The 144179-nt window shown below is 41.9% G+C and overlaps 2 protein-coding genes across 4 annotated transcripts in view; one reads left to right on the top strand and one right to left on the bottom strand.

Annotated features, from left to right (window-relative positions):
- ntng2 (netrin G2) overlaps positions 1–2715 on the bottom strand; it is a 64113-nt gene extending 61398 nt beyond the window's left edge. Inside the window, exon 1 of one of the 2 annotated variants that reach the window (XM_062959176.1) lies at positions 2497–2715. The gene's annotated coding sequence lies outside the window, so the exon portion shown is untranslated. The remainder of the gene's footprint in view (positions 1–2496) is intronic. The other variant, XM_062959175.1, reaches the window with a different exon arrangement.
- A 39981-nt stretch (positions 2716–42696) lies between these two features.
- med27 (mediator complex subunit 27) lies at positions 42697–134873 on the top strand. 2 transcript variants are annotated; one of them, XR_010000092.1, is made up of 8 exons: positions 42697–42953; positions 45556–45700; positions 84074–84204; positions 105075–105168; positions 113540–113647; positions 116080–116177; positions 122286–122327; positions 129541–129618. XR_010000092.1 is itself a non-coding variant. In XM_062959178.1 (8 exons), exons 1-8 carry the CDS (start codon positions 42739–42741, stop codon positions 134739–134741), a joined length of 948 nt encoding a protein of 315 aa, XP_062815248.1. In that variant the 5' UTR covers positions 42698–42738; the 3' UTR covers positions 134742–134873. The 2 variants fall into 2 exon arrangements, 1 of the variants encoding a protein (XP_062815248.1); XM_062959178.1 differs by lacking the exon at positions 116080–116177 and adding an exon at positions 134607–134873 and having other exon boundaries at positions 42698–42953.
- The last annotated feature ends 9306 nt before the right edge of the window (positions 134874–144179 follow it).

Below are 144179 nucleotides of genomic sequence, written 5' to 3'. Positions count from 1 at the left end.
GAAGAAGCGAAAGAAGGAGAAAGAGAAAGAAGAAGGGAATGGGCGAAAGAAGAGAAAAGAAGAGCACGGCTGGGGGGGAGGGGAGGGGGGCCCTTCTCCGCCCTTCTTTCCTTCCTTCCTTTTCTCTCTCTTTCCTTCTTTCGGCAGAAGGAGAGAGAGAGGGGGATAGAGAGAGAGAGAGAGCGAAAGAGAGAGAAGGAGGGAGTGCTGAAGGAGAGCTCCGGAGAAAGGGAGAGAAAGGGACCCTTGGGATGGAGGGAGGGAGAAAGAGAAAGAGATGGAGTGATAGATAGATAGATAGATAGATAGAGATGGAGGGGTAAACATACACACACAGAGAGAGAAAGAAATCTAGATAAGAGAGAGAGATGGAGTGACAGATAGATAGATAGATAGATAGATAGATAGATAGATAGATAGATAGATAGAAAGATAGATAGCGAGATAGATAGATAGATAGAAAGAAAGAAAGATAGCAAGATAGGTAGGTAGATAGATAGATAGATAGATAGATAGAAAGAAAGAAAGAAAGAAAGATAGATAGAAAGATAGATAGATAGAGATGGAGGGGTAAACATACACACACACACAGAGAGAGAGAAATCTAGATAAGAGAGAGAGATGGAGTGACAGATAGATAGATAGATAGATAGATAGAGAGTGATAAATAGATAGATAGATAGATAGATAGAAAGAAAGATAGAAAGATAGATAGCAAGATAGGGAGATAGATAGATAGAAAGAAAGAGAGAGAGAGATGGAGAGAGAGAGATAGAGAGACAGAGAGATACAGATATACAGAGAGAAATAGAGAGAGATAGACAGATAGATAGAGAGAGAGAGAGAAAGAGAGAGACAGAGAGAGAGTTAAATAGAGATGGAGAGAGATAGATAGATAGATAGATAGATAGATAGAAAGATAGATAGCGAGATAGATAGATAGAAAGAAAGATAGAAAGATAGATAGCAAGATAGAGAGATAGATAGATAGAAAGATAGAGAGAGAGATGGAGAGAGAGATATATACAGATATACAGAGAGAAATAAAGAGAGATAGACAGATAGATGGAGAGAGAGAGAGAGAGAGAGAGAGAAAGAGATAGACAGAGAGAGAGAGTTAAATAGAGATGGAGAGAGAGAAAGAGATAGATAGATAGATAGATAGATAGATAGATAGAGATGGAGGGGTAAACACACACACAGAGAGAGAAAGAAATCTAGATAAGAGAGAGAGATGGAGTGATAGATAGATAGATAGATAGATAGAGAGTGATAAATAGATGGAGAGATAGATATATAGATAGAAAGATAGAAAGAAAGAAAGAAAGATAGAAAGATAGATAGCAAGATAGGGAGATAGATAGATAGAAAGAAAGAGAGATAGATAGAAAGATAGAGAGAGAGAGATGGAGAGAGAGAGAGAGAGACAGACAGAGAGATACAGATATACAGAGAGAAATAGAGAGAGATAGACAGATAGATAGAGAGAGAGAAAGAGTTAAATAGAGATGGAGAGAGAGATATATACAAATAGGAAGATAGAGAAAGAAAGAGGGAGAGTGATAGAGAGATAGATACACAGATGGATAGAGAGGTGGAGAGAGAGAGAACGAGAGAGAGAGAGAGAGAAGTGGAGAGAGAGAGAAATACACAGATAGAGATGCACAGAAAGACAGATTGAAAGAGAGAAAGAAAGAGAGAGAGAGGAAGACACTCAGATAGATAGATAGATAGATAGATAGAGAGAGAGAGAGAGTGAAAAAGAGAGAGATAGAGAGATAAACACACACACAGAGAGAGAGAGATGGAGAGAGAGATAGTTAAATAGAGAGAGAGAGAGAGAGAAATATATAGAGAAAGATACACGGATATAGAGATAGAGAGTGAAAAAGAGAAAGAGAGAGAGAGATAGGCAGAGAGATAGAGAGATGGAGAGAGAGATAGTTAAATAGAGAGAGAGATAGAAAGAGATACAGAGATAGATAGATAGATAGATAGATAGAGAGAGAGATAGCAAGCCAGGCAGATAGCTAGATAGATAGATAGATAGATAGATAGTGAGAGAGATGGAGAGAAAGAGAGAGAGAGAGAGAGAGAGATGGAACGGTAGATAGAAAGATAGATGATGGAGAGATGGAGAGATAGATAGAAAGATAGAAAGAAAGAAAGATAGAAAGACAGATAGAAAGATAGACAGAAAGATGATAGAGAGATAGATAGATAGATAGATAGATAGATAGATAGATAGATAGATAGATAGATAGAAAGATAGATAGATAGGAAGATAGAGAGATAGATATATGGAGAGATAGATAGATAGAGAGAGAGAGAGATAGATAGAGAGTGAGAGAGATGGAGAGATAGATAGAAAGCAAGCCAGGTAGATAGATAGATAGCGAGACAGATAGATGAAGAGATAGATAGATAGATAGAGAGAGAGAGATGGAGAGAGAGAGCGTCTATCTGTGTCCTCCTCCTCCTCCTCCCTCTTCTTACCTCCTGTTTCTGCTTCTCCTCCTCCTCCTCCTGGGCTGGAGGCTCCGGTCACGGGGCAGGGCACGAGGCGGGTCCGGCCCGCCAGGGAGAAGGAAGGAGGGAAGGACGGGAGAGAGGCCGAGGGGAGGCTCCTTCTCTCTCCTTCTTGCTCTCCTTCCTTCCCTCCTTCCTTCCTTCCTTCCTTTCCGCGCAGAGGCAGCAGCAGCAGCAGCAACTTCCAACTTTTTCCTCCCGAAGAAGAAGCCGGAGGAGGCCCCGCCCCTAGCCCCGCCCACTAGAGGGCGTGTCCCCCCCACACAGCAGGGGGCGGGGCCGAGGGGGTAAGGACACGCCCCTTCCTCTCCAGCCAGAAATAGGATTGGGAGAGAGGTAGAATTCATAAGGGACCCCCAAAGGACATCCAGCCCAACCCACAAAGGGAAACACTGTGATGTCTGGTGTGTTGTGTTCCAGAACTTGGTCAGTCTGGATTCGGAAGTCCCACAGTATCTTTGCGTGCTCATTTTCCAAGACTTTTGCAGGAACAATTTTGTCAAGGAACTTTCCATACAATGCTTTGTTGTGCCAGCTGTCAGCTCTAGTTTGTAGTGCGGTTTTCTTGTACTGATTCTGCTCTAGTTTGTAGTGCGGTTTTCTTGTACTGATTCTGCTCTAGTTTGTAGTGCGGTTTTCTTGTACTGATTCTGCTCTAGTTTGTAGTGCGGTTTTCTTGTACTGATTCTGCTCTAGTTTGTAGTGCGGTTTTCTTGTACTGATTCTGCTCTAGTTTGTAGTGCGGTTTTCTTGTACTGATTCTGCTCTAGTTTGTAGTGCTGTTTTCTTGTACTGGTTTTTTGTCTGCTGTGCTTTGAGGAGTTTCTGATTTTTGACTTCAATCAAAGCAGGTTCTTCACTTTGCTTTACGTATTCCACCAGGGCATGTAATAATAATAATAATAATAATAATAATAATAATAATAATAATGTTGTCCGGCATGTGGACAACATTAAGCATGAACATGCGAAAATGCAATGTTTTGTTGTGCCAGCTGTCAGCTCTAGTTTGTAGTGCGGTTTTCTTGTACTGATTCTTTGTCTGCTGTGCTTTGAGGAGTTTCTGATTTTTGACTTCAATCAAAGCAGGTTCTTCACTTTGCTTTATATATTCTGACAGGGCATGTTATATCATTATTATTCTTGTTGTTGTCGTTGGAAGGGACCCCCAAAGGGCATCTAGTCCAACCCTGTTCTGCCATACAAGTGATTGATAGAAGGGGACCCTGATAAGCTGATAAGGAGAAGGCCTGGCTCTGGCTCACAAATGGGACTTTCCGTGCAATGTTTTGTTGTGCCAGCTGTCAGCTCTAGTTTGTAGTGCGGTTTTCTTGTACTGGTTCTTTGTCTGCTGTGCTTTGAGGAGTTTCTGATTTTTTACTTCAATCAAAGCAGGTTCTTCACTTTGCTTTACATATTCCGCCAGGGCATGTAATAATAATAATAATAATAATAATAATAATAATAATAATAATAATGTTGTCCGGCATGTGGACAACATTAAGCATGAACATGTGAAAATGCAATGTTTTGTTGTGCCAGCTGTCAGCTCTAGTTTGTAGTGCGGTTTTCTTGTACTGATCTTCTAGGCAGATTTATTATTATTATTATTATTATTATTATTATTATTATTATTATTATTAAAACTATCACATTAAACCTATATGTAAAAACCATGCTGAGGTCAGCTTTATTCCGGCATTGCCTCTACCTTCATTGTTTGGAGGATAGCTTATTGCCGGCTTAATTGGAGTGTGTGATGGATGCTGTTTTGCAATCTGAGTATAATTTTGGCTTCCGACGGAGGAGGGGCATCCCTGGCTTTCCCCAGACCTTTGGCCCCTATTTTGCAGAAATATTACTATTTTTATTAGGGGGGAATTCTATGGAAACGGATGGGCGCAAACCACTAATTGGAGGGGTGTTGTTGTCGTCCGGACTCTTGCCTGGCAACCGCCTTCACACTTCTCCTGCCAGTCCCTTGTAAAAGCAAGCGAGTGCCTGGCAGATGGGCTCACCATTAAAGTCTATCCCCGTATTTGCATAATTTATTATTCATGCCAAGATGCCACGCAGAGCCGTGCAAAACATCCTGGTGGAGGATGAACGAGGAAGGCCCTGGGCCCGTGGGATCAGCCTTGGAATATTGTTTACTTATGTTTTTATTAATTTCTATCCCGCTTTTCTCCCGAATCGGGACTCAAAGCGGTGCACGAGATGGGAACAGACATCACACAACGTGAAAATAATCAACCAAACACATCTCTAATATGGAACACTATAGCAATATCTATATATATAAAAGAGTGATGGAATCCTGGCTCTGAGCAAAACAACAAAACTAAACACCCACCAACCTTGAAATTTCACAACACAATCCATCATCTACGCCTCGAGGTTGAAACCACAAAATATCACGTCACGAACCTCCACAGGGCCTAAAAAACCCCAAAAACCGGAGCTATTCAGTGCAATTCCAATGGGCCACAGCAACACGTGGCAGGGCACAACTAGTCTATATATATATAAAATATATATTATTAGTATTATATTGTATTCATTATAATATTATCAATATTATATGTATATACAATATATTATATTATTATATGGCTATGTTATCTTGTTTGCTGTGTCATACTGTTGCTGTGTCAGTAATAATAATAATAATAATAATAATAATAATAATAATAATAACAATAATAATAATAATAATAAAACTTTATTTATATCCCGCCACCATCTCCCCACAGGGACTCAGGGCAGCTTACATGGGGCAAGGCCCGAACAACATTGACTACAAAAATGCGTTGGATAATCCAGAACGTTGGATAAGCGAGTGTTGGATAAGCGAGACTCTACTGTATTTCGATAGATGTCAAGAAATTATAGAGAAAACCTTCCTCTGTGAAAACCGAACTCCTCATTCCTAACAGAAAAGGGAAGCTGTCATTAATTCAGAACCAATCTGATTGCAAGTTGGGGCAAGTGTAATGTAAACCGAGGTGGGTGCCGAAAGGAGAGCGCAAATTACACAATTTGGAGAGTTGCCCTCGGTTCACGCTGACTTATTTTTTCCTGCTAGAAGTGGAAGCGAGCCCTAAAAACGGAAACGCTGGCTTTGAAAGCTCTTTACACACTTGACTTTGCCTTACGTTTGAATCTAGAAACATTTCCTTGGGCGCCAATGACTATATACAATATATATGATAGTGATCTGGTTTGGGAAATAGCCGGAGGGACCTTGGCCACATTCCTCTTTCCTATGGGATTATGCAAAACCAGTGAAGTCTTCCTGGAATGAAAAGGATCCTTAGAAAAGTTCCCTATATATTATAGTGGGGAATAGAGACTCTGGCCCATCTAGGAGGGTTGAATGAAAAGTAATGCCTCCGCCTTCGTTACTTGGGATTGAATTGGAGTATTTTAATAAACGCAGAAATAATCCTCAGAATGTGCTTTTTAACAACCACTATTCACGTTTCCACATCATCGCCAGACAATTGGATACATTTCTGCCAACGATGAACAAGTTTTCTGAAGCCGTCACGGAAGAAATCGACACTCTGTTTCCGCAACCGGCGTCTCACAGTTCTCTCAACATCCGATAGCCAAGCAAAGCAATAATGTGACCCACACGTTCTTGTGAAATGCCGATGATGCTTGAAATTTCTCCCTGAGGGATACGACGATCGTCCTGAATCAATCTGTCCACCTTTTGCTTGTGAAACTCAGTGGTTGCTGTCACAGGACGTCCAACTCTTTTGTTATAGCCCAGCCACCTTTGAATTCTGAACCTGGTTCAGAAATGAACTTTGACCAGGATGAAGCTTATTCTGACTTTTTACCCAGTTCTCCGAGCTCCTTCCAATTACAGAGCCCAGCTGTGGATAGCTCCGATGTTTCCTTAATTGGGAGAGATACTGAAAACATGACTCCCGTGGAAGAACCAGATGTCCCGAGTTCCCCAGGGAATGTATCCTTTGACAGAAGGGAGTTTTTGCATCAACTGAGATCTCAGAAACAGCAGTTTCGAAGGAGTCAACGATTGGCATCTAGAGGGGATACTGGATAGGAGATTCCCTTGGCAACCTTTGGGGAGTTGGTTTCCCTTCGCTGTTATTAGATCTTAGTTCCATAAAAGTGTCTTGCACTGTGAACAATGTGTGGTGTCAACGTAGCGACTTCTGAGAACACTTCACCGTTTCCAGTTCCCTGATTTCACCAAGCCGAGTCTCGACTCATTCAGCCCTCATATACTGCCATATGTCACTTCATAATGTAGTTTAACTGCATTATATGAGTCTGCACTGCCACAGGATGCAATTAAACAGCATTATGAAACTTCATTCTATGGCAGTGTAGATGGCCCCTGACTCTGTATGTGTTTTCCAAGGAAGAACCCAAATCCATGCAGAGAAGCACAAATTTCCATAGACGTCTTCATTTGTTCCTCCCGGCCGAAGGGAGCTTCGCTGAGAGGCAACACAGGGGACACCGAGTTGAAGCAAAGGCTTCGGGCAGCAAGTTTTGTGCCTTGAAGCCAACAGTGCGAGAGAGGACAAAGTCTCGTTGCCAGGACCCTTGGCTTCTCTTTCTGGGCATTGTGTACTCAACCGAGAAGGAGGGGAGGCTCTGCCAAAGGATCTATTGGCAATTGGTTGCGATGAGTGCAAGTTGGTTCAGCCTACGAGTCACCCGGGAAGATCTCTGCCTTCCCTCTTGGCCCTTTCATATACAGGCAGTCCCATAATAATAATAATAATAATAATAATAATAATAACAACAACAATAATAATAATAACAACAACAACAACAACAACAACAACATCATGCCCTGGCAAAATATGTAAAGCAAAGTGAAGAACCTGCTTTCATTCTCTTCTTTGAAAAGTTCTCTTCTTGAAGTCAAAAATCAGAAACTCCTCAAAGCACAGCAGACAAAAAACCAGTACAAGAAAACCGCACTACAAACTAGAGCTGACAGCTGGCACAACAAAACACTACATGGAAAGTTCCTTGACAAAATTGAAGTAAAAGCTGACAAGGGGAAGACTTGGCTGTGGCTCACAAATGGGACCCTGAAGAAGGAGACAGAAGGCCTGATCCTTGCAGCCCAGGAGCAAGACATCAGGACAAAGGCCATTCAGGCCAAGATCGAAAAATCAGCTGATGACCCAAAATGCAGACTGTGCAAGGAAGCTGACGAAACCATGGATCATCTCCTCAGCTGCTGTAAGAAAATCTCACAGACAGACTACAAACAGAGGCACAACTATGTGGCCCAGAGGATTCATTGGAACTTATGCCTCAAGTCCCACCTCCCAGCAGTAAAGAACTGGTGGGATCACAAACCTGCAAAGATAATGGAAAATGAGCACGCAAAGATACTGTGGGACTTCCGAATCCAGACTGACAAAGTTCTGGAACACAACACACCAGACATCACAGTTGTGGAAAAGAAAAAGGGTTGGATCATTGATGTCGCCGTCCCAGGTGACAGTCGCATTGACGAAAAACAACAGGAAAAACTCAGCCGCTATCAGGACCTCAAGACTGAACTTCAAAGACTCTGGCAGAAACCAGTGCAGGTGGTCCCGGTGGTGATGGGCACACTGGGTGCCGTGCCAAAAGATCTCAGCCGGCATTTGGAAACAATAGACATTGACAAAATTACGATCTGCCAACTGCAAAAGGCCACCCGACTGGGATCTGCTGCATCATCCGAAAATACATCACACAGTCCTAGACACTTGAGAAGTGTTCGATTTGTGGTTTTGTGATACGAAATCCAGCATATCGATCTTGTTTGCTGTTTCATACAATAATAATAATAAACAGCAATAATAACTGTATATTTGTTTGCTGTGTACAAATAACTTGTTGTGTATCAAATAGCAATAATATCAATAATAATTAGATGGGAAATGAATCCTAAGCTCTATTTCTTCTCATTTAATGTTTGTATATTTTTAGGTTTTTCTCTTCTGGCTCATGAGCTGCAAAAAACAAAACCAAACCAAGAAGTGCTTGTTTGGAGGGATTATGATTAACATATCCACCCAATTACCGACGCCGCAAGCCAGCCGCATATAATACGCAATCACAATCTGCATCACCATCGTATCATTTCAACACCTAGAAATGCCTGGGACGATTTTGCCGCCGGAGCAGGTCATCTGCAGAAGAAGCGAGTTCGAGCCATTTACGGCAAGGAAACGCTCTGTTTTCCAGTGAGGAGAACTCAGAATTCCGCTGCTGCTAACAATTTGAGGAGATGTGGAGATCGAGGTTGTTTTTATTAATTAATTATATTTATATTATTATTATATAAATTATATCCGCTGCCACCAGTTATTAAAGATGTTTTATTTAAAAGCTGCCACCAGAGGTAAAGATGTTTATTAGGCATGTCCAATCGATGAAAAAAATGTTTCAATTCTCGTTTCTAAAGTAGGGGGCGCTGGCGCTTCGATATAGAAAGTATTTCCGATTTTTTCACCCAAAAATTTCGGATATTTCCAAAAATTCGTAATGATTCTAAATGTTTCTAAAATGGCAAACGCGCATGCGCAATCGCTTGTATGGCAATCTTCCATGTGGAAGGACGTTAGCCCCCACCTTTGCGTCCATCATGGAAGCTTCTGATTGGCCGGGGAGAGGCAGCCATGTTAGGCTGCGCTAAGCTCCCATTCAAGGTAGGTTGAAGAAACAAAAAAAAAATTAAAATATTTTTGAAAATATATTAAAAAAAAAATTGGGGGGGGGGGGAATTAACGAAACATTAAGAAACAATTAGAGAATGGGCCAACAATGGTTCGAATTACATTGCTGGTTGTGCTGTGAGATAATGTCTCGGAATGCGTATCACAAAGCGAGAACAATCCGAAATAATTCCGATATACGATTCAAAATGATTTTTTGGACATGTCTAATAGAAAGTATTTCTGATTTTTTCACCCAAAAATTTTGGATATTTCCAAAAATTCGTAATGATTCTAAATGTTTCTAAAATGGCAAACGCGCATGCGCAATCGCTACACACCGGGCTTGTATGGCAATCTTCCATGTTCCTTATCAGGAGACAGATTACCTTAAAATAAGTCATCAAACTTATTTTAAACTGGCTCAAATAATTAAAACTAAACTAGACATCCTAAGGACCCAGGGCTGGTTTTCTCATGCAACACACCGATATATAACCCTTCCTTTCTTAATTTTCCTTTATACCCATGTATCCCATATATGTTGTTGGACTTGTTCCCCACATTAGCCACCTGAGTATCTTCAGGGAGACGTAGGTGGGATAAAAAAAATAAAGTTACAGTATTGTTTTTCATCCCCCCCCTTATATTATAAAGTTATTATAAAATTATTATTTATTTATGCAATGCTTGTGACACAAAATAAAAATAAATAAACCTCGGAGTGTTATAACAGGAATCTTCATTCACAAAGACCGTTGTTTTCCTAAGTAACACATACAAGTCGAGACGTGGGAAGCGTCCCGCTCTGCATGCCCATGGGACCCACATTCCCAGTTCAATGAGGCTCAGGCTGGGAACAAAAGGGGAGAAGGAAGTTCTGTCACCAGAAAAAGCACCAAGACACACGCTGGTAGATTCCAACAGGTTTTATTGTACAGAATACCAGAACCTTCTCTTTGGCCCATTTATATAGGGGCTCTCACATATCAGAGGGTAATTGAGGTTTTATGGCTGGCCCGTCTAAGACACACGCTGGTAGATTCCAACAGGTTTTATTGTACAGAATACCAGAACCTTCTCTTTGGCCCATTTATATAGGGGCTCTCGCATACCAGAGGGTAATTGAGGTTTTATGACTGGCCCGTCCAAGACACATGCTGGTAGATTCCAACAAGTTTTATTGTATAGAATACCAGAACCTTCTCTTTGGCCCATTTATATAGGGGCTCTCGCATACCAGAGGGTCATTGAGGTTTCATGGCTGGCCCGTCTAAGACACACGCTGGTAGATTCCAACAGGTTTTATTGTACAGAATACCAGAACCTTCTCTTTGGCCCATTTATATAGGGGCTCTCGCATACCAGAGGGTCATTGAGGTTTTATGGCTGGCCCGTCCAAGACACACGCTGGTAGATTCCAACAGGTTTTATTGTACAGAATACCAGAACCTTCTCTTTGGCCCATTTATATAGGGGCTCTCGCACATCAGAGGGTCATTGAGGTTTTATGGCTGGCTCGTTTTATGGCTGGCATCTGTTCTTTGTCAGCCGACCGGAGATGTCAAAGATTGGAGATCATGGCAAGTTCACTCTTATCCTCAAAGGATTGTGGCCGAATCCACTCTGCACCCGTTGCATTATTTGCATACAATTTGCAAGGATCAGTTCTTTGGGATACGGAGAATGGTACTGAATAATATTATCCAAAATGTGGCCAAAGCAGGGTTCTCTTCTCCGCGCCAGTGCAGCCGTTCCTTTCCAAAGCAGCAATGTTGTTCTGGGATCCTCAGCAACTTTAAACCCTTCCCAAATGAAGACTCCCGGCCAAAATAATCAGACAAATTGAATTTTCTTCAGGCATTGGCTGCAGAATAACTTGCTGCTGTTACTAGTGGATTATGCTGCAGATCGTCAGCCAAAAAGTGAGAAAAGGCCACAGAAGCATAACGTCAGGAGAGCGGGAAAGGAATTGTGGGAGTTGAAGTCCAAAACACCTGGGTTCGAGGGAGGGAGGGAGGGAGGGCCCAAGTTGGCCCAGGCCTGAGCTAGACCCACATCCTTTCGCGACACGGTCCTTCAGTTTGACGAGCAAACCGCAGGTAGAAGCAAAGCTTTATATGGGTTTGCTGTGCCCGGCCACGTGTTGCTGTGGCATAGTCAATTAGCCACCTTGATCAGCAATTAATGGCCTTGTCGCTTCAAAGCCTGGCTGATTTCTCCCGGGGGAATCTTTAGTTGGGAGGTGTTAACTGGCCCTGATTGTTTCCTGTCTGTAATTCCCCTGTTTTCAGAGTGTTGTTCTAGGTAAGAAACAGGCAGGCAAGTGTGGAATAATATCTAGCGTGGGAGAAAGAAGTTTGTCTGTTGGAGGCAGGAACGAATGCTGCAATTAGTCACCTTGATTAGCATTTAATGGCCTTGCAGCTTCAAAGCCTGGCTGATTTCTCCCGGGGGAATCCTTTGTTGGGAGGTGTTAGCTGGCCCTGATTGTTTCCTGCCTGGAATTCCCCTGTTTTCAGAGTGTTGCTCTTTATTTACTATGCTGGTTTTAGATAGATCGATAGATATTATCTATATATATAAAAGAGTGATGGCATCAGGGCAGCGGACAAAACAACAAAACTACAGGCCCCCCAACCTCGAAATTTGACAACACAACCCATCATTCACGCCTCAAGGTTGATACAACAAAAAGAAAAGAAAAATAAAGTCCTAATTATAGGGAGAGGAATAATAGTTTTTATCCAATTGCTACCAGTTTGAAGGCTAAGCTCCGCCCACTTGGTCTCCTAGCAACCTACTCAGCCCAGGGGACAGGAAGACTTAGGCCTCACTTAGGCCTCTTCCACAGATTATCAGATTTTAACTGGATTATATGGCAGTGTAGACTCAAGCTATATAACCCATTTAGAATCTTATATTATCTGCTTTGAACTGGATTATCTTGACTCCACACTGCCATATAATCCACTTCAGTGTGCATACTAAACATAAAAACAACCATACAACAGACATTCAATACCACCACGACCTCAACAATTTATCACCAACACCACCAGACAACAACACAGCAACGCGTGGCCGGGCACAGCTAGTACATATATAATAATAATAACAACAACAACAACAACAACAACAACAACAACAACTTTATTCTTGTATCCCGCCCCTTCTCCCCGAGGGGACTCAGGGCAGCTCACATGGATCCTTCCAAAACGGCATTCTATGGCAGTGTCGACGGCCCCTGACTCTGTATGCTTTTTCCAAGGAAGAACCCAAATCCATGCGGAGAAGCATGAATTTCCATAGACGTCCTCATTTGTATGTAGAGATGCAAATGTAGACAAAAAGGGCTATGATTTAAATACAAATTCAGGATACAAATAGTGGGCCGGAGGGTGATTGGTATGCCGGAGCCTCAGGCTCTTCTCCAAGCAAAGAGAACTTCAACTCCCTTCGCAGGAGATTCACCGAAAAGCTATAAGATGTCTTCCTGGCCCCGCCTTCTTCATTCTGGTCTAGATACAGTAGAGTCTCACTTATCCAACATTCTGGATTATCCAACGCATTTTTGTAGTCAATGTTTTCAATATATCGTGATATTTTGGTGCTCAATTCGTAAATACCAGGCCTGGGCAAACTTGGGCCCTCCGGGTGTTTTGGACTTCAACTCCCACAATTCCTAACAGCCGGTAGGCTGTTAGGAATTGTGGGAGTTGAAGTCCAAAACACCCGGAGGGCCCAAGTTTGCCCATGCCTGGTAAATACAGTCATTACAAAATAACATTACTGCGTATCGAACTACTTTTTCTGTCAAATTATAACATGATGTTTTGGTGCTTAATTTGTAAAATCATAATTTCATGTTTAATAGTCTTTTCCTTAATCCTTCCTTATTATCCAAGATATTCGCTTATCCAAGCTTCTGCCGGCCTGTTTAGCTTGGATAAGTGAGATTCTACTGTATTATTTTGTAATACAATATAATACTAATACAGTAGAGTCTCACTTATCCAACATTCTGGATTATCCAACGCATTTTTGTAGTCAATGTTTTCAATACATCGTGATATTTTGGTGCTAAATTCGTAAATACAGGAATTACTACATAGCATGACTGCGTATTGAACTACTTTTTCTGTCCAATGATGTTTTGGTGCTTAATTTGTAAAATCATAACCTAATTTGGTGTGTAATAGGCTTTTCCTTAATCTCTCCAACATATTCACTTATCCGACGTTCTGCCGGCCCGTTTACGTTGGATAAGCGAGACTCTACTGTAGATATAGATATAGAAGATATAGATAGATATAGATTGCTGGGCTTGGTCCCCATGTGAGCTGCCAATGAATCCTTTGGGCCACATAGTTGTGCCTCGGTTTGTAGTCTGTCTGTGTGATTTTTTTACAGCAACTGAGGAGATGATCCATGGTTTCGTCAGCTTCCTTGCACAGTCTGCATTTTGGGTCATCAGCTGATTTTTCGATCTTGGCCTTAATTGCCTTTGTCCTGATGTCTTGCTCCTGGGCTGCAAGGATCAGGCCTTCCGTCTCCTTCTTCAGGGTCCCATTCGTGAGCCAGAGCCAGGTCTTCCATTATTATTATTATTATTATTATTATTATTATTATTATTATTATTAATTGCCTTTGTTCTGATGGCTTGCTCCTGGGCTGCAAGGATCAGGCCTTCTGTCTCCTTCTTCAGGGTCCCATTCGTGAGCCAGAGCCAGGTCTTCTATTATTATTATTATTGTTATTATTATTATTATTAATTGCCTTTGTCCTGATGTCTTGCTCCTGGGCTGCAAGGATCAGGCCTTCTGTCTCCTTCTTCAGGGTCCCATTCGTGAGCCAGAGCCTGGTCTTCTCCTTGTCAGCTTTTCCTTCAATTTTGTCAAGGAACTTTCCATGCAATGTTTTGTTGTGCCAGCTGTCAGCTCTAGTTTGTAGTGCGGTTTTCTTGTACTGGTTTTTTGTCTGCTGTGCTTTGAGGAGTTTCTGATTTTTGACTTCAATCAAAGCAGGTTCTTCACTTTGCTTTACATATTCTGCCAGGGCATGTTATTTATTCTTCTTCTTCTTCTTCTTCTTCTTATTATTATTATTATTATTATTATTATTATTATTATGTTTTGTTGTGCCAGCTGCCAGCTCTAGTTTGTAGTGCGGTTTTCTTGTACTGATTTTTTTTGTCTGCTGTGCTTTGAGGATCTTATTATTTAATATTTGAGGATATTATTATTACTATTCTATTACTATGGGAATTGCATATGGGAGTTGTAGTTCATCTGCACCCACTGAACCCCACTGACCCTGGAGCTAGACTAAACTTGTAACAAAGGCAAACAATGACTTTCTCAAAAGACCCGGGCACCGCCGGGTCCCCAAGCTAGTAATAAATAAATGTGAGTGTAGGACGGGGCGATGTCGGGAACGTGCCCACCAAGGGCCTGCCGGGCTGCCTCGATCCCTCCCGATGTCGATGATTTGTCACGGCCTGCAGTGCTATGAATATTGTGCGGAGTGTTTCGTGCAGGTGTTTCGTGGCCGACAAATGAGGCCGTTTGGGAGCGGAAAGGCACCTGTGGGAATTCCTTGGGCTCTTTGGCGCCCGGTCCCTGCCGCATTGTGCCGCGAACGCATTGCCGTTCCCTCTCAGTTGCTATAACTACCACGGGTTTAGTTTTTTAGGTGCACTGCTTAGTCATGTGTCTGTTTTTGCAAATGCCAGAAAATTTGGAGATCACACATCTCTCGCAATGTTGTTTTTTCGTACAAGGAAGGAAAATTCATAAAATTCAACCCAGAAGAATGTGTTGGAGCCGAGCGACTGTACGGCAAAGCATTCTCCTTTTCGCTACCATCGACCACTAATCCAAGTATTTCCTCATCCCAGATACTGGGATGACTGGGAAACGGAGGCTTGGCATCCTGAAGGCCCAAACCGGTGTCTTAATAGGCCTTTGCTAAGCAGCTAAAACTTCTCCTCCTTGGGTTCCCATCTGAACTGAGTGTTTTTCACACTTTTGGAAGCGTGAAAACAATTGCAAAAAGTGAGCCGGGCTATGGAGGTAATACGGAGTCAACCATCTCCAGCACTTTCTCACATCGCCGTACATTTGCCCATCCGATCTTTAAGTTTAAATATCGCCTAGATGCTCGTTTCTCTAATTTGGTGATAAAAGCGCAAAGGTAGGTTGATAGGTAAGGTAAGGTTTGTCACTTGAGTCTATAACAGGCATGGGCCAACTTGGGCCCTCCAAAGGTTTTGGACTTCAATTCCTACCATTCCTAACAGCTTCAGGCCCCTTCCTTTTCACCCTCAGCCGCTTAAGCTGACCAAGTGCGAGATGGATAGACTGTATCCTTGAAGTGATTGGCATGAACTTGAAGGAACTGGGGGCGAGCTCTGGCTTGGACTGGTCCATGAAGTCACAAAAAGTCAGAAACGACTAAACGAATAAAGAAGAAGACCACCTTTGAATCTTTCAGAGAAAGCAGACCTTCTTAAGGGAAACTCAAGGTCTCTTCCCGTGAGAAGCCTGCTCATTATTTTGTTTCAATAACAATCTGTCAAACATTAACGTTCTGACTTTCAGAATCCGAACTAGAATGTCAATTTGGCACAAGAAGATCCGACCTTGACTCCTGTGAGGAATGCGGTCCAAGCTGCCTGCTTGAAACCATTATGTCTCTGGTCCCAGAATCCACTAGGAACAGGAATCTCAAGCCCAAACCCAGAGTCCTCTGGCAAGCCAGGTGCAGCGACAACCACGGGCTGAGCAGGCCCAACCTCAGGCTCACCTGACAGCTCAGGTGGAGGCTGGAATACAACACGACTGCTAAGTGGAGGGAAGGATGTGAGAGGCAAAGATGAAGGGCTTTGGCCATGTCATGAGAAGACAGGAGGCCTTGGAGAAGAGAATGATGCTGGGGAAAGGAAGTAAAAAGGAAGAGGGGCTGACCAAGGATGGATGGATGGTATCCTTGAAGGGACTGGCTTGACCTTGAAGGAGCTGGGGGTAGGCTGTGGCATGGACTGGTCCATGAGGTCACGAAGAGTCGGAAACGACTAAACGAATAAAGAAGAATCTTTCAGAGAAAGCAGACCTTCTTAAGGGAAACTCAAGGTCTCTTCCCGTGAGAAGCCTGCTCATTATTTTGTTTCAATAACAATCTGCTGCTGCGTCTGAAACATTCCCTTTCTCTGCTGATTAATCACTCTCTTTCTGTCAAACATAGAATCATAGAATCATAGAATAGTAGAGTTGGAAGAGACCTCATGGGCCATCTAGTCCAACCCCTTTCTGCTAAGAAGCAGGAAATCGCACTCAAAGCACCCCCGACAGATGGCCATCCAGCCTCTGCTTAAAAGCTTCCAAAGAAGGAGCCTCCACCACAGCCCGGGGCAGAGAGTTCCACTGCCGAACAGCCCTTCTCACAGTGAGGAAGTTCTTCCTGATGTTCAGGTGGAATCTCCTTTCCTGTAGTTTGAAACCATTGTTCCATTGCGTCCTAGTCTGCAGGGCAGCAGAAAACAAGCTCCCTCCCTCCTCCCTATGACTTCCCTTCACATATTTGTACATGGCTATCATGTCTCCTCTCAGCCTTCTCTTCTGCAGGCTAAACATGCCCAGCTCTTTAAGCCGCTCCTCATAGGGCTTGTTCTCCAGACCCCCAATCATTTTAGTCGCCCTCCTCTGGACGCTTTCCAGCTTGTCAACATCTCCCTTCATCTTCGGTGCCCAAAATTGGACGCAGTATTCCAGGTGTTAACATTAATATTCTCACTTCCTTGAAGGGACTGGTTTGACCTTGAAGGAACTGGGGGTGGCGACGGCCGACAGGGAACTCTGGTGTGAACTGGTCCATGAAGTCGGAAACGACTAAACGAATAAAGAAGACCACCTTTGAATCTTTCAGAGAAAACAGACCTTCTTAAGGGAAACTCAAGGTCTCTTTCCGTGAGAAGCCTGCTCATTATTTTGTTTCAATAACAATCTGCTGCTGCGTCTGAAACATTCCCTTTCTCTCCTCTGCTGATTAATCACTCTCTTTCTGGGCCCCGATTTAGAGGAACTGAAATCCCATCGCAAAAGGACTGCCATCTTAATTCACATTATTGTGTTGTTTTTTTCCCTTTCGCTCCCCATATGGCTCCTTCCAGATGACAACAAGAAACGCGACTCTGTTCATCGCAAGCGGTTTGTGGGATTCATGCATTTGTTGCGTTCTATTTTTATCCCGCTCTTCATCAAAATCCCAGAATGGGTAACGATATTAAAATAGCCGTGATGGAACGCAGTCGTAAGTGGATAGACACGAAAACTTTCTCGTAACGTGAGGGTCACCGACTTCAATGGAAAGGAAGGAGGTTCCGGACAAAGTAAAAGGACATAAACGAGGTATATGCCATAACGAGGTAGCAGGACGGCCATTAATTTAGCTGGAAAGGGGCAAATTAAGAGCAGATAATGCCATTTATGGCTAATTAAATGGTGAATAGGGAGTTCTTTTTCAAACACACACACACATATGTATATCAATAGTAATATTAATAATATTGATAACATTAATAATATAATGACATTAATAACATAATAATATCAATAATATAAGTAACATCGTGACATTAATAACAGCAAAACAGCAATAATATCAATCAGAATATTGATGATATTATTATCTAGACACTGGAATAATAATATGTAACATAAATAACATCATGACATTAATAACAGCAAAACAGCAATAATATCAATCAGAATATTGATGATATTATTATCTAGACATTGGAATAGTAATAATATTGATATTAATAACATTAATAATATAATTACATTAATAAAATCAATAATAATATTAATATTATAATGGCATCAATAGCATTAATAATATCAATAAGAATATTAATGACATTAATACAATTAATAAAATCAGTAATATCAATTAATAATATTAATAGAGAAATAATTTTAATACAGTAGAGTCTCATCCAACACTCGCTTATCCAACATTCTGGATTATCCAACATTGTAGTCAGTGTTTTCAATACATCGTGATATTTTGGTGCTAAATTAACAAATACAGTAATTACTACATAGCATTACTGCGTATTGAACTACGTTTTCTGTCAAATTTATTGTATAACATGATGTTTTGCTGCTTAATTTGTAAAATCATAACCTAATTTGATGTTTAATAGGCTTTTCCTTAATCTCTCCTTATTATCCAACATACTTGCTTATCCAACGTTCTGCCGGCCCGTTTATGTTGGATAAGTGAGACTCTACTGTAATAACATTAATAATATCAATAATATAAATAACATTGTGACATTAATAACAGCAAAACCGCAATAATATCAATAAGAATATTGATGATATTATCTAGACACTGGAATAATAACATGTAACATGAATAATATTGATATTAATAACATTAATAATATAATGACATTAATGAAATCAATAATAATATTCATATTAATAATATAATGGCATCAATAGCATTAATAATATCAATAAGAATATTAATGACATTAATACAATTAATAATATCAGTAATATCGATAATAACAATAATATTAATATAGTAATAATTTTAATATGTATCTTTCATAGCAATATATTTTAATATGTGTATTTGTGCTATTTTGACAATTTTTATATGTTTTAATGATTCTGTAACTCACCTCGAGCCCCGACGAGAGGTGGCTAAGAAATAAAATTATTGTTATTATTATTATTATTATTATTATTATTATTATTATTATTAATCGATGATTCTCTTCTTGTGGCTCGAGGAGGAACTATTTTTAAACCCATTCCATTTTGTCATAACGGAATAAGTGTCACTGCATTAACTTGGTTAATGAGCGGGAAGCGCCTCGACCTGCAAAAAGTGTGACTTTTTTTAACATGCTTTCCTAGTTAAATGGCGGCCAAGGGCAAGGCCGGGCCGCTTGTCCTTCAAGGTGATAAAAGGCAGCCTTGTTCCCGAGACACTCTCGCCAATGGGGGAAATATTCTGCTTTTCCAGATTATATCCTCACACTGAACTCTTGTCTGAAGGAGGATAGGTTACGCATTGAGGCATGAAAATCCACAGGAACAAGATTCTATGAGTCTTTGCTCGATGAGCAAAGTTACCACCTCTGAAAACCTCCCTTAGAAGCAGTTCCTCTTAAGGCTGAAATCAAGGCCTTTTTCCGTGGGAAGTTGGCTCAAAACCTTTCCTCATTAATGTCTCAAAACCTCCCTTTCTTGTCTCTGTTGACATATAGCTTTTTTTCGGTCAACCTCGTTAATCTTTTAACAGAAATGCCCACCTGGCAAGGGAAAGTTCAACCTTGACTTTCCCAAGGAATGCTGTTCAAGCTGTCTGTTCGAAACCATTTTGTGCCTGTTCCCAGAATCCTCAGGGGCAGAAAACTCCTCTGACTGCATGGGAATTCTAGGCTCCAACCCAGAGTCTTCTAACAAGTCAGATGCAGGTAGATGATACTGGTTTTATTTATTTATTTATTTATTTATACTCCACCCTTTTCACCCCGAAGGGGACTCAGGGCGGATCACATCTATCTATATATAAAAGGGTAATGAAATTCCAGCCTAGGACAAAACAACAAAACTACACATCCCAGAAACACTCAACTTGGCAGCACAACCCCTCATCCACGCCTCTACGTTCATACAACAAAAAGAAAAGAAAAATAAAGTCCTCATTAAAGGGAGAGGAATAATTGTTTTTATCCAATTGCTGCCAGTTAGAAGGCTAAGCTCCGCCCACTTGGTCTCCTAGCAACCCACTCAGCCCAGGGGACAGGCAGAGTTAGGCCTCACTTAGGCCTCTTCCACACTGCCGATAAAATACAAATTATCTAATTTTAACTGGATCGTATGGCAGTGCAGACTCAAGGCCCTTCCACACAGCTATAGAACCCATTTATAATCTTATATTATCTGCTTTGCACTGGATTATCTTGACTCCACATTGCCATATAATCCACTTCAGTGTGCATTTTATACAGCTGTGAAGAAGGGGCCTCATATCATCCAGTTCTAAGCACATAATATAAGATACTTTATTTCCCATACCACCAGACTTCGCCACAGCAACACGTGGCCGGGCACAGCTAGTTACACATAGTTTCATGTGTTTTATAATGATTGAGATTTTTTTAAATGCCTTTTAAATTTATTTGTGTGTTTTTGTATTTGATATTACAGTATGCTGTATAGTGTATGCTGGTTTTATATCTGTAAGCCGCCCCGAGTCCCTCTGGGGAGATGGTGGCGGGGTACAAAAATAAAATTATTATTATTATTATTATTATTATTAAAGGCAAACATTCAATGCCTTAACATAGAACAGAGACAGAGACAAACGCAGGCTCCGAGCTGGCTTCGAACTCATGACCTCTTGGTCAGAGTGATTTGTTGCAGCTGGCTGCTCACCAGCTTGCACCACAGCCTGGCCCTTATTATTATTATTATTATTATTATTATTATTATTATTATTATTAATATTAAAGGCAAACATTCGATGCCTTAACATAGAACAGAGACAGAGACAAACGCAGGCTCCGAGCTGGCTTCGAACTCATGACCTCTTGGTCAGAGTGATTTGTTGCAGCTGGCTGCTCACCAGCTTGCACCACAGCCTGGCCCTTATTATTATTATTATTATTATTATTATTAATATTAAAGGCAAACATTCAATGCCTTAACATAGAACAGAGACAGAGACAAACGCAGGCTCCGAGCTGGCTTCGAACTCATGACCTCTTGGTCAGAGTGATTTGTTGCAGCTGGCTGCTCACCAGCTTGCACCACAGCCTGGCCCTTATTATTATTATTATTATTATTATTATTATTATTATTATTATTATTATTATTAATATTAAAGGCAAACATTCGATGCCTTAACATAGAACAGAGACAGAGACAAACGCAGGCTCCGAGCTGGCTTCGAACTCATGACCTCTTGGTCAGAGTGATTTGTTGCAGCTGGCTGCTCACCAGCTTGCACCACAGCCTGGCCCTTATTATTATTATTATTATTATTATTATTAATATTAAAGGCAAACATTCAATGCCTTAACATAGAACAGAGACAGAGACAAACGCAGGCTCCGAGCTGGCTTCGAACTCATGACCTCTTGGTCAGAGTGATTTGTTGCAGCTGGCTGCTCACCAGCTTGCACCACAGCCTGGCCCTTATTATTATTATTATTATTATTATTATTATTATTATTATTAATATTAAAGGCAAACATTCGATGCCTTAACATAGAACAGAGACAGAGACAAACGCAGGCTCCGAGCTGGCTTCGAACTCATGACCTCTTGGTCAGAGTGATTTGTTGCAGCTGGCTGCTCACCAGCTTGCACCACAGCCTGGCCCTTATTATTATTATTATTATTATTATTATTATTATTATTATTATTAATATTAAAGGCAAACATTCGATGCCTTAACATAGAACAGAGACAGAGACAAACGCAGGCTCCGAGCTGGCTTCGAACTCATGACCTCTTGGTCAGAGTGATTTGTTGCAGCTGGCTGCTCACCAGCTTGCACCACAGCCTGGCCCTTATTATTATTATTATTATTATTATTATTATTATTATTATTATTATTAATATTAAAGGCAAACATTCGATGCCTTAACATAGAACAGAGACAGAGACAAACGCAGGCTCCGAGCTGGCTTCGAACTCATGACCTCTTGGTCAGAGTGATTTGTTGCAGCTGGCTGCTCACCAGCTTGCACCACAGCCTGGCCCTTATTATTATTATTATTATTATTATTATTATTAATATTAAAGGCAAACATTCAATGCCTTAACATAGAACAGAGACAGAGACAAACGCAGGCTCCGAGCTGGCTTCGAACTCATGACCTCTTGGTCAGAGTGATTTGTTGCAGCTGGCTGCTCACCAGCTTGCACCACAGCCTGGCCCTTATTATTATTATTATTATTATTATTATTATTATTAATATTAAAGGCAAACATTCGATGCCTTAACATAGAACAGAGACAGAGACAAACGCAGGCTCCGAGCTGGCCTCGAACTCATGACCTCTTGGTCAGAGTGATTTCTTGCAGCCGGCTGCTCACCAGCCTGCGCCACAGCCCGGCCCCTATTATTATTATTATTATTATTATTATTATTATTATTAAAGGCAAACATTCAATGACTTAACATAGAACAGAGACAGAGACAAAAGCAGGCTCCGAGCTGGCCTCGAACTCATGACCTCTTGGTCAGAGTGATTTCTTGCAGCCGGCTGCTCACCAGCCTGCGCCACAGCCCGGCCCCTATTATTATTATTATTATTATTATTATTATTATTATTATTATTATTATTATTATTAAAGGCAAACATTCAATGACTTAACATAGAACAGAGACAGAGACAAAAGCAGGCTCCGAGCTGGCCTCGAACTCATGACCTCTTGGTCAGAGTGATTTCTTGCAGCCGGCTGCTCACCAGCCTGCGCCACAGCCCGGCCCCTATTATTATTATTATTATTATTATTATTATTATTATTATTATTATTATTATTAAAGGCAAACATTCAATGACTTAACATAGAACAGAGACAGAGACAAAAGCAGGCTCCGAGCTGGCCTCGGACCCATGACCTCTTGGTCAGAGTGATTTGTTGCAGCTGGCTGCTCACCAGCCTGCGCCACAGCCCGGCCCCTATTATTATTATTATTATTATTAATATTAATATTATTAAAGGCAAACATTCAATGCCTTAACATAGAACAGAGACAGAGACAAACGCAGGCTCCGAGCTGGCCTCGAACTCATGACCTCTTGGTCAGAGTGATTTCTTGCAGCCGGCTGCTCACCAGCCTGCGCCACAGCCCGGCCCCTATTATTATTATTATTATTATTATTATTATTATTATTATTATTATTAAAGGCAAACATTCAATGCCTTAACATAGAACAGAGACAGAGACAAAAGCAGGCTCCGAGCTGGCCTCGAACTCATGACCTCTTGGTCAGAGTGATTTCTTGCAGCCGGCTGCTCACCAGCCTGCGCCACAGGCCGGGCCTGATTTGGTTTTGATCTTCTGATGCTTTGAGCCTGTGCAAGTCTTGAAATACTTGATGAACTATAAATCTTTGGGTTGTTTTTTTGTTTTTTTTAGGTTGAGTTGTTTCTTGCTTTTCTTCGGAAACTGTGCGGTGCTTGCAAATTTCAGTCTAAAATGCTATACGGAAGTCCATTTCAAGGCATCAAAAGTGCACCCCGGAGTTTTGCACCGAGAGCGGGCGTTCGTTGCCCTCGTTTTGATCTCCAGTTTCCTTGACAGAGTAAGGCCTTCGGAGGGGGATACGGCCCCCAAAAGCAATACTCGCAATAGGTTCAAACCCATTGGCTCGAATAGGCGTTTCAAGGGCCTCGTTTCGCCTCCTTTTGCACGGGATTCTTGCAAAATCAGCAAAGCTTTCCACAAGTGAGGCGGCTTTCCTCTCCTCGACACCCCTCTTGCGCACTGAATAGCTAATTAAATGCGTTTGTGGAGATAATGCAGAGAAGGAGGGAAGGAATATCGATGCCGGGGAATCAATCCCATTAAAAGGCCACGTCTTAAGCCCCCGGCCTTTGAAGGAGGCCACCCGTCGGCCCCCGGCCCCACTTCTCCGATAGCTTTGCGCCTTGGAAACCAGCCGGACCAGAAATGTCCCTGCGCTTAACATGTTGTTGCGTTATTTACCAGAATGTGACCAGATAAGCCCAGAGACAGTTGCCCCTTGGACAGGAAGGATGGGCAAATCCCTCTGGCCATTTCCCAAGACAGTGCAATTAACTAAACCCATTGGTTTGGTGATGCTTGGTTTAGAATTAAAGGCATGGCCTCGATACTACTACTAATAATAAAATATTATGAATTGATGGGAAGGATTGATTAAATCAAAGGCATGGCATAACAACAACAACAACAAGAAGGAAGGACGGGCAAATCCCTCTGGCTATTTCCCAAGCCAGAGCAATTAACTAAACCCATTGGTTTGGTGATGCTTGGTTTGGAATTAAAGGCATGGCCTCGATACTATTACTACTAATAATAATATATTATGAATTGATGGGAAGGACTGATGACTAGTTTGAAATCAAAGGCATGGCACAACAACAACAACAACAACAACAACAACAACAACAACAAGGAAGGATGAGCAAATCCCTCTGGCCATTTCCCAAGCCAGAGCAATTAACTAAACCCATTGGTTTGGTGATGCTTGGTTTGGAATTAAAGGCATGGCCTCGATACTATTACTACTAATAATAATATATTATGAATTGATGGGAAGGACTGATGACTAGTTTGAAATCAAAGGCATGGCACAACAACAACAACAACAACAACAACAACAACAACAACAACAAGGAAGGATGAGCAAATCCCTCTGGCCATTTCCCAAGCCAAGGCAGTTAACCAAAGCCATTGGTTTGGTGATGCTTGGTTTGGAATTAAAGGCATGGCCTCGATACTACTACTACTACTACTACTATATTATGAATTGATGGGAAGGACTGATGACTAGTTTGAAATCAAAGGCATGGCACAACAACAACAACAACAACAACAACAACAAGGAAGGATGAGCAAATCCCTCTGGCCATTTCCCAAGCCAAGGCAGTTAACCAAAGCCATTGGTTTGGTGATGCTTGGTTTGGAATTAAAGGCATGGCCTCGATACTACTACTACTACTACTACTACTAATAATAATAATAATAATAATAATAATAATAATAATAATAATATATTATGAATTGATAGGAAGGATTGATGACTAGTTTTAAATCAAAGGCATGGCATAACAACAACAACAACAACAACAACAACAACAAGGAAGGATGGGCAAATCCCTCTGGCCATTTCCCAAGCCAGAGAAATTAACTAAACCCATTGGTTTGGTGATGCTTGGTTTAGAATTAAAGGCATGGCCTCGATACTACTACTACTACTACTACTACTACTACTACTACTATATTATGAATTGATGGGAAGGATTGATGATTACTTTGAAATCAAAGGCATGGCATAACAACAACAACAACAAGAAGGAAGGATGGGCAAATCCCTCTGGCCATTTCCCAAACCAAGGCAATTAACCACAGCCATTGTTCATGTGTTTGTACGCAGAGATTGGCGTACAAACTGCCAGTCCAGATAAACGTGTTTATCTTCCTTCCCTTGCAGTTGAACAAGAAGCCGGTCTTAATGAGGAAGGGTTTGCAGTCAATAATGGATGGCTAATGGGCTTCAGAAGTCTTTGTAGTCCTAACCGTGCAAGGCTGATGGGGGAACCAAGGAGGCCTTCTCCCTCAAACCCTTTGCTTGCGTTTAATCAATATCTACGTATTGTTTTTCAATGTTTCCGGGAACAGCGACGACGTTGTGTTTACACATGTTGCCTCCCTTTGAGCTCCACGGAGGGAGGGAGACGAGCGGGATCGATACCTCTGAGGGAACCACTTTGGGGCGGCAGGACACGCCGTTTCTTGATCTTAAAAGAGTCTTGTCATTTAGTCCAGAAAGAGGGGCCTTGCTTTTTTCCAGCCCAATTCAATTCTAACCATAAGGACTCCACCCTGCGCAGACCCAATGTAAGTGCCATTGCACCCCCCAAAATTCCTGGTTGCACATCTGCAAACCCATATTGGGCACACCACGCACGACATCAAGGACTCAACTCGCGTCATAGAAAAAATCAGCAAACTCAAGCTCAGCACCAAGGACATGCTGATCAGCTTCGATGTGGTGTCTCCATTTACCAAGGTCCCGGTAGCAGACAACACAATAATAATAATAATAATAAAGAAGAAGAACATGCCCTGGCAGAATATGTAAAGCAAAGTGAAGAACCTGCTTTGATTGAAGTCAAAAATCAGAAACTCCTCAAAGCACAGCAGACAAAAAACCAGTACAAGAAAACCGCACTACAAACTAGAGTAGAATCAGTACAAGAAAACCACACTACAAACTAGAGCTGACAGCTGGCACAACAAAACATTGCATGGAAAGTTCCTTGACAAAATTGAAGGAAAAGCTGATAAAGAGAAGACCTGGCTCTGGCTCACAAATGGGACCCTGAAGAAGGAAGGAGGCAGAAGGCCTGATCCTTGCAGCCCAGGAGCAAGACATCAGGACAAAGGCAATTCAGGCCAAGATCGAAAAATCAGCTGATGACCCAAAATGCAGACTGTGCAAGGAAACCGACGAAACCATGGATCATATCCTCAGCTGCTGTAAGAAAATTGCACAGACAGTCTACAAACAGAGGCACAACTGTGTGGCCCAAATGATCCATTGGAACTTATGGCTCAAGTCCCACCTCCCAGCAGCAAAGAACTGGTGGGATCACAAACCTGCAAAAGTCTTGGAAAATGAGCAGCAAAGATACTGTGGGACTTCCGAATCCAGACTGACAAAGTTCTGGAACACAACACACCAGATATCACAGTTGTGGAAAAGAACAAGGTTTGGATCATTGATGTCGCCATCCCAGGTGACAGTCGCATTGGCGAAAAACAACAGGAAAAACTCAGCCGCTCTCAGGACCTCAAGACTGAACTTCAAAGACTCTGGCAGAAACCAGTACAGGTGGTCCCGGTGGTGATGGGCACATTGGGTGCCGTGCCAAAAGATCTCAGCCGGCATTTGGAAACAATAGACATTGACAAAATCACGATCTGCCAGCTGCAAAAGGCCACCCGACTGGGATCTGCAGCATCATCCGAAAATACATCACACAGTCCTAGACACTTGGGAAGTGTTCGACTTGTGGTTTTGTGAAACGAAATCCAGCATGTCTTTCTTGTTTGCTGTGTCATACAACATCGTTGTGTCAATAATAATAATAATAATAATAATAATAATAATAATAATAATAATAATTCAACATCAGAAGAGGACTTTTCCGGGAGATTCATTGTCCCCTCTGCTTTTCATTATTGCCATGATCCCTCTCTCAACAATCTTACAAAAAACAAATCTCGGCTATCAAACATCTAAGAATTCTCACAAAATTTCACATCTGATGTACATGGATGACCTGAAGCTATATGGGAAAACGGAAACTGAAATATAAACCTTCCTTACTTAGTTTTTTCCAATATACCTCACAACCTCTGAGGATGCCTGCCATAGATGTGGGCGAAACGTCAGGAGAGAATGCTTCTGGAACATGGCCAGGGAGCCCTAAAACACACAACAACCCTCAATTCTATCTTTTGCATGTTTTAATATACACTTTTATGGTTGCATCTTAACTTTGTTTAAATATGTTTTGAATAGACGTCTTTAACTACGTTGTGCCCTGCCTTGAGATCTGAAAGGATGCGATGGCTACGTGGTGGTTCTTCCGCATGAACGAATTCTTTCAGGGAAATGGCTTCTCCGTCACTCTTGCTTTTCTTTATCCCATTCGTAAGTCAGCCCGAAGCCCTATCCTTCCACATGCAATTTCATTGTTAAGAATGGCTTTGTTGGTGGCAAAGTCTATATTCTTGGGGCAAAAATAAACCTTTGCAAGGAGGGTGAATACATGGGACAATAAATTGTTGCAATGTAGTATTATTTGGTATTATCATTAGTGTGATGATGATGGGTTTTGGAGCCTCATCCGGATTCGAAGTTGCAAGGTGAGTCCTCCCGAAACACTATTTGCTAGGCATGTCCGATCGATGGAAAAAATGATTCAATTCTCGTTTCTAAAGTAGAGGGTGCCGGCACTTCGATATAGAAAGTATTTCCGAATTTTTCACCCAAAAATTTCGGATATTTCCGAAAATTCGTAATATTTCTAAATGTTTCTAAAATGGCGGACGCGCATGTGCAGTCGCCAAAAAAAAAGGAAGCTGGGGGGGACTTTTACAGGGCTCTCCTGTCCTCATTTCTTGAGCTATCCTTATCAAATTTGGTACAGTGGGAGATCACATTCAACAGTCTTTGCTCAACAAATTGCAGAACATTTCCTGTCTTTTATGATTTTTTGGGGGAAAAAATTAACGAAACACTAAGACACATTTAGAGAATGGGCCAACGATGGTTCAAATTACATTGCTAGTTGCGCCCAGGGACAACGTCTCGGAACTCGATTCAAAAAGCGAGAACAATCCGAAATAATTCCGATATAAGAATCAAAACGATTTTTTGGACAACCCTACTATTTGCAAATTGTTGTGTGCCTTCTTGCCTTTTCCAACATAGAAATTGTTGCAATGATCTAGTTATTTTGTAATTATTATTATATTTAGTACTAGCTTGGGGACCCGGTGGTGCCTGGGTCATTTGAGAAAGGCATTGTTTGCCTGTGTTCCAAGTACAGTCTAGATCCAATGTCAGCTGGGTTCAGTGGGTGTGGGTGAACTACAACGCCCATATGCAAGTCCCATCGTCCATGGTTCACCCCCCATGTAGAATAGGTCATGGGGGCTCCATGTGCCAAGTTTGGTCTTGATCAGTCATTGGTGGGGGTTGCAGTGGTCTCAGAAAGTGAGTGAAGGTACTGCAAGTCTCATCATCCTTGGTCTGTCCTCCACCAAACAGCACCAGGATATAAAGTAGGTCATTATTATTATTATTATTATTATTATTATTATTATTATTATTATTATTTCTCACAACCTCTGAGGATGCCTGCCATAGATGTGGGCGAAATGTCAGGAGAGAATACTTCTGGAACATGGCTAGACAGCCCGGAATACATACAACAATCCTATTATTATTATTATTATTATTATTATTATTATTATTATTATTATTTCTCACAACCTCTGAGGATGCCTGCCATAGATGTGGGCGAAATGTCAGGAGAGAATAATTCTGGAACATGGCTAGACAGCCCGGAATACATACAACAATCCTATTATTATTATTATTATTATTATTATTATTATTATTATTATTATTATTTCTCACAACCTCTGAGGATGCCTGCCATAGATGTGGGCGAAATGTCAGGAGAGAATACTTCTGGAACATGGCCAGACAGCCCAGAATACATACAACAATCCTATTATTATTATTATTATTATTATTATTATTATTATTATTATTATTTCTCACAACCTCTGAGGATGCCTGCCATAGATGTGGGCGAAATGTCAGGAGAGAATACTTCTGGAACATGGCCAGACAGCCCGGAATACATACAACAATCCTATTATTATTATTATTATTATTATTATTATTATTATTATTATTATTATTATTATTATTTCTCACAACCTCTGAGGATGCCTGCCATAGATGTGGGCGAAATGTCAGGAGAGAATACTTCTGGAACATGGCTAGACAGCCCAGAATACATACAACAACCCTCTTATACCCCGTTGTTTCTCACAGTCAGAGCCCGAATTTGTTCTTGCAGGGAGTGATGACTGACACTTGTGTTGCTCTTTGCCATCAAGTTCTTTCCAACGTAGTGATGAACCTCTAAGGCTCGGCGATGTTTTTGAAAATATCATTGTGTTGCCCGGAGAGAAATGCCCACGGATTTCTTTTGGTGGGAGCCGAAAGGGCAGAAGGTGGGATATTCCCGGAAGCTTTGCGATTCCTGGAGGAAGCCTGGGCTTCTGCAGAGCTAGTATTAGTCAGCGCTGACAATTCCAAGACTGAGCCAGAACAAGGCAGCTTCTTCTCTTCATTATGATCGAGCCTTTCCTGGTAAACTCGCAGGGATGGCCAGGAAAAGACACACAGATTTATGCCACCATTAATATTATTATACACTCAAGCTTCACACTATTTTGCACTCTTTGTGGATTCCTGCTGATGTTGAACGTGGACCCGCCACCCCACCCCCCCATGCCAAATTATATTTCTCTTGCTGGGACCGCGTGTCATGATCTCCAATCTTTGACATCTCCGGTCGGTATGTGAGAGCCCCTATATAAATGGGCTACAGAGAAGATTCTGGTATTCTGTACAATAAAAACCTGTTGGAATCTGCCCAGCGTGTGTCTTGGTGCATTCTGACAAAGAACAGATGCCAGACGTAAAACGGGCCAGCCATAAAACCTCAATGACCCTCTGGTATGCGAGAGCCCCTATATAAACGGGCCAAAGAGAAGGTTCTGGTATTCTGTACAATAAAAACCTGTTGGAATCTGCCCAGCGTGTGTCTTGGTGCTTTCTGACAAAGAACAGATGCCAGCCATAAAACGGACCAGCCATAAAACCTCAATTACCCTCTGGTATGTGAGAGCCCCTATATAAACGGGCCAAAGAGAAGGTTCTGGTATTCTGTACAATAAAAACCTGTTGGAATCTGCCCAGCGTGTGTCTTGGTGCTTTCTGACAAAGAACAGATGCCAGCCATAAAACGGACCAGCCATAAAACCTCAATTACCCTCTGGTATGTGAGAGCCCCTATATAAACGGGCCAAAGAGAAGGTTCTGGTATTCTGTACAATAAAACCTGTTGGAATCTACCAGCGTGTGTCTTGGTGCTTTTTCTGGTGGAAGACTGACCCACAGCACAACTGGAAGAAGAGAACCTAACAATCCATAAAACCTCAATTACCCTCTGGTATGTGAGAGCCCCTATATAAACAGACCAAAGAGAATCTGACCTGGGCTGGCTTCGAAATCATGACTTCTCAGTCAGTAGTGATTTATTGCAGCTGGTTACTGACCAACTGCGCCACAGCCCACAATACCTACTTATTGGGACTCAGTATCCATGCTTCCGGTTTTGCTCATTATCAGCAGTTGCTTTAAATTGAGCAATTTCGCTGCCAGTCTTTCGCTTAATGTTTCCTAAGTTATCTCTGTCGCTTTTCAGCCTCTTTACCTTCCGTTTTGAATGCACCGCAGGGCAAGTCATTCCAACCCTTTTGCTGCAACAATTCGGTATTTTCCTTAAATGCCACCCTTCAAGAAGCAGGTGTTGCCTCTCAAAATAAAGACAGACATGGAAACGCTGCCTGGAAATAATCCAAAGTGATGCATTCCTGCTTTGTTTCCTCCTTGGAAGGAAGGACGATCCAGGCAGAAGATGAGACCGAAATTTAATAAAACTGGCCACTGCTCCCTTGGAAGGTCCAGATTTTATCTTGGTGTGATTTGGTCCAGTGGTTTTGTTGTTTATTCCATGGGAATTATGCACATTACATTTTTATATATCTATATATATAAAAGGGTAATGGAATCATGGCACCGGACAAAATATATCTATATATATAAAAGAGTGATGGCATCACGGCACCAGACAAAACAACAAAACTACAGGCCCCCCAACCTCATTAGCCTTCTAAGTGGCAGCAATTGGATAAAAAAAATTCTTCCTTCTCCCTCTAATTAGGACTTTATTTTTCTTTTCTTTTTGTTGTATGAACGTAGAGGCATGGATGAGGGGTTGTGCTGCCAAGTTTAGTGTTTCTGGGATGTGTAGTTTTGTGGTTTTGTCCTAGGCCGAAATTTCATTACCCGTTTATATATATAGATTATACATTTTTGTTATTTAAACTATACATATTGGGAAATTATGGTGTTTTTCTTGAAGTGACACACCACCCAACTCATGCTAGGTTTTTTGGTGAATTTTGTCACACCAAGCGCAAAAGGTTGCCCAACATTGTGCTACACCTTCCGTTTTTCGACATCCCGCCTTATAACGATGTTCATAATTCTATCTCTATCTCTCTCGCACTCAAAGGGAGAGGAAAATGCTCTCCTAATTTATGGAAGAGCACCAACTGGACGGGGGGGAAAAAAAAATCTGAAAATGGCAACAGCAGAACTGTTGAAAACAGAAGAAAAGCACAGCGGAGTCTCCCACAGATGGCTCCGAGGAGAGAAAATGATCAGATGGCGAAGAAAAACACACACAAAGGGGAAGAAGGAACGGCGGGGGGATTAGCAGATTATAATCCTTTATTTGAAACAAAACCCCCAGGAGCAGCCATTTGGGTTCCCACTTCGGAAGCAACTTCCACTCTCCTTCCATGAGCCTTCTTCCCAAACAGATCCGGGAGGCCAGGGTTCGAGTCCACAGCCAGACGTGGATCCTGGGAAAGTCACGCTCTCTCAGCCTCTGAGGGCAGGACAAATATTGATGAGAAAACCTTGGAACAGGCAAGAAGGCCAGTTTGCAAATAGTGTTTCCATAGAACTCCCTTTACAACTCCAAATCCAGACCAGACTCCAAAAGCAATAATAATAATTAATAATAATAAAATCAGAAACTCCTCAAAGCACAGCAGACAAAAAAACCAGTACAAGAAAACCGCACTACAAACTAGAGCTGGCAGCTGGCACAACAAACTGGACACAGGTGGAACTGGACAATTTGGACAGGAAAACAAGAAAACTCATGACCATTCATCACTCACTGCACCCTCGCAGTGATGTTGACCGGCTATATCTGCCTAGAAGATCAGGGGGCAGAGGACTCTTACAAGTCAAACAAGCAGTCAAAGAAGAAGAACATGCCCTGGCAGAAGATGTCAAGCAAAGTGAAGAACCTGCTTTGATTGAAGTCAAAAATCAGAAACTCCTCAAAGCACAGCAGACAAAAGATCAGTACAAGAAAACCGCACTACAAACTAGAGCTGGCAGCTGGCACAACAAAACATTGCATGGAAAGTTCCTTGACAAAATTGAAGGAAAAGCTGATAAGAAGACCTGGCTCTGGCTCACAAATGGGACCCTGAAGAAGGAGACAGAAGGCCTGATCCTTGCAGCCCAGGAGCAAGACATCAGGACAAAGGCCATTAATAATAATAATAATAATAATAATAATAATAATAATAATAATAATAGAAGACCTGGCTCTGGCTCACGAATGGGACCCTGAAGAAGGAGACAGAAGGCCTGATCCTTGCAGCCCAGGAGCAAGACATCAGAACAAATGCAATTAATAATAATAATAATAATAATAATAATAATAATAATAATAATAATAGAAGACCTGGCTCTGGCTCACGAATGGGACCCTGAAGAAGGAGACAGAAGGCCTGATCCTTACAGCCCAGGAGCAAGCCATCAGGACAAAGGCAATTAATAATAATAATAATAATAATAATAATAATAATAGAAGACCTGGCTCTGGCTCACGAATGGGACCCTGAAGAAGGAGACAGAAGGCCTGATCCTTGCAGCCCAGGAGCAAGACATCAGGACAAAGGCAATTCAGGCCAAGATCGAAAAATCAGCTGATGACCCAAAATGCAGACTGTGCAAGGAAACCGACAAAACCATGGATCATATCCTCAGCTGCTGTAAGAAAATCGCACAGACAGACTACAAACAGAGGCACAACTATGTGGTCCAAAGGATTCATTGGAACTTATGCCTCAAGTTCCACCTCCCAGCAGCAAAGAACTGGTGGGATCACAAACCTGCAAAAGTCTTGGAAAATGAGCATGCCGAGCTCATTATACTTGAAGCATAAGTTCCAATGAATCATTTGGGCCACATAGTTGTGCCTCTGTTTGTAGTCTGTCTGTGCGATTTTCTTACAGCAGCTGAGGATATGATCAATGGTTTCGTCAGCTTCCTTGCAGTGTCTGCATTTTGGGTCATCAGCATCTTCTTGTTGTTGTTGTTGTTGTTGTTGTTGTTGTTGTTGTTGTTATTATTATTATTATTATTATTATTATTATTATTATTATTATTATAACAAGGTTCTCAGAAACCTTATGTTTTGGCAAACAGTGCCTCCAAAGCCAGCTCCATCTCCACGTCTTTCTTTCTTGGCTTCCCATTGGCTCCAGTTCTTTTTCGACGTGGCCGAACTCCCGTGCGCAGCAGCGCAGAGCCAGGCACGGAATCAATACGAAGAGAGATAAATCTGGCACAACGAGCCCTTCTGTCACTAACGCGACAATGAAAAATGGCCGCTCCTCGAACAAGACCACGTCGTGATCTCTAAAGACACAAACATCGATATCGAAATGCTAAATAATACCTAGAGAGCAGAGAGAGAATCCCACACATCACTTTGCCACCCACGGAAGACGGATGTCCGCCTTTTATTTGGTTAATCGTTCCCGTATCGAAGTCTGGAATTAGCTCTACAAATCCAGGTTCAAGGCGATCGGGATTTTTTGGGATGAGCCTTAGTCCTGATTTACACACCAGGCTGTGCCGCCTTTTTAGAGGAAAACTTTGCAGGAAGGAGAACGGGAGCGAAGTAAACAAACACAACCTTTAATGCTTAACTTTCCCTCCGTGGCCAATGCATCTTGCATAATTGGAAACAAAATGCCACAGACAGGCTCCTGAAACTTGCAAAATAGCTTGGCCTTTGAGAGCCAAACTCGGAAAGTTACTTGATTATAGAGTTCCGAGCTTTAAAAGTACAAGTTGGAAACCGGAAAGGTCTAGAACGTGGCCACGCAGCCCGAAAAACTCACAGCAACCCAACTGTCCAAAACATGAAAGTGCATCAACCTGATGGAAGCCCAGCGCAAGTCAAAGGCTGGATCTATGCCGTGATATCATGAAGTTTGGATCCACATTATAGGATCTGTCTTCAATCTGAATTAGACAGGGCCATATAGCACTGACTGCATTCAATGAGTCTACACTGCCATATAATGCAGGTTTGATGCATATAATGTGGGTTTACTGAATTGAATTGCATTATATGAGTATACACTGCCATATAATGTGGTTTTACTGCATATAATGTGGTTTTACTGAATTGAATTGCATTATATGAGTATACACTGCCATATATAGTTTTGCTGCATTGAACTGCATTACACGAGTCTACACTGCCATATAATACATTTTTGCTGCATATAATGTGGTTTAACTGAATTAAATTGCATTATATGAGTATACACTGCCATATAATACAGTTTTACTGCATTGAACTGCATTATACGAGGCTGCACTGCCATATAATACAGTTTTACTGCATATAATGTGGTTTTACTGAATTGAATTGCATTATATGAGTATACACTGCCATATATAGTTTTACTGCATTGAACTGCATTATACAAGTCTACATTGCCATATAATACAGTTTTGCTGCATTGAACTGCATTATACAAGTCTACATTGCCATATAATGCAGTTTTGCTGCTTATAATGTGGTTTTACTGAATTGAATTGCATTATATGAGTATACACTGCCATATAATGTAGTTTTGCTGCATTGAACTGCATTATACGAGTCCACACTGCCATAAAATACAGTTTTGCTGCATTGAACTGCATTATATGAGGCTGCACTGCCATATAATAATTTAACTGCATTGAACTGCATTATACGAGGCTGCACTGCCATATAATAGTTTTGCTGCATTGAACTGCTTTATATAAGTCTACATTGCAATATAATACAGTTTTGCTGCATTGAACTGCATTAAACAAGTCTGCACTGCCAAATAATAATTTAACTGCATTGAACTGCATTAAACGAGCCTACACTGCCATATAATACAGTTTAGCTGCATTGAACTGCATTATACGAGTCTACACTGCCATATACTGTAACTAGCTGTGCCCGGCCACGCGTTGCTGTGGCAAAGTGGTGGTGGTATTGGTTAAAAATTGTTGTGGAATTTTTATTTGGCGTTATTTGTATTTTTAAATTAATTTTATTGTAAGTTATCTTTTTATTTATTATATTTTATTATTTTTTGTATTATTATTAGTTATTTTCTGTTATTATAGTATTTTATTGTATTAATTTTTGTGTGTGTTTTTAATTATTTTTTATTGGGTTGCTAGGAGACCAAGTGGGTGGAGCTTAGCCATCTAACTGGCAGCAATTGGATAAAAGCAATTATTCCTCTCTCTCGAATTAGGACTTTATTTTTCTTTTCTTTTTGTTGTATCAACCTAGAGGCGTGGATGATGGGTTGTGTTGTCAAATTTCGAGGTTGGGGGGCCTGTAGTTTTGTTGTTTTGTGCGTCGCCGTGATTCCATCACTCTTTTATATATATAGACTAGCTGTGCCCGGCCACGCGTTGCTGTGGCAAAGTGGTGGTGGTATTGGTTATAAATTGTTGTGGAATTTTTATTTGACGTTATTTGTACTTTTAAATTAATTTTATTGTAAGTTATCTTTTTATTTATTATATTTTATTATTTTATTGTATTCTTTTTAGTTATTTTCTGTTATTATAGTATTTTATTGTATTAATTTTTTAGTGTTTTTTATTATTTTTTAGTGTTTTTTATTATTTTTATTGGGTTGCTAGGAGACCAAGTGGGTGGAGCTTAGCCTTCTAACTGGCAGCAATTGGATAAAAGCAATTATTCCTCTCTCTCGAATTAGGACTTTATTTTTCTTTTCTTTTTGTTGTATCACCCTAGAGGTGTGGATGATGGGTTGTGTTGTCAAATTTTGAGGTTGGGGGGCCTGTAGTTTTGTTGTTTTGTGCGTCGCCGTGATGCCATCACTCTTTTATATATATAGATGATGGGAAATGAATGCCATGGACGAAGAAATGGTTCTGCAGCTTCAGAGCAGTGTCATGGTTTGAACACTGGATCTTGACTTGAGAACAGAGTTCGAGTCCTGGTTCGGCCACTGAAACCCGTGGGATGATGTTAGGTGAGTCGCTCTCTCTCAGCCTCGGAGAACAGCGAACGAAAACTCCCAAGAAGCCGCTTCGACGATGCACCTCATTATGCCAAATGCAAAGCGAGCGATCCATAATACGGGATCTGGAGCAACCTGTTTTCTCTTTTCTAGGTCAGGCCTAAGTTGTGCAGCTGCGTTGCTTCTCTTCCATAAAGCAAGAGGCTTTGCTGACAAACGAGAGCGCAATTCTGCAACGAAGTCGCATGAAAAATGTGCAAGTTAAAAATACAGATTCGGGGAGGGAAGGCGGACCGCTTTCAAACAAATGCCGCACTTGTTTTTTTTTTGTTCTGTCTCTAACAAGGCTCTGTCCCCAAATATCTGTTCGTTTTTATCTGCAGAGATAATTGGCTTCTGCTCCTGTTTTCCTATGCAATACGATGGGAAAAAAAATCCCAAAGACTCTGGGATCAAGCGGAAAATCTGATGCGGCTCCGAACGAGAGGAAGATATTGTTATTTGCGACTCTGAATAATTGCTTGGAAATAGATCTGTGAAGACATTTGAAGAAGGGACTAAACGCAGCAGAATTCACAGATGGTTTGGAAATAAATCCAAACGGCAGTCAGTCAGTCAGTCCACCTCACATCTTTTTTTGGGGGGAAAAACAGAAAAAGAAAAACCCGAGCTGCTTTTGCTTTTCTCGTTGCCTTCCATCCAAATGTTGTTGCCAGCTCCGGAACATATGTGCTTCTTTCTTTAAACCCAGCTTCGCCTGTGAGTCATGTTCCTCATTCTCTCCGCATTCAGACAACATTGGCTTGAAAAAATTTGCACCAATCTGGGGGATATATACATATCTATATATATAAAAGAGTGATGGCATCACGGCGACCGGCAAAACAACACAACTAAAGGTCCCCCAACCTCAAAAGTTGACAGCACAACCCCTTATCCACGCCTCTAGGTTGATACAAGAAAAAGAAAATAAAGTCCTAATTAGAGGGAGAGGAATGATTGTTTTTTATCCAATTGCTGCCAGTTAGAAGGCTAAGCTCCGCCCACTTGCTCTCCTAGCAACCCACTCAGCCCAGGAGACAGGCAGAGTTAGGCCTCACTTAGGCCTCTTCCACACTGCCTTGAGTCTACACTGCCATATAATCCACTTCAAATCTGATAATCTGTATTTTATAGGCAGAGTTAGGCCTCACTTAGGCCTCTTCCACACTGCCTATAAAATACATCAGATTTGAACTGGATTATATGCAGTGTAGACTCAAGGCTCTTCCACGCAGCTATATAAACCATTTATAATGGACTTAATGTCAGAGTTAGGCCTCACTTAGGCCTCTTCCAAACTGCCTATAAAATACAGATTATCAGATTTGAACTGGATTATATGGCAGGGTAGACTCAAGGCTCTTCCACGCAGCTATATAACCCATTTATAATGGACTTAATGTCAGAGTTAGGCCTCACTTAGGCCTCTTCCGCACGGCCTATAAAATACAGATTATCGGATTTTAACTTGATTATATGGCAGTGTAGACTCAAGGCTCTTCCACGCAGCTATATAACCCATTTATAATGGACTTAATGTCAGAGTTAGGCCTCACTTAAGCCTCTTCCACACTGCCTATAAAATACAGATTATCAGATTTGAACTGGATAATATGGCAGTGTAGACTCAAGGCCCTTCCACACAGCTATATAACCCATTTATAATCTTATATTATCTGCTTTGCACTGGATTATCTTGACTCCACACTGCCATATAATCCACTTGTGTGCAGTCGGACACAACTGGACTTAATGTCAGGAGAAAACCTTTACCCTTTACCTTAACTACCACCAATTCCTCAATACTTTTATTTCCCATACCACCAGACTTCGCCACAGCAACGCGTGGCCGGGCACAGCTAGTCTATATATATATATATATATATATATATATATATATATATATACTAGCTGTGCTCAGCCACGCGTTGCTGTGGCAAAGTCTGGTGGTATGGGAAATAAAGTATCTTATATTATCTGCTTAGAACTGGATTATATGAGGCCCCTTCTACACAGCTGTATAAAGTGCACACTGAAGTGGATTATATGGCAGTGTGGACTCAAGATAATCCAGTTTAAAGCAGATAATATAAGATTATAAATGGGTTATATAGCTGAGTCTGCACTGCCATATAATCCAGTGAAAATCAGACAATCTGTAACTTATAGGCAGTGTGGAAGAGGCCTGAGGCCTAACTCTGCCTGTCCCCTGGGCTGAGTGGGTTGCTAGGAGACCAAGTGGGCGGAGATTAGCCTTGTAACTGGTAGCAATTGGATAAAAAACAATTCTTCCTCTCCCTCTAATTAGGACTTTATTTTTGTTTTCTTTTTGTTGTATGAACGTAGAGGCATGGATGAGGGGTTGTGCTGCCAAGTTTAGTGTTTCTGGGATGTGTCGTTTTGTTGTTTTGTCCTAGGCCGAAATTTCATTACTCTTTTATATATATAGATATATATGTGCTGTTTACATGTTAGCAAAATTGGGAAGGAGGTGCTTTTCCCCCCTGCATATTTTCAGAAACAGCTGTCACAAGTCGATTTGACTCAGTGCTAAGAGGAAAGAGGGAACAAAAATAGGATATTCGGCACTGCAATGTGTTGGCTACAAGAACTCAGCAGATCCTCAGTGAGTACAATGTAGAATTAATGCAGTTCGACACTGCTTTGGGTCATTGCTATGGGATCCTAGGAACTGTAGTTTTCCAAAGTCCATCTGACGTGATATCAGCTTGGACTGTGGATAAGAAGGTCCATGCTTGGTCAGCTTCTGCTAAACTAGACAAGCCAGGACAGAGAACAAAGCATCCTGGGTCTGAAGGCAAACTGCAGAGTAGGCATGTCCGATCGATGAAAAAAATGTTTCAATTCTCGTTTCTAAAGTAGGGGGCACTGGCGCTTCAATATAGAAAGTGTTTCCGATTTTTTCACCCAAAAATTTCGGATATTTCCGAAAATTCGTAATGATTCTAAATGTTTCTAAAATGGCGGATGCGCATGCGCAATCGCCAACTTTTACAGGGCTCTCCCGCCCTCATTTCTTGAGCTATCCTCATCAACCCTAGCCCCCACCTTTGCGTCCATCATGGAAGCTTCTGATTGGCCAGGTAGCGGCAGCCATATTAGGCTGCGCTAAGCTCCCATTCTAGGTAGGTTGCAGAAACAAAAATATATTTTAAAAATTTGTGGGGGGGGGGGGAATTAACGAAACATTAAGAGACAATTAAAGAATGGGCCAACAATGGTTCGAATTACATTGCCGGTTGCGCTGTGAGACAATGTCTCGGAATGCGTATCAAAAGGCGAGAACAATCCGAAATAATTCCGATATACGATTCAAAACGATTTTTTGGACATGTCTAATGCGTATCAAAAAGCGAGAACAATCCAAAATAATTCCGATATATGATTCAAAACGATTTTTTGGACATGTCTACTGCAGAGCCTTATTACACCTGGGCCATGTCAAAATACAAGACATTTGATATACGGTACCAGTGTGGTCCAACCTTTAGTTACCCGAGGGCCAATGAAACGTTAGTATAGGAATGTGAGGGCCAGAGACATTCCAGAAAGAAAATACATACAGTATATTGAAAACATTGACTACAAAAATGGCTTGGATAATCCAGAAGCTTGGATAAGCGAGGCTTGGATAAGTGAGACTCTACTGTAGTTGTTATAGTCCAGAAGCTTCGTTTTTGTGAGTTTATTTTTTCCTCTCCCATAACTTTCTGCCTTTACTCAGAAACATGGAATAATCCATTTGGTTTCCTTTTTCTCTTTTTCTTTTTTGTATTTAGCAACTTTGCGACCGTGTTTCCTTCCGAATCAATGTCCTTTTGACAGCTCTGGCAATTCAGGGAGGTCTCGTAGTGAGAAACAATGGTGACTAAAGGCTCACATTTCAGAGGAGTGTCACCGGCTGAATGACTAACAGAGATTTGACAAGAGTGAGAAGCATGTCGGCGGCGAGACCGCTTTTATTTATTTAACGTTTACCTGAAGGCTAAACGCTGGGAAATGTCAGCCCAGGACAAATCGGTGCTTCTGTGCCGAGCAAACCACGGGCCTTGCCGCAGATGCTCCTTGTGCTCGGAATACAAAAAATACGTTGCATTCAAGTTAAGCAACGGCACAGCTCACAAAATAGGCATGAGACAGACCATTCAGTTAGACCTCGGGATTAATCGTGTTTAAAACACATGAATCCTAAACTCACTCACTTAAGTGTTGCACACCAAGGCAGCACTCGCACTCGAAAACCAGACAAGAGCCAATATAACACACTATATATTTATTACAACAATTATATATCCAAAGGAAATCAGGTATAAAGTCTGAGTAAAGAATACAGTAGAGTCTCATCCAACACTCACTTATCCAACATTCTGGATTATCCAACGCATTTTTGTAGTCAATGCATTGTGATATTTTGGTGCTAAATTCGTAAATACAGGCCGGCAGAATGTTGGATAAGCGAATATGTTGGATAATAAGGAGGCATTAAGGAAAAGCCTACTAAACATCAAATTAGGTTATGATTTTACAAATAAAGCACCAAAACTTCATGTTAGACAACAAATTTGGCAGAAAAAGTAGTTCAATAAGCAGTAATGCTATGTAGTAATTACTGTATTTACAAAATTAGCACCAAAGTATCACGTTATATTGAAAACATTGACTACAAAAATGCGTTGGATAATCCAGAATGTTGGATAAGCGAGTGTTGGATAAGTGAGACTCTACTGTAATTACTACATAGTAATTACTACATAGCAACAATAATAGAGTATAATAATAAATGTAATAATAATAGAGCAAAATAATAAATGTAATACAGTAGAGTCTCATTTATCCGAGCCTCGCTTATCCAAGCCTCTGGATAATCCAAGCCATTTTTGTAGTCAATGTTTTCAATACATCGTGATATTTTGGTGCTAAATTCGTAAATACAGTAATTACTACATAGCATTACTGCGTATGGAACTACTTTTTCTGTCAAATTTGTTGTATAACATGAAGTTTTGGTGCTTAATTTGTAAAATCATAACCTAATTTGATGTTTGATAGGCTTTTCCTTAATCCCTCCTTATTATCCAAGATATTTGCTTATCCAAGCTTCTGCCGGCCCGTTTAGTTTGGATAAGTGAGACTCTACTGTATTACATTTATGATTTTACTCTATTATTATTACATTTATTATTCTACTCTATTATTGTTGCTACTATTACATTTATTTTACTCTATTTTTTATTATTATTAATACATTTATTATTTCAATCTCATCTTATTATTATTACATTTATTATTCTACTCTATTATTGTTGCTACTATTACATTTATTTTACTCTATTTTTTATTATTATTAATACATTTATTATTTCAATCTCATCTTATTATTATTACATTTATTATTCTACTCTATTATTGTTGCTACTATTACATTTATTTTACTCTATTTTTATTATTATTAATACATTTATTATTTCAATCTGATCTTATTATTATTACATTTATTATTCTACTCTATTATTATATTTATTATTCTACTCTATTATTGTTGCTACTATTACATTTATTTTACTCTATTTTTTATTATTATTAATACATTTATTATTTCAATCTCATCTTATTATTATTACATTTATTATTCTACTCTATTTATTATTATATGTACAGTAGAGTCTCGCTTATCCAAGCCTCTGGATTATCCAAGCCATTTTTGTAGTCAATGTTTTCACTATATCGTGATATTTTGGTGCTACCTTCGTCAATACAGTCATGACAACCCCACCTTTCCCCAGGACTACACTTCCCAGAGCGCTTTGCGGCTGCCGCCGGGCCGAGCCGGGACTCCACTTCCCAGGAGGCTTTGCGGGAGCCGGCTCCTGGGAAGCGTCGGGGAGGCAAGATGGCGGCGGCGGAGGGCCTGCTGAGCGCGGGGCTGAATTTGGAGGCCTTCGCCCAGGCCATTGCGGCCACGCAGGCGCTCCGCTCGAGCGTGACGCGGGTCTTCGACTGCCTGAAGGACGGGCGGCGGCGCAAGGAGGGCGCGGAGGGGCGCGGGGAGCGGGGCTTCGTCGCCGCCTTCCAGGACAGCCTCCTCGCCCTCAGCCGGGACCTCGGGTGAGCTGAGGAGGAGAGCCGGGGCGGCAGGGGGGCGGGGCTGTTGCCATGCCGACGCCGTCGCCCTGGCAACCGGGGAAGGGCTGCCACGTGGTTTCTGTTCACTGCCAAAGTCAAAGCCATACAACTCTGATCTGGAATATTTATTTATTTTATTACAATATTTATATCCCGCCCTTCTCACCCAATAGGGGACTCAGGGCGGCTTATAATAAAACACATATATAAAATTGTACAAAACATTGTGAATCAATTAAATAAAAAGTTATTAAATTACATCAGACATTCATAAAAACACTTATAAGATACAGATAGGCATGTTTGAGTCTAAAAGACTGGGTCTGTCAATTGAGTTCCAGCATACATAATAATAATAATTTGTTTATTTACAGCATTTATATCCCGCCCTTCTCACCCAATAGGGGACTCAGGGCGGCTTATAATAAAACACATACAGTAGAGTCTCACTTATCCAACATAAACGGGCCGGCAGAATGTTGGATAAGCAAATATGTTGGATAATAAGGAGGCATTTAGAAAAAGCCTATTAAATATCAAATTAGGTTATTATTTTACAAATTACGCACCAAAACATCAGGTTGTACAACAAATTTGGCAGAAAAAGTAGTTCAATACGCAGTAATGCTATGTAGTAATTACTGTATTTACGAATTTAGCACCAAAATATCACAATGTATTGAAAACATTACTACAAAAATGCGTTGGATAATCCAGAACGTTGAATAAGTGAGTGTTGGATAAGTGAGACTCTACTGTATATAAAATTGTACAATACACTGTGAATCAATTAAATAAAAAGTTATTAAATTACATCAGACATTCATAAAAAATACTTATAAAATACAGATAGGCATGTTCGAGTCTAAAAGACTGGGTCTGGGCCAGCATACATAATAATAATAATAATAATTTATTTACAGTAGAGTCTCACTAATCCAAGCCTCGCTTATCCAAGCCTCTGGATAATCCAAGCCATTTTTGTAGTCAATGTTTTCTTTATGTTTAGTATGCATTTGGTTGTTTGTGTGCTGTGAAAGTGGTGAGGGTAGAGGGGGTCTATGTCCCTGTGTAGTATTGTATAGTATTTATACGTTGTCCATGTGTTGGGAATGCTTGGATTGTGTCCTGCTGCATAGTAGAAAGGGTTGGGCTGGATGGCCCTTAGGGGTCTCTCCAAACTCTTGTGCCTGTCCCCTGGGCTGAGTAGGTTGCTAGGAGACCAAGTGGGTGGAACTTAGCCTTGTAACTGGCAGCAATTGGATAAAAATTGTTCCTCTCCCTCTAATTAGGACTTTATTTTTCTTTTCTTTTTATTGTATCAACCTAGAGCCATGGATGATGGGTTGTGTTGTCAAATTTTGAGGTTGGGGGGCCTGTAGTTTTGTTGTTTTGTCCGCTGCCCTGATGCCATCACTCTTTTATATATTTACTAGCTGTGCCCGGCCACGCGTTGCTGTGGCTTAGTCTGGTGGTGTTGGTCAGTCTACATTAGGTTGTATTTATGCTGTGACCTCCACCTTCTTTATACTCACATTAGTAGTAGTATTTGAAGTCTGTTACCTTCTTCAATTTTTCAGTTTTGTGGGTCCGGATTGTGTTTTGTGGTGTGATTGTGTTGTTACAATCGGGAGGCAAGGCTTTTGCGTTGTTTTACCAAGTTTCGTATTTCTGGGGCGTTTAATTGTGTTGTTATAGTCATGATGCATTGTTGTGAGTTTTGTGCATCCGGATTGTGGTTTTGTGGTGTGGTTGTATTGTTAGAACCAGGAGGCAAGGCTTTTGCGTTGTGTTGTCAAGTTTTGTATTTCTGGGCCGTTTAGTTGTGTTGTTATAGTCACGATGTATTGTTGTGAGTTTTATGGGTCCAGATTGTGGTTTTGTGGTGTGGTTGTGTTGTTACAACCGGGAGGCAAGGCTTTTGCGTTGTGTTGCCAAGTTTTGTATTTCTAGGGCATTTAGTTGTGTTGTTATAGTCATGATGTGTTGTTGTGAGTTTTGTGGGTCTGGATTGTGGTTTTGTGGTGTGGTTGTGTTGTTGTAACCTGGAGGCAAGCCTTTTGCATTGTGTTGCCAAATTTCGTATTTCTGGGATGTTTAGTTTTGTTGTTATAGTCACTGCGCAAACAACTTTATCATTTTATATATATAGATAGCTAAATAAAACAATAAATACATGTAAATATATATTCAGGGGCACATTTGCTTTTGATGGACGCAAACCTTGCTTCATCCACACAGATACTAAAGTGACCTTTTGCCTGAAATGTGAATGAATAAGCTTCCCGAAGGTTCAGTGCACACATATTTTGTGTGTCTATAATAGGGTCTATAATAGACCTCCAGTCTATGTGTATAAGGTGTATATGAATTTAGACTTGGATCCCGTAGCCAAGACATCTCATTATGGGAGCTCTGAGAACCATTTTTAAAGGACAGCTGATATTTTATCTTCAGGACTGGAATATAGTAGAGCCACCTTTGAGGTGTGTTTTAAGTGTTAGAATATTGTTATAATAATACTGTCGAAGAGCGTGTTTCTTTAATTGACACTCCCTAACTGCATCCTTCCTTTTGGTTTTAGTGAACTGGAACGTCTTAGCAACCTTGTAGGCAAACCTTCAGAAAACCATCCTCTTCACAACAGCGGACTGCTGAGTTTAGACCCCGTCCAGGACAAGACCCCACTCTACAGTCAACTGCTTCAGGCCTATAAGTGGTCCAATAAGGTAAATCCAAAATCATGTCTATCCTCGGTGTCCCGTTCTGCTAAGAAGGAACGGAATGTGGAAGCAATACTTCCTTAGACTCAAGCTTTTCAAGCTGGAGGATTCAAGGAATATTAGTCCAAGGAAGTAATGCTTGAAGCTACGGAAATGACACCATGTGTACTGTTTTTTGTCCTCTTCTTAAGACTAGAAGCGGGTTGTGAAAACTATATTATATATAACACTAGCTGTGCCCGGCCACGCGTTGCTGTGGCAAAGTGGTGGTGGTATTGGTTAAAAATTGTGTAATTTTTATTTGACGTTATTTGTATTTTTTTAATAAATTTTATTGTAAGTTATCTTTTTATTATATTTTATTATTTTCTTGTATTATTTTTAGTTATTTTCTGTTATAGTATTTTATTGTATTAATTTATTAGTGTTTTTAATTATTTTTTAGTGTTTTTAATTATTTTTTATTGGATTGCTAGGAGACCAAGTTGGAGGAGCTTAGCCTTCTAACTGGCAGCAATTGGATAAAAGCAATTATTCCTCTCTCTCTAATTAGGACTTTATTTTTCTTTTCTTTTTGTTGTATCAACCTAGAGCCGTGGATGATGGGTTGTGTTGTCAAATTTCGAGGCTGGGGGGCCTGTAGTTTTGTTGTTTTGTTGGTCGCCGTGATGCCATTACTCTTTTATATATATAGAAGACTAGCTGTGCCCGGCCACGCGTTGCTGTGGCGTTGTCTGGTGGTGTTGGTGAGAAATGGTTGAGGTAGTGGTGGTATTGAATGTCTGTTGTGTGGTTGTCTTTATGTTTAGTATGCATTTGGTTGTTTGTGTACTGTGAAAGTGGTGAGGGTAGAGGGGGTCTATGTCCCTGTGTAGTATTGTATAGTATTTATACATTGTCCATGTGTTGTAAATGCTTGGATTGTGTCCTGCTGTACAGTAGAAAGGGTTGGGCTGGATGGCCCTTAGGGGTCTCTCCAAACTCTTGATTCTATGCTTGTTGTTGTTATTATTATTATCATTTTCCTAATCATCATTATTATGTAGAGGCGGGATAGCCATCTGTCAGGAGTGCTTGTATTGTGTGCTCCTGCATGGAAGAAGGAAGTTGTTGTGGATGATCCTTAGGGGTCGCTCCAAACCTTAGGATTGTATAATGTTGTTATTATTATTATTAGTAGTAGTAGTATTGAGAGGGTGGGTAGCCGTCTGTTGGGAGTGCTTGGATTGTGTCATGCATGGCAGAATTGGGTTGGACTGGATTGCCTTTAGGGGTGTCTCCTAACTGTCTGATTCTATGATTTGAAGTGTATTATTATTGTGAAGATATTGGATGGCCATCTGTCAGGAGTGGTTGGATTGTGTCACCCCGAAGGGAACTCAGAGCGGCTTACAAATCAAATGAACATACAATATATTATTAGCATTGCACAATATAAGCATTAAATTACTATATTGTACTATATCATTATATTTCCTTTGCCCGGCCACGCGTTGCTGTGGCTTATGGGAATCTTTTGTTGACCAGGTGGAATAGCAGTGAATAGTCTTGCAGTCTCAAAGTCTGGCCATTTTCTGGAGTAGCTGGAGCTGTTTGTTGTATGAACGTAGAGGCATGGATGAGGGGTTGTGCTGCCAAGTTTAGTGTTTCTGGGATGTGTAGTTTTGTTGTTTTGTCCTAGGCCGAAATTTCATTACCCTTTTAGATATATAGACTAGCTGTGCCCGGCCATGCGTTGCTGTGGCGAAGTCTGGTGGTCTGGGAAATAAAGTATTGAGGAATTGGTGGTAGTTATGGTAAAGGGTAAAGGTTTTCCCCGGACATTAAGTCCATTATAAATGGGTTCTATAGCTGTGTGGTAGGGCCTTGAGTCTACACTGCCATATAATCCAGTTCAGATCAGATAATCTGTATTTTATAGGCAGTGTGGAAGAGGCCTAAGTGAGGCCTAACTCTGCCTGTCCCCTGGTCCGAGTGGATTGCTAGGAGAGCAAGTGGGTGGAGCTTAGCCTTCTAACTGGCAGCAATTGGATAAAAATAATTATTCCTCTCCCTCTAATTAGGACTTTATTTTTCTTTCCTTTTTGTTGTATGAACGTAGAGGCATGGATGAGGGGTTGTGCTGCCAAGTTTAGTGTTTCTGGGATGTGTAGTTTTGTTGTTTTGTCCTAGGCCAAAATTTCATTACCCTTTTATATATATAGATATAGATGGTAATATTATTAGTAATATTACATTTAATATATAATTAATATTATTATATTGTATTATTAGTAGTATGATATTGTATTCCATTATAATATTACAGTAGAGTCTCACTTATCCAAGCCTCGCTTATCCAAGCCTCTGGATAATCCAAGCCATTTTTGTAGTCAATGTTTCCAATATATCGTGATATTTTGGTGCTAAATTCGTAAATACAGTAATTACAACATAACATGACTGCATATTGAACTACTTTTTCTGTCAAATTTGTTGTATCACATGATGTTTTGGTGCTTAATTTGTAAAATCATAACCTAATTTGATGTTTAATATGCTTTTCCTTAATCCCTCCTTATTATCCAAGATATTCGCTTATCCAAGCTTCTGCCGGCCCGTTTAGTTTGGATAAGTGAGACTCTACTGTATTATTAATATTATATGTAAATACAATATATTATATATTTATTTTTGTGTTATTATTATTATTATTATTTTTGTTGCAACAGTTTGATGCCACTTAGCTCTGTTATACACAATCGCGGAACGTGTTGTTTGTCGCAACTCTGAGCGGATGCTTGTGAGGCCCTCCCTAAACTCCAAATCCTACAGGGTTCCATTAGGGTGGGAGTTTGTCATTGTGTGTCTTCGTGCCGTTTCCGGCTTGTGGGGCTCCTCAGGTGACCCCATCACAGGGTTTTTCTTGCTCGCCTTTGCTTGCCTTTGACGCAATGTGAGTGGCCCCAGGTGGGCTTTTCATGGCCCAGTGGGGATTGAGCCTGACAGTTGATGGGATCTCAAACTGCGACCGTTGTGTAACGCTTGCGTAGACCCCAGTTGGGCCCTTCTGTCCTGGCCGACCTCTGTGTCGCCCGCCCGTCTCTTTGCGCCTGCTTTTTTTGATGACTCAGCAGCAGCATGATGCAGCATTGTTCTCCTGGCTTTGCATGTTTCTGGCCTGTTCTCGAGGCCCCGTTTTATGTAATCGCTGGCGATGGTGTAGCTCTCCTTTCTGCTGGTGATTAATGTTCAGAAGGAGAGGCTTGGGTGGCTCGGATGTCTGGATGCGCTTTTTTGCTTCCCGTATTTAATTTTTAATGGCTGACCCCTTTGTGGCGGGCATGTTGTATTTTTGATGAGCTGAGGTGAGACAGCTCCCTTTCCTCCCTGTCCGGGATTGCTCATGCGTTAAGGACGGCGCGAGTAAACACATTGCTGAAACAGGAGAAAATGTGGGCCCAGGGACAGCAATTTTTTTAAAAAATAGAGAGGGTCTTTTAAGGATGTGGAAAATTGCAGACAGGTATCTTTTCCTGAGTTTTGGACCTAACAGCTGCCCTCCGCATATATGCTCAAAAGTTAGCCTTGTTGATTTCAATGGTCCTTCCTGCAAGGGAAATAATAATAATAATAATAATAATAATAATAATAACAACTGCAAAAGGCCACCCTGCTGGGATCTGCACGCATCATCCGAAAATACATCACACAGTCCTAGACACTTGGGAAGTGTTCGACTTGTGATTTTGTGATATGAAATCCAGCATATCTATCTTGTTTGCTGTGGCATAACAAAATAATAATAATAATAATAATAATAATAATAATAATAATAATTCATCACACAGTCCTAGACACTTGGGAAGTGTTCAACTTGTGATTTTGTGATATGAAATCCAGCATATCTACCTTGTTTGCTGTGTCATAATAATAATAATAATAATAATAAAACTTTATTTATACCCCGCCACCATCTCCCCAACGGGGACTCAGGGCGGCTTACATGGGGCCATGCCCAGAGCAATACTATATAACAAAATATAAAACAACATATCATAGCACAATTAAAACAATACAATAGATAATAATATACATTGCAACACGAAGTCAAAGAAACAGTAAAAACAAGGGTGGGCCGCATGAACACAAAGATAATAGGGGAGAGACTGCAGGTGGGACAAAATTAATAATAATAATAACTTTATTTTTATACCCCGCCTCTATCTCCCCAAAGGGGACTCAGGGCGGCTTACATGGGGCCCAGCCCAAATAAAAACAATAGCAATATAATAATAATAATAATAATAATAATAATAATAATAATAATAATAATAACAACAACTTTATTTTTATACCCCGCCTCTATCTCCCCAAAGGGGACTCAGGGCGGCTTACATGGGGCCAAGTCCGAATAAAAACAATAGCAATATAATAATAATAATAATAATAATAATAATAATAATAATAATAATAACTTTATTTTTATACCCCGCCTCTATCTCCCCAAAGGGGACTCAGGGCGGCTTACATGGGGCCAAGCCCAAATAAAAACAATAGCAATATAATAATAATAATAATAATAATAATAATAATAATAATAATAATAATAACTTTATTTTTATACCCCGCCTCTATCTCCCCAAAGGGGACTCAGGGCGGCTTACATGGGGCCAAGTCCGAATAAAAACAATAGCAATATAATAATAATAATAATAATAATAATAATAATGATAATAATAATAACTTTATTTTTATACCCCGCCTCTATCTCCCCAAAGGGGACTCAGGGCGGCTTACATGGGGCCAAGCCCAAATAAAAACAATAGCAATATAATAATAATAATAATAATAATAATAATAATAATAACAACAACTTTATTTTTATACCCCGCCTCTATCTCCCCAAAGGGGACTCAGGGCGGCTGACATGGGGCCAAGCCCAAATAAAAACAATAGCAATATAATAATAATAATAATAATAATAATAATAATAATAACAACTTTATTTTAATACCCCGCCTCTATATCCCCAAAGGGGACTCAGGGCGGCTGACATGGGGCCAAGCCCGAATAAAAACAATAGCAATATAAAACACAACAATAGACAAAAGACATGCACAATTATAAAAATCAGCTGTCAGCTGTAGTGGCACACATTCGTAACTTACAGAGTATAAAGATTTATAAAGATTTATAGACTGCAATCATCCAAATTTAATTGCTACACAGAGCAGTTTTCAGTATAAAGCATATATCAAACATATATCAACAAGACTCCAACTAAAGTTTGTTAGCGACACAGTATGTGTACATTCAGTCTCTTCAAAATGGCATGTAATATGCTGTAAAACTAAATATATTAGTGTACAAATCAATTGGCTCAAACTTTGGCTTGGAGTCAAAACAAATCAAAGTCTCTGTAGTCTTGGAGTAGTTCTATAGGACTCCTCAGGATGTAAATGCAGTCAATTGGCTGTGTGCCACCATAGCTGGCAGAATTGGATCATCAGTTGTATTATTATTTGTATTATTGTTAACATTATTATGTATATGATGCTCTAATATACATATCGTGTTCTATGTTTTGAACCTTTAATGTGGTGCATATTTTTCAGATATTGTTTAGAATACACAGCTGTGTTTAGTTATTACTAGCTGTGCCCGGCCATGCGTTGCTGTGGCTAGGACTTTATTTTTCTTTTCTTTTTTTATATCGCCCCTGTTAGATTGCTTTCTTGATTCTGTGTTGTACTGTATATTTTATCAATTGTATTGGTTAATTGTATTATGATATGTTGTTTTTATGTTGTGTTATATTGTATTGTCCTGGGCAGGGCCCCATGTAAGCCGCCCCGAGTCCCTTTGGGGAGATGGTGGCGGGGTATAAATAAAGTTTTATTATTTATTATTATTATTATTATTATTATTATTATTATTATTATTATTGTATGAACGTAGAGGCCTGGATGAGAGGTTGTGCTGTCAATTTTCGAGGTTGTGGGGCATTTAGTTTAGTTGTTTTGTCCGGTGCCGTGATTCCATTACCCTTTTATATATATAGACTAGCTGTGCCCAGCCACGCGTTGCTGTGGCAGAGTGGTGGTGGTATTGGTTAAAAATTGTTGTATAATTTTTATTTGACGTTATTTGTATTTTTAAATTAATTTTATTGTAAGTTATCTTTTTATTTATTATATTTTATAATATTTATAATATTATTTTCTGTTATTATAGTATTTTATTGTATCAATTTTTTAGTGTTTTTTATTATTTTTATTGGGTTGCTAGGAGACCAAGTTGGAGGAGCTTAGCCTTCTAACTGGCAGCAATTGGATAAAAGCAATTATTCCTCCCCCTCTAATTAGGACTTTGTTTTTATTTTATTTTTGTTGTATCAACCTAGAGGCGTGGATGAGGGGTTGTGTCGTCAAATTTCGAGGTTGGGGGGCCTGTAGTTTTGTTGTTTTGTGGGTCGCCGTGATGCCATCACTCTTTTATATATATAGATTATAAACTGCCTAGTTGGCCTGGCGGTTGAACCGCCTCTGCGCACAGTGGTCCGGGGCAGGGCAAACGCCGTGGTCAGTGCCAGCCGCGAGTGGAAGGTCTCATCATAAGCATGCCTGGAGTGCGCGTCCTTCTGACAGTACGACACCGAGAAGAACGGTTGAGCGGCATTTTAGAACTGCCACCTGCTCCGCCTTTGTTGGGGTTGTTCTTCCCCCCGGCTTTTTGGATTGCAACTTGCATTTGCTTCTCCGCCCCCGGCTGCCCTTGTCGGCCGCATCTCCTTGCCCCAGTGCATGCCTCAGGCGGTGCCCGCCAGGCCTTCCCATGAATCCTGCAGATCTGGGCGAGGATGCTTTAATAGGACAGCAGACTTAAGTCAGCATTCGAGATTTGTCATCCTAAAAAAAAAAAAACATATCTTTTTGACACCTTTCCTGCAAATCTTTCCAAGACCTTTGCGCCTGGCATCTTTTACGAGGGATTAATAATCATCGCTTTCTGATTTCAGAGCAGCTGGTGCAGTATAATAAATGAATACCTCCTCCCCTTTACTTCTAAACTGCTATTAAAGCTGTGGCTAAGGTGGAAAGATTCCCTGTTTTGCTGTCATACATTCAGGCTTTTGAAGTGCTTCACCTTCTGTGATTTGTGGGGCAGAGGAAAGGCTGAGAAAAATCGGGACAAATACCGTATATAATAATAATAATAATAATAATAATAATAATAATAATAATAATAATAAAAATTGGGACAAATACCGTATATAATAATAATGATGATGATGATGATGATGATGATGATGATGATGATGGTGGTGGTGGTGATCGGCACATTGGGTACCGTGCCAAAAGATCTCAGCCGGCATTTGGAAACAATAGACATTGACAAAATCACGATCTGCCAACTGCAAAAGGCCACCCTGCTGGGATCTGCACGCATCATCCGAAAATACATCACACAGTCCTAGACATTTGGGAAGTGTCCGACTTGTGATTTTGTGATATGAAATCCAGCATATCTATCTTGTTTGCTGTGTCATAATAAAATAAAATAATAACCCAAAATAATAATGACCCAAAATGCAGACTGTGCAAGGAAGCTGATGAAACCATTGATCATATCCTCAGCTGCTGTAAGAAAATTGCACAGACAGACTACAAACAGAGGCACAACTATGTGGCCCAAATGATCCATTGGAATTTATGCCTCAAGTACCACCTCCCAGCAGTAAAGAACTAGTGGGATCACAAACGTGCAAAAGTATTGGAAAATGAGCACGCAAAGATACTGTGGGACTTTCGAATCCAGACTGACAAAGTTCTGGAACACAACACACCAGACATCACAGTTGTGGAAAAGAAAAACGTTTGGATCATGGATGTCGCCATCCCAGGTGACAGTCGCATTGACGAAAAACAACAGGAAAAACTCAGCCGCTCTCAAGACTGAACTTCAAAGACTCTGGCAGAAACCAGTGCAGGTGGTCCCGGTGGTGATGGGCACATTGGGTGCCGTGCCAAAAGATCTCAGCCGGCATTTGGAAACAATAGATATTGACAAAATTACGATCTGCCAACTGCAAAAGGCCACCCGACTGGGATCTGCACACATCATCCGAAAATACATCACACAGTCCTAGACACTTGGGAAGTGTTCGACTTGTGATTTTGTGATATAAAATCCAGCATATCTATCTTGTTTGCTGTGTCATAATAAAATAATAATAATTTTATTCTTATACCCCGCCCCATCTCCCCGGAGGGACTCGGGGCAGTTTACATGGGGCCAAGCTCGAACAGAACAATATAAAAACGAAACAGTAAAACCAATCAATCAGACAATAAAAGCAAGTCATAAAAATACACATACAAATAAAGTGTTAAAATCATGGATTGGGTTCAAAGGCCAAAGTGCTAAAAGTGCAAATATATCATGTCATCAGGGATGGGTGGTTACTCAGCTATGATGGCTATAAAGTGCCATTATAATACTGAGGAAGGCATATTCTATTAAATATGTATAGTATAGTTTAAATAACAAAAATGTGTAATATTATGTGTAATAATAATAATAATAATACAGTAGAGTCTCACTTATCCAACACTCACTTATCCAACGTTCTGGATTATCCAACACATTTTTGTAGTCAATCTTTTCAATATATCATAATTTTTTGGTGCTAAATTCGTAAATACAGTAATTACTAGATAGTATTACTGCATATTGAACTACTTTTTCTGTTAAATTGGTTGTATAACATGATGTTTTGGTGCTTAATTTGTAAAATCATAACCTATTTTGATGTTTAATAGGCTTTTTCTTAATCTCTCCTTATTATCCAACATATTCACTTGTCGAACATTCTGCCGGCCCGTTTATGTTGGATAAGTGAGATTCTACTGTAATTATTATTATTATTATATTGCGAAATGGTGGGTTTTTTTTTTTCTCAAAGTGACACACCACCGAAGTCATGCTAGGTTTTTTGCGAATTTTGACACACCAAGCGCAACAGCTTGCCCATCACTGCCCTAGAAGGAGAAATCTGAGGACTTGAAAGGACGGTAAATGTTAGAATTGGAATCGGAATGCCATTGTTATTTCCATGCGCCCTTGAAGGCCGTCGCGGAATGCCCACAACCCTTTGCACTGGAGCGGGTTCTTTGTGCCAGGCAGCTAAATAATTTAAATAAAACGTTCCGTGCCTCCGTGCGGTGGGGAAACAAAAGCTGGAGACGAATAAAGCGGGGTGGGGAAGGGTCTCAGCGGGAGTTGTGTGGGAAGCCGGTCCCCGCCGGGCTGTGCTCGGCGGGGCGATGCGCCTGGATAATAGAGCCTTCCAGCGGGAGGCCGGCTGGCGCGCAACCACGACAGGGCTCCTCCGCTCGGGCGCCCGTCTCCGGGCATGGCGGAACAAAAGGGCCGGCTGGCTTGGTGGAGCGCTGGCAGAAACAGCCGCTTAATTGGCACGTCGGGAAGCGGCATAAACATCTGGGGCCAGGCTCGGAAAGGGGATGGTGGGCGGGGCAAGCGGGATGTTTATTGTGAAAGTTGTATTCTGGGGCCCCGGCGGCGCAACCACCCGTGTGGCAGTGTTTCAGGCACAAAAGGGATGAGCTAATAGCAATACAAACGCCTCTCCTTTTCCAGGGCCAGTTTGGACATTCATTAATGGCCTCACGCCATTCATTGTGTGCGGGAATATATTCCGGGCCATGGAGAGCATGGTTGCAGCCTCTGCAGACGGGACGCTTTCGGGGCAGGAACGGGGCCAACGCTTGCACCCCAGCCAGAGTCCACCTAGAATCATAGAATACCCTGTTTCCCCAATAATAAGACATCCCCAGAAAATAAGACCTAGTAGAGATTTTGCTGAATTGCTAAATATAAGGCCTCCCCTGAAAGTAAGACAGAGCAAAGTTTTTGCCCGCCAAACAGAACACCAGAGCATGCAGGATTGGTAAATGTACGTACCATAGATTGCTGTACATGAAAATAATGGTAGTAACAAGAAATTCTTGATAGGATTCACAGTTTGTCTGGTGATGATGCTTTGTGATGATATCTACTGTACAGTATATAATAAATGTCCATTTTTTTGTTCAACAATAAAAGTGAATTCTTCTTCATGGAAAAATAAGACATCCCCTGAAAATAAGACCTAGCACATCTTTGGGAGCAAAAATTAATATAAGACACTGTCTTATTTTCGGGGAAACATGGTAGTAGAGTTGGAAGAGACCTCATGGGCCATCCAGTCCAACCCCCTTGTCGGATCCTCTTCTCCCAGCTGTGCTGTGGGTCAGTCTTCCACCGAAAAAGGCACCAAGACAAGCCGGTAGATTCCAACAGATTTTTATTGTACTGAATGCCAGAACCTTCTCTTTGGCCCACTTATATAGGGGCTCCCACATACCAGAGGGTCATTGAGGTTTTATGGCTGGCCCGTTTTATGGCTGGCATCTGTTCCTTGTCAGCCGACCAGAGATGTCAAGGACTGGAGATCATGACCGCATCTATCCATCCCTCTCTCCAGTCTATCCATCCATCTATCTCTTTAGTCCATTTATATAGGGGCTCTCACATACCAGAGGGTCATTGAGGTTTTATGGCTGGCATCTGTTCCTTGTCAGCCGACCAGAGATGTCAAGGGTTGGAGATCATGACACCCCTGCAAGAAGCAGGAAATCGCATTCAAAGCACCCCCGACAGATGGCCATCCAGCCTCTGCTTAAAAGCCTCCAAAGAAGGAGCCTCCACTACACTCCGCAGCAGAGAGTTCCACTGCCGAACAGCCCTTCTCACAGTCAGGCAGTTCTTCCTGGTATTCAGGTGGAATCTCCTTTCCTGTAGTTTGAAGCCATTGTTCCCTTGTGTCCTAGTCTGCAGGGCAGCAGAAAACAAGCTTGCTCCCTCCTCCCTATGACTTCCCTTCACGTATTTGTACATGGCTATCATGTCTCCTCTCAGCCTTTTCTTCTGCAGGCTAAACATGGCTAGTTCTTTAAGCCGCTCCTCATAGGGCTTGTTCTCCAGACCCTTGATCATTTATTTATTTACAGTATTTATATTCCGCCCTTCTCACCCTGAAGGGCGGATTAATGAACACATATATGGTAAACATTCAATGCTAACAGACAAACAACATATATAGACAGACACAGAGGCATTTAACTTTTTTTTCCAGCTTCACGATTCCGGCCACAGGGGGAGCTGTTGCTTCACTGTCCACTAGTGGCTGTACTTCCTCATTCCATTACTCGTGTTTTGCTGGCGTGTTTAGCCTCCCGCATAAAGCGTACCTAAATTTCCCTACTTGACAGATGCAACTGTCTTTCGGGGCTGCATAGGTCAACAGCAAGCCGGGCTATTTAATGGTCAGGGGCTTAACCCGACCCGGGCTTTGAACTCATGACCTCTCGGTCAGTAGTGAGTTATTGCAGCTGGTGTTGACTTTTGTGGAGAGGTGGCTGCCAAGGTAGCAGAAATGGTCAATGTTTTCTAATGTTACACCATTAAGCCGTATTCCTGGCTTTGCAGAGGGATTAGCTGGTGCCTGTTGGAAGAGCACTTTGGTTTTCTCGATGTTCAGTGAGAGGCCGAGCTTCTCGTCTGCTTCTGCGAAGGTGTTGAGAGTGGCTTGTAGGTCTTCTTCTGAGTGCGCACAGACTACGTTGTCATCGGCATATTGGAGTTCTATAACAGATGTTGTGGTGACCTTGGTTTTGGCTCTTAGTCTGCTGAGGTTAAATAGCTTGCCATCTGTCCGATAGATGATTTCCACTCCAGTGGGAAGCTTCCCATCAACAAGGTGAAGTATCATAGCGATGAAGATGGAAAATAAGGTGGGGGCAATAACACATCCCTGTGTGTGTTTCCTCAGATGCAGCCTGGTATCCCTGTCTAACTTGGACCGACGAGCTATCTCAGTCCGTCAGGTCTTTATCCGGGGTTGCTAAGCTCCTTATGGTGAAAGGGCCTCTCCCTGCCTGCTGGACTCCAAAACAGCTCAATTTCCAAACTCTGTCTCACAGACAGAACCTTGCTCTGAAATCCCCTCCTTTTCCTCATTTGACTGAACCACAACACCAACGGGTTTGCTGGGTCAGTGGTTTGCCCCTTCTCTGTTGCTGCTGAAAGGATGGGCATCTCTCCTTGGTATCTTTCATTCAGTTTCGTCTTTTCTAAACGGGGTGACACAAGGGTTCCAACCCAAGGGTAATGAAATACCACGTTCCCTTTAAAAAAAAAAAAACCACACACACACGCTCTGTTCCCTGAAGGTGTTTTGCAGGACGTGCGGGACAATGCTGAGGCTTTGCTCAAAGCACCACCTTCAAAACAGCCCTGCTGCATAATTCAAGAGCCGGAGGTGTTTGCTTTCTGGAGAAAAGAAAGCAGAGAGGCGGCCAGCGGACCAACTTTGCAGCATTATCATACTCTCCTTGAACTGTGGCCACCAAAACAGCATCGGATCATAATAATAATTTGGATGCCGCTCCTTTCCTCCTGTTGATCCAGCCCAGAAGGGCCTTCACTTTGCGTGTTGGCTGCAGCCTCCCCACTTTGTTGACTCATATTTAGCTTGTGATCTGTTCAGGCTTTGTACAAATACCGCTGCTAAGCCACGTGTTCCCCCGTCTTATATTTGTGCCTTTCCTTTCTCCTGCCTACTGGTAGGTGTTATTTATGTCTCTTAAGTCATTTCTGCCTTATGGAGAACCTCAGATGAACTTCTCGCGGGGTTTTTCTTGGCAGGATGTGTTCAGAGGGGCTTCACCTTGGCTTTCCATGGGGAGATTTGAACCCTGGCCTCCAGCGTTGCAGCCCAATGCTTGTTTCCCTCTGATATATTAGACCAGGGGTCCCCAAACTTTCTAGACTGGGGGCCAGTTCACGATCCCTCAGACGGTTGGGGGGCCGGAGTATAGTTGGCTACCAAACAACAACAACAACAATAAAGAGGGTTGGAAGAGACCCCTTGGACCATTTAGTCCAACCCCCTTCTGCCTTTGCGCACCAAAAGCACAAGCAAAGCACCCCTGATAGATTGCCTCCCAGCCTCATTGTTAATAATAATAATAATAATAATAATAATAATAATAATAATAATAATAATATAATAATATGTGAAAACTGTGGTCAGCAAAGAATACACACAAAGGGTCAGAAAAATTCTCAAAAGCAAGCTCAATGGAGGCAACACCATCAAGGCCATAAACACCTGGGCCATACCTGTCATAAGATATTCTGCTGGCATCATAAACTGGACACAGGCGGAACTGGACAATTTGGACAGAAAAACAAGAAAATTCATGACCATTCATCATTCACTGCACCCTCGCAGTGATGTTGACCGGCTATATCTGCCTAGAAGATCAGGGGGCAGAGGACTCTTACAAGTCAAACAAGCAGTCAAAGAAGAAGAACATGCCCTGGCAGAAGATGTGAAGCAAAGTGAAGAACCTGCTTTGATTGAAGTCAAAAATCAGAAACTCCTCAAAGCACAGCAGACAAAAAATCAGTACAAGAAAACCGCACTACAAACTAGAGCTGACAGCTGGCACAACAAGACATTGCATGGAAAGTTCCTTGACAAAATTGAAGGAAAAGCTGATAAGGAGGAGACCTGGCTGTGGCTCACGAATGGGACCCTGAAGTAGGAGACAGAAGGCCTGATCCTTGCAGCCCAGGAGCAAGACATCAGGACAAAGGCAATTCAGGCCAAGATCGAAAAATCAGCTGATGACCCAAAATGCATACTGTGCAAGGAAACCGGTGAAACCATGGATCATATCCTCAGCTGCTGTAAGAAAATCGCACAGACAGACTACAAACAGAGGCACAACTATGTGGCCCAAATGATTCATTGGAACTTATGCCTCAAGTCCCACCTCCCAGCAGCAAAGAACTGGTGGGATCACAAACCTGCAAAAGTCTTGGAAAATGAGCACGCAAAGATACTGTGGGACTTCCGAATCCAGACTGACAAAGTTCTGGAACACAACACACCAGACATCACAGTTGTGGAAAAGAAAAGGGTTTGGATCATTGATGTTGCCATCCCAGGTGACAGTCGCATTGACGAAAAACAACAGGAAAAACTCAGCCGCTCTCAGGACCTCAAGATTGAACTGCAAAGACTCTGGCAGAAACCAGTGCAGGTGGTCCCGGTGGTGATGGGCACACTGGGTGCCGTGCCAAAAGATCTCAGCCGGCATTTGGAAACAATAGACATTGACAAAATTACGATCTGCCAACTGCAAAAGGCCACCCGACTGGGATCTGCACGCATCATCCGAAAATACGTCACACAGTCCTAGACACTTGGGAAGTATTCGGCTTGTGATTTTGTGATATGAAATCCAGCATGTCTATCTTGTTTGCTGTGTCATAATATAATAATATTAATAGTAATAATAAAGTTCTTCTTCTCCATGGCTCCAAATGATATTTGATACTTCGATGCAAAGGGAACGCAGAAAGAAGTATTCACAACAAGAACGCCAACAACCACAACTTGCAAGGGAGCAGCTTTACAAATTCTTCAGTTATCTTGAAATGCAGGTTTGCCCTTTAAACTCAGTAGGCTGAACAATCCATTCTGCTGGAGAAACTAATGAAAAGGCGTGCCTGCAATGGTGAATCCTGGCCGGTATCAGAAGGAACTCTAAATGTCTGCCAAGCCGAAACCACTTAATTTTTTTCCCAAAGAAGTTACCAAGATCTGCCTCCATTGATTTTACTTGCAAGAAAGCCGCCGCCGCCTCAAACTGCAGTCTCAGCAGACGCTAAAAGGTCAGCTTCTTGCAGATGAGCGCGGCATCGATACTTATTAGGATGCTTCCATGCAAGGTACACAAGAGGGATGGAGTAGGAGAAGGCTTGTAATCTCACTTAATCCTAGAGCAGTTCCAAGTCAAGCTCCTTAAGATGTGGGAAAAAGAGGAGGAATAAAAAAACTCCTGCCAAAAATAGCATTGCTTCTTTAACAGTCTAATACAGGGGTCCCCAAACTACAGCCCGCGGGCCACATGCAGCCCATCGAAGCCATTTATCCGGCCCCTACGGCACAAAGGCAGAAGGGGGTTGGACTAAGCGGTCCAAGGGGTCTCTTCCAACCCTCTTTATTATTATTATTATTATTATTATTATTATTATTATTATTATTATTCACTTCACTTTATTTCTTAATTATTCGCTCTCCACCAGAATGCTCCGAGCTACTTACAATTTAAAATATCATTCCACAATATAAAAACATTCAACATAAACTATTTGGCAAATTAGATCTAATTTACTTAAATGCACAACCAAACAGCCAAGTCTTGAGCGCTTTTCCAAAAGGTCGCAAAGACATAGTATGACACAGCAAATGAGATATATATATGCTGGATTTCATATCCCAAAATCACAAGTCAAACACTTTCCAAGTGTTGTTGTTGTTGTTGTTGTTACAGTAGAGTCTCACTTATCCAACACTCGCTTATCCAAGTTTCTGTATTATCCAAGCCATTTTTGTAGTCAATGTTTTCAATACATCATGATATTTTGGTGCTAAATTCGTAAATACAGTAATTACTACATAGCATTACTGCGTATTGAACTACTTTTTCTGCCAAATTTGTAGTATAACTTGATGTCTTGGTACTTAATTTATAAAATCATAACCTAATTTGGTGTTTAATAGGCTTTTCCTTAATCCTTCCTTATTATCCAAGATATTCGCTTATCCAACGTTCTGCTGGCCCGCTTATGTTGGATAAGTAAGACTCTACTGTATTATTATTATTATTAAATATTACTATTAACATTGATGTGGGTGGCCATTTGTCAGGGGTGCTTTGCTTGTGCTTTTGGTGTACAAAGGAGAACGGGGTTGGACTAAATTGTCCTAGGGGTCTCTTCCAACCCTCATTGTTGTTGTTGTTGTTGTTGTTGTTGTTGTTATTATTATTATTATTATTATTATTATTATTATTATTATTATGACACAGCAAACAAGATAGATATGCTGGATTTCGTATCACATGTCTAGGACTGTGTGATGTATTTTCAGATTATTCGTGCAGATCCCAGTAGAGTGGCCTTTTGCAGTTGGCAGATCGTGATTTTGTCAATGTCTATTGTTTCCAAATGCTGGCTGAGATCTTTTGGCACGGCACCCAGTGCCAAAAATTCCTCTCCTGATATTGACAAGTCCATAGCTTTCATTTCCAACAAACAGTTCAGTTTTCCAGTGCTCCATCGTGTTTTCAATGAAGGTGCCAACGTTTTTACTAATCCCGATGGCGTCCAGGCACTTGATGATCCAGCTGTGCGGGAGTGAGTCAAAGGCCTTTTTGTAGTCAATCCACGTCATGTGAAAAGCTTTTCGGCTTTTACAGTTCTCCAGAATCATTTTGTCAATTAATAACTGGTCTTTTGTGCCCCTGCTTTTCCATTTGTTGCCTTTCTGTTCATTTGGCAAGATGTTTTTTTCTTCAAAATAATCTTGAATTCTGTCAGCTATGATGCCAGTCAGTAGTTTAAACGTAGTGGGCAGACACGTTATTGGCCTGTAGTTTCCTGGTGCTGCTCCTTTTGTTGGATCCTTTTGTATCAGGTAAGTTCTTCCAGTTGTTAGCCATTCACTGAGACTTCCTTTCTGCAGCATCTCATTGAATTGTTGGGCCATTTTTCCATGTAAACTAATCAGATGTGTGAGCCAAAATCCATGAAGTTGATCACTACCAGGCGATGTCCAGTTCTTGACTTTTTGCACCCGTTTGCTGATCATTTCAGTTGTTATTTCCATCAGTTCCATTATGTTCTGTGAGAATTTTCCTTCAAACTCCTTTATCCACCCAGCGTTTTTGTTGTAGTTTTTATTATTTTCCCAAAGTTCTTTCCAGAACTTTGTTGTTGCAGTTTTCTCTGGCTTTATGGTTACTGTGCCTGTTGTTTGGTTCAGACTCTGGTAGAACCGTCTTTGGTCTGATTGAAACAGTTGATTTTGTCTGTACTGGATGATTCTGGCTTCATACCTTTCAATTCTTCTGGCTGTTGCCAGAAAATAATGTTGTTGTTGTTGTTGTTATTATATTTCCTCCAGGAGCGAGGCACGAAGTGGCTTACAAATGTTTAAACAAATGCAACTGAAAACGGTTGCAAAAAGAGAAGCGCAATTACATCATCCTCAGATTTATATGTATGTATGTTGTGTGTGTTTCAGTGGAAGTTGGATAGTTTTATTTTGTAGCGATTGTAGAATACTTCAAAAAACAAACAAATGTACACCTACTCGAAACCAAAACACTGACAGGCTTTCCATTGTAGTTCCCTAAGAAACACGGCGCTCTTCTTGAACGGAAATAATAGGATGGATCCCAATCGAATCACCTATTTCACGACTTCCTCCCCGCTCTGGATTAATTCTGTGGCCTTTCAGCCCTGACACCGTGGTCTCCTCCCGCAGAAGCTCTTCTTGGAGAAGAAGGTGGTCTTTAATGGAAAGGGCAACAATAACAGGAGAAAGGGGATGCTGTGGCGCATGAATGCTGCCCAAAGGTCATGCGTGTTTGTCATTAGGAGGAAGCCAGACAGTGCCGCATGGCTTTGGACTCCTTTGCGGCTTCCATCTCAAGGGCTTTGTCCATTGGCTTCTTTAAATGTAATGCATTTCTGGAGTCTGATGATATTGACAACTAGCACTGTTGGCCCAGTTCCTCTGGATCCAAGATATTTTGTATGTGATTTTTTATGACTTGTTTTTATTGTTGTTTGACCAGTTTTATTGCTTTGTTTTTATATTGTTGATGGCTGGGCTTGGCCCCATGTAAGCCGCCCCGAGTCCCTTTGGGGAGATGGGGTGGGGTATAAAAATAAAATCATTATTATTATTATTATTTTATTGTATGACACAGCAAACAAGATAGACCTGCTGGATTTCATACCACAAAATCACAAGTCGAACACTTCCCAAGTGTCTAGGACTGTGTGATGTATTTTCGGATGATGCGTGCAGATCCCAGTCGGGTGGCCTTTTGCAATGATTTTGTCAATGTCTATTCATTCCAAATGCCGGCCGAGATCTTTTGGCACGGCACCCAGTGTGCCCATCACCACCGGGACCACCTGCACTGGTTTCTGCCAGAGTCTTTGAATTTCAGTCTTGAGCTCCTGAGAGCGGCTGAGTTTTTCCTGTTGTTTTTCGTCAATGCGACTGTCACCTGGGATGGCAACATCAATGATCCAAACCTTTTTCTTTTCCACAACTGTGATGTCTGGTGTGTTGTGTTCCAGAACTTTGTCAGTCTGGATTCGGAAGTCCCACAGTATCTTTGCTTGCTCATTTTCCAAGACTTTTGCAGGTTTGTGATCCCACCAGTTCTTTGCTGCTGGGAGGTAGTACTTGAGGCATAAGTTCCAATGGATCATTTGGGCCACAGAGTTGTGCCTCTGTTTGTAGTCTGTCTGTGCGATTTTCTTACAGCAGCTGAGGATATGATCAATAGTTATTATTATTATTATTATTATTATTATTATTATTATTATTATTATTATTAGGCCTCACTTGTTGTTTTGTTTTCGAGACATCCATTAACTCACTCCTGGGCCTGTTTTTCAAAGGCAGGTGAAAGAGGCCTCGCGCAATAGGCTCCTTTGCTCGGATGCTGATCAGTCTCCGTCCTGCCTCCCAGTTTTGCGAGATTGGATCTCGGCTCCCTTCTTGAACTTGGGAATCCGAACAACAGATGGTGCTGTTACAAATTAAAAGAATTTAAAGTAAGATCCATCAGCTGCCAAGATGAAACACTCTTTTTTTCTGACGGGAAGAGCTCATTATCAAGAGTATTTAAGCAAAGTAGGTATTTAATCTTCCTTAATCATTTGCATTCTTGAGAAGAAGGATACCAGTGGCAGCTGTCATGCCAGGCCAAGCCCCGCGAATGTGCTGGCTTGTAATTACTTCACAGGATCTATTTTAATGCTGCTCATGCTGAGAACAATCAAAACCCAGGGCCCCAAAGTGGGGAACGTTTCCACAGGCAACTGGTCTGGAATTCATTTGATTGGGATCCATCTTATGCTCTCTGTTCATGTTTCTTTGGGAGTGACAGTGGGAAACCTGTTGGTGTTTTGGTTTGCTGCATGTACAAGTTTGTTGCCGTTCATTTTACTGGGCACTTTATTTAATTTGAGTTGTGCTTTGTTAATTTTTGAATGCTCTGGTTTGATGTAAATTGGTGTGTTACTGATATTATTAGCTTGGGGGTAAAGGTTTCCCCCTGACGTTAAGTCCAGTTGTGTCCGACTCTGGGCGTTGGTGCTCATCTCTATTTCTAAGCCGAAGAGCCGGCGTTGTCCGTAGACACTTCCAAGTTCATGTGGCCACAGGCATGTCTGCATGGAGCGCCGTTACCTTCCCGCCGGAGCAGTACCTATTCATCTACTCACATTTGCATGTTTCTGAACTTCTAGGTTTGCAGAAGCTGGGGCTAACAGCGGGTGCTCACTCTGCTCCCTAGATTCAAACCTGCGACCTTTTGGTCCGCAGGTTCAGCAGCTCAGTGCTTTAATACGCTGTGCCACCGGGGGCTCCAATATATATATATATATATATATATATATATATATATATATATATATATAAAATGTTTCCTTTAAGTTCCTTCTATAGCTTCAAAACCTAAGAGTATCCAAAACTGTGTGTATCTTAATATATGAACACTGGGCTACATATCAGTCAGGCCCCTTCTACACTGCACTGTATCCCAGGATCTGATCCCAGATTATATGCTAGTGGAGACTCAGATAATCTGGGATCAGATCCAGGGATATAAGGTAGTGTAGATCCAGCCTCAGGTCTCACTTTGCACTCCTTCCCTGTGCTCAGTGTTCATTTGGCAGTGTCTTTTTCTTCCCGTTCCTGTCCTTGCAGGGATTGTGTTGAAGTTCTGATCAAAGGGAAACTTCTGGCACAAAGACCCCTTCCAGCTCCTCGTTTTTCTCCATAGAACCGAACATTTATGGAAATGGATTCTGTCTTGATAAAGGGAAAACATGCAAAGGGAGCGCGAGCCTTGGCTCCCGGGCCCCTCTGCTTGGGTGCCTCCGAACGGACGGACGGACATACAGGAATGCTGATTTCTGCAGATGAGGATCTCTTTTATATCTGCCATTCCCTCCCAGATATGTAAACGTGCCAAGAGGAGCCAGTGTGGGCAGCCACATTAATTGAATTGAATCCTCTCCTTCGCCGGAGCCACTGCAGATACCTGCACCAAAAGATGAATGTTCATTTCTGCTAGGTTCATGAATAATGAAGTATGGAAGGGAGCTAGAACAATCTTTGCTTGCTCAGTAGCTTCGCCTGACATACTGATGAATCTATGCTTTTCCCTCTTTGGCGTGACTGACGGGAGGCAAAATGCGCCGAGGAAGGGCGGGCGCCTCTCCATTGGGCTGGAACGTGCCCAAAGTGGAATCCCATTACTGGGAGCTATCTGGGCCGGTTCCTGGATACCACCAGCATCCACTACTGATATATATATACAGTAGAGTCTCACTTATCCAAGCCTCGCTTATCCAAGTTTCTGGATAATCCAAGCCATTTTTGTAGTCAATGTTTTCAATACATCGTGATATTTTGGAGCTAATTTCGTAAATACAGTAATTACGACATAGCATGACTGTGTATTGAACTACTTTTTCTGCCAAATTTGTTGTCTAACATGATGTTTTGGTGCTTAATTTGTAAAATCATAACCTAATTTGATGTTTAATAGGCTTTTCCTTAATCCCTCCTTATTGTCTAAGATATTCGCTGATCCAAGCTTCTACTGGCCCGCTTCGCTTGGATAAGTGAGACTCTACTTTACCACCAATTCCTCAATACTTTATTTCCCACAGCAACACGTGGCCGGGCATAGCTAGCGCATATATATATACTAGCTGTGCCCGGCCACGTGTTGCTGTGGCGAAGTATGGTGGTATGGGAAATAAAAGTATTGAGGAATTGGTGGTAGTTAAGGTAAATGTTTTACCTTACATTAAGTCCATTATAAATGGGTTCTATAGCTGTGTGGAAGGGCCTTGAGTCTACACTGCCATATAATCCAGTTAAAATCAGATAATCTGTATTTTATAGGCAGTGTGGAAGAGGCCTAAGTGAGGCCTAACTCTGCCTGTCCCCTGGGCTGAGTGGGTTGCTAGGAGACCAAGTGGGTGGAGCTTAGCCTTCTAACTGGCAGCAATTGGATAAAAACAATTCTTCCTCTCCCTCTAATTAGGACTTTATTTTTCTTTTCTTTTTGTTGTATGAACGTAGAGGCATGGATGAGGGGTTGTGCTGCCAAGTTTAGTGTTTCTGGGATGTGCAGTTTTGTTGTTTTGTCCTAGGCCGAAATTTCATTACCCTTTTATATATATAGAAGAGTGATGGAATCAGGGCAGCGGACAAAACAACAAAACTACAGGCCCCCCAACCTCGAAATTTGACAACACAACCCATCATTCACGGCTCTAGGTTGATACAACAAAAAGAAAAGAAAAATAAAGTCCTAATTACAGGGAGAGGAATAATAGTTTTTATCCAATTGCTGCCAGTTAGAAGGCTGAGCTCCGCCCACTTGGTCTCCTGGCAAACCTACTCAGCCCAGGGGACAGGAAGACTTAGGCCTCACTTAGGCCTCTTCCACAGATTATCTGATTTTAACTGGATTATATGGCAGTGTAGACTCAAGGCCCTTCCACACAGCTATATAACCTATATATAGAATCTTATATTATCTGCTTTAACTGGATTATCTTGACTCCACACTGCCATATAATCCACTTCAGTGTGCATACTAAACATAAACAGCCATACAACAGACATTCAATACCACCACTACATCAACAATTTCTCACCAACACCACCAGACAACAACACAGCAACACATGGCCGGGCACAGCTAGTAGTCAATAAAGCAGAAGTAGATGTTTTTCCAAAACTCCCCGGCTTCCTCTATGATCCAGCAGATATTGGCCATTTGGTCTTTGGTTCCTCTGTAAGACGCCTTACAAAAATAGGATTTGGAAAAAGTTAGGTGTTTCCATTTGTTTTCAGCTTGCTTGCCCCACTGAGAAGTGTGTAAACACCGTTTTAGTTATTCTCTTCCTGGAACGTTAACTCTCCCAAAGGGTCTCTGGACATGTTTCTGGCAGCGCGGATAAAAGGATGTTGCTCTGGGGACCGAGGCTGCCAAATGCTCTCTTCCTTTCTTCTCTTTGGCCCAGAGCCTCCCTGCCCATGATAATTCTGGTTATTACACATAGGAGGGTGTTTTTCTTTTGTTTTTAAATAGTTCCAGTTATATAATCACCGAAGAGCAAGAGCATGAAACAAATGCATAAAAAATCCCAGTCAGTGCAAGCTAAAAATATATCCGTTTGTCTGTTCAGGAAACAAGATACTACGAAGAAAGCTTCTTAGAAATAAATGCACGTTGTAAATAGCGTGACTAATGCTGTCCTCTGTGAATGCATCCCGATTCCTAGAATTCGAGGGAAGGAGCTCTTGTGTTTTGTGATTGAGACTGGGAGGCGAAAAAGATGCTGATTCACGTCCTTCGGTCTCAAGGCCATTGATTTTCATAGGACTTTTGCATTTGTGTCTGTCTCTTTGTAGCGAGAAATGGAATGGCTTTGAACATCTATGGCAGTGGTTCCCAATCTTTTTTTGACCGGGTACCACTCTCTAACATTAGTATCAAAAGGGTTACAAATCAGTTTTTGGTCAACTTATATTCAGTTTGGTTATTTGGGCTGCTGATTCAGAAAATTGCATTGGATAGACCACATCTGCTCTGCCCCACCCCACAAGTAACCAAACCGAATCTAAAGTTGACCAGAAACTTATTCGTAACCCTTTTGATACTAATATTGGAGAGTCAGCACCCCAAATAACCCCATGAAACAGGCCAAAAAACCCCGAAAACACCAAGGTGCTTGCACTTCCAGTTGTCACATTGAAAAGCTCTGCTCAGGGAGAGGGGGGAGGAGGAGGAGAAGCAGCAGTCAGGAGGCTTGTTGCGCCTTTTGATACTAATGTTGGAGAGTCAGCACCCCAAATAACTCCAAGAAACAGGCCAAAAAACCAAAAACACCAAGGTGCCAGCACTTCCAAATGCCACGTTGAACAGCTCTGCTCAGGGAGAGGGGGGAGGAGGAGGAGAAGCAGCAGTCAGGAGGCTTGTTGCGCCTTTTGTGGGTCGTCATCATCTCCCCTCTCAACATCCCCTTTGCAAGACCAGTTTTGCAAGACCAGTTGCTTTTGTTGCAATGGTGTAGTTTGGTGACCCCTGAGCTAGACGATCTCATAAGACTATAGGTAAGCAAAGAGACCTCCAAAGACCATCTAGATGGTCTCATAAGACCATAGGTAAGGAAAGGGATCCTCAAAGGCCATCTAGATGATCTCACAAGGCCATCAGAAGACCATAGATAAGGAAAGGGACCCTCAAAGGCCATCTGGATGGTTTCATAAGACCATAGGTAAGGACGGGGGCCCCCAAAGGCCATCTAGACGGGTCTCACAGGACCATAGGTAAGGAAAGTGACGTCCAAAAGCCATCTAGATGGTCTCATAAGGCTGTAGCTAAGCAAAGAGGCCTCCAAAGACCAGTTAGACTTAGGTCCACTCTAAGTCTAAAGTTGAGGACAGGGGCCAGGTCAATGGCCTTGGAGGGCTGCATCCGGCTCATGTGCCTTAGTTTGGTGACCCCTGATCTAGACTATCTCATAAGACCATAGGTAAGCAAAGAGACCTCCAAAAGCCATCTAGATGGTCTCATAAGGCTGTAGCTAAGCAAAGAGAACTTCAAAGACCATCGGTAAGGAAAGGGACCCTCAAAGGCCGTCTAGATGATCTCGTAAGGCCATCAGAAGACCATAGGTAAGGAAAGGGGCCCTCAAAGGCCTTCTGGATGGTTTCATAAGACCATAGGTAAGGAAGGGGGCCCCCAAAGGCCATCTAGACGGTCTCATAGGACCATCGGTAAGGAAAGTGACCTCCAAAAGCCATCTAGATGGTCTCATAAGGCCGTAGCTAAGCAAAGAGACCTCCAAAGACCAGGTAGACTTAGGTCAACCCTAAGTCTAAAGTTTAGGACAGGGGCCAGGTCTGGGGACCCCTGCTCTTGGCTCACGTTCAACTTGTTCCCCACAAAGACTCCAAGGTCCCTTTCCCATGTGACTCTGTTGTGGAGCCAGGCATCACTTGTCCTGTCTCGGTGAGTTTCATTGTTTCCTGTCCTCCATTTCTGCGTGTGGAAACCCATTTTGTTAGTTTTGAGGGCCCGTTTCCCCGTTCCTTGCGACTTCCTTGCCGAGTGAGCATTTAAGGCAGAAGCGCCTTTTATCAGACAAGAAATGGACAAGGGAGAAAAGAGAACAACCGTGCGAGCCAAGGCCCCGAGAGGGAGGGAGGGTGGTCAGAAGGTCTTTCTTCCCATCTGCAACGGCTGCCAGATTAACCATTTTTATTTCTCATTTTGCAGCAATAATTAAAACGTTTCTCCAAGAGCAGATGCCTTTCCCTCCCACACATCAATTAATTTGCAAAATGCACTCGGTTTGTAGAAATAATGAAGTGCCGAATGTTTTCCGCTGGCAGGCTCCGCCGTCAGGAGGTGGGGTTGTGGGCGAGGTGCGAAAAACGTCCGCAACGGAGCCGAGGCCTCCACAGAGAACCTGGTCAGCAGCAAAACACTCGCCCATGTACACTGCACATGTCTTATTTGTAGTGCAACAACTACAGTAGAGTCTCACTTATCCAACACTCGCTTATCCAACGTTCTGCATTATCCAACTCATTTTTGTAGTCAATGTTTTCAATACATTGTGATATTTTGGTGCTAAGTTCGTAAATACAGTAATTACTACGTAGCATTACTGCATGTTGAACTACATTTTCTGCCAAATTTGTTGTACAGCATGATGTTTTGGTGCTTAATTTGTAAAATCACTACGTGTTGCTGTGGCTTAGTGTGGTGGTGTTGGTTGGATAAAAACAATTATTCCTCTCCCTCTAATTAGGACTTTATTTTTCTTTCCTTTTTGTTGTATGAACATAGAGGCATGGATGAGGGGTTGTGCTGCCAAGTTTAGTGTTTCTGGGATGTGTCGTTTTGTTGTTTTGTCCTAGACCGAAATGTCATTACCCTTCTATATATATACTAGCTGTGCCCGGCCACGCGTTGCTGTGGCGAAGTCTGGTGGTCTGGGAAATAAAGTCTTGAGGAATTGGTGGTAGTTAAGGTAAAGGGTAAAGGTTTTCCCCTGACATTAAGTCCAGTTGTGTCTGGCTGCACACTGAAGTGGATTATATGGCAGTGTGGAGTCAAGATAATCCAGTTGAAAGCAGATAATATAAGATTATAAATGGGTTATATAGCTGTGTGGAAGGGCCTTGAGTCTACACTGCCATATAATCCAGTTAAAATCAGATAATCTGTATTTTATGTGGAAGAGGCCTAAGTGAGGCCTAACTTTGCCTGTCCCCTGGGCTGAGTGGGTTGCTAGGAGACCAAGTGGGCGGAGCTTAGCCTTCTAACTGGCAGCAATTGGATAAAAACAATTATTCATCTCCCTCTAATTAGGACTTTATTTTTCTTTTCTTTTTGTTGTATCAACCTAGAGGCATGGATGAGGGGTTGTGCTGTCAATTTTTGAGGTTGTGCGGTGTTTAGTTTTGTTGTTTTGTCGGTTGCCAGGATTCCATCACTCTTTTATATATATAGATATATATATATAATGATAATGATATAATATAATGCTAATATATATAATGATAATATATATATATATATACACACACACACACACACACACACACACTAGAGTCTCACTTATCCAACATAAACGGGCCGGCAGAATATGTTGGATAATAAGGAGAGATCATGGAGAAGCCTATTAAACATCAAATTAGGTTATGATTTTACAAATTAAGCACCAAAACATCATGTTAGACAACAAATTTGTCAGTAAACGTAGTTCAATACGCAGTAATGCTATGTGGTAATTACTGTATTTACGAATTTAGTACCAAAATATCACGATGTATTGAAAACATTGACTACAAAAATGTGTTGGATAATCCAGAACGTTGGATAAGTGAGTGTTGAATAAGTGAGACTCTACTGTATATGATATTTATATATTATCATATATAATATATATATATAATGATAATGATATAATATAATGCTAATATATATAATGATTATATATATATACACAGTAGAGTCTCACTTATCAAGCTAATTCGGGTCGGCTTATACTCGAGTATATACGGTAATTTATTCGGGTTCATTTATTCATTACCACAGAGTCTTCCCACTTCCCCAAAAGCCTCTCTTTGTGATATATTTCATTTTTGTAAAATACCATTTTAAGTTCCTTTATTTATTTATTTTTTTAAAAAGTGTGGAAAGTGGTTGTTGTTTTTTTCCCCTTCTGGCAAACAGATTACCTTGTGCATTCCAAGGCCTGCGAGGATCATTTATACGAAACGACTTAATGCACTTGGTGAAAAAAAGCTGTTTCCAAACTTAATTAATCCCGTTTGGATGCTGGAGTTCCTCCTTCCCTGATTTCCTTTTTTTTCCCCGTTGATTCATCTTTCACAGCCCCATTTTTGTTTCATGTTGAGAATATTATGGACTCGGTAAATAGTTTTGAAACGCCAGTTGGTGATGTATGGGCCTCTTTAGCACTTCTTTGATTTATGTGCTCTACGGTGGAAAAAGCAAAGGAAGCAAATTAAGAGGCAAGGGGCGGGGGGAGGAGAGAGCGTTGCCAATCTCCCCCTTTTCCCCCCATTCTTAGTTAAAAACGGAACTTTTATCAATCAAATCGGATGGGTTTTGTTGGCGTTCTTTGAAAGACGCCGTTTAACTCTTCAAGGAGCATATGGGCAATTCTGAGAGTCTCTTTGGGGTTGCAGTCTGGAACAGAACCACACGCAGACAAGAATTATAAGCAAGCCAAGGTGCATTTTTGCCTCAAACTACTTTTTCCAGGGGATTCAAGGCCAGTTTCCAGTCTCCCTTTTTTAGGCAAGGTGGAACGTGTGATTGTCTCGCAACTCCAGGCATTCTTGGTAGATTCTGATTACTTACTTACTTACTTGCTTACTGTGTTTCCCCGAAAATAAGACAGGGTCTTATATTAATTTTTGCTCCTAAAGATGTGCTAGGTCTTATTTTCAGGGGATGTCTTATTTTTCCATGAAGAAGAATTCACATTTATTGTTGAACAAAAAATGAACATTTATTATATACTGTACAGTAGTTGTCATCACAAACCAACATAACCAGACAAACTCTGAATCCTATCATGAATTTCTTGTTACTACCATTATTTCCATGTACAACTAGTATGTATATTTACCAATCCTGCATGCTATGGTGTTCTGTTTCGCAGGCGCTGGGCATGTTTCCAAACAAAAACGTTGCTAGGTCTTACTTTTGGGGGAGGCCTTATATTTAGCAATTCAGCAAAACTTCTACTAGGTCTTATTTTTCGGGGATGTCTTATTTTCGGGGAAACAGGGTAGGCGATCCCTCGTAGGCCGAGGATGATGGTCCTCCGTCTCTGGTGTCTTTGTCAGAGTATTTGCAGTACAGCAGTAGTTGGATAGAAGCGGTGGAGCGCAGAACAAAGAGACAATCAGAAACGTTGGTAAAACTATTTACAAAGTTTTACTGTATGCAGTAATAATCAACACAGACAGACTTGCAGACGACAGACGAACACAGGACTGCTCTGTTCTCCAACAGAACTTGACTCGAACTCTAGGCAGACAGAACTCAACTGAACTGAAGCAATCGTTATGCACCAACACTTGTGTCTGGATACGCCCTAGTTCCAGCCACACATCAAGGTCGTCATAGCTTCTTGGCAATTAACTCTTTCCACACTATGGTACGTTCTGGATGATGCAATCAGTTGCAATACAAGCATGACACAAATTGCATTTAAACACTATCAATACACAAATCCCACATTAGCAGTCTTGGGGGTGTGTCCGTAGGTGGCCGCAGAGTGGTGACCCCTCTGGACGCGGCAGTTCAGTCAGGGATAAGAGATTGTTCAGTTTTGAGTCGGTTTAAATAAGTTCGGTGACTTATTTAATGTAGTCTGTGTCCTGGTAAGGAACAGAGAATCTGTGATCGTATATCACAGGGGTGACTGCGGTTTAAAAGTAGCAAAGGAAGAAGTTCTAACTACTTTAAGTAAAAGAAGTGACACTTTAGGGAGTTTGTCTTACCCCATTCTATTATTGTAACTGTTAATAAAAGTGCCTCTAAGTGAGAAACAACATTGTAACCACTAAGCTCTGTCTGAAAAATATGCACCACAATAAAGGTTCAAAACATAGAACACAATATGTATATTAGAGCATCATATACATAATAATGTTAATAATAATACAACTGATGATCAAATTCTGTCAGCTGTACTGGCACACAGTCGCAACTTACAGAGTATAAAAATGTATAGACTGCAATCATCCAGATTTAATTGCTACACAGAGCAGTTTTCAGTATAAAACATATATCAGACATATATCAACCAGACTCCCAACTAAAGTTTGTTAGCGGCACAGTATGTGTACATTCAGTCCCTTCATAATGGCATGTAATATGCTGTAACACTCAATACATCAGTGTACAAATCAATTGGCTCAAACCTGGCTTGGAGTCAAAACAAATCAAAGTCTCTGTAGTCTTGGAGCAGTTCTATAGGACTCCTCAGGATGTAAATGCAGTCAATTAGCCGTAGCTTCAGCTGGTAACAAATGTTGCAGTTCCCAGCCAGGAAGCCCAGTCAAATAGATGTTATTTTAGAGTGGCTGGCTGTGAGCCGAAGTAAGCTGTTTACATAAGCCGTTTACTACTGGTTCCCAGGTTTACTCCAGTTTCAGATAACCCTTCATCTGGTAAGCGGCAATGTTTTGAATAACTGTATTGTTGGCTCAGCTTCAAGTTTTCTTAAAGAGATAAAAGGAAAATGGTCTAATATAGTGCTCTTTATAAGATATAAGTTCTCAAATAATATGCAGTGTCCAGGTTGGACCTTCTGTGGTTGGATTACTCTGTACTGTCTTTCGTGTTCTTTGACTCGTGTCTGGGCAATGCTGCTGCGTTTGGTGTTCCCTCTGTAGACTTGTCCACGGCTGTGTGGTATATGGTAGATCCCTCTTGTCCTTTGCTGAATGAAGTATTTGTTGGATTTTCTTTCTTCTCTTGGCTGACTCTTCTACTCACGGTTCAGTATCAAAAGAGCTTGAAAAAGAACGAATCCTCCAAGTCTTGAGTAACGGAGGAGAAGGAGGTTTTCTCCCGGTGACACTTCCACATGTATCGGCTGTATCTGTCATTCTGCCGTTTTGCGGAGTAATGGAGCCCTTTCCCTGGTAGAGGAGATAGATTTCGGGTCAACGGCGCTGTCTGTGTGTTGATGTGATTTATTAGGCCTGGGATATTCCCTGCCCACAGTCGGTGCAATCAGCTCCCTTTCTCGTGGGCTGCCTGCTAACAAGGATGGGAGCTGACAGATCCCGGCGTGTTTCCTCTGACCCTAATCATCCCAGACATCTTTATGCAGATGGCTTACTTCAAGTTCTCATCAAGGTCCGCCAGAGATGTCTCCCTTCGTTTTGTGGTTATGACATCCCACCTGTAATTTAAGCGTCTGTCCGTTGAGGCAGACGGAGGGTGGTGTATTATCCTCTAAGCCAGTGATGGCCAACCTATGACATGCGTGTCAGCACTGACATGCCTAGCCATTTTTGCTGACACACTGCCGCATGCAGATTGATTGGATGACTACGTCTTTTGTGGCCAAATTTGGTGTGATTTGGTCCAATGGTTTTGTTGTTTACTCCATGAGAATTATGCACATTACATACATGCATACATACATACATAATCTTTCTATTATTATTCTATTATTATTCTATTATTATTGTAGTATATTATCATATTATTACTATTATATTATTCACTAGCTGTGCCCTGCCACGCGTTGCTGTGGCGAAGTATGATGGTATGGGAAATAAAGTATTGAGGAATTTGAGGTAGTTAAGGTAAAGGGTAAAGGTTTTCTCCTGACATTAAGTCCATTATAAATGGGTTATATAGCTGTGTGGAAGGGCCTTGAGTCTACACTGCCATATAATCCAGTTAAAATCAGATAATCTGTATTTTATAGGCAGTGTGGAAGAGGTCTAAGTGAGGCCTAACTCTGCCTGTCCCCTGGCTGAGTGCATTGCTAGGAGACCAAGTGGGTGGAGCTTAGCCTTCAAACTGGCAGCAATGGGATAAAAAATATTATTACTCTCCCTGTAATTAGGACTTTATTTTTCTTTTCTTTTTGTTGTATCAACCTAGAGCCGTGGATGATGGGTTGTATTGTCAAATTTCGAGGTTGGGGGGCCTGTAGTTTTGTTGTTTTGTGGGTCGCCGTGATGCCATTACTCATTTATATATATAGATTATACATTTTTGTTATTTAAACTATACATATTGTGAAATTATGGGTTTTTTTTCTTGAAGTGACACACCACCCAAGTCATGCTAGGTTTTTTGGTGAATTTGGACACACCAAGCACAAAAGCTTGCCCATCATTGCTCTAAGCCGTACTTGTATTGCGGTCTTTACTCTTCCGGGAAAACAACGTCTTTAGCCGTTGCACAGAAGGAGAAAACCAGTGTTAAGGACACAACTGCCCATTCTCTGAACCCAAAGATTGTTTGCCTGATTTGCTGCTTAATGGCCATTGCCTTCCGTGTCGTACCTTTCCCACCAAGTAATTGCCTTGGTGCATTCACTTTGCACGCCACTGTCATCGGCAGCCCGGCGTTATCATTGTTATCATTCAGCGCCAGGCCCGAGCCTTTTCCAGGGCGAGCCAAACAATGTCCGTTTGACCCCGCGCGATCCTCGCGGAAAAGACTATTTTTAAGCTTTATTAAAAGTGCCACAGCAAACAAAGTGCGGTTCTGTGACCTGCGGCAGAAGCAAGTTCCCAAGTTGTCGTGTTTCTGCTGTAGTTGGCTTCCAGATAACTGCAACTTTATTGAAGAATTGATAATAATGATGCTGACGGCAGCAGTGTTCCATGTCTACAGTAAGCTAAAGCCTGACAAGGAATGTGGCCAAAATCTGACCAGAGTGTTTTTTATTTTGTGTCAAAAGTATTGCATAAATAGATAAGTTTAAAACTGATAAAATAAAGGGATCATAAGCTGCTAAATAGTTTTAGACGAGTGGTTCTCAACCTGGGGTCCCCAGAAGTTTTGGGCCTACAATTCCCAGAAATCCCAGTGTTGCACCCCAAGGCAGCGTAAGCACTGGAAACCACACAGAGACCAATAATCATATAATATCTTTATTAAAACAATTATAAATTCAGGAAAGGTTGAGTAGATGATAGTCCTTTGTGAAAAGGTATGAATTAGTCCAAAGAGTTAAAGAGAAATGTCCAATATTATTGTCCAAAGTCCAGAAACCGAAACACGCTCAAAACTGTTGGAAAGTTCTTGAGCGGGGAAAACAACAAGGAAGCAAGACTGAATAACAAAGTTCAAAGTCACGAGGAAGTCTTGAATATCAAGGCAGGAACGAGACGAAGCTGAGGCCAAACTTGATTCAGGAACAAGGCAAGGAAGTAGACTTACTCCGGGTCTACTCGGGAGTCGCAGCTTGGCTTGGTCGCCAGGATCAGGAAGCTTGGCTTGGAGAAACAGGAGCTAGAGTCAGTGAACCTTCCTCAGGAAATAGCTACGTTGACACCGCAAAGTGTTCACGGTGCAAGACACTTTTATGGAACTTAGATCTGATTACAAAGAAGGAAAGCCAAACTCCCTAAAGGTTCTCAAGGGAAAATCTTCTATCCATTATCTCCTCAAGATGCCAAGCACTTACTCCTGCGGAGTCCTTGCTTTTCAGATCTCTGGCGATGCAGAAACTCCCTTCTGTTGAAGGACACATTCTCTGGGGAACTAAGAACATCTGGTTCAGCCATGGGAGTCATATTTCCAGTTTCTCTCCCAATTAAGGAATCATCCGAGCTATCAAGGCATTAAAACAACAGCCAAGATCTCTATTTTGGAAAGAAAAATGGGATTTTCATGATTATTATTTTTTCTGCACTATATGAGAAAAAACTCTGGGACAGGACCAAAAAATATCTGTATTTCTTTCTGAAGGCGAAAACAGGCGTTTGCTTTTAGTCCTGCTTTTCTCGGTTAGGATGATGCGTTCTCCCTGGTTTCCATGGGACTGTATTTTGGGAGATGCAGAGAGAGCGGGTGTCAGGCTGCGTTGGGCTCTTTCGGTGAGATTTTTGCAAACCTTCCCTGTGGATTTGGCTTGGAAGCACTGCCAAGCATATGCTGCTCAGGGTTGATGTTGGTTTTTTTCCCCCTGTGTCACTTGAGGCCGCCTGGGGTGCTTGCTTTAGTGAAATTCACTTGGAGAACGTTAGGAAGCTTTTCTCTGGGTAGATCTCGCTAGTGTTTTGTTTTTAAATCACCCAGCCAGAGAATATGGGATTTATATCTCTGGCATTGCCACATCTCTCTCTATACAAATATGCACTTACCTTATTTACTCGAATCTAATACTCGATCTAATCTAAGGCTCCATGCAGTCATGCCAGTGGCCACATGACCTTGTTTTCGAACTGCTACCCTGTTTCCCCGAAAATAAGACATCCCCAAAAAATAAGACCTAGCAGAGGTTTTGCTGAATTGCTAAATATAAGGCCTCCCCCGAAAGTAAGATCTACCGTGTTTCCCCGAAAATAAGACAGTGTCTTATATTAATTTTTGAACATTTATTATATACTAGCTGTGCCCGGCCACGCGTTGCTGTGGCAAAGTGGTGGTGGTATTGGTTAAAAATTGTTGTGTAATTTTTATTTGATGTTATTTGTATTTTATAATTAATTTTATTGTAAGTTATCTTTTTACTTATTATATTTTAATATTTTCTTGTATTATTTTTAGTTATTTTCTGTTATAGTATTTTACTGTATTAATTTTTTAGTGTTTTTAATTATTTTTAGTGTTTTTTATTATTTTTGATTGGGTTGCTAGGAGACCAAGTTGGAGGAGCTTAGCCTTCTAACTGGTAGCAATTGGATAAAAGCAATTATTCCTCTCCCTCTAATTAGGACTTTATTTTTCTTTTCTTTTTGTTGTATCAACCTAGAGCCATGAATGATGGGTTGTGTTGTCAAATTTCGAGGTTGGGGGGCCTGTAGTTTTGTTGTTTTGTCCGCTGCCCTGATGCCATCACTCTTTTATATATATAGATGTTCATTTTTTTGTTCAACAATAAATGTGAATTCTTCTTCATGGAAAAATAAGACATCCCCTGAAAATAAGACCTAGTGCATCTTTGGGAGCAAAAAATAATATAAGACACTGTCTTATTTTCGGGAAAACATGGTATGTACATAGAGTAATAGAAAATGTAAGACCAGGACAAGTTCTTGCCCTGCAAACAAGAGGTGCTGATTCTTGTCAGACGGACATGGCTAGAAACTAGAAATGCCTGGCCAGTGGAAGCACTGCTGTATACAGATCCCTGGATCATTCTCTTTAATTGTTTCTTGTTGATAACAGAGGAAATATCTGTGGATATCTCTGAATCTGTGGATTTTCTCACCCCCAGAGGAAGGTTCATCCGGGCTTAGGTGACACAGGAAATCCCCGCGAATCCGAAATGGAAGCCAAAGGAAGGGGTGATCCCCCAAGGGCTGACCGCTACTCATTTAAGGATAAACTCTGTAATGTCGTGGCCAAGTGTCCACGGATGGCTGCCGTGGTGGAGATCCTTTGGCAGCCAGGAGCGGAAATAGCCATCTTCTATATATATAAAAGAGTGATGGCATCACGGCGACCCACAAAACAACAAAACTACAGGCCCCCAACCTCGAAATTTGACAACACAACCCATCATCCACGCCTCTAGGTTGATACAACAAAAAGAAAAGAAAAATAAAGTCCTAATTAGAGAGAAAGAGAAATAATTGCTTTTATCCAATTGCTGCCAGTTAGAAGGCTAAGCTCCTCCAACTTGGTCTCCTAGTAACCCAATAAAAAATAATAAAAAACACTAAAAAAATTAATACAATAAAATACTATAATAACAGAAAATAACTAAAAATAATACAAGAAAATAATAAAATATAATAAATAAAAATATAACTTACAATAAAATTAATTAAAAAATGCAAATAACGTCAAATAAAAATTACACAACAATTTTTAACCAATACCACCACCACTTTGCCACAGCAACGCGTGGCCGGGCACAGCTAGTAATGTTATAAATCAGGTTGGACAGGAGCTACCTATTGGTTTTATTAACTTTGACCTTTCCTCCTATTATGGAGATGGTTTTTGTTAAATATTTAATGGGCCCTTATAGATCCTGTGTGTTCCTGGAAGCCCAAGTGGGAGGGCCAGAGAAATGGTGATCGGTGATTAACAGATGTAGATTAACGAGCAGGAGCCGGACGCTAATGGGCTCTCTCAACGGTTCCTTCTTTGAAGCCTCGCAGATCCCTGGGCTCTTAGGCCAAAGCGGAAACCCCTCGGGGATGGTTCAGGGTTTCCAAATAAGACATAGATTGGATGACTATGTCTTTGGTGGCCAAATTTGGTTCAGTGGTTTTGTTGTTTACTCCATAGTAATACAAAGAAAGGATTCCCTTAAATGCACAGGCAAGAGTCCACTATAACTAGAAATGTAATCCAGTAATATCTATATATATAAAAGGGTTATGAAATTTCGGCCTAGGACAAAACAACAAAACTACACACCCCAGAAACACTAAACTTGGCAGCACAACCCCTCATCCATGCCTCTAGGTTGATACAAGAAAAAGAAAAGAAAAATAAAGTCCTAATTAGAGGGAGAGGAATAATTGTTTTTATCCAATTGCTGCCAGTTAGAAGGCTAAGCTCCGCCCACTTGGTCTCCTAGCAACCCACTCAGCCCAGGGGACAGGCAGAGTTAGGCCTCATTTAGGCCTCTTCCATGCTGCCTATAAGATACAGATTTATCTGATTTTAACTGGATTATATGGCAGTGTAGACTCAAGGCACACAGCTATATAACCCATTTATAATCTTATATTATTGCTTTGAACTGGATTATCTTGACTCCACACTGCCATATAATCCACTTCAGTGTGCAGTCGGACACAACTGGAGAAAACCTTTACCCTTTACCTTAACTACCACCAATTCCTTAATACTTTATTTCCCATCCCACCAGACTTCGCCACAGCAACGTGTGGCCGGGCACAGCTAGTAAACTATAAAACAGTAATTTCTATATATGCTATTGTTCTAGAACATTCAGTGTGCAACCAAGGATGATAAAGATTCAAAATATACTAAATGCTTCAAAAAAACACGTCTCCTAACCAAAATATAATCCATGTGTTACCAACACACATACATTCATAGAAAGCAGAACTCTATATTCAGAGTTTGTGAGTCCAATGACCACCAGAGTTCATGTTCCACATGGAGGACTGTATAAGTCACTGATTGTGTGTCCAAATCTAGACATCCAAGTTAGTGAATCCTTTTTTAAAAATCCAATGTTTTAAACAAATCCAAGGTTAGTCACCATCCACGACCGGTTTCGACTGTGTAGTCTTCCTCAGGTGGTGGTTATGCAGGTATGGAAAACCTAGAGTAGTCAATTTTCTTTGAGTAAATAAATTCAATGTGTCAGTATCAACGATGGAGTGGACATAAACTCTGCTACAGAGGGGCTCTGCTACTGGTTTGATTCCTAGGCAAGCTTGTGTCGTCTGACATGGTGGTCTGTGTTCTCAAATAGTATTCTGTGTCCAGGTTGGTTCATCAGGTGCTCTGCTCTGGCTGACTTCTCTGGTTGAGTGACTCTGTCGGGCCTTTTGTGTTCCTTGATCCGTGCTCCATCAAGGACTCGGTCTCATAAGTAGTCGACGAAGTGGCAGCTGCCGCTGTGACCGGAATCGAGCAGACCCTGGTGAAGCCGGAGCTATAAAATGTTCAATTGTTCGTCTGATGGCATTGAACGTTTGCCATGTATATGTGCGTTGTGATCCTCCCTGAGTGAGAAAGAAGGGCGGGATATAAATACTGTAAATAAATAGATAAATAAAATTTAAAGTTCAGCTTAAACCAATGGAAGGTGTCATCATCCTGGGCTAGATGGAAGGCCTGCAAAGGCCGACCTTAGACCTCTTCCTTTGTCCGAAATGGGCCGAGTGACCCTCCAAAGGGCTGAGCTTGCAGGGGCCTTCATGGGACGCCTCCGGCCGGTCCGGCAAAGGCTCCTCTCCTGCCAAGACCGTGGAGGCGCTTTGGATGCTCTACAGGGCGAGGCGTATTGCTCTCCTGGCAGATTCCAGGAGCAGAGATCGAAAGCCAGGAGGGCCTGACGTTTTGAAGCATTGTCTTTCAAACTTGCGCTGTCTCTCGCTCCCATTGATTTCCCATTTGAAGAGGGGGGGGGGGGGGAGAAAAACACATTGGAGCCAAATTTGTGAGATGAAGGCGTTGGGGCGCAGCATGGTCTGTTGTCATGAAGAAAGCCATGCTTCATCTCGGTCCCTCACGCGGTCAATTGAGCAGGTAATTCTGAAAGTTATTAAGAAAGAACGCTGGACGCCTGGCTGTTGTGTAGGTGTGGAGAACTCAGGCAGGGGGGAATCTTTTTAAAATCCCACCTCTGCCACCAATTTGTGGAGAACTCAGAACGACTGAGGTTATTATTATTAATGACATTTCGGCCTAGGACAAAACAACAAAACGACACATCCCCGAAACACTAAACTTGGCAGCACAACCCCTCATCCATGCCTCTACGTTCATACAACAAAAAGAAAAGAAAAATAAAGTCCTAATTAGAGGGAGAGGAATAATTGATTTTATCCAATTGCTGCCAGTTAGAAGGCTAAGCTCCGCCCACTTGGTCTCCTAGCAACCCATGCAGCCCAGGGACAGGCAGAGTTAGGCCTCACTTATGCCTCTTCCACACTGCCTATAAAATACAGATTATCTGATTTGAACTAGATTAGATGGCAGTGTAGACTCAAGGCCCTTCCACACAGCTATATAACCCATTTATAATCTTATATTATCTGCTTTGAACTAGATTATCTTGACTCCACACTGCCATAGAATCCACTTCAGTGTGCAGTTGGACACAACCGGACTTAATGTCAGGAGAAAACCTTTACCCTTTACCTTAACTACCACCAATTCCTCAATACTTTTATTTCCCATACCACCAGACTTCGCCACAGCAACGTGTGGTCGGGCACAGCTAGTCTATATATATATAAAAACTAGCTGTGCCCGGCCACGCATTGCTTGGCAAAGTGGTGGTGGTATTGGTTAAAAATTGTGTCATTTTTATTTGACGTTATTTGTATTTTTTAATAAATTTTATTGTAAGTTATCTTTTTATTATATTTTATTATTTTCTTGTATTATTTTTAGTTATTTTCTGTTATAGTATTTTATTGTATTAATTTTTTAGTGTTTTTAATTATTTTTAGTGTTTTTTATTATTTTTATTGCGTTGCTAGGAGACCAAGTTGGAGGAGCTTAGCCTTCTAACTGGCAGCAATTGGATAAAAGCAATTATTCCCCTCTCTCTCTAATTAGGACTTTATTTTTCTTTTCTTTTTGTTGTATCAACCTAGAGGCGTGGATGATGGGTTGTGTTGTCAAATTTCGAGGTTGGGGGGCCTGTAGTTTTGTTGTTTTGTGCGTTGCCGTGATGCCATCACTCTTTTATATATATAGATGTAATGTGCTTTTTACTGTGGAGTAAACAACAAAACCACTGAACCAAATCGCACCAAATTTGGCCACAAAGGATATAGTCATCTAAAATGTGTCCTTCAATCAAAAAAACCTAGATAAATAGTCCAAATGTATCTCGACACACCCGGGCCCCCGAGACCACACGCAACAATGACCTTTATTGCAAAAACTGCCTTTGGAGATCTTGCGCGACATGCCAAGTTGCCATCTCCTGAAGTTGGTAGCCGACATGGCAGGCTCGATCACACTTCTTGCGTGAAAGCGCTGCAGCCTCCAGACTGGCGAGTGAGCGAGCGAGCGTGGGAGTTTGTGCCAAAGGCTCCCCAAAATAAACACCTCCTGGCGAATTCTAGTCTGTTCTCCCCACAACAGGGATGGATGCCTTGCAGAGGAAGAGACTTTGCCCGGAGCTTTCCTTGCAAAGGCATCCAAAGAGGAGCGTTTTGAAGGAGGCCAACCTTTGCCACCAATCTCACCCCCGTCTTTTCTCCTCCTCTCCTCTGTCTAGTTGCAGTATCATGCGGGGCTGGCATCGGGCCTCCTGAATCAGCAGTCTCTGAAGCGCTCCGCCAACCAGATGGGGGTCTCGGCCAAGCGCAGACCCAAGGCCCAGCCCACCACCTTGGTCCTCCCACCACAGTAAGTAACCCAAGGTCAAATGCATCATCATCATCATCAAATAACTCAAGGAAAAATGCCTTATTATTATTATTACTATTACTATTATTATTATTATTATTATTATTATTATTATTATTATTTAACCCAAGGACAAATTAATTATTATTATTATTATTATTATTATTACAGTAGAGCAGGGATCCCCAAACTTTTCAAACAGGGGGCCTGTTCACAATCCTTCGGACCGTTGGAGGGCCAGACTATAGTTGGCCACTGTGAAGACTCGACGTGGCAGAGAATGGAATCCCTTCAGATCCCACCGCTGCCACCAATAATGTGAAGACTTGATGTGATGACAGGGATGGAACCTTTTTGGATCCCACCGCTGCCACCAAAATGCGAAGGGTTCACCTTCTACCTCTATGTATTTCACTTTTCTATGTTGTCGCTGCCACCACCTTTGAAAGATGCTTTGCTCAAATAATAAGCAACATTTGAAGAAACAGTAACTTGTTTATTTATAGTACAAAGCTTGATGGTTGCAAGAATGTTATAACTTAAGTTGAACGATGTTACTTCTGTACAGTAAGTGTTGCAAGACTTTTCAATCGTTTCACTGAGCTTAGTATGGTATTAGCTTTATAAGACTTGTTTCTTTCAGTTAGGAATACTGTCCTTCTTGAACTTAATTGATCTGTACCCGATCAAACTTGGACTGGGGAGTTTAACTGGTTAACCCTAGTCCTTCTATGACTTAGGGATGTAACCTCAGCTCTTTAGTTATTCCTACTAAAGGCTCAGCAACTTTAATTTTAGCCCTTCTCCGCTAAAACTCTCTAGCTGCTCAACTTCCTCCCACAATCTCTTTATTTCGATCACACTCCTTTCCCACTGAATAGAACCAACTGCTCTGCTCAACCGACAAACTCCAACTGCCGAATTCCAACTGCTAAATTTTGAATTCTAAGGCTTCCACCAGCAAGGTGAAGCCACGCCCCTTTTCCTGGCCATGCCTTAGAGGCTCCCAGCTTCTGTATAAGAATAGCTGAAATATATAACCTTAAACAGTCAACCTAAACATAGCAATCATGAATAAAACACAATGATCATGACATCTTTACAGCCACCAAGCAATAACAACAACAACAACAACAGCAATAATAATAATAATAATAATAATAATAATAATAATAATAATAATAATAATAATAATGAGGGTTGGAAGAGACCCCTTGGGCCATTGAGTCCAATCCCCTTTTGCTTTTGTTTACCGAAAGCACAAGCAAAGCACCCCTGACAGATGGCCACCCAGCCTCAATGTTTAATAATAATAATAATAATAATAATAATAATAATAATAATAATAATAATAATAATGGTTGTAAGAGAAGAAGAGACCCCTTGGGTCATTTAGCCCAATCCCCTTATGCCCTTGTGCCTTGGGGGCCGGATAAATGGCTTCGATGGGCCGCATCCGGCCCCCGGGCCTTAGTTTGGGGACCCCTGCAGTAGAGTCTCACTTATCTAAGCTAAACGAGCCAGCAGAAGCTTGGATAAGCGAATATCTTGGATAATGAGGGATTAAGGAAAAGCCTATTAAACATCAAATTTGGTTATGATTTTACAAATTAAGCACCAAAACATCATGTTATACAACAAATTTGACAGAAAAAGCAGTTCAATACACAGTAATGTTCTGTTGTAATTACTGTATTTACAAATTTAGCATCAAAACATCACGATATATTGAAAACATTGACTACAAAAATGGCTTGAATTATCCAGAAACTTGGATAAGCGAGGCTTGGATAAGTGAGACTCTACTGTATTATTATTATTTTATTATGATACAGCAAACAAGATAGATATGCTGGATTTCGTTTCACAAAATCACAAGTCGAACACTTCCCAAGTGTCTAGGACTGTGTGATGTATTATTATTATTATTATTATTATTATTATTATTATTATTATTATTATTATTACATAACTCAATTAAAAATGCCTTCTTCTTCTTATTATTATTATTATTTTATTGTATGACACAGCAAACAAGATAGATATGCTGGATTTCGTTTCACAAAATCACAAGCTGAACACTTCCCAAGTGTTTAGGAATATGTGATGTTTATTATTATTATTATTATTATTATTATTATTAATATGTAACCCAAGGACAAATGCATTATTATTATTATTATTATTATTATTATTATTATTTTTAAGTAACCCAAGGACAAATGCATTATTATTATTATTATTATTATTATTATTATTAAGTAACCCAAAGACAAATTCATTATTATTATTATTATTATTATTATTATTATTATTAAGGAACCGAAGGACAAATGCATTATTATTATTATTATTATTATTATTATTATTATTATTATTAAGGAACCCAAGAACAAATGCATTATTATTATTATTAAGTAACCCAAGGACAAATTCATTATTATTATTATTATTATTATTATTAAGGAATCTAAGAACAAATGCATTATTATTATTATTATTATTATTATTATTATTATTAAGGAACCCAAGAACAAATGCATTATTATTATTATTATTAAATAACCCAAGGACAAATTCATTATTATTATTATTATTATTATTATTATTAAGGAATCTAAGAACAAATGCATTATTATTATTATTATTATTATTATTATTATTATTATTATTATTATAAGGAACCCAAGGACAAATGCATGCATGTGTGTGAATGAACGAGGGAAGAGAGAGTGGGAAAGCTTTAGCGGTGGGGAGGTTCCGCATTGCCGCAGAATCCCGTTCTGAGAGCTTTGGTGTTTTACCAATGGTCCTGGGCCCAGTACTGATCAACGTCTTTATTAATGACTTGCCACAATGTACATATATATACATGGCAAACATTCAGTGCCGTTAGACATACGACATACAGACAAAGACACAGAGGCTATTTAACATTGTCCAGCTTCCTGAGGGTATGCTCGATTCTGGCCACAGGGGGAGCTGCCGTTTCATCATCCACTGTGACACCCGAGTCCATCATGGAGTACTTCCTCATTCTTCTGTGCACACGCTGCTGGATATTTTTATGGTGACGTAACTTAGTTAAATTATCCTCCCTAAATTTCCCTACTTGACAGATGCAACTGTCTTTTGGGTTTCTTAGGTAAACAACGGGCTAGGCTATTTCATGGTTGAGCACTCAATCCGACCTGGGCTGGTTCAAAATATCCAAAATATTTGGGGACCCCAGGTTGAGAACCACTGCCATAGTGTGTCTAATACACTGGGAATGTCCTCCACCTTAGAGACGTAAAGTCAAGACCTGGAACCCAACCTGTGGCTCTGTCCCTACCACGTCCCTTGAGCCGCCCACCTAGTTGCCACGTGTTTGTTTTGCACTTGAATTGAGACCTTTTGTCCAGGAAGCCAGGTATGTTTAGCGACGTTACGAGTACTATAGCAGTCAGCAATTTAGGCTGCTTGTTTCTGCTGCCAAATTTATTTAAAAAGCACATAACAAAGCTTATAAATGAATAAACTGCTGAAATATTTAGTGACATATATAGGGGAATTATCGCAATGAGAAGTGGAGCGTAAGATACCAGTGCAGGGCTTCTCTCCGAAGTGACGTTTTTTTTCATGGATCCAGGGGCACGGAGGTGTGCAGCAGCAGAGTTCTCGGGTTTTGGTGCCATCAGCAAAGTCCGCCAGAGAAGCCCCGGGAATCCCATTTTTCCATGAAGCCTAGGAATGAGTTTCATAACTTACTTACTTAGGCGATCCCTCGTAGATCGGGGATGATGGTCCTCCAGTTGTGGGGTCCTGGGGGTGAGTCTGTAGGTGGTTGAAGGTAATGATTAGTCTGCTGGGATTTTCTCGGTCACCCACACTTTTTCAATGAGCTGGTGAAGTTGTTGAAAATTTTTGAAAATTTCAGCAGGGATCCCATCAGGTCTGCTGGCTTTGTTATTTTTTGCTGGCGGATGGCATTGCTGACTTCTTCCAAACTAGGCAGTGCTGCAATCTCATCCCTGGTTTGTTGTTGCAGGATTTGTGAGAGAACCTCTTCGGACAAAGGCTGTTCTTGAGAGACAAATTAGGACAAGAACAGAAAATGGAATGTTGGTGGACAGGAAAAGAGATCCCATCTCTTCCAAACTAGGCAGTGCTGCAATCTCATCCCTGGTTTGTTGTTGCGGGATTTGTGAGAGAACCTCTTCAGACAAAGGCTGTTCTTGAGAGACAAATTAGGACAAGAACAGAAAATGGAATGTTGGTGGACAGGAAAAGAGATCCCATCTCTTCCAAACTAGACAGTGCTGCAATCTCATCCCTGGTTTGTTGTTGCGGGATTTGTGAGAGAACCTCTTCCAAACTAGGCAGTGCTGCAATCTCATCCCTGGTTTGTTGTTGCAGGATTTGTGAGAGAACCTCTTCGGACAAATGTCAGCGTGGTGAAAGAAGCAAAGTCCACCAGCGTTGTCCGAATTGTCCATCTCCCAAAGCAGTTCCTCTACTCCCAACTCAAGAACTGTTAGGGTTCTTCAGAAGAGGAAGGGGAGCAGGAAAGTGTTCAGGAATTAGAGAGGGAGTTGGAATCAGAGGAGGAGGTTTTGCAAGTACCCACATTTCAGGAAAGGTGAAAGGAAACAAAGCAGAGAAGCCATTCAGCTAGAATAACTGCCATGAACGCTAAAGTAATTGGGAACCACCCTAGCAGCTGCAGGTGGAGTCACTTTTTGCTGGTAACAAACTGACTCTAATGCTTAAGCCTTCGCTCCCCTTGTGCCTGCTTCAAGTCTGCGTTTGGAAAACTACTCCTAAGGAATTACTGCTGCTTCTTTGTCTGAAGTAAGACTGCTGCCTGATTTCGGAATTTATCAGAGACTTAAGAACTGTGATTGCATTAAGACTTCTTTGCTTTCTTTTGTGTGCTGTTCTTTATGTTGCTGAAGTAAAGCAGTTTTTGTTTACTTACGGCATTGTTTTAAGGCTGTTCTTGAGAGACAAATTAGGACAAGAACAGAAAACGGAATGTTGGTGGACAGGAAAAGAAATCCCATCAGGTCCGCTGGCTTTGTTATTTTTTGTTGGCTGATGGCATTGCTGACTTCTTTCAAATAAGGCAGTGCTGCAAGCTCATCCCTGGTTTGTTGTTGCGGGATTTGTGAAAGGGCCTTTTTAGCCACATTGGAGCTGCGATTCAGAAGGTTCTGGTAGTGGCTCTTTCCTACTCAAAACCCTCTTGAATTGGGGTGCTCTTAAGTCAAGGTTGCACTTAACTTGGGAACGACAGGCTCTTTCGGAGCGTTCAGTGCTGTTTGGATGGCCTCTCTGCTCCGGACGGCTCTTCTGCCTCCTTGCATTCTCAGGGATGTGACCCAGCCGCACTCAGAGCCAGCCACTTGTTCTGTTTTCCCTAAACACGGCATCTCTCCGTCCCTTTGAGGCATGCCTGTGCCCCTTCAGAGCTTTTTCAAAAGCACTTCCGCTGCTCTCCTGGATGCCCGAGTGCTCAAAGCAAGAGGCACTCTTCCCGAAGAGAGTCATCCATATCCTCCCTCCAGTCCTCTCTCTTTTGTGTAGGATTAACAGAGAGTGCCTTTTTGCTATCAGGACAATTCCCAAGCATTTCAAGGAGATGCTCAGAAGAGCCACGGAAATGCCTGTCTCGCTATCTCCTGCACAATGGCAGCCTTGCATTTCCATGAGAGAAGTCACCTTTAGCCAGAATCCATAATGCACACTTGTGGCCCTGCTTTTACGGAAGTCGCACAAATTGGAGAGGCCTGGAGACTGGAAGGGATCCTTGACATGGCATTAAATATTAGTGTTAGGCAACCTGGCTTTATTTTTTGGCTTTGAGCGATTCCTAACTTTGTTCAAGGCAGATTGCAGGACTTCTTGTCTTGAAGGCCACAGTACAGTCATACATTGAGTTAAAGAGTTTGAGTCGTTCCATGACCAGACTCTTAACTCAAATCACCATAGTTGCTATGGGGTGGCAGTTATGTTAGTCCTCCTCTCCTCCATACACTAAGACGTGTCTTTAACTGTTTCTTTAAAAAGAGGGAGATGGGGGCCATTTTTATTTCTATAGGGAGGGAGTTACAGAGGCGGGGGGCGATCACGGAGATTCCCACCACTCTCATTCCCACCAGCTGTGCTTGTGACGGGGGTGGGACTGAGAGCAGGGCCCCCTCTCTCATTCCCACCCCTCTCGTTCCCACCAGCCGCACTTGTGACGGGGGTAGGACTGAGAGCAGAGGCCCCTCTCGTTCCCGCCACTCTCTTTCCCACCAGCTGCGCTTGTGACGGGGGTGGGACTGAGAGCAGGGCCCCCTCTCTCGTTCCCACCACTCTCGTTCCCACCAGCCGTGCTTGTGACGGGTGTGGGACTGAGAGCAGGGCCTCCTCTCTCGTTCCCACCACTCTCGTTCCCACCACTCTCGTTCCCATCAGCCGTGCTTGTGACAGGGGTGGGACTGAGACCAGGGCCTCCTCCGCTGACCAAAGTGCCAGAGATGGTCTATACAGGGAGATGCGATTTGACAAATATCCTGGACCTGAGCCATGGGGATGAGAAAGGAAAAGAGAAAGGGCCCGGCGCCAGTCTAGCACTTAGTCTTAACTCAAAATGCTGCTCGTATGTCAAACAAAACCAGGGCCTAGCGACAATATGCTCATAAGTTGGGACGTTCGTAAGTCAAGGTTCCGCTGTATAGGTCATTGCCGGATGCAGATTCAGGGAGCAGCTCTTTCCTCCGTCTTCTTTTCTGCCGACGCCTGGAAGTTGAGGGATTACCGTCAGTGGGAATTTGCAGCACTTTGGGCCGGGAAGGAGACGCAGAGGCCGGAGTAACTCCGTTAGCGGTTTCGCTCTGTCTCTCCCTTTTGCTCATTATTCTCAATCAGGCTGACAAGAAAAATGGAAGGACGGCCCAAATTAAATAATTGCTCAAAGGCACGGATGAGCTGTTCTTCCCTTTGGACCGGCCTAGTGTTCACAGAAAATGGATTTTTCTCCAATTGGACGGACTTCTCCCGTCGGCGGCTTGATCTACCGACTGGCTGCGGACACGTTTTTTGCGGAAAGGGAGGGCATTCTCGTAGTGCAGATATTGGAGTGCTGGCAGTGGATGCTCGACAAGAAATGTGGCAGTTTAATATTTAGCAAACCGATGGCTTCCATTAAAACTTTCCCGGAGAGAGAAAGAAGCTGAGAGTGAACTTCCTCGGTGTTCTGCTCCGGCTCTTCCTCCTCCGCCTCCTCCCGGCAAACGCTGCATTAAGTAACAATATTCATTAAATACCGCCGAGATGATATGCAATAAAGGAATAATCCACGGACCTCGGTTTGTGCCTCTCCCTAGAAGAGTTAATATAATTAAAGATTAAAACAGTGCCTGCGCCCTCAAACATGGAGATACCTTTTTGTACATGATGGGAATTGCATTAATAAGGAAGAGATCATTTTCCAATAACTTATGCGGCATGAAGGACTCGCCCAAGATCCCTCACTCAGGCTGGCTTTACCGCCCCACTTCCTCCTTCAGTATTACTTTTCCAAGCGACTAAATTAGCAAGTGTCAAAACCGGAAGCCACGGAAGATAACAAGTCATCTGCATACGGTCTTCCGAGATATGAATGAAAAGCAATGCCTCCACCTTCGTATTTAAATAAATCAAACGCAAAAATAATCCTCAGAATGTGCTCTTTCACGGCCACTATTCGCTTTTCCACATCATCACCAGACAATTGGATACGTTTCTGCCAACGATGAACAAGTTTTCTGAAGCCGTCACGGAAGAAGTCGACACTCTGTTTCCGCAACCGGCGTCTCACAGGACCCATTGCTAAGCAAAGTGATAATGTGACCCACACGTTCTTGTGAATGTCGATGATACAGTAGAGTCTCACTTATCCAACACTCGCTTATCCAACGTTCTGGATTATCCAACGCATTTCTGTAGTCAATGTTTTCAATACATTGTGATATTTTGGTACTAAATTCGTAAATACAGTAATTACTACGTAGCATTACTGTGTATTGAACTACTTTTTTGTCAAATTTGTTGTATTACATGATGTTTTGGTGCTTAATTTGTAAAATCATAAATTAATTTAATGTTTAATAGGCTTTTCCTTAATGCCTCCTCATTATCCAACATATTTGCTTATCCAACGTTCTGCTGGCCCGTTTAGGTTGGATAAGTGAGACTCTACTGTACTTGAAATTTCTGTCTGAGTGATACAACGATCGTCCTGAATCAATCTGTCAACATTTTGCTTGTGAAACTCGGTGGTTGACATCGCAGGACGTCCAACTCTGTTTGTCACGCAAGTCAGTTGTTCCCACCTCGACATCTTTAAACTTACTCGCCCAACGACGCACAGGACTGACATCAACACAATCCCCATAAACAGCTTGTATTCTCTGAGGAATTTCCTTTGGGGCGACACCTTCTGCTCTCAAGAATTCAGTGACTGCACGTTGCTCAAGTCGCATGGACCGACCGTCTGTGCAGGGTTCCATACTTTGCACTTTAACAACACAACCGTTCAATGCTAAGGCTTCTCGCCAAAGAGAACTAACTGTAAACGAGAGTCTAGGGAACAAGTCAGTACCCGCTACATACCAGCATTGTCATCTGTTGAGTTACGAAGGTGGAGGCATTACTTTTCATTCAACCCTCATAATATTAAGGCAAAGCGAGGGGCTTTCTCTTGTTCCTGCCGTTGCTTCCAGGTTTGCTGATATACCAGTCATGTCGCATATTCCAGAGATAGCAGATACTGCAGGTCCATTGGTGGGATTTCACCTCTTGAAGTAGCCCTTTGGACCTCCCCAAGGCAGAGAGATACTTACCCATATTGTTTTTTTTAAATTGAAATATTACTCAGTTACCTACAGTAACATAGGAGCCCCCGCTGGCTCCTATGGTTTAACAGGACACCTGACGTTACACCTCACAACCTCTGAGGATGCCTGCCATAGATGTGGGAGAAATGTCAGGAGAGAATACTTCTGGAACATGGCCAGACAGCCCGGAAAACACAACAACCCTACATTCGTTTTGATCAAAGCTGATCAAATGTCCCCATTGCAAGCGGCGTTGGCTCTTCCAAGGTTTCCGTAGCCTTAAGAGACATTAACCGAGGCCAAGTGTGAAGATACAACCACCAAAGACTCAGAGAGGAGACCTTTTACTTTTTTCTTTCTTTCTTCTTCTTATTCACTTTAGATGGTAACGAAACTTGGTTTATAATATATGCGACAGAGGCTTAGATGTTGGAGGAACAATAACAAGTTTATTCAGGCACAGAGCTTAGTGGTTACAATGTTGTTTCTCCTTAGAGGCACTTTTATTAACAGTTACAATACTAGAATGAAGTGAGTCAAACTCCCTAAAGTGTCCCTTCTTTTACTTAAAGTAGTTAGAACTTCTTCCTCTGCTGCTTTTAAACCGCAGTCACCCCTGTGATATACGATCACAGATTCTCTGTTCCTTACCAGGACACAGACTACATTAAATAAGTCACCAAACTTATTTCAAACCGACTCAAAAATGAACAATTGAGTCTCCTTGATCCCCTCAACCTAGGATCAGTCTTCCCTGTGCCTCATCAGAGCACAGACTGAATCCCTTTTTAAAACTCTGCACTTCTCCAACAAAACGGCAGTTGGCTCCGCCTACTTATTATTGTTTATTTATTTATTTACATCATTTATATTCCGCCCTTCTCACCCCGAAGGGGACTCAGGGCGGATCACATTACACATATTAGGCAAACATTCAATGCCTTTTTAACACAGGACAAAGACAAACAAACATAGCTCTGAGCGAGCCTCGAACTTATGACCTCCTGGTCAGAGACTCATTGCTCTCCGGTCTGCGCCAGCCTCTGAGTGCTGAGATGCAATAACTGTAATACTTACCCTTTTAAAACACAAACACACAATTAAACGTAACATCTGTAAACCAAAAATTCATACTTCATTACACCAAGTAAGTGTCCAAATCAACTACTTGTATACAGTCTGTTATCTAAACACAAAGCTATGCGAGGATTGAAACAAGAAGGGAGCCGAGAATTGGAACCATCCGTGCTCTGAGCATGGAATCCAACTGGTGGGAATTGCCTCAATGCCGTCGAAACAGGAGCAGAAGGCCCCAAAGAAGTCAAGTTTTGAAGAAAGTGAAGGCAAGGGAGGAGAAGGGAAGGATTGGGGGAGAAAGACGCAGGAGATGCGGAGAGAAGAGCCGGACGAGAAGGAAACGGGAACAAAGCGCGAGAACAACAAAGGAGCCTGGACTTTGAAGAGCCCTCTGCACCAGCTTCGGGGACGGGGAAAAAAATGCCTTTGAAACCTCCTTGTTCTTCCCGTCTCGAAATGGGTTTGGACAGAGTGTCAGGGCAGGAGTGGCACAACAAAGGAAGCGGCTGGATCCGAAGGAAGGCAGGGGAGCCGCCGTGGGTTTCACAGGCCCTTTCATGGCCGCGCCAAGCTGCCAGCCTCTCGCCTGAGGGACACTCCTGGATCCGAGGCAGACGGGACCCGATCAGAGGCAGTCCCTGCGGCGGGCAGGCGGGTCTGACGGACGCCGTCGGGGAAAGACAGGAGCGCCTCGCCTGCCGTCTTGTTGTGGGATGCTGGTCGTGAAGTGATGTATAGTTTCTGAAGCACGACTTCAAAGAACCGCTGCAAGTTGGAAAGGAAGTGTCCCAAAAGCAAGCAAAAATCCAGCAGAGTCATTTCACAGCAAAACCTATCAGCAGAGTCCGACTTGGCAGCATCTGACCGTATCTCTACACTGCGGATTCAGGTTTTCATCCGAAATATCCAGAGGCTTTAATCTTCACAGTTGCAATCTATATATATAAAAGAGTGATGGCATCACGGCGACCCACAAAACAACAAAACTACAGCCTCCCCAACCTCTAAATTTGACAACACAACCCATCATCCACGCCTCTAGGTTGATACAACAAAAAGAAAAGAATAATAAAGTCCTAATTAGAGAGAGAGGAATAATTGCTTTCATCCAATTGCTACCAGTTAGAAGGCTAAGCTCCTCCCAACTTGGTCTCCTAGCAACCCAATAAAAATAATTAAAAACACTAAAAAATTAATACAATAAAATACTATAATAACTAAAAAATAACTAAAAATAATACAAGAAAAATAATAAAATATAATAAATAAAAATATAACTTACAATAAAATTAATAAAAAATGCAAATAAAGTCCAATAACAATTACACAACAATTTTTAACCAATGCCACCACCACTTTGCCACAGCAACGCGTGGCCGGGCACAGCTAGTATATATACAAACTAGCTGTGCCCGGCCACGCGTTGCTGTGGCTTATGGAATCATTTGTTGGCCAGGTGGAATAGCAGTGAATAGCCTTGCAGCCTCAAAGCCTGGCCATTTTCTTCAGTACTCAATCAAAGAGTGAGTACTTTGAAGCCTGGCTCCTTCCTTTGTAGGGGGATCCTTGTTTGGCCAGCTTGAATTGCACTGAATAGTCTTGCAGCTTCAAAGCATGGCTGCTTTCTACATAGAGCATCCTTACTAGGCCAGGTTGAATGGGACGGAGTAGCCTCGTGGCTTCCAAGCCTGAGGGTTTTCCACCTAGAGGAAATCTTGGTTGGCCAGGTTGAATAGCACTGAATAGCCTCGCTGCTTGCAAGCCTAGCCGCTTTTTACCTTGCGGAATCCTTGGTGGGCCAGGTCGAATAGCAGTGAATAGTCTCGGAGCGGCAGGTATGAATGCTGCAATTAGCCACCTTGATTAGTATTTAATGGCCTTGCAGATTCCTGCCTAGAGGAATCCTTTGTTGGGAAGTGTTAGCTGGCCCTGATTGTTTCCTTTCTGGAATTCCCAATTTCCCTGCTTTCAGAGTGTTGCTGTTTATTTACTGTCCTGGTTTTAGAGATTATATTGTTCTGTATTATTATATCACAGTAATATTTTTGTATTATTTTATAATCTTATATTATCTGCTTAGAACTGGATTATATGAGTTGCTAGGATACAAAGGGGGTGGGGCCTAAAGGCAGCAGAGCCTACCTTTCTAACTGGCAGTTAGTGGGAGTACGGCTCTTCCTCATCCTCTGTAATTTGGACTATTTTTTCTAGGTTTTTTTTTATTGAAAGACATATTTTGGATGACTGTGTCTTTTGTGGCCAAATTTGGTGTGATTTGGTTCAGTGATTTTGTTGTTTACTCCATAGTAAAACGAACATTACATATATCTATATCTATCTATATATATATATCATATATATATATATATACACACACACACACACACACACTGCAAAACTTCTGAGGATGCCTGCCATAGATGTGGGCGAAACGTCAGGAGAGAATACTTATGGAACATGGCCTTGCAGCCCGGAAACACACACAACAACCCGATAATGGCAACCACAATCATAGTATTAGTACTAGTTGCATAATCTATGTTCTTTCTTATTGATGTTATGTGTTGAAGAAGCAACAACGACAACCACAGCCATCACAATTACCTGATGCCAACTTCCTGAATGAGAAATTGAAACCCCAGGTCCAATTACGAAATAATTACTGTGATATAATAATACAGAACAATATAATCTCTAAAACCGGGACAGTAAATAAACAGCAACACTCTGAAAGCAGGGAAGTTGGGAATCCCAGGAAGGAAACAATTAGGGCCAGCTAACACTTCCCAACAAAGGATTCCCCCAGGCAGGAAGCAGCCAGGCTTTGAAGCTGCAAGGCCATTAAATACTAATCAAGGTGGCTAATTGCAGCATTCATACCTGCCGCACCAAGACTATTCATTGCTATTCGACCTGGCCAACCAAGGATTCCGCAAGGGAGAAAGCGGCCCGGCTTGCAAGCAGCAAGGCTATTCAGTGCTATTTTATGCTCGCCGTAAACGTGTACCTCATTCCAAGCCGAGACCTCTTTATGAGGAGGCAGGCCCTTTTGTCGTTTGCGCAGTTTTTGAAATAATAATAAAAGAGGCAGTGGTAAATTATTTATTCATGCAAAAAAGAGAATTTGTAATCGCCAACGAACGAAGATCCAGGGGAGGGGTGCGCGGCTGCGCGCGTTCCGTCACCGGCATTAAAAATAACTCTATTACTATTTTATTTTACTGCGGGGCGTTCCCTGGGCGCTTGTGTGTTTACAACGAAAACCCTGTGGGTGGGTTGAATCAAAAAAGCTTGGCAAAGCAAATTCCGCTCCGTGACTTCTCTTTTTAATTGCCCTCCTTTAGCAGAGCACTTGTCGCAGTTTAATTCCCTCTTTTTATCTAATAACTGCAGAGTGTTTCCACTCGGGGTGGGCCTTCGCAGGGAAAAGAAGCCGGGCGGAAATCCACGCAGAGGCAGCGTTGGTTGCGAGAATGACACGGGACACGGGATATAGGGGATGTTGGATGTCTGTGTATATACACATATCGTCTATATACATAAGTATGGAAACACAGATGCTCACTAAAGATTTGTGTGTAAGTAAGTTGGCACTGTGGAAACTTTCTTAGAGACTAGCTGTGCCCGGCCACGCGTTTCTGTGGCGAAGTATGGTGGTATGGGAAATAAGGTATTGAGGTGATAGTTAGTATAGTTGGCCCGGGCTGTGGCGCAGGCTGGAGAGCAGCCAGTTGCAACCAGCTGCAATGAATCACTCTGACCAGGAGGTCATGAGTTCGAGGCCCGCTCGGAGCCTGTGTTTGTCTTGTCTTTGTTCTATGTTAAAAAGGCATTGAATGTTTGCCTATATGTGTCATGTGATCCGCCCTGAGTCCCCTTCGGGGTGAGAAAGAAGGGCGGAATATAAATGCTGTAAATAAATAAATAAATAAATAAATAAATAAATAAATACAGTAGAGTCTCACTTATCCAACGTAAACGGGCCGGCAGAATGTTGGATAAGCGAATATGTTGGATAATAAGGAGAGATTAAGGAAAAGCCTATTAAACATCAAATTAGGTTATGATTTTACAAATTAAGCACCAAAACATCATGTTAGACAACACATTTGACAGAAAAAGTAGTTCAATACGCAGTAATGCTATGTAGTAATTACTGTATTTATGAATTTAGCACCAAAATATCACGATATATTGAAAACATTGACTACAAAAATGCTTTGGATAATCCAAAACGTTGGATAAGCGAGTGTTGCATAAGTGAGACTCTACTGTATATGTTATTTTCTAAAGTTTGAGAATATACAATATTCACAATTTTTTATTGAAAAACATAAATGGGATGACTTTGTCTTTTGTGGCCAAATTTGGTGTGATTTGGTTCAGTGGTTTTGTTCTTTACTCCATGGGAAAAACACATTAGATTTTTTTATATATATACTAGCTGTGCCCGGCCACGCGTTGCTGTGGCGAAGTCTGGTGGTCTGGGAAATAAAGTATTGAGGAATTGGTGGTAGTTAAGGTCAAGGGTCAAGGTTTTCTCCTGACATTAAGTCCAGTTGTGTCCGACTGCACACGGAAGTGGATTATATGGCAGTGTGGGGTCAAAATAATCCAGTTCAAAGCAGATAATATAAGATTATAAATGGGTGATATAGCTGTGTGGAAGGGCCTTGAGTCTACACTGCCATATAATCCAGTTAAAATCAGATAATCTGTATCTTATAGGCAGTGTGGAAGAGGCCTGAGGCCTAACTGTGCCTGTCCCCAGACTGAGTAGGTTGCTAGGAGACCAAGTGGGTGGAGCTTAGCCCTCTAACTGGCAGCAATAGGATAAAAACAATTATTCCTTTCCCTCTAATTAGGACTTTATTTTTCTTTTCTTTCTTTTTTTGTATCGACCTAGAGCCGTGGATGATGGGTTGTGTTGTCAAATTTCGAGGTTGGGGGGCCTGTAGTTTTGTTGTTTTGTCCGCTGCCCTGATGCCATCACTCTTTTATATATATAGATAGATATATACAGTAGAGTCTCGCTTATCCAACATAAACGGGCCGGCAGAATGTTGGATAAGCAAATATGTTGGATAATAAGGAGAGATGAAGAAAAAGCCTATTGAACATCAAAATAGGTTATGATTTCACAAATTAAGCACCAAAACATCATGTTATACAACAAATTAGACAGAAAAAGTAGTTCATTACACATTAATGCTATGTAGTAATTACTGTATTTACGAATTTAGCACCAAAATATCACGATGTATTGAAAACATTGACTACAAAAATGCATTGGATAATCCAGAACGTTGGATAAGTGAATGTTGGATAAGTGAGACTCTACTGTATATATATATACACACACACACACACACACACTAATTTAATTGTATTATATTATTTTATGAAACTCTTAGCCTCGGCTTGCTAGTAAAACCGAATGGCCGTGTCACAAAAGGATGCGTGTCTGATAAGCATGTCACCAACGTTGAAAAGACCGGAAGGCTCTGATCTAGAGAAAGGCAACATGGCACAATAACTCATTGCTGGTTGAGCTGGTAGCCCTGTGTTGAACGAGCCGTCAGTGGAGACCCTTTTGTGTTGTGTTCTGCTTTGACTTTGCCACGCAACGTGCCATCAGGGAGGTCTTCCTGGGTGGAGGCTCCTTCTTTGGAGGCTTTTAAGCAGAGGCTGGATGGCCATCTGTCGGGGGTGCTTTGAACGTGATTTCCTGCTACTTGGCGGGGGGTTGGACTGGATGGCCCATGAGGTCTCTTCTGTTAATGTGGGCTTTGTGTATTGGTAGTGTTTAAATGAAATTTGTGTCTGGCATGTATTGCATACAGGTTGCATCATCCAGAGTATGCTATAGTCTGTAAAGAGTTAATGACTGAGAAGCTGTGTTGACCTTGATGTGTGGCTGGAACCTGAGGAGTATCCAGACTCAAGTGTGTTTGTACATTACTGATTGTGTCAGTTGAGATCTTGCTCTGTTCTGAGTTGGTGTCTGCCTAGAGTGAAAGCCAAGCCTGTGTTCGTCTGCAATTATGTTTGTCTTGTATAGTAAAACTTTGTACAGTAGAGTCTCACTTATCCAAGCCTCACTTATCCAAGCTTCTGGATTATCCAAGCCATTTTTGTAGTCAATGTTTCCAATATATCGTGATATTTTGGTGCTAAATTCATAAATACAGTAATTACAACATAACATTACTGCGTATTGAACTACTTTTTCTGTCAAATGTGTTGTCTAACATCATGTTTTGGTGCTTAATTTGTAAAATCATAACCTAATTTGATGTTTAATAGGCTTTTCCTTAATCCCTCCTTATTATCCAAGATATTCGCTTATCCAAGCTCCGGCCGGCCCATTTAGCTTGGATAAGTGAGACTCTACTGTATATATTTTTAACATCGTTTCTGACGTCTCTTCGTTTCTGCGCTCCATTGACAACATACAACTGCTGCTACGCTGCGAATTACTCTGACATCACCCAACTCTACTATTCTTTGATTCTATGACTTTGCCTCTGAGTTTCTGTGGCCCGAGCCTTGGCCCAGGTGCCCCGTTTGCATCCTCTGGGCCTTCCGAATCCATAGCCCATTAGCGGCTATAAGCGAACCATGATGTATGCCTGTGCGTGTATCGCTTGCCTCCGTGTCCTCAGGTACGGTTTCAGGAGCGGAAAGGCAAAGTGCCGGCAAAGCCCTGACTCAGCAGGTTGGATGGAGCCTGTCGGTCTGTGTCAACTCCCCCGGCGGCTGTTTCTCCATCGCGGAGCTCTTGTGCTGAGCCCTACCTCCCGCGTTTTGTGTGAGACTCAAGCGAGCCAGAAAAAGATGGAGGCACTCTTATTTATTTATTTATGTCCAGCATTTATATCCCGCCCATTTCACATTCTTGTGAAATGCCGATGATGCTTGAAATTTCTCTCCGAGTGATACGTCAATCGTCCTGAATCAATCTGTCAACCTTTGGCTTGTGAAACTTGGTGTTTGCTGTCACAGGACGTCCAACTCTTTGTTTATCACACAAGTCAGATGTTCCCACCTCAACATCTTTAAACTCACTCGCCCAACAACGCACAGGACTCACATCAACACAATCCTCATAAACAGCTTGCGTTCTCTGATTAATCTCCTTTGGAGTGACACCTTCTGCCGTCAAGATTTCAGTGACTGCACGTTGCTTAAGTCGCACTGGCCAACCGTCTGCGCAGGGTTCCATACTTCTCACATTAACAACACAACTGTTCAATGCTAAGGCTTCTCCGTCTGCGCAGGGTTCCATACTTTGCACTTTAACAACACAACCGTTCAATGCTAAGGCTTCCCCATCTGCGCAGGGTTCCATACTTCGCCCTTTAACAACACAACCGTTCAATGCTAAGGCTTCTCCGTCTGCGCAGGGTTCCATACTTCGCACTTTAACAACACAACCGTTCAATGCTAAGGCTTCTCCGTCTGCGCAGGGTTCCACACTTCGCGCTTTAACAACACAACCATTCAATGCTAAGACTTCCTCGTCTGTACAGGGTTCCATACTTCGCTCTTTAACAACACAACCGTTCAATGCTAAGGCTTCTCCGTCTGCGCAGGGTTCCACACTTCGCGCTTTAACAACACAACCGTTCAATGCTAAGGCTTCTCCGTCTGCGCAGGGTTCCACACTTCGCACTTTAACAACACAACCGTTCAATGCTAAGGCTTCTCCGTCTGCGCAGGGTTCCATACTTCGCACTTTAACAACACAACCGTTCAATGCTAAGACTTCCCCGTCTGTACAGGGTTCCATACTTGGCACTTTAACAACACAACCGTCCAGTGCTAAGGCTTCTTCATCTGCGCAGGGTTCCATACTTCGCCCTTTAACAACACAACCGTTCAATGAATCTGGAAACAAGATTTCCCTTTTCCTTTTAGTTTTGTGTAAAAATTAAAGTGCCGTGAATCTACTACATCTGGTATTGCAAGCATAGCCTAGCAGCTCAGTCATTAGGCTTCGTGTTGACGCCAACAGTTTTATCCTCCTCCCTTGCAGGAGAGTGAGTATTTCAGGGTTCATTCTTTACCATTTACTGTGGTTCGTAATAGCGCCGTAGTAGTAGTAGTCGTCGCAATATGCCCGACATGTTCCAGCTGCCAGCGCTAAAGAAGATCTTGAAGCGAAGCCAGGAAGCGCACTTGATGGATGAAAGCCTTGACAAAAGGCGGCCTTCCTCCTCCTCCTCCTCCTCCTCCTCCGCCTCCGCCCAGCCTTCCTGTTTTCCCTCCTGAGGATATTGCCCTGCTGTCGTTGTCGTTGTCGTTGTGAGCAGTTCAATTAGCGGCACATGCTTTTCAGGGGTTGTCTCATTTGTCACTCTAATCGGACCCCTCATAAAACGCTATTAATTACTCATCCCGTGCATTATTAACTTGGATGCAATTAGATCCGCTTTCACATCCTGCAAGGCTCCTGCTTTTACGTGCATGCTGGTGAGCAACCGGGCTGTGGCGCAGATGGTTAGTAGCCAGCTGCAACAATTCACTACTGACCATGAGTTCAAAGCCTGGGTCAGATGGAGCGCCCGGCCATTAAATAGCCTAGCTTGTTGTTGGCTTAAGCAACCCGAAAGACAGTTGCATCTGTCAAGTAGGAAATTTAGGTACCGCTTTATGCGGAGAGGCTAATTTAACTAATTTTAAAGGTAAAGGTTTTCCCCTGACGTTAAGTCCAGTCGTGACCGACTCTGGGGGTTGGTGCTCATCTCCATTTCTAAGCAATTTAACCAGACCAACAAAGGATTAACCTTGGTAGAAGGTGGCCAGGCTTTGAAGCAGTAATACTACTCTGTACTATTGAAGCTGGCCAACTAAAGAGTCCCCTAGGTAGCAAGCAGCCAGGCTTTGAAGCAGCGAGGCTATTCATTGCAATTCTAAGCAGCCCAAAAAACCATTCCCCTAGAACGCAAGTACCCAGCCTTCCAAGCAGAAAGCTTATTCTATTGCATACTAACTCGCCAAACAAAGATTCCTATAAGAAGAAAACGGCCAGGCTTTGAGGCTGCAAGGCTATTCGCTGCTATTCCACCTGGCCAACAAAGGATTCCCATACGCCACAGCAATGCGTGGCCGGGCACAGCTAGTTTTATATAAAATGGCTCGACTGGATTTTGGGGTGTGCGCCAAGTTTCATGGTTGTATTCCAAGCCACACTCTTCCAGATTGCACTTCTCTTTTTATCCATTGCTTTCCACTCAAACAATCCAAGATGTCTTTTTTTAAAACCAAACCGAGTGTCAGGTCAGGTGAGGCCAGAGGGTCCTCCACACCATTCTTTCCTTTCCAGAATAGTTGTTTTTTTTCTCTCCTTCAATTCTTTGTGTACGAAATAGAGAAATGAACAGCATGCCTCGTACACAGTGCGTGGGAGAAATGCGATTGCGGCGTGGGCGGAGCCGCTAAACATAACGCCGTAACACTCGCGTTGCTGGACAGGATCCAGCGTTGGGGAAAGGTCAGGCTGGAGAAGGAAGCCATCTGTCCGGCGTGGAACTGAAACGCGCCTTCCCATCCAGTGTCGAGTTTTCTGCCGCCTTTTTTTGGGACGCGAGAGTGCCGAGGTTACCGTCTTCCGAAATGGCTCATTTCCTCCGTTCTTTCCCATTCCGGTGCCAATTAATTGGCGCGTTCGGCATTTCGAAAATCTCACCTCGCCTCGGGCTCCTGGAAGCCCTCCTTCACCTTCTGAAGGTGCTCTCCTCGTCATTTAAAAAAACGCCGACGCGTGGGAAGGCGTTGTGTGTTTCTAGTCGGTTGTTTTTTTAAAATAGCAAAATTAAAACTTTTAAGCGGTGAGTGTCACGGTCGTCACGGTCGTCAGGACTAATCTCGGGTCCCTTAGGTTTCCGGAGGAGTGGAGCTGGCTGCCTGCCTGCCGTCCTGAGAGTTTTATTATTAATAAGAGTGTGATGATAGCAGGATAAACTGCTCAGCCCTTCAAATGAACACTGAAATTAAGTCCGGCGAGTAAGGAAGTCAATGGGGATATGTGCATGCATTCCTGGAGGATTATACTCAGAGCAGGATCCCCAGGAGGCCTCGCTGTTTCCCATGTTTTTTATTCCCGGGCTGTGGCGCAGGCTGGTGAGCAGCCAGCTGCAACAAATCACTCTGACCAAGAGGTCATGAGTTCGAGGCTAGCTTGGAGCCTGCGTTTGTCTCTGTCTTTGTTCTGTGTTAAGGCATTGAATGTTTGCCTTATATGTGTAACTAGCTGTGCCCGTCCACGCGTTGCTGTGGCGAAGTCTGGTGGTATGGGAAATAAAGTATTGAGGAATTGGTGGTAGTTAAGGTCAAGGGTAAAGGTTTTCCCCTGAGTCCAGTCGTGTCTGATTTTGGGGGTTGGGGCTCATCTTGAGTCTACACTGCCATATAATCCAGTTGAAATCAGATAATCTGTATTTTATAGGCAATGTGGAAGAGGCCTGATTGAAGTGGCCCTGGGCTGAGTGGGTTGCTAAGAGACCAAGTGGGTGGAGCTTAGCCTTCTAATTGACAGCAGACTAAGTGGGCTGAGCTTAGCCTTCTAACTGGCAGCAATTGGATGAAAACAATTATTCCTCTCCCTCTAATTAGGACTTTACATTTCTTTTCTTTTTGTTGTATGAGCGTAGAGGCATGGATGAGGGGTTGTGCTGCCAAGTTTAGTGTTTCTGGGATGTGTCGTTTTGTTGTTTTGTCCTAGGCCGAAATTTCATTACCCTTTTATATATATATAGATAATATAATATTCTTCTCCCTCTTCTCCTTCTTTCCCCTCATCTTCCTCTTCTTTCTTCTCCTCCTCTTTCTTCTTCTTTCTTCTTCTCCTTCCTCCTCTTCTCATCTTTCTTCGTCTCCTCCTTCTTTTCCTGCTTGTTCGATCTTCTTTTTTCTTTGGTTGTAACGGCTGCCTTCCTTTCGTAGGTACGTTGATGACGTGATCAGCCGCATTGATCGAATGTTTCCCGAAATGTCCATCCACCTCTCCCGGCCGAATGGGACTTCGGCAATGTTGCTGGTAGGTTAATATATAAGTATGTGAAACCACCTTCAGCAGAAATAGTAATTATAATAATAGTAGTGGCTGTTCTCAGAGAACGTTGGGGAATCGGCATGGCTCCATCTTTGTTGTCCTTTCAGCAACTGGTTCTTCCAACGGGAAGAAATACGAGCCATAGAGAAACAAAACAACAGGAAGAGAAAATAGCTATTATTATTATTATTATTATTATTATTAATTATTGTTGTTGTTAGGGATTCCTCTTCTTCAGAAGAGGAAGGGGAGCAGGAAAGTGTTCATGAATCAGAGGAGGAGATTTTGCAAGTACCCACATTTCAGGAGAGGCGAAAGGAAACAGAGCTAGAATAGCTGCCAGAAATGCATCTGCATAATTGGGAACTGCCCTAGCAGCTGTGAGGGGACTCGGCTATAAATCAGAAGCAGGTGCAGCCAGGTCTTGCTGGTAACAAACTGACTCTAATGCCTTAGCCTTCGCTCCCCTTGTGCCTGCATCTGGGAAACTGCTCCTAAGGATTTATTGCGGTTTCTTTGTCTGAAGTAAGACTGCTATTTGATTTGGGAATTTATCAGAGACTAAGCACTGTGTTTGCCCTAAGACTTCCTTGCTTTCATTTGCATTATTCCACTGAGTGCGCTTCAGTCCATAGGTCTTGGTGGAGAGGATTATTATTATTATTATTATTATTATTATTATTATTATTATTACGTTCCTGGGAATGATCCAAATGAACAAAACCTGGCAACCACCATTTAAAAAAACTGCAATCTGGACAATAAATAAAGAACAACACTCTGAAAATAAAGGTATCCCAGACAGGAAACAACCAGGGCCAGCTAACACCTCCCAACAAAGGATTCCCCCAGGGAGGAAGCAGCCAGGCTTTGAAGCTGCAAGCCCATTCAGTCCTAATCAAGGTGACTAATGACAACATTCATACTTGCCTCCACAAACAAAAACCCACTTAGGACGACTCCACAGCAACACGTGGCCGGGCACAGCGATGATATCTATTTGAAATTCCAAACTGCCTGAACAACAGACACGCTGGCTTCAGCCTCTGTTTTCGCCTTCAGTCTGCATTCACATCCAGTTGTAACTGCCGAGGGAAGGCAGGCAAGCAAAACAAGACCAATTCCAAAGGGCTCGGGTTGGTTCTGAACAGTTGCCAGGTTGCCCTTGTTTGTGGAGCAGGTTTCCTCTCGACACTCCGCTTCCTCTGTTATTTCCAGATTTATACGCAGTAATTGTGTCTCATTAGGCTAGATTTACACGGCATATAAATAATGGAAGGCCCTTTTTTTCTCCAACTCCACTGGCTTTAATCCTAGTTTTGGACTGCAGTTTAATCCCAACCCGGCCCTATTGATTTATTAATTTGGCATCCCCCTGCGGAAAATATTCGTATATTTTTAGGTTTAAAATTGTATTGCATTGGTTTTATTGTGAGACACTCTTTTTTGGGTAGAAAAAAACATGATGATGATGATGATGATGATAATGATGATAATAATAATAATAATAATTATTATTATTATTATTATGACACAGCAAACCAGATAGATATGCTGGATTTCGTATCACAAAAGCACAAGTCGAACACTTCCCAAGTGTCTAGGACTGTTATTATTATTATTATTATTATTATATTATGACACAGCAAACAAGAAAGATATGCTGGATTTTGTATCACAAAAGCACAAGTCGAACACTGCCCAAGTGTCTAGGACTGTGTGATGTATTATTATTATTATTATTATTGTTATGACACAGCAAACAAGATAGATATGCTGGATTTCGTATCACAAAAGCACAAGTCAAACATTTACCAAGTGTCTAGGACTGTGTGATATATTATTATTATTATTATTATGACACAGCAAACAAGATAGATATGCTGGATTTCGTATCACAAAAGCACAAGTCGAACACTTCCCAGGTGTCTAGGACTGTGTGATGTATTATTATTATGATTATTAATAATAATAATAAGGCAAACGCTTTGTAAGAAAAGTGTATTTTTAAAGGCTTCACCATCCATTGCCTTTATTTCACTAGTTCTAAATTTTCATAGTTGCCCAATAAATGTTGATCTTATTCTCAGACGTTAGAAATTAGTCCAGTTATGAAATGTATTGTACTTTATGTAGACTATGAAGTTTACGATGGCATTGCTATCAAAAATAATGATGATGATGATAATAATAATAATAATAATAATAATCCATATTATGGATTATATAATCCATATAATCCAGTGCAAATTAGATAATCTGTGGAAGAGACCTAAGTGAGGCCTAACTCTGCCCGTCCCCTGGGCTGAGTGGGTTGCTAGGAGACCAAGTGGGCGGAGCTTAGCCTTCTAACTGGCAGCAATTATTCCTCTCCCTCTAATTAGGACTTTATTTTTCTTTTCTTTTTGTTGTATCAACCTAGAGGTGTGGATGAGGGGTTATATTGTCAAATTTTGAGTTTAGGGGGCCTGTAGTTTTGTTGTTTTGTCCGTTGCCGGGATTCCATTACTCTTTTATATAGATAGAAGAAGAAGATAGAAGATAAATGTGGCCGGGCAAAGCTAGTAACTATTATTATAGAACATTCCTTCCATTGCCCCCTTGAAATGAGGCAGTGACACCATCGCCAGTGTGATATTTTGCCCTCCAAAATATATGTTTCCGTTGGTTACACCTTCCGTCCTTCATGTATTTTTACCAGCGCCTTTTGCTTTTGTCGTTATTATTTAATCATGTATTCCGTTTTGTATTTTATTTATAAGTCATCTTGGAGAGATAGTTGATTGGAAGGTGACACATACATTCTTAAAACAAAGAGCTCCGATGTCACCGTCTCCACTTCTCCGCCATGATAAGGTTGAGCAAACAGGGTTCTTATCAAAGTCATTTCCCACCATCTTTGTTATGACTTGTAAGCACAGAGGCCTTCTTCTTCTCGTAGGCAGAGCCTTTGCTTTCAGAAGATTGTTTAGTGTCAACTGGATCCATCATTTTGGGGCCTTATCCTTCTCAACACTGGTCAGGTGTTGCTATCCATGCTTCTTCGTGGTCTCTTGCTTTGCACCTTGGCCTGGATCTTTTGACCCACATCGTGATTTTAATATTATTTTGTATATTGATTTTCTATGACTGTTTTTAATCATGTTGTAGTTTTATTGTTTGGTGATTTGTTTAATGTTTTTATTTGACTTGTATTGTCGTACCCGGGCATGGCCCCATGTAAGCCGCCCCGAGTCCCTTCGGGGAGATGGGCGGGATATAAGAATAAAATTATTATTATTATTATTATTATTATTAATATTATTATTATCTGTGAGTCAACACAATTGGGTATTCTTGTGCACTGTTTGGAACTTTCTAGAAACACTAGGCAGAAAAGTTTTGGCGGTAACCCCGCCCACCATCCCAAGGCTATATAAGGCCCGGTTGCCACTGAAAGCCCTCAGTTCCTTTTGTCCGCATTATAGTCGGTTCAGAAGCCTTTGCTTATCAAGCACATCTGACTTTAATGTGCTGTGTGCGAGAGACGGCGGGCGGGACCTCCGTGTCCAACTTGCGGGGTCGTCTCCCAGCGAATGGATTCCACGTGTAAATTAAAATTGTCATCGGTCTCGGGATGTGTTTCTGACAAGAGCAAGCCTGACGGGGATATTTGTAGGGGAAAAAAAATAATAATTGCATTTCATCCTGAAAATGGCCGTAATTTTCCTGTCTTGTTTCACCGCGGAACGTTGTGGAACAAAAGGCGCTTGGCGCTGATCAGGACAGGTATGGCGATATCACACGTGTGACTTTTCGCCCATTTAACCTCCCATTAAACGCGCCTTCCTGTTGTTTGGGAGGAATTTACCAAACCCCGGTTCTTAATATCCGGAAATTTATTGAAAGCCCTCCGTTTGGTGTTGACTTTTTTAAGTGCACCGGCATCGCAATTAGGTGAGATTAATGAAAGGTAAATTCCAGGCTCTCCGTTGCAAAACATCCTCGTCAGGAAGCTAATTAGCATACGTGTTTGTTTAGCCGCTAATGGCTTAATTGCATCGCTAGCTTGCTATTTACAAATAGGCCTCATTAGAAGGGAAGGCAAAGTGTAGCATTCGCACCGTTGGCGGAGAATAATGATTAGGAGAGCGAATGCCGTCTGTGGCTCAATGCTCCGGAATCACGGGAGTTGTAGTTTCCAAAGGCCTATTTTAAACCATTTAGATCATTGCATCTTTGGAAAAAAGTCCTGTTTCTTTTGATAGAAATCCTATATATTTGGATGATAGACCTATATCTTTGGATAAAAATCGTATATCTTTGGATAGAAGTCCTGTTTCTTTTGATAGAAACCCTATATCTTTGGATGATAGACCTATATTTTTGGATAGAAGTCCTGTATATTTTGATAGAAATCCTATATCCTTGGACGGTAGACCTATATCTTTGGATAGAAATCATATATATTTGGATAGAAGTCCTGTTTCTTTTGATAGAAACCCTATATCTTTGGATGGTAGACCTATATCTTTGGATAGAAGTCCTATATTTTGGGGTAGAAATTCTTGATCTTTGGGTGGTAGACCTATATCTTTGGATAGAAATCTTATATCTTTGGATAGAAGTCCAGTATATTTTGATAGAAACCCTATATGTTTGGACGGTAGACCTATATCGTTGGATAGAAGTCCTGTTTCTTTTGATAGAAACCCTATATCTTTGGATGGCAGACCTATATCTTTGGATAGAAATCTTATATCTTTGGATAGAAGTCCTGTATATTTTGATAGAAACCCTATATCTTTGGATGGCAGACCTATATCTTTGGATAGAGATTGTATATCTTTGGATAGAAGTCCTGTATATTTTGGTAGAAACCCTATATCTTTGAACGGTAGACCTATATCTTTGGACAGTAGACCTATATTTTTGGATGGTAGACCTATATCTTTGGATAGAGATCATATATCTTTGGATAGAAATCCTGTATATTTTGATAGAAACCCTATATCTTTGGACGGTAGACCTATATCTTTGGACAGTAGACCTATATCTTTGGACAGTAGACCTATATCTTTGGACAGTAACCTATATATTTGGATAGAGGTCCTACATCTTTGGATAGAAGACCTACATCTTTTGATAGAAGACCTACTTCTTTGGACAGAAGACCTTGATCTTTGGAGAGAAATCCCACATCTCTGGATCCGACCTATATTTTTGGATATAGGTCAGAGTAGGAATGACTTCATAAAGGAATGAAATGAACGATTCCATCAAGGAGCCCTTTGCGCATCGCGTCTCCTCGGGCGAATGAGGGCCGACCCACCTTCGTTTGTGTCGTCGCAAGAAACGCACACTATTCGGAAACAAGAGCCTCGATGAAGAGACGGGGATGACAGGAAACGTGTTTTTCATCCCTCCTTCGGCTTCGATCTGGATCTTGGGGATTTGCTTTTCTGCCTCTTCCGTCTTGTCAGCATCTTTCTGAGGCCGAATGCGAAAACATCGCCTGGAGTTGCGTCCCGATTGTGGCGTTTCACGGAGGAACAACGCAAGGGCTCATCTACCTCTAGAAGAACAGAGAGATTGTCTGGCTTTCGGCAACAGCCACTTCATCCCAAACTCAGCAACAAACATAAGAGGGCAACTTGGAGGATATTATTTTTCTCCTCCTCCTCTTCCTCCTCCTCCTTCTTCTTCTCTTTCTTTCTTCACCTTCTTCTCTTCCTTCTCCTCGATTTCCTCCTCCTCCTCCCTCTTCTTGGAGGGCCTTAGTTTGGGGACCCCTGATCTAGACGATCTCATAAGATCATCGGTAAGCAAAGAGACCTCCAAAGACCATCTAGATGGTCTCATAAGACCATAGGTAAGCAAAGAGTCCCCCAAAGACCATCTAGACGATCTCATAAGACCATCGGTAAGAAAAGAGACCTCCAAGACTAATCTAGATGATCTCATAACAGCACAGATAAGGAAAGGGACCCTCAAAGACTATTAGATGGGTTCATAAGGCCATAAGTAAGGAAAGGGGACCCCAAAGGCCATCTAGACGGTCTCATAGGACCATAGGTAAGGAAAGGGGGGCCCAAAGGCCATCTAGACAGTCTCATAGGACCATCGGTAAGGAAAGTGACCTCCAAAAGCCATCTAGACGATCTCATAAGGCCATCATAAGACCATAGATAAGGAAAGGGACTCTCAAAGACCATCTAGACGATCTCATAAGACCATAGATAAGCAAAGAGACCTCCAAAGACCAGGTAGACTTAAGTCAACCCTAGGTCTAAAGTTTAGGACAGGGGCCAATCCTCCTTCACTTGTGATCAGACGGATGAGAAGAAATGGAGTCTGACTCGAAAAAAAAGAATGAGACTCCTTTCCTAGGCTTTATGCCGGACCGCTTCCTAAATTTTTGATCCCGGCTCTTAAAAATTTCATGCGGGCGTCGAGGAATTCAAAACGGATCTTGCACGTCTTCCCCCTTCAGGTATCCTCGGTGTTTGACAATTGGATCTCATTAATTCAGGTAGAATGGCTAATTATTGGGGGAAGAAGAAGAGGCGAAAAAAACCCAGGACGTATTCTTTCAATCCAGGCGTTCTTGGGGGATTTTTGCAGCATCATTATTCAATCTTTTGTCAAGGAAAGATTTAAGGACGATGCTTTTTTTTTTGTTCCTTCCTATCTTCACATTTTTGTCCTTTTGGAAACAGCCAGGGGCTCTGCTTGCCAACACTTTGCGGTGTTTCAAAAACAAGCCGGGTTTTGTGCGGGAGGAGACGGGGGCCGCCTTCACGTCCTACCTGGGAGCCCTTCCATTTGGCGCTCCAAGAGCCCCTCCTGCCCCATTCATATTAATTGCATTTTAGAGTGACCTTGTCCAGGTATTGATTTGAATCCGGAAAAAAAATTCTGCATCAAGGTCGAGTTGGCACATATCCTGCAGGCGAAATATTTTTAAAAGCCAAGCGCTGTGTGTCTGTCAAACCCTTGATGGAAGGAGTTGGATCATAGATGGTGAGGGCTGTGCCTCAGAAGCAAAAGACGATTATGATGGTCCTGGTGGTGGTGGTAATAGTAATAATATGAAAGCGAGAGAGTTGGATCGTAGATGGTGAGGGTTGTGCCTCAGAAGAAGAAGAAGATGATGATAGTAATAATAATAATAATAATAATAATAATAATAATAATAATATGACAGCCAGGGAGTTGGATCATAGATGGTGAGGGTTGTGCCTCAGAAGCAAAAGACGATTATGATGGTCCTGGTGGTGGTGGTAATAGTAATAATATGAAATCGAGAGAGTTGGATCGTAGATCGTGAGGGTTGTGCCTCAGAAGAAGAAGAAGAAGATGATGATAGTAATAATAATAATAATAATATGACAGTGAGGGAGTTGGATCATAGATGGTGAGGGTTGTGCCTCAGAAGAAAAAGATGATGATGGTGATAATAATGATAGTAATAATAATAATAATAATAATAATAATAATAATAATAATAATAATATGACAGCCAGGGAGTTGGATTCATTGGAACTTATGGCTCAAGTCCCACCTCCCAGCAGCAAAGAACTGGTGGGATCACAAACCTGCAAAAGTCTTGGAAAATGAGCACGCAAAGATACTGTGGGACTTCCGAATCCAGACTGACAAAGTTCCAGAACACAACACACCAGACATCACAGTTGTGGAAAAGAAAAAGGTTTGGATCATTGATGTTGCCATCCCAGGTGACAGTCGCATTGACGAAAAACAACAGGAAAAACTCAGCTGCCCTCAGGACCTCAAGACTGAACTGCAAAGACTCTGGCAGAAACCAGTGCAGGTGGTCCCGGTGGTGATGGGCACACTGGGTGCCGTGCCAAGAGATCTCAGCTGGCATTTGGAAACATGAGACATTGACAAGATCACGATCTGCCAACTGCAAAAGGCCACCCTACTGGGATCTGCACGCATCATCCGAAAATACGTCACACAGTCCTAGACACTTGGGAAGTGTTCGGCTTGTGATTTTGTGATACGAAATCCAGCATGTCTATCTTGTTTGCTGTGTCATAATAAAATAATAATAATAGTAATAATGCCAAGATCAAGACGGACAAACTGATCAAGGAGAAGTCTTTGACCAACGTCAAGAAAACTTAGACTTTATTTTTTCTCTTTCCCCCCTCAAACTTTGGATTTAGAGGAATGACATTCAAAGTAGAAGTGGGGTTGTATAGTGCTATTGAAAGGAAGCAGGATAATAGTAAGTGATAATAATGAACATGCAATGAGTGTGAGGTTTGTAGTTGTGTGTTTAGTGTTGTTATATTAAGCTTTCTCGTTGTATGCAGAAACTTCACCTGTCTTGTTCTTTTATGGGCAGGTGACCTTAGGCAAAGTGCTAAAGGTCATTGTGGTGATGCGCAGCCTCTTCATCGACCGGACGATCGTGAAGGGCTTCCACGAGAACGTCTACACCGAAGATGGCAAGGTGAGCACCGTCTCTTCCTTCGTTGTGGTCTTTTTGTGCATTCAGGCACCAAGGAATGAGCGTATGAGTACTGTGTATCCCTTTGTTATACTCTTTCAAAGAACTAGAGAGGAGACCTTTTAAATTTTGTTTTCTTTCTTCTTCACTTTGATGGTAACACAACTCAGTTTATAATATATGTGACAGAGGCCTAGATGTTTGAGGAACAACAACAAGTTTATTCAGGCACAGAGCTTAATGGTTACATTAACGTTTCTCCTTAGAGGCACTTTAGTTAACAGTTGCAATATTAGAATGAGGTGATTCAAACTTCCTAAAATGTGACTTCTTTCTCTACTGCTTTTAAACCGCAGTCACCCTGTGATATACAATCACAAATTCTCCATTCCTTATCAGGACATAGACTGCATTAAATAAGTCACCAAACTTATTTTAAATTGACTCAAAAATAAGCAATTGAGCCTCCCTGATCCTTTCAACCCAGAATCAGTCTTCCCTGTGCCTTGTCAGAGCACAGACTAACTACTTTTTTTTTTAAACTCTGCACTTCTTCACCAAAACGGCAGTTGGCTCTGCCCACTTCTCCATGGCAACCAACCTCTGAGTGCAGAGATGTAATAACTGAAATACTGACCCTTTAAAACACAAACTCACAATTAAATATAACATCTGTAAATCAAAAATTCATACTTCATTACAATCCCTTTGTTATACTTTTTATGCATTCAGATGCCAAGGAGCGCAGGAGCGCAGTGTATCCCTTCGTTATACTCGTACTATGCATTCAGATCCCAAAGTGTGCATGAGCACTGTATGTCCCTTCGTTATACACTTTTGATGCATTCATAAAAATGTAACCCGCTTGGAATTTCCTTCGGGAGAGATAAAGTGGGGTATAAATTCTACTACTAATAATAATAATATCCAGCAGAGTGATCTTGTTTGCTGTGGACTCATCTTGTTGTGCATCTAATACTACTACTACTACTACTACTAATAATAATAATAATAATAATAGCCAACAGAGTGATCTTGTTTGCTGTGGACTCATCTTGTTGTGCATCTAATACTACTACTACTACTACTACTACTAATAATAATAATAATAGCCAACAGAGTGATCTTGTTTGCTGTGGACTCATCTTGTTGTGTATCTAATAATAATAATAATAATAATAATAATAATAATAATAATAATAATAATAATACATCACACAGTCCTAGACACTTGGGAAGTGTTCGACTTGTGATTTTGTGATATGAAATCCTGCATATCTACCTTGTTTGCTGTGACACAATAAAATAATAATAATAATAATAATACATCACACAGTCCTAAACACTTGGGAAGTGTTCGACTTGTGATTTTGTGATATGAAATCCTGCATATCTACCTTGTTTGCTGTGACACAATAAAATAATAATAATAATAATAATAATAATAATAATAATAATAATACATCACACAGTCCTAGACACTTGGGAAGTGTTCGACTTGTGATTTTGTGATATGAAATCCTGCATATCTACCTTGTTTGCTGTGACACAATAAAATAATAATAATAATAATAATAATAATAATAATAATAATAATAATAATAATAATACATCACACAGTCCTAGACACTTGGGAAGTGTTCGACTTGTGATTTTGTGATATGAAATCCAGCATATCTGTTTGCTGTGTCATAAAATAATAATAATAATGATAATAATAATAATAATAACACAAGTGTATCCCTTCGTTTAGCTCTTTTTATACATTTAGACACCCAAGGATCGCAGGAGCGCAGTGTATCCCTTTGCTTTGCTCTTTTTATGCATTCTGACCAAAGAGTGCATGGGGGAAACTGGGGCTGCAATTAGGCAGACCCCGTTGTTTGTTTGCTTGCTTGCTTGCCTGTTATTGTGGTTTCCCCCAGTCTTCCCCAAACATCTGCTCGCTCGCTTGAATTTCTAATCCATCACCTTAGACCCCTGTTGCCTCATTAGCATTGGCAGACGGGGAATCTTTTCCTTCTTGTTCTCCTCAAAGTGTTCTCGGCCCGGATTCCTTGAATGTTCTTTTTTTCCGGCCGTTGGGAAATCTTGTTCCAGTTTCGACAAGACGGGGGGTGGGTGGGCCGAGGAGTCTGGGTGGGACGGTGGCCTTGCGGAGGCGTTCGGCCTGCTGTATCCTCTCCCGACTCGGCGCTCTCCATATGGCGCCTAAAGAGATCTTAATGGGACCCGACAGCCTTCACGGTGCGCTGGGCTCCGTCTGCGCTGAGGCGCCCGCCAAGGCTCACCTTCCCCTCCCTCCCTCCCTCTCCCCCTCTTACGACCAAACCCATTAAAATATAAGCTTCATTATAAGCAGACGAGCACTTGACACCCATAGGCCATGTTATAATGAGGACGGGAGTGTGGTTTCCTTTCTTTTCCTTTCAAAGGCGGAACGCGCCTCGAACACGCAGCGCTGGGCTACGCATTGACCCCCCAGTCCCTCGGCTCCGCTTCCTCTTCTCGTGGAAGAAGCGCCTTGAATTTGGTACGAGAAAGGCGTCCGATCGGTAGACATCCAAGAGGGCCCGGCTTGGCGTGGGGCAGGCCCAGTTCTTCATTGGAGCCCCTTCCTGGCCGCTCTCGAAGCGGCGGTGGAGGCGGCGGCGGCGGTAGCGGCGGCGACCATTGGGTTGCTCGCAGTAGAACAAGAAAGTATTTTGTAACCTCGCGGGATTTCGTGACATCTCGCAAAATATCGCAAGATTTCTGTGAGATGTCGCGAGATTTCTGTGAGATCTTGCGAGATTTCTGTGAGATGTCGCGTGATTTCTGTGAGATGTCGCGAGATTTCTGTGAGATCTTGCGAGATTTCTGTGAGATGTCGCGAGATTTCTGTGAGATCTTGCGAGATTTCTGTGAGATGTCGCGAGATTTCTGTGAGATCTTGCGAGTCTACACTGCCATATAATCCAGTTCAAATATGCTAATCTGTATTTTATAGGCAGTGTGATTGAAGCGGCCCTGGGCACCATTAAATGGCTGAGTGGGTTGCTAGGAGATCAAGTGGGCAGCGCTTAGCCTTTTAACTGGCAGCAATTGGATAAAAACAATTATTCCTCTACCTCTAATTAGGACATTATTTTTCCAAGCCTCGCTTATCCAAGCTTCTGGATTATCCAAGCCATTTTTGTAGTCAATGTTTTCAATATATTGTGATATTTTGGTGCTAAATTGGTAAATACAGTAATTACTACATAGCATGACTGCGTATTGAACTACTTTTTCTGTCAAATTTGTTGTATAACATGATGTTTTGGTGCTTAATTTGTAAAATCATAACCTAATTTGATGTTTAATAGGCTTTTCCTTAATCTCTCCTTATTATCCAACATATTCGCTTATCCAACGTTCTGCTGGCCCGTTTACGTTGGATAAGTGAGACTCTACTGTGTGTGTGTGTGTGTGTGTGTGTGTGTATATATATATATATATATATATATATATATATATATAATACAAACACCCCGGACATTATTCCATATAAATATGTGTGTGTGTGTGTGTGTGTGTGTGTATAATACACACACACACCCTGGACATTATTCTACAGGGATGTATGTATGTGTGTGCGCGTGTATGTATGTATATGTATGAAATATATATATATATATACTAGCTTTGCCCAGCCACGCGTTGCTGTGGCTTATGGGAATCCTTTGTTGGCCAGGTGGAATAGCAGTGAATAGCCTTGCAGTCTCAAAGCCTGGCCGTTTTCTGGAGTAGCTGGAGCTGTTTGTTGTATGAACGTAGAGGCATGGATGAGGGGTTGTGCTGCCAAGTTTAGTGTTTCTGGGATGTGTAGTTTTGTTGTTTTGTCCTAGGACGAAATTCCATTACCCTTTATATATATATAGACTAGCTTTGCCCGGCCACACATTGCTGTGGCTTATGGGAATCCTTATGGAATAGCAGTGAACAGCCTTGCAGTCTCAAAGCCTGGCTGTTTTCTGGAGTAGGTGGAGCTGTTTGTTGTATGAACGTAGAGGCATGGATGAGGGGTTGTGCTGCCAAGTTTAGTGTTTCTGGGATGTGTAGTTTTGTTGTTTTGTCCTAGGACGAAATTCCATTACCCTTTTTATATATATCAATACACACACACTCTGGACATTATTCCATATATTTATATATATATATACACACACACACACACACACACACACACACACACACACACATTGCTGTGGCAAAGTATGGTGGTATGGGAAACAAAGTATTGAGGAATTGGTGGTAGTTAAGGTAAAGGGTCCCCTGGGCTGAGTGGGTTGCTAGGAGACCAAGTGAGCGCAGCTTAGCCTTCTAACTGGCAGCAATTGGATAAAAACAATTATTTCTCTCCCTCTAATTAGGACTTTATTTTTCTTTTCTTTTTGTTGTATCAACCTAGAGGCATGGATGAGGGGTTGTGCTGTCAATTTTCGAGGTTGTGGGGTGTTTACTTTTATTGTTTTGTCCACTGCCGTGATGCCATCACTCTTTTATATATATAGATATCGCACACCCTGGGTGTTATTCCATGGGTATATAGACACTCCACTTGCCTCACTTCCAACAGAACCTCTGAAGATGCCATTAGCCACAGATACAGGCGGAACGTCAGGAGAGAATGCTGCAGGAACCTGGCCCTACAGCCCGGAAAACTCACAGCCACGAAAGCCGCCTTGGACAGCGCAAAGTTAATATAACCCTGTGGGGTCAGTCATCGTCCGTCTGATGGAAATTGCTGCCGCACAGAACCTGGCGACACGATAGGTTATTGCAGAACAGGAGTCTGAGAGCAGCAGAGAGGTGTAGTATCTTTCAGTGCGGCCTGGATGTTTTAAAAGCCAAGGAGTGATGAAATTGATTCTAATATCTCTATAAAACATACACTGGAGGAGCACGTGCTCGATAGTTTCGATATGGCCAGACTCACAAGGGCATAGTCTTTCCAGAGCAGGGGTCTTCCGGTACCTCCCCTCCAGTACTGCTGATGGGAGGGCGTGACATCTTGCAAGAGTGAAGACTTTACGATGATTAGGCACCTCCAGGTTTGTTAAATAAGCCATGGGAGTGATGGTATATCTGTTGTCTGCACTAATGTTAAAGACTGGAGAGCAAACTAAATCAGATTGTCGCTCTGTATCCAGGATCCGTTGTCTGATGTGGACCTTAGCTTGGTCCCATCCCATGCTTAGTAGATGTTTTTGAGAGAAGCCTAGAGTTGCCACGAGGGGTTGCCTAGCCTGGCGTCATAATGCAGAAGAAGTCTCTCCGCTTTTCCTCTTGTCCTTTCGTTAAAAAACAAAAACAAAACCCTGAATCATACGGAGAGAAAGGAAAAAAGAAAGAAAGAAAGGACTGAATAAAATGAATAACAAGCGCAAGTGCCGAGCAGTCGTTCCTTGGGCGGGAGGCCGGAGAGGCCTCGTGTAATCCAATTCCGGGCTCTCCAAGGTTTTGAGGAATCGGGCAGGCGGGCGGGCGGGGTGGCGCTAAACAAGGCATTGTTGCAGGTCTATTATTCTTCAACTTTTCACTTTCAATCAAGGCGCACATTTGTAACCGAAAAAAAAGCTGCTGAACGCGCCGTTTTGCGGCCCTCCTCTGCATGCGAATTGGGGGGCGGGGGGAGCGGCTTTTCCTGAAGGTCGTCTGAAATGGTTTCAAAGGCGCCCAACGAATCAAAATGTTCCCAGCGCACGATATCAAGCGGGGCCGGTGCCAACCTTTATTAGAGGGATCGGATCCGAGCGCCCGCCCCTCCCCTCGCCCAGACGCCTCCCGCTTTGAAGTGGGGAGCAGGCCGGGATCAGAAATGACTCCCCAGACACTGCCGGCCGGCTTTGAAGCTTCCCTTTGATTCCGCTGTGCCGCTGCCACTGCCGCCTCCTCCTCGCTTCTCTTTCGCTGCGAGCCAGAGCCGTTCCGTGTACATGTAGATCTGTATCATTAACTAATTAGCATAGCCCAGGTGGACTCCCGCTTACCTGGCGCAGGTGAGCAGTGTCCACCCCAGGCCTCCCAACCGAGTCCCATCACCCCCTGGCCGTTCTCTTCTGACGGACTGGGTGGCCCAGTTCAAAGCAAGGAAGAACTTCGCAGGCCGATTTGTTCCAGGATGCAAACATTTCCGCGCAGACAAGAATAAACGTAGACATTTGGCCACCGACATGGGAATCGTAGGAAGCTCATCGAGGTGGGGTGCGGAGAAGAGACGTTGTTGTTTTTTTATTTATATATTATACTAGCTGTGCCCGGCCACGCGTTGCTGTGGCTTTTTTTAGGTGGTTCCATGTCTTAGGGGGGGAAATCCTTTGTTGGGAGGTGTTAGGTGGCCCTGATTGTTTCCTGGGTGGAATTCCTTTGTTTTCAGAGTGTTGCTCTTTATTTTGTGTTTTGAGATGAAAGAGTGATGAGTACCGAATGGGTTTGGACCTTCAAAGAGTGGGTGTTTCCCTGTTTGGGAGGGGGATCCTTTGTTGAGCGTAAGAACGTAGAGACGTGGATGAGGGGTTGTGTTGTCAATTTTCTAGGTTGGGGGGCCTTTAGTTTTGTTGTTTTGCCCGGTGGAGCGATGTCATTATCTATATATATAAAAGAGTGATGGAATCCTGGCGACCGCCAAAACAACAAAACTAAACACCCCACAACCTTGAAAATTGACAACACAACCCCTCATCCATGCCTCTACGTTCATACAACAAAAAGAAAAGAAAAATAAAGTCCTAATTAGAGGGAGACGAATAAGTGTATTTATCCAATTGCTGCCAGTTAGAAGACTAAGCTTCGCCCACTTGGTCTCCTAGCAACCCACTCACCCAGGGGACAGGCAGAGTTAGGCCTCACTTAGGCCTCTTCCACACTGCCTATAAAATACAAATTATCACATTTTAACTGGATTATATGGCAGTGTAGACTCAAGGCCCTTCCACACAGCTATATAACCCATTTATAATCTTATGTTATCTGCTTTAACTCGATTATCTGTACTCTACACCTTTACCCTTTACCTCAACTACCACCAATTCCTCAATACTTTGTTTCCCATACCACCAGACTTCGCCACAGCAACACGTGGCCGGGCACAGCTAGTATATTATATTATATTACTAGCTGTGCCCGGCCACGCATTGCTGTGACGAAGTCTGGTGGTATGGGAAATAAAGTATCTTATATTATCTGCTTAGAACTGGATTATATGAGGCCCCTTCTACACAGCTGTATAAAATGCACACTGAAGTGGATTATATGGCAGTGTGGACTCAAGATAATCCAGTGCAAAGCAGATAATATAAGATTATAAATGGGTTATATAGCTGTGTGGAAGGGCCTTGAGTCTGCACTGCTATATAATCCAGTTAAAATCAGATAATCTGTATTTTATAGGCAGTGCGGAAGAGGCCTAAGTGAGGCCTAACTCTGCCTGTCCCCCAGGCTGAGTGGGTTGCTAGGAGACCAAGTGGGCGGAGCTTAGCCTTCTAACTGGCAGCAATTGGATAAAAACAATTATTCGTCCCCCTCTAATTAGGACTTTATGTTTCTTTACCTTTTGTTGTATGAACGTAGAGGCAAGGATGACGGGTTGTGCTGCCAAGTTTAGTGTTTCTGGGATGTGTCGTTTTGTTGTTTTGTCCTAGGCTGAAATTTCATTACCCTTTTGTATATATAGATAATATAACCGCTGCCACCAGTGTAAAGATGTTTTTTATTTAAACGCTGCCACCAAATGTAAAGATGTTTATAATGCGGCCACCAGATGTAAAAGGGGATTATCAACTCTTGCCACCACTATGGGAAGATGTAGATACTAGCTGTCTCAGAGAAGAGACCTTTTAAATTTTGTTTTTCTTCCTTCTTCTTGCTTGCTTTTGATGGTAAATACAGTAGAGTCTCACTTATCCAACATAAACGGGCCGGCAGAATGTTGGATAAGCGAATATGTTGGATAATAAGGAGGGATTAAGGAAAAGCCTATTAAACATCAAATTAGGTTATGATTTCACAAATGAAGCACCAAAACATCGTGTTAGACAACAAATTTGGCAGAAAAAGTAGTTCAATACGCAGTAATGCTATGTAGTAATTACTGTATTTATGAATTTAGCACCAAAATATCACGATATATTGAAAACATTGACTACAAAAATGCGTTGGATAATCTAGAACGTTGGATAAGCGAGCGTTGGATAAGTGAGACTCTACTGTATATATATGACAGAAACTGAGATGTTTGAAAGAACAATAACACGTGTATTCAGGCACAAAACTTAATGGTTACAGTAACTTTCTCTTTAGAGGCACTTTAGCTAACAGTTGCAAAGCTAGAATGAGGTGTTTCAAATTCCTTAAAATGTCACTTCTTTCTCTACTGCTCTAAACGGCAGTCACCCTGTGAATTACAATCACAGATTATCTGTTCCTTATCAGGAGACAGACTACCTTAAAATAAGTCACCAAACTTATTTTAAACTGACTCAAAAATAAGCATTTGAGTCTCCCTGATCCCTTCAACCGGTCTTTGTGAAAAGTTGGAATGAAATGTCTTTCCTCTTGCGTTGAAACGGCTCTAAAATAATGCAACGTATACTAATCTGTGCCGTTTTTCTCTCCGCAGCTCGACATATGGTCCAAGTCCAACTACCAGGTGTTTCAGAAGGCAAGTATCTGTTGTTTGCAAAACAGGGAGGCGTGTTTTAATGCAACAGGTTTGCAACTCGTGACGGACGAGTCCTGCAGATCAAAGGGAGGCCTTGGGCCCCCCGGGTGGTTTTTGCCCCTTCCTCCCCAGGCAGGTAAGGATTACGGGGGATTAGGCTGCTCTTTCCCTTCCCTTTCTTCTGGAAATGTCTTCCGAGCCCAATGCAAAGCAGCCCAGGACCGAGCCCGGGCGGTAATCCTTCATCAATAATGCTTCCCACTAATGATCACTTTCTTATGGGAGAGGCACTCATCCCCTCTCTCACAGGTCTTCACATTACACTAACTAATAGTGTTTTATTACTAACTAGCTTTGTCCAGCCACGCGTTGCTGTGGCTTACGAGAATCATTTGTTGGCCAGGTGGAATAGCAGTGAATAGTCTTGCAGCCTCAAAGCCTGGCTGTTTTCTGGAGTAGCTGGAGTAGCACCTCAATCAAAGATTTGCTGCCAGGCTGCTTCTTTTGTAGAGGAATCCTTGTTTCCCATCTACTGTTCTGATTTTCCAATTACGCTGCAACATTAACGCTGACTTCCAATTGACAAAGGACTCTTGTCACACCCTGGACTCTCCACAGATATATATTTACCTGCCTTGCCTAGTTTTCTCCATACCTCACAACCTCTGAGGATGCCTGCCATAGATGTGGGTGAAACGTCAGGAGAGAATGCTTCTGGAACATGGCCAGACAGCCGAGAGGATCGGGGAAACAATCGCTTTCGGAAAAGCTTCTCCAGGTGAGCGGCCGTTGCACCTGTGGAGCTCACCCTGCTTCTCGCCCACCTTTGCCCCCTATTCTTTCCCGAAATGCCGCAGCGTCCCCGTTCTTTTCTTTCCTTCCAGAAAAGAAAGGTTTCCTGCTGGCGGTTGTTTTTCTTTCTCCCGAAATGTGAGTGCCGAGGCGGGTCAAGGAGGAGACCCCAAAGGGATTCAGAGCGGCCTGAATGGAGCAGCAGGAAGGAGGAGAGCGGCACAAGGCAGGGAAAGAAAGAAAGAAAGAAAGAAAGAAAGAAAGAAAGAAAGAAAGAAAGGCAGGCAGGCCGCGGAGACAAAGCTCTCCCCTGACATTTCCGGCTCCACAGGTGCCACGGGCGCTCACCTGGAGAAGCCTTTCCGAAAGCGATAGTTTCCCCGACCCTCTTGGCTTCTCAGCATAGAGACATTGGGAGTGGAAGCCGGGCTGCATGTGAAGAAACATTCAAGAGTCCAAAGGGACCCCCAAAGGACATCTAGTCCAGCCCCATTTCTGCCACAGTCAAAACCCTCCCTGACAGATGGCCTCCCAGCCTCATAGAGTTGCCAAGTTCGTGGAGAAACGGCTACGGAATCATAGAATCCCAGCGTAAGAAGAGACCCCCAAAGGACATCCAGTCCAACCCCTTTGGGCCATAAAGCACATTCAAAGCCACACAGATGGCCATGCAGCCACATAGGCATCAGCGGGTTCACAGAGAAATTGGGCGAAAGAATCTAAGACTCCTTAGAATTGGAAGGGGCTCCCAAAGCCCACCCAGTCCAACCCCTTGGTGCCATAAATGACAATCAAAGCCCCTCCCCCTCCACACACACAGATGGCCATGCAGCCTCATAGGCATTAGCAGGTTTGGGAGGAATGGGGTGAAAGAATCCAAGGCTTCAAAATAAAAACCCCACATTTTGCAAAAATTCCAAAACAAAACCCCGCATTTTGCAAAAATTCCAAGACAAAACCCTGCATTTTGTGAAATTCCAACACGAAACTCCGCATTTTGCAAAAATTCCAAAACAAAACCCTGCATTTTGTGAAATTCCAACACGAAACCCCGCATTTTGCAAAAATTCCAAAACAAAACCCTGCATTTTGTGAAATTCTAACACGAAACCCTGCATTTTGCAAAAATTCCAAAACGAAACCCCGCATTTTGAAAAATTCCAACATAAAACCCCACCTTTTGCAAAAAATTCCCCCAAAAAACCTTTTTGAAAAATTCCAACACAAAACCCCACATTTTGCGAAATTTTGCAAAAATTCCAAAACAAAACCCCCGTTTTTGCAAAAAAGAAATCCAAAAAACCCTTTTGCAAAATTCCAACACAAAACTCCACTTTTTGCAAAATACCAACACAAAACTCCACTTTTTGCAAAATTCCAACGCAAAACTCCGCATTTTGCAAACTCCTTGAATTAAGAGCAAAGGCCCCCGGAGTTGGAAGGGGCGCCCAGAGACTATCCAGTCCAACCCTCTGGAACTTCTCAAATGCAAGTGGAAGGACCATTTGGAGCAGATGCCTCCCTTGTGTTGTGTGAAACCGTCGGTTAATGGCTCCCCTTCCTTTGGAGGAGGACGAGGGCCTTCTGGCGGCCTTCCTTTGGAAGGAACGTGTGCATGAAAGGATAGGGAAGCGTTAGTGGTGGGGCTGGGCTCCCCGTTGTAATGTTTCCTTGCAGAGTTGATCCCCGTTAGTTCATCTTTTGATCCGCGCTTTGCCTTTCTCCGCGGTCGCAGTTGCTCAGAAAAATGCACAATTTGTGCGCCAGCCAGCCGAGCCTTTTTTTTTGCCGCTTTGATCTCCCGGAGGAATCTCATTAGTCGGAGGCACCGAGGGCCCTGTTGTCTGCGGCCGTCCCAACCGACTCGGATGCTAATCATGTTGTGTTTACGTCTCCGTCTCTTCTACTTTGTGACGGAAGAGCTTGAGAAGAAACCAGAGGAAAGGACACTCACTGTCCCTTCTGCTGTTCTTTCCCTGCAAGAGGATTTTGCAAGGGAGCGGCTTCCTTGTTGGCAATACGAGGGTTGAATGAAAAGTAATGCCTCCGCCTTCGCTACTTGGGTTTGGATGGGAATCTATATATATAAAAGGGTAATGGAATCACGGCACCGGACAAAACAACTAAACTAAATGCCCCACAACCTCGAAAATTGACAGCACAACCTCTCATCCACGCCTCTACGTTCATACAACAAAAAGAAAAGAAAAATTAAGTCCTAGCCACAGCAACGCGTGGCTGGGCACAGCTAGTCTATATATATAAAAGGGTAATGGAATCATGGCACCGGACAAAACAACTAAACTAAATGCCCCACAACCTCGAAAATTGATAGCACAACCTCTCATCCACGCCTCTACGTTCATACAACAAAAAGAAAAGAAAAATAAAGTCCTAATTAGAGGGAGATGAATAATTGTTTTTATCCAATTGCTGCCAGTTAGAAGGCTAAGCTCTGCCCACTTGGTCTCCTAGGAACCCACTCAGCCCAGGGGACAGGCAAAGTTAGGCCTCTTCCACACTGCCTATAAAATACAGATTAGCAGATTTGAACTGGATTATATGGCAGTGTAGACTCAAGGCCCTTCCACACAGCTATATAACCCATTTAGAATCTTATATTATCTGCTTTGAACTGGATTATTTTGACTCCACACTGCCATATTATCCACTTTAGTGTGCATACTAAACATAAAGACAACCATACAACAGACATTCAATACCACCACTACTTCAACAATTTCTCACCAACACCACCAGACAACGCCACAGCAACGCCTGGCCGGGCAACTAGTCTATATATATAAAAGGGCGATGGAATCACGGCACTGGACAAAACAACTAAACTAAATGCCCCACAACCTCGAAAATTGACAGCACAACCTCTCATCCACGCCTCTACGTTCATACAACAAAAAGAAAAGAAAAATTAAGTCCTAGCCACAGCAACGCCTGGCCGGGCACAGCTAGTCTATATATATAAAAGGATAACGGCGTCGCTCCACTGGGCAAAACAACAAAACTAAAGGCCCCCCAACCTAGAAAATTGACAACACAACCCCTCATCCACGTCTCTACATTCTTACGCTCAACAAAGGATTCCTCCCCCCCCCCAAACAGGGAAACACCCACTCTTTGAAGGTCCAAACCCATTTGGTACTCATCACTCCCTCATCTCAAAACACAAAATAAAGAGCAACACTCTGAAAACAAAGGAATTCCACCCAGGAAACAATCAGGGCCACCTAACACCTCCCAACAAAGGAATCCCCCCTCTAAGACACGGAACCACCTAAAAAAGCCACAGCAACGCCGTGCCGGGCACAGCTAGTATTTTAATAAACCAAACACAGAAATAATCCTTAGAATGTACTCTTTAACAACCACTATTCACTTTCCCACAATTAGATTCATTTCTGCCAATGATGAACAAGTTTTCTGAAGCCGTCACAGAAGAAGTCGACACTGTTTCTGGAACCAACGTCTCACAGTCCCCATCGTGCACAGATCTTCCGATAGCCAATCGGATATATTTCTGCCAACGATGAACAAGTTTTCTGAAGCCGTCACAGAAGAAGTCGACACTCTGTTTCCGGAACCAACGTCTCACAGTCCCCGTCGTGCACAGATCTTCCGATAGCCAAGCAAAGCAATCATGTGACTCACATGTTCTTGTGAAATTGCGTGAAATTTCTCTCCGAGTGGTACGACGATCGTCCTGAATCAATCTGTCAACCTTTTGCTTGTAACACTCGGTGGCTGCTGTCACAGGACGTCCGACTGTGTGTTTGTCACGCAAGTCCGATTTTCCCACTTCAACATCTTTAAACTTACTCGCCCAACGATGCACAGGACTCACATCAACACAATCCCCATAAACTGCTTGCGTTCTCTGATGGATCTCCTTTGGGGTGACACCAAATCATCGCTGTATACCCAAGCCAGTACATAATAATGCTACATCATAATGATGATGATGATAATAATTATATATAATAATACTACATCATGATGCTGATGATGAGGATAATAATAATAATACATAAGAGTAATTCTACGTCATGATGAAGAAGATGATAATTCTAATAATAATAATAATGGTGACACAACCCACTACAATTTACTGCCGTAATACTGAAATTAAAGTGAATGGCCAGAGGGGAAATGACTTCCTTTCCCTCCGTCACAGTGGCAAGAAAGTCTGCAAAATTAGATGGAAGCAAGTGGGACTAATTTAGATTTTAAAGATTTGGGGAGGAAAGAGGGAGCCGGCGGAAGTGTGGACTTCTGCCTGGAGCCTTGCTGAAGAGTTTCCCACTTGAGAGGCTCCATAAATCGAGCCCGGGCTTTGCCGGCGGGCCGAGAGTGACGGGAATGGCTCTCCACGGCCCTCCGAGCCCGGAACCGCAGCCCTCGATGCCACTAATTATGTTAACGACCCTCTTGAAAGCTCTTTGGCGCTCTTAATTCAAGGAGTTTGCTGTACAAATGGAGCCGTGCGTCAGCTGTGTCAATATTTTGCCAGCAGCAGAGATGAGGACTTCCAGGATCAGGCCTTCTGTCTCCTTCTTCAGGGTCCCATTCGTGAGCCAGAGCCAGGTCTTCTCCTTGTCAGCTTTTCCTTCAATTTTGTCAAGGAACTTTCCATGCAATGTTTTGTGGTGCCAGTTGTCAGCTCTAGTTTGTAGTGCGGTTTTCTTGTACTGATTCTGCTCTAGTTTGTAGTGCGGTTTTCTTGTACTGATTCTGCTCTAGTTTGTAGTGTGGTTTTCTTGTACTGATTCTGCTCTAGTTTGTAGTGCGGTTTTCTTGTACTGGCTTTTTGTCTGCTGTGCTTTGAGGAGTTTCTGATTTTTGACATCAATCAAAGCAGGTTCTTCACTTTGCTTGACATATTCTGCCAGGGCATGTTCTTCTTCTTGACTGCTTGTTTGACTTGCAAGAGTCCTCTGCCCCCTGATCTTCTAGGCAGATATAGCCGGTCAACATCGCTGCGAGGGTGCAGGGAATGATGAATGGTCTTGAGTTTTCTTGTTTTTCTGTCCAAGTTGTCCAGTTCCACCTGTGTCCAATTTATAATACCATCAGCATATCTTATGACAGGTATGGCCCAGGTGTTTATGGCCGTGTTAGTGTTGCCTCCATTGAGCTTGCTTTTGAGAATTTTCTGACCCTTTGTGTGTATTCTTTGCTGACCACACTTTTCACATGTTCATGCTTGATGTTGTTGTTGTTGCTACTATTATTATTATTATGACACAGCAAACAAGATAGACATGCTGGATTTCGTATCACAAAACCACAAGTCGAACACTTCCCAAGTGTCTAGGACTGTGTGATGTATTTTCGGATGATGCGTGCAGATCCCAGTCGGGTGGCCTTTTGCAGTTGGCAGATCGTGATTTTGTCAATGTCTATTGTTTCCAAATGCCTGCTGAGATTTTTTGGCACGGCACCCAGTGTGCCCCTCACCACCGGGACCACCTGCACTGGTTTCTGCCAGAGTCTTTGACCTCAATCTTGAGGTCCTGATAGCGGCTGAGTTTTTCCTGTTGTTTTTCGTCAATGCGACTGTCACCTGGGATGGCGACATCCATGATCCAAACCTTTTTCTTTTCCACAACTGTGATGTCTGGTGTGTTGTGTTCCAGAACTTTGGATTCGGGAGTCCCACAGTCTCTTTGCGTGCTCATTTTCCAAGACTTTTGCAGGTTTGTGATCCCACCAGTTCTTTGCTGCTGGGAGGTGGTACTTGAGGCATAAGTTCCAATGAATCATTTGGGCCACATAGTTGTGCCTCTGTTTGTAGTCTGTCTGTGCGATTTTCTTACAGCAGCTGAGGATATTATTATTAATATTATTATTATTAAACCTTGTAGGGTCAATGTCAATGCGTGTCGATAATGAGTTTCCATGAATGAAATCTTCTAGGGTCGGTGTCAATTGGTGTCCGTAATATGGGTTTCCATGGATGAAGCCTTATAGGTTCAATGTCAATCTATCTTGATAATTTGGAGCTACATGGATAAAATCTTTTAGGGTCTACTGTTAATCATTGATAATATGGACCCGCATGAATGAAACCTTGTAGGGTTAATGTCAGTCAGTGTTGATAATATGGACGGAACCTTTTATGAAGGCTTACTATCAATCATTGCTGATAGTGTGGACCAACATCAATTAAAACTTTGTTAGGGTCACTGTCAATCTGTGTCGATAATATGGACCTCTCTGGGCGAAACCTTGCAGGGTCACTCTCAATCCGCGTCGATAATATCGACCAACTTGGGTGAAAATTTGTAGGGTCATTTCCTCACAGAGAAAGAAGGTCCAGAGGAGAGACCTTGATGGGAATATGAGTTCCTGATGTCAAGGATGTTGTTTTGTGGTCTTTCTGATGAGTTGTCCTTTTTTTCCCCAGGTCACGGACCACGCCACGACGGCCCTCCTGCACTACCAGTTGCCCCAGATGCCGGACGTGGTGGTCAGGTCCTTCATGGTAGGTTCCCCTCCGTTTTGAAGGCCTTCTTTGGTCCAACATTTGCGACTTGTCCCAGCATTGAGGAGGAGGTGCTGGGCTTGGTTCTTCTCTTGATGTTCATCCCAAAAGCCATCTCTGGTCCACATCACATTTCAGGAGAGCATTGGCCCTCATCACAATGCCGGACGTGGTGGTCAGGTCCTTCATGGTAGGTGCCCTCCGTTTTGAAGGCCTTCTTTGGTCCAACATTCACTTCTTGTCCCACCATTGAGAAGAAGGTGGTAGGCTTGGTTCTTCTCTTGATGTTCATCCCAAAAGCCATCTCTGGTCCACATCACATTTCAGGAGAGCATTGGCCCTCATCACAATGCCGGATGTGGTGGTCAGGTCCTTCATGGTAGGTGCCCTCCGTTTTGAAGGCCTTCTTTGGTCCAACATTCACTTCTTGTCCCAGCATTGAGAAGAAGGTGGTAGGCTTGGTTCTTCTCTTGATGTTCATCCCAAAAGCCATCTCTGGTCCACATCACGTCTCAGGAGAGCATTGGCCCTCATCACAACGTCGCCTTGGAGTCTCTAGAATGGGTTCAGTCAGGGGCAAATGCTGTTCTGATGAGCTTCATTCCCAAAAGAAAAAGAAGGAGAGGAGGAGGGAGAAAGGAAAAGAAGATGAAGAACGAGGAGGAGGAGAGGAAGGGTAAGAAGAAGAGGGAGAAGAACGAGGAGAAGAGAGGAGGAAGGAGAAGAAAAAGAAGAAGAGAAGAAGAAGGAGAAGAGGAGAAAAAGAGGAAGGAGAACAAGGAGAAAAGAGGAAGAAGGAGAAGAGAAGGTGTTTCTGTTGTATTCTTTCTTACCCTCCTGGCTTGAGGTGAGGCCCAACTCCGTTCGGAGCCTTGCTCAAGCACAAGACCACAGGTAATTTATGAAAAGACCGAGATGAAAGTTCCCGTGGATCCGGCCCCTCCGGAAGGTTAATGCCGAGCGACGGGTGGGCGCGTTCTGCCCGGGGCGAAGGTGTCTGGTATCGATCTCCACCAAGGCAGTGCCAATAACAGTGGAGCCTCGCTCTTCAGGTGTGCAATCTGCTTGACAGGAGGAACCGGGGCCGTAATTATCCGGAAAGAGAGGAAACATCGAATTTAACCTCCGGGAAATTTCCACCGTGAAGAGAAGCCCTGCCGTTTGGTGTCCGTCAGGCCTTTGTTCTTCTCCTTCTTCTCGGGGAGAGCGATTGACAGCCGAAATGGAGAGAGAGAGAGAGAGAAGAGGAGGATTTGTTTCAATCAAGGCGGCGGCTTCAGAGAACAATTTTCTCTTTATCGACATCATTCAGCCGATGACAAGATTCATGCGCATCCGTCACGGCACAGAGCGATCTGTCTCGGAAAGTGCCTTTTTAAAAAAAAAAAAAGTTGCGTGTTCTCTCCTTGAGTTTGGCATTGAGTTAAATAAATAAATAAGTGTAAGTTTGGTGTGAGAGGAGGCTCTGTGAGAGCGAAGCTGTTTATCCGCACGAGAAAGAAGCCCAGCGTGAAACAAGGTTTCCATAATAATACAAATAAAAGTTCTTTATATTTCCTTCTTTGCTTCCACACTGGGCATAATTCCCATGGAGTAAACAACAAAACCACTGGACCAAATCACACCAAATTTGGACACAAAAGACATAGTCATCCAATCTATGTCTTTCCATCAAAAAACCCTATAAAATTAGCTCCAAATTACAGAAAAAACCCCAAAACCAAAATTTACAAGCTACGCATGCGCAGAGCCCCCTCAGGAAACTTGATGACATTAGCCGTGGCCGAGCACAGCTAGACATATTCCAGACAGGAAACAACCAGACCCAGCTAACACCTCCCAACAAAGGATTCCCCCTCAGAGTCCATCACATGAAGGAGCCCAGAGTTGTTGTCGTTGTCGTTGTTATTATTATTATTATTGAATTCTTGGGAACCATCAAAATGAACAAAACCTGGCAGCCAGCATTTTAAAAAACTCTACAATCTGGACAGTAAATAAAGAACAACACTCTGAAAATAAGGGTATTCCAGACAGGAAACAGCCAGAGCCAGCTAACACCTCCCAACAAAGGATTCCCCCAGGGAGGAAACAACCACGTTTGAAGCTGCAAGCCCATTCAGTGCTAATCAAGGTGACTAATTACAACATTCTTCCTTGTCTCCACAAACAAAAACCCATTTAGGACGACACCACAGCAACGCGTGGCCGGACACAGCTAGTATATATATATATCTATATATATATATAAGGGTAATGAAATTTCGGCCTAGGACAAAACAACAAAACTACACATTCCAGAAACACTAAACTTGGCAGCACAACCCCTCATCCATGCCTCTACGTTCATACAACAAAAAGCTCCAGCTACTCCAGAAAACGGCCAGGCTTTGAGACTGCAAGGCTATTCACTGCTAATCTACCTGGCCAACAAAGGATTCCCATAATCCACAGCAACGCGTGGCCGGGCAAAGCTAGTATAATATACAATAATTTATAAATATATAATATATTGTATACACTTATAATATTGATAATAATATTATGTTGTAATACAATATTATACTAATAAATAATAATAATAATAATAATAATAATAATAATAATAATAATAATAATAATAATAATAATAGGAGGCTTTTTAGCTCCGGAAGGGAGGAAGGAGAAGCGAAAGAGAAGAAGAAGAAGAGGGAGAGGAATAATTGTTTTTATGCAATTGCTGCCAGTTAGAAGGCTAACCTCTGTCAGGGGAAAGCCTTTACCCTTGACCTTAACTACCACCAATTCCTCAATACTTTATTTCCCAGACCACCAGACTTCGCCACAGCAATGCGTGGCCGGGCACAGCTAGTACATATATATAGGTAAAGGGTTAGCCTTCTAACTGGCAGCAGTTGGATAAAAACAATTCTTCCTCTCCCTCTAATGAGGACTTTATTTTTCTTTTCTTTTTGTTGTATGAACGTAGAGGCATGGATGAGGGGTTGTGCTGCCAAGTTTGGTGTTTCCGGGATGTGTAGTTTTGTTGTTTTGTCCTAGGCCGAAATTTCATTACCCTTTTAGATATATAGATGGTTGGAGAAAGGTCCCTCTTCCGACTTACAAATTCATCTTAAGAACAAACCTACAGAATGTATGTTGTTTCCGACGTGGAGGCTGCCTGTCAGAGGAAATCCTCCCCGAACAACTCACAGCATCAGCACAGTTTTGCACCTGAACGGCCGATATAACCGTCAATTGACAAGGTCACTTTGATGCACGAACGAACGAACTCTGCCGGATGTTCTGTTTCTGCTCACGGAAGAAAAGCGGGCCGTCAGCGCTCCTGTGACCTTGTGGCTTTGGGCAGGTTTCCTCTGGCTTTTCTTCTCCCGTTTATGACGTTCCTTCTGTTCTAGCCAGGTCAGATTCTGAGTGCTCAGGAGATGAGGAAGGGGATGCTGGGATACATTCGGAGGGTCCAGAGGAGGATAAAAGTGGCCTGGAGAGAGTTATTTTGGAATCTCCTGCCAGTTCCCACAAAGCTGGAAAAAGTGAGATGAGTTCTCATGAGAACCTTCCAGAAGTCCAGGCTGAGAGAAATGTGGGAGATGAAGGTTTGTCCAGGTCAGTGAGGGCCAACCTATGACATGCGTGTCAGCACTGACACGCCTAGCCATTTTTGCTGACACGCTGATTGATTGGATGACTAATGTCTTTTGTGGCCAAATGTGGTGTGATTTGGTCCAGTGGTTTTGTTGTTTACTCCATGGGAATTATGCACATTACATTTATATATATACTAGCTGTGCCCGGCCACGCGTTGCTGTGGTTAGAATTTTATTTTTATTTTATTTTTGTTGCATGAACATAGAGGCGTGGATGAGAGGTTGTGCTGTCAGTTTTCGAGGTTGTGGGGCATTTAGTTTAGTTGTTTTGTCCGGTGCCATGATTCCATTACCCTTTTATATATATAGATAGCTATGCTTGGCCACGCGTTGCTGTGGCTAGGACTTAATTTTTCTTTTCTTTTTGTTGTATGAACGTAGAGGCATGGATGAGAGGTTGTGCTGTCAATTTTCGAGGTTGTGGGGCATTTAGTTTTGTTGTTTTGTCCGGTGCCGTGATTCCATTACCCTTTTATATATATAGATATACAAGCTGTGCCCGGCCACGCGTTGCTGTGGCAAAGTATGGTGGTATGGGAAATCAGATAATCTGTATCTTATAGGCAGTGTGGAAGAGGCCTAAGTAAGGCCTAACTCTGCCTGTCTCCTGGGCTGAGTGGGTTGCTAGGAGACCAAGCTTAGCCTTCTAATTGGCAGCAATTTGATGAAAGCAATTCTTCCTCTCCCTCTAATAAGGACTTTATTTTTCTTTTCTTTTTGTTGTATGAACGTAGAGGCATGGATGAGGGGTTGTGCTGCCAAGTTTAGTGTTTCTGGGAAGTGTCGTTTTGTTGTTTTGTCCTAGGCCGAAATTTCATTACCCAATATATATATCAGCAAATTCAAAAAATACAATCCATGATATCGTGATATTTTGTTGCTAAATTTATAAATACAGTAATTACAACATAACATTACTGCGTATTGAACTGCTTTTTCTGTCAAATGTGTTGTATAGCATGATGTTTTGGTGCTTAATTTGTAAAATCATAACCTAATTTGATGTTTAATAGGCTTTTCCATAATCCCTCCTTATTATCCAAGATATTCGCTTAGCCAAGCTTCTGCTGGCCCGTTTAGCTTGGATAAGTGAGACTCTACTGTACTTGCTACCACTAATTCCTCAATACTTTATTTCCCATACCACCAACTTCACCACAGCAACACGTGGCCGGGCCCATATCTATCTATCTATCTATCTATCTATCTATCTATCTATCTATCTATCTATCTATCTATCTACTCTTCTTTAAATAAACTTCCACTTACTGGGTTACTTTGGTGAAAAGGTGTTTTGGGGCTCTAGCGCAACTCTCTCTCTCTCTCGTCCTTCTCTTGCAGACGTGGCTCCGGAGTTACATCAAGCTCTTCCAGGCGCCCTGCCAGCGCTGCGGGAAGTTCCTCCAAGACGGCCTGCCTCCCACCTGGAGGGACTTCCGCACCTTGGAGGCCTTCCACGACACCTGCCGGCAGTAAACGGGAGGGGTTCCCCCCCAAAAAAGAGGACAATCTGTGGGCCAAACACCCCCTTTGTGGGGGTCACGTTGCGCAAGGACCGTCCCGTGCCAACGCTTCGACCAACGGGGCCGTTCCGCAGTCCTGACATTGACGTGCAGGTGTCACAAGGAGGGCCTTTCGAGGGGTTCGACTCCAAGTATTGACACGATTATTATGACCCTGAATTCAACTTGGTCCCATTGAACCAAAAGGAGAGAACGGGGAATAAAGGCCTCGAGAACAGTTTTTTCCCATTTTTTTCAAGTTTTTTCCCCCCCCCCCCCCCATTTTTTCAGGGTTTTTCCCCCAATTTTTCTGCGTTTTTTCCCCCCAGGCCTTCCCATCCCTATTCCCCATTAGAAGTGGGAAAACATTTTTTCTGGGGTTTGTTCTTCATTCTTTTTGCCCCTTTTTGTTTGTTTGTCTCATTCACCCCTCGCCCCCATTTCCACCAATTTTCCAGATTTTTTCTCATTTTTCTTTGTTTTTTTTTTCCTCCATCTTTTTCAGTTTTGTTTTTTCATTTTTTCCCAACTTCCCCCCAATTTTTCTGTTTTTTTCCAGGCTTTCCTATCTCTAATGGGGAATAAAGATGGAAAGGCCTGGAAAACAGTTTTTTCTGGGTGTTTTTTCCCTCCCCCCCCTCTTTACCCCCCAATTCTCTTGTTTTTCCCAATTTTTCCAGTTTTTTTCCAGGCCTTCCCATTTCTAATGGGAAATAGAGATGGGAAGGCCTGAAAAACAGTTTTTTTTCTGTTTTTTCCCTTAGTTTTTTTCCCGTTTTTCCCATTTTTTTCTGTTTTTATTTCTTTATGTTTTTCTTCTTTTTTTCTTATTTTTCCCCCCAGTATTTTCAGTTTTTTTCCAGGTCTTCCCATTTCTAATGGGAAATAGAGATGGGAAGGCCTAAAAAGTTTTTTTCTGTTTTTTCCCTTAGTTTTTTTCCCCGTTTTCCCCTTTTTTCTGTGTTTTTTTCTTCTTCTTTTCTTCTTTTTTCTTGTTTCCCCCCCAATTTTTTCCAATTTTTTCCAGGCCTTTCCATTTCTAATGGGGAATAGAGTTCAGAAGGCCTAAAAAAAAATTCTATTTTTTCCCTTAGTTTTTTTCCCGTTTTCTCCATTTTTTCTGTGTGTTTTTCTTTGTGTTTTTCTTCTTTTTTCTTATTTTTCCTCCAATTTTTTCCCCCAGAATTTCCAGGCCTTTCTATCTCTAATGGGCAACAGATTTACACTTAAAAGAGAGGAGTCCTCGGTGTTTTTGTTCTTGCAGAGACGTCTCTCTCAGGCTGTCCCATGCAATAAAACAGTGGTGTTTGCAAAAAGGATGGTGTATCTGTACTTTGCTTACGTCTTTCCTGAGTGTTTTGCAAAATACGAGGGTTGAATGAAAAGTAATGCTTTCAATGCAGTTCCTATTTATCTACTCACATTTGTTTTCGAACTGCTAGGTAGGCCGAAGCTGGGCTAAAGCTCAGGAGCTCACCCTGACCCGGGCTTCGAACTCTCCACCTCACAACCTCTGAGGATGCCTGCCATAGATGTGGGCGAAACATCAGGAGAGAATGCTTCTGAAACATGGCCAGACATCCCGGAAAATATACAAGAACTCTCCACCTTCTGGTTGGCAAGGTTTATTGCAGTTTGGTGATTAAACCATATCCTGTTATTATTATTATTATTATTATTATTATTATTATTATTATTACGGTGTATATTATTATCTTAGCCTTATATTATTTTACCATTTTATTTTACTACTACTGTGTCATACTCTATTATTGTGTTTTAATCTGTTTTTTGTTTGTTTGTTTGTTTATGTTGTTGCTTTTAATCTTGTTCATGTTTTATTCTTTGGGCTTGGCCCATGTCAGCCGCCCCAAGTCCCTCCGGGGAGATGGAGGCGGGATAGAAAAATATTGTATTATTATTATTATTATTATTGTATGACACAGCAAACAAGATAGATATTATTATTATTTTATTATGACACAGCAAACAAGATAGATATGCTGGATTTCGTATCCATGCAGTGTTTTGTTGTGCCAGCTGTCAGCTCTAGTTTGTAGTGCGGTTTTCTTGTACTGATTCTTTGTCTGCTGTGTTTTGTGGAGTTTCTGATTTTTGACTTCAATCAAAGCAGGTTCTTCACTTTGCTTTACGTATTCTGCCAGGGCATGTTCTTCTTCTTCTTCTTCTTCTTCTTCTTATTATTATTATTATTATTAATGGGATGTTTATTATTATTAGTATTAGTATTACAGTGTGTGCATATATATCTCTATATATATATCATGCAATGTATTATTATTATTAATGGGATGTTTATTATTATTATTATTATTATTAGTATTACAGTTTGTGTGTATATATATATATATCTATATATATATCATGCAATGTGTTATTATTATTAATGGGATGTTTATTATTATTATTATTAGTATTACAGTGTGTGTATATCTATATCTATATATATGTCATGCAATGTATTATTATTATTATTAATGAGATGTTTATTATTATTATTATTAGTATTACAGTGTGTGTGTATATATATCTATATATATATCATGCAATGTATTATTATTATTAATGGGATGTTTATTATTAGTATTACAGTGTGTGTATATATATATCTATATATATATCATGCAATGTATTATTATTATTAATGGGATGTTTATTATTAGTATGATAGTGTGTGTATATCTATATCTATATATATATCATGCAATGTATTATTATTAATGGGATGTTTATTATTATTATTATTATTATAGTGTGTGTGTGTATATATATCTATCTATATATATATATGATGCAATGTATTATTATTAATGGGATGTTTATTATTATTATTATTATTATAGTGTGTGTGTATATATATATCTATATATATATGATGCAATGTATTATTATTAATGGGATGTTTATTATTATTATTATTATTATTATTATTATTATTATTACAGTGTGTGTGTGTATGTATCTATATATATATATATGATGCAATTTTTTTCTCCTTCATCTTATAAAAGTTGTCTTATGATGTCCATTGGGACAAGTGGCCAAGATGGGTTTTTTTTAGCCCATTTCCAGTCAGTCTGGGGATCTTGTGGAGGATGATCTTGGGCATCGTTGCCTCTTTGCGAGCGAAGGCGGCTCTCCTTTCCTCCTCGGCTGCCCTTGGCCTTCCCTTCCTGCCCTTTGGTCCCTGATGCATTTTTCATGGCGGCTCCTTCTTGTCCAGGGATCGATCGATCGGCCCGTGATTCAGCTCTCCGGCCACGGAGCCACGCTTTTTTAATTTCCTCGCCCTTCGAAGGCGGGCCTCTGGCTCCGTTGCCCTTTTGGGTTCCCTGACACTCCAGACATAGAAACAGGAGCCTCGGAGGCAGTCCGTGTGTTTTGGATGTTATACACTCCTTCTCTGGAGGCTGGAAGGCCATCTGTCGGGAAGGGTTGAGTGGTGTCTTCCTATATAATAGAACTAGCTGTGCCCGGCCACGCGTTGCTGTGGCAAAGTGGTGGTGGTATTGGTTAAAAAATGTTGTGTAATTTTTATTTGACGTTATTTGCAAATTTTTATTAATTTTATTGTAAGTTATCTTTTTATTTATTATATTTTATTATTTTCTTGTATTATTTTTAGTTATTTTCTGTAATTATAGTATTTTATTGTATTAATTTTTAGTGTTTTTTATTATTTTTATTGGGTTGCTAGGAGACCAAGTTGGAGGAGCTTAGCTTTCTAACTGGCAGCAATTAGATAAAAGCAATTATTCCTCTCTCTCTAATTAGGACTTTATTTTTCTTTTCTTTTTGTTGTATCAACCTAGAGGCGTGGATGATGGGTTGTGTTGTCAAATTTCGAGGTTGGGGGGCCTGTAGTTTTGTTGTTTTGTGGGTCGCCGTGATGCCATCACTCTTTTATATATATAGATGAATGGGGATTGGATTGGGTGACCGTTGGAGTTTCCTTCCAATACCAGTGAACTATAGACTGCCTTGGAGTCCATATGAGGTCTTTCAGCAGAGGTTGGATGGCCATCTGTCAGGAAGGGTTGAAAGGTATTTTATAGGCAGCGTGGATCAGTCCTAAGTGCCCTCTGCCTCTGCCCTGGGCGCCATTTTGGCTATGAAGGGGGCGGGGCCTAAAGGCAGCAGAGCTTACCTTTCTAACTGGCAGTTAGGGGGAGAAAGGCTCTTCCTAGTCCTCTGTAATGTGGACTATTTTTCTAAGTTTTTTATTTATTGAAAGACATAGATTGGATGACTATGTCTTTTGTGGCCAAATTTGGTGTGATTTGGTTCAGTGGTTTTGTTGTTTACTCCATAGTAAAACGAACATTACATTTATATATATACTAGCTTGGGGACCTGGCGGTGCCCGGGTATTTTGAGAAACTTGTCTGGCAAGTTTGGTCCAGATCCGAAGTCAGCTGGGTTCAGTGGTGTCTGTGTAAGGGTGAACTACAACTCCCAGAGCCAAAGGACAATCACCCCAGAATCCTGCCTGTATGCTCAGTTGGGCATGATGAGGCAGTGTGCCAAGTTTGGTCCAGATCCGAAGTCAGCTGGGTTCAGTGCTGTCTGTTTAAGGGTGAACTACAACTCCCAGAGCAAGAAGTGAGTGAAGCTACTTGGTGCATCCTCCTCCAATGTGCCCAAGGATGGAAAGGGGTTCATGAGGGTTCTGTCTGCCAAGTTTGGTCCAGTTCCGTCACTGGTGGGCTTCGCAGTGGCCTGTGGGAGTCGTAGCGATTGAAAGTACAACAAATCCCATCACCCATGGTCCATGGTCCCGGAAACGGCACCAGGGTGTAAAGTGAGTGCATCATGGGGATCAAGTGTGCCAAGTTTGGTCCAGATCCGTCATTCCTGGTGGTGTCAGTGGCCTGTGATAGTGGCGGCCAATCAGAAAGCTGGCACATGCACTGCCGCCCGCCTCACACATACCCACATACATACAAACACTGACTTTTATAATATATATAGATATACTAGCTGTGCCCGGCCATGCGTTGCTGTGGCTAGGACTTACTTTTTCTTTTCTTTTTGTTGTATGAACGTAGAGGCGTGGATGAGAGGTTGTGCTGTCAAGTTTCGAGGTTGTGGGGCGTTTAGTTTAGTTGTTTTGTCCGGTGCCGTGATTCCATTACCCTTTTATATATATAGATAGCTGTGCCCGGCCATGTGTTGCTGTGGCTAGGACTTTATTTTTCTTTTCTTTTTGATGTATGAACGTAGAGGCGTGGATGAGAGGTTGTGCTGTCAATTTTCGAGGTTGTGGGGCGTTTAGTTTAGTTGTTTTGTCCGGTGCCGTGATTCCATTACCCTTTTATATATATAGATATATAGATGAATGGGTTTTGAACTGGATGGCCCTTGGGGCTCCCTTCTAATGCCAGTGAACTACAGACTGCCTTGGAGTCCATTGGAAGTTTGGATTATTATTGTGTTTATTTATGCCCTGCTTTTTCTCCTTGCAAAGGAGACTCAAATGTATTTATTATTATTATTATTATTATTATTATTATTATTATTATTATTATTATATATCGAAGCTTGGGGTCCATTGCAAGTGGATCTGTTTGCTAGGGGTTGGGTTGGAAGGGATAAATAAAGCCTACGTATCCCCGCCATTTCTTCATTTCCTTTTGAATGCGTTTCTTGCATTCAAATGTCATTTTTGTTTCCAGAGGAAATTGCGTTTAACCCGGGTCACGTCTTTCCACGCGTTTGCCACGAATGCATTTCAATGGCCAAGCCCTATCTGATGGCACGATTCCTCGGTTGGATTCAATGGGGAAACATATCCAGATAAAAATGAGTATGAAACGTTGTGTTTGCATTTTGTCTTTATGATGTGGTCTTTTTTTAGTAAGTTCATTGTAATGTTTATGTGGAATCTATGTTTCCTGCCATTTCCATTGTTAAAGCAGAAAACACCCTCATTCCCTTCCTTTCCAATATATTATTATTACTATTATTATTATTATCATTACTAGAGATATGGGCGAAAATTTTCCCTTCGTTTCCTTCGTGCTATTTTTTCGTTTCAACCGTTTGTTTACACAAAACAAATGATGTCATTTTCGTACGAAAATAGAGGCGAAACGAAATGGAAAGGGGGGTGCGAAGGGACTAAGAACGACTAAGGTTCTTTCAGGCCGGGGGAATCTTTTTATCCCACCCGCTGCCAGCAATTTGTAAAGAACTATTAACAACTGCCACCAATTTGGAAAGATGTAACCACCAAAGACTCAGAGAGGAGACCTTTAAAAAAATTTCTTTCTCCTTCTTATTCACTTTAGATGGTAACGCAACTTGGTTTATACTATATGCGACGGAGGCTTAGATGTTGGAGGAACAATAACAAGTTTATTCAGGCACAGATCTTAGTGGTTACAAAAGATGTTTCTCACTTAGAGGCACTTTTATTAACAGTTACAATAGTGAGTCAAACTCCCTAAAGTGTCATTTCTTTTTCTTAAAGTAGTTAGAACTTCTTCCTCTGCTACTTTTAAAACCGCAGTCACCCTGTGATATACGATCACAGATTCTCTGTTCCTTACCAGGACACAGACTACATTAAATAACTCACCAAACTTATTTTAAACCGACTCAAAAATGAACAATTGAGTCCCCTCAGCCTAGGATCAATCTTCCCTGTGCCTCATCAGAGCACAGACTGAATCCCTTTTTTAAACAGCAGTTGGCTCCGCCTACTTCTCCATGGCAACCAGCCTCTGAGTGCTGAGATGCAATAACTGTAATTCTTACTCTTTTAAAACACAAACACACAATTAATAATAATAATAATAATAATAATAATAATAATAATAATAATAATAACTTTATTTTTATACCCCGCCCCATCTCCCCGAAGGGACTCGGGGCGGCTTACATGGGGCCTGGCCCGATAAAACAAACAAATAACAGTAACAAAGCAATAAAACAATTATCCCAGTAAAAAACATCAACATCAATAAAAACAATCATTAAAATCAACAAGCAGGATACAGTGTTAAAAACAGGAGACTAATTCGTAGATCCCAGGCGAAATGCAGAGTGTTACGAAATGAGAAAAGGAAATCTCAAGTTGAATGGACAATAAAGTGCGGTATAAAATGGCAAGACAACAACAATGGGACTTTTATGGAATGGACAGATAGATCAATCCAGCAACAACTAAACATCGAAGGCCTTTTGGAAGAGCCAGGTTTTCTGTAAACCAAAAATTCATACTTCATTACAGGGGGTTATAATTATTATTATTTTATTATGACACAGCAAACAAGATAGACATGCTGGATTTCTTATCACAAAATCACAAGTCGAACACTTCCCAAGTGTCTAGGACTGTGTGATGTATATTATTATTATTATTATTATTATTATTATTATTATTTTATTATGACACAGCAAACAAGATAGATATGCTGGATTTCATATCACAAAATCACAAGTCGAACACTTCCCAAGTGTCTAGGACTGTGTGATGTATTTTCGGATGATGTGTGCAGATCCCAGCAGGGTGGCCTTTTGCAGTTGGCAGATTGTAATAATAATAATAATAATAATAATAATTATTATTATTATTATTATTACTAGAGGTGTGCATGAAAAATTTCCCTTCGTTTCCATTGTGCTATTGTTTCGTTTCAACCGTTCATCTACACAAAACAAATGATGACATTTTCGTACGAAACGAGTAGCAACACAAAATGGAAAGGGGGGGTTAAACAATAGTACTCTGGGAAAATCCAAATGTTTTGAAAGTTGGTGGGCTAAAAGGGATCGAAATGCCCTCCGTGTGTGGCGATTTTCACCCCTCTCGCCCACAAACCGAGATGGGGATGAGCCTCCAATGGCACTCAATTATTGTGTTTATCTATACCAAGCTTTAAGGCTGAGAGAGTGTGACGAAGTTCCCCCGAAGGGGAATGGGACTCTGCTCTCGATGCAAAAAGGAAGGCGGGTGCATTTAGGAAGGAAGCCTAATCAATGGGAGCAAAATCCATAACCGGTCAACGGCCCTAATAATTACCGCGAGTGCTTGAATAATGCATGGCGTCTGGCTTTAAATGCTGAGCATGGGCTTTCAATCATTTATGACGACATGCTCACGGCGCTCGCTAGAACCTGCAGTGTCATTGGAGGGAGGGCCGTGGGTGTCTCCTGAGTAGTGGGAGATACAGTTGTTTGTGGACACCCCAGCCACACATACACACATGCTTACACTTATTGGATTATCATTATTATTGACACAAAGGCACAGTATGACACAGCAAACGAGATCTATATGCTGGATTTCGTATCACAAAACCACAAGTCCAACACTTCCCAAGAGTTTAGGACTGTGATGATGATATTATTATTATTATTATTATTATTATTATTATTATTATTATTATTATTATTATTATTATTATTATGACACAGCAAACAAGATAGACATGCTGGATTTCGCATCACAAAATCACAAGTCCAACACTTCCCAAGAGTTTAGGACTGTGATGATATTATTATTATTATTATTATTATTATTATTATTATTATTATTATTATTATTATTATTATTATTATTATGACACAGCAAACAAGATAGACATGCTGGATTTCGCATCACAAAATCACAAGTCCAACACTTCCCAAGTGTCTAGGACTGTGATGATATTATTATTATTATTATTATTATTATTATTATGACACAGCAAACAAGATAGACATGCTGGATTTCGTATCACAAAATCACAAGTCCAACACTTCCCAAGTGTCTAGGACTGTGATGATATTATTATTATTATTATTATTATTATTATTATTATTATTATTATGACACAGCAAACAAGATAGACATGCTGGATTTCGCATCGCAAAATCCCAAGTCGAACTCTTCCCAAGTGTCTAGGACTGTGTGATGTATTTTCGGATGATGCGTGCAGATCCCAGTAGGGTGGCCTTTTGCAGTTGGCAGATGGTGATTTTGTCAATGTCTATTGTTTCCAAATGCCGGCTGAGATCTTTTGGCACAGCACCCAGTGTGCCCATCACCACCGGGACCACTTGCACTGGTTTCTGCCAGAGTCTTTGCAGTTCAATCTTGAGGTCCTGATAGCGGCTGAGTTTTTCCTGTTGTTTTTCGTCCATGCGACTGTCACCTGGGATGGCAACATCAATGATCCAAACCTTGTTCTTTTCCACAACTGTGATGTCTGGTGTGTTGTTTTCCATAACTTTGTCAGTCTGGATTCAGAAGTCCCACAGTATCTTTGCGTGCTCATTTTCCAATACTTTTGCAGGTTTGTGATCCCACCAGTTCTTTGGTGCTGGGAGGTGGGACTTGAGGCATAAGTTCCAATGAATCATTTGGGCCACATAGTTGTGTCTCTGTTTGTAGTCTGTCTGTGCG

This window comes from Anolis carolinensis, unplaced genomic scaffold (assembly GCF_035594765.1).
Source record: "Anolis carolinensis isolate JA03-04 unplaced genomic scaffold, rAnoCar3.1.pri scaffold_7, whole genome shotgun sequence".
In the NCBI taxonomy this organism is placed as follows: Eukaryota; Metazoa; Chordata; class Lepidosauria; order Squamata; family Dactyloidae; genus Anolis; species Anolis carolinensis.
The sequence above is the reverse complement of the archived record's forward strand: the minus strand, read 5'-3'. Positions and strand labels throughout refer to the sequence as shown.

Excerpts from the sequence above, each read along its gene's own strand:
- med27 (XM_062959178.1), top strand. The coding sequence starts at position 42,739 with ATGGCGGCGGCGGAGGGCCTGCTGAGCGCGGGGCTGAATTTGGAGGCC. Across the intron at positions 42,954-45,555 it reads GCCCTCAGCCGGGACCTCGG|TGAACTGGAACGTCTTAGCA; the intron begins GTGAGCTGAGGA and ends TTTTGGTTTTAG. Across the intron at positions 105,169-113,539 it reads GGACTTCGGCAATGTTGCTG|GTGACCTTAGGCAAAGTGCT; the intron begins GTAGGTTAATAT and ends TTTTATGGGCAG.